Source organism: Calliphora vicina, chromosome 4 (genome assembly GCF_958450345.1).
Source record: "Calliphora vicina chromosome 4, idCalVici1.1, whole genome shotgun sequence".
NCBI lineage: Eukaryota > Metazoa > Arthropoda > Insecta > Diptera > Calliphoridae > Calliphora > Calliphora vicina.
Genome location: NC_088783.1, coordinates 68,921,604 through 69,065,782, shown reverse-complemented (window position 1 = coordinate 69,065,782; position 144,179 = coordinate 68,921,604). Strand labels below are relative to the sequence as shown.

Here is a 144,179-nt window from a genome sequence, read left to right as displayed (position 1 = left end):
AAAACAATCAGCAATCACTCTGCTGTTGTTCTGCCGACGTTATTGCTTATGCTTAGCAATAAAAATTGCTACGTGGAGACCTAGGGTTATAATTTAAAATACATTTTAAGCATAGAAAATAATCGATCTTAATTTTAAAAGATTTTCAGATTTAATAGAATACATTTGTAATTCATATATTTTTTACTACACATCCCTAAGAAAACTGGGGTTTACTCTCTGTATTTCCTACTTTAAATTTTCCTTAAATTTAAACTATATTACAAACAATTTATTACGATTTCCACTCAATATTCCATGAGAGTGATAAATACAATGTCATCATCATTGAGTCAAGTGATTTTGTGTCACTAGCTCTATTATTTACCAACTTTTGTTTATGCACCCTGGGAGTATGTTGCAACACCGCACACATGCAAACACTCCCCTGCTGCATATTTTTTTTTCTTGCTCCATTAATGTTCATTTGATGTCGTCGCTGCACGGTAATTTATTATTTTGTAATGGCATCTATCACAAGAGCAGCAGTAGCAGCCGTTATTGTATCCTTGTTGACATTATTGATATTGAAGTGATTTTTGAAATCTATTGAGAGCAACAAAAAAAACTAAACTAAATGCATTGACATTGATGGAAATACATACTTATGATGACGCAAAGTTTAATAATATTTTATGTGAAATATTGTTTTCCCCCCTATTTCCTAAAAAAACAGTAAAATAAACAGTAAAAGGAAGAGGAAACTGCTGACAATAAGGATGTATGTTATCAGAAACAGGAAGAGAACAAAATTAAATGAATTTTTATATGTTTGCAGCGGAGACAAAAACTGCAATTTAACTGAAATTATTTTAAACTTGTGAGCATCCTCTTGTTATAATTATACTCTATGGAATGAATAATGATATTCAGAATTACTAGTGCTTCTGCTACTACAACTCCTTAATGGTTCTTTGGTTGTAAGGATTCATATATAAATGCATTGAAATACATTTTTACCCTTTTTACCAATTTCTGATTTAAAAATCATCGCAAAATTCTCTTCATAGATCAATACAGGCGCGGATCCAGAGGGGTGAAATAACCCCCCCCCAAATCGAAAAGTTTTCATATAAAAAAGGAAAAAAAAGAAAGATGTAAAACAAATTTTAATTCCTCCCCCCCAATGGTTAACCTGGATCCACGTCTGGCACAGTGGGGCAAAATCAAAATAGTTTGGAAATAAAACTGCAATTTCTAGCGTGCTAATCCCATTGACATGAAATTTCACATAAGCATAGCAGAGTATAGTTTACATTGAAGTTTTAATGATGGACCCAACAGGCTCCCCAGTGGATTCTCAAAGTGGGGTATCATGGCGAATTTTTTTCTGTTTCATCCAAAACAATTTAATATATTCTTAGAGCATTCGATTAGCCGAATTTATCTCAAATAATTAGCGAGTTATAAGCATTAGAAAATTCAAATTAAAAAATTTCACCATATTAGACCACACAGAGTTTATGATCGATTTGATTTAAATGTTTCTTAAAATAGTTTCAAAATAAAACGAGGATGGATCAATAAGATCGTGCTTTTTTTAATTTCCCGGTTCTTAACTGAAAGGGCTATAGACATCAGTTGACTGCTGTCAAAATTTGAACCAGCTGCGTCATTTAGTTGATAGTAGACTACCTCGTGACTTGAGCGAAATATCTAAATTCGCTAATAACTTGGCCAATAAGCGTTTAATCTAGAAAAGAAGCTCGATCTGTGATCACTCATATTTCTGTCCAAAACTCGATTGTTTATATAAAAACTCAAAATATCTAAATTCGTTAATAACTTGGATATAAGCGTCTAATCAAGAAAAGGAGATCGGTCTGTGATCACTCATATTTCTTAACAAAAATCGATTTTTTATATAAAAACTCAAAATATCTAAATTCGCTAATAACTTGGCCAATAAGCGTTTAATCAAGGAAAGAAACATAGTACATATTTTAAAATCAAATGTAAATCAAACATAACCCAGGACAACGTCTGTGGGGTCAGCTAGTATGGATATAAAAATATGTTGGGGAGAAGGGGACACCTTTGAGCACTTTTTGCTTTCTAGCCTCATAAAAATTTATGTTTTTGAATTATTGACTTTTTACATAATTTAACTAATAGTTATGTATGGAAATTAACTTTAGTTTAACTTATTTTTAATTCGATTTAAATTTATTTTTTTAATGGATGGTTATGGATTATCCGTCAATTATTATTATCTGAATATGTTTTTAACACCAAAATTATAAAATTTATTTAATTTATAAATTTATCAAAAACTTATCAAACAAAACTTCGCAAAACTCTTGAATTAAATTCTCTGCAGTTCATTTGATTAACAACACTGTACTTTCATTTCATTATCAATGTCCTTTATTTAAAAGTAATATACATTTTTCAAATAAATTTGTTGTCTATTATATTGTAAACAATTTATAACCAACATTGAGATAAGTTTGCAAAAAGAAATGTAAGAATTTTTAACAAATATAATCAAATTTACATAAATTTATTACAAATTCCTAGCAGATTGTCTATACTTACATACAGACATACTTTCATATGTATAAAAGTATCATCACATCCTTTACACAATCCATATTGTAATCTATGTCAACAAATTCTCATTTTAATATGAGAATCTCACAAGGATAATTAAGTTCCTTTGTCATATTTTGTTATTCCTACAAGTTGCTTTTTTATTCTCTTAATGCAAATGAAATGGTAAGAAAATAATAAAATGATAACTAGGGTTTTTAAATTACGACATGGAAACCGATAATCCCAGGAAATTTTACCCACTTTGTATTCTCATTTACTCAGAACCATATACATATGCCTTTTTTCATGTTTCTAGGTACATTATTATTATAAAAAATGCAAAAAGTACTATTAAAAGAACGAAAAAGTACCATAAGTTCTCCCTATGTTTGATTCTAACTTCACTTTTATGCACATCAGCTAACTTTTATGTTGCTAAATTTAATATTTTAAAATATTAAAAAAAAAGTACCATTAGGAGAAAAAGTACCAATTTCCCTTTTCAGGTTCGAATATTCAAAATACTCCATTTTGCAGACATTTTTTGTGATACAGATATGTCTCGAAAATCTGTATTCGTATTTGAAAAGAGTGCTAAACAATTTATTCAGATTTGTCTAAAAGATATTTGAGTTTTGAGCTTTTCCCGTTTTTACCCCTTTTTGGTACTTTTTTGAAATGTTACAAATTTTATTTAAATAAATTTCAATATCGTTTTGGGAGGTCATAACACAATGTTTATAGAAAAACATAATTTTATGAAAAAAGTACCAAAACTAAATAAATTTTTTACACCTTAATTGTTCGAATTTCCGAAAAGTACCAAACTTGTATTTGTTATTTTATAATAAGTAAAGAATAAGTTTATTTTTATGTTTATTGGCATCAAAACAGTACACACTGAAGGGACGTTTCATACGAGACAGAATTTACCAACCACGTTGATATTAATTTATCAAAGTAGACTGACATAAATCAGTCAACCCATTTTTTCCTTTTCGGGACAAGAAATGTACCGATAATACATTTTACCAGCGACTTCGGTTGACTGTTCAATACAGGGGCTTCGGCCCACTGTTCAATACAGTGACTTCGGTCAACTGTTCAATACAGGGGCTTTGGCTGACTGCTCAAAACAGAGGCTTCGGCCAACTGTTCAATACAGAGACTTCGGTCGACTGTTCCATACAGGGGCTTCGGCCAACTGTTCAATACAGGGACTTTGGTCTACTGTTCAATACAGGAGCTTTGGCTAACTGTTCCCCCTAGTTAAGTGCATTTACGTGTATATAGACTAAGTATCTAAAATATTATAGTATTAGTTATCACCCGATCATGTACCAACGAAAACATCACCAGAACCGTCTACATCCGAACGTCGAATCATCACCAGAAACCCGTAGTTACCGCTTGTGACAAACTGCCCAGTTAGAGAGTCGTATCAATACATCGTACCGCCGACGATTATTGAAATCCCGAAGAATCCGAAATACACATCACCAGAACCGTCTACATCCGAACGTAGAATCATCACCAGAAATCCGACAACACCCGAATGTATCATCGAAGCTGTTCATAATTCGTTATATATAAACATTTATTATATAATAACTGCATTAAATATTAAACAATAAAGAAAGATATTATCGACCCCAGAAAGGGTAAATCAATTGTGTTATCGCTTAAGGTTTGTGGATCCGTAAGTCTATCCTGGACTCGACTGAACTACCTCAGCCGACGACAAAACCACGTTACAACCTTACCCGGTTTTACCCACTAAACCTTCGAATTTCCAAAAATTCTTCTTACTGGATGTACATAGGGAGAGGGGAACTTCATGTCACTACCATTTGTCGTTTGTACTTTTATATAGTATTAAAAAGCCGGTATTCTGGAAGGGGAAAATTTAATTTCCCGTTATCGAAACCCTAATGACATCTCTATAAATTTGAATTTCAAATTTACATTTTTGTATTTTTTTTTTTTGGTTGCCAAAGTAAATTATTTCAAACTTGTAGCATATTTTTCATGTGATTGGAACAATGTGAAATACTGATACTTTTATACTTTATCAGGAATGATGATATAAATTTGCATATGTACATTAGACTGCTCCGAAAACAAAATAAATTTGCGAATTTTTTAACATAACTTCATATAGCAGTATTATTTGGATTGGAAAACCACCAATTCTAAATATGTATGTAAGCATTGCTTATATATTTAGAATCTTATTTAAGATACCCAATAAGAATTTTAACTGGAATTTAAGTTAAAAACAAGTGTAATTCATATAACAATAGCATTGTCCAATAAAATGGAAAAATTAATAAATTAAATTACGAATTTGCATAAGCGATTTGAATTTAACGGTCGATTTGATCTAGATGGTAAAGAGTTGTTAGAACTTTAAACTACTAAATTGCTTTTATTTGCAATCAAAAATATCCGGTTTATTTAAAGGAAATAAACCATCGTTTTTAAAAGGTAAAAACGTAGCAATATATATGTGATTTTAATAACTGTTTAGAAACATAATTCAGTTTTAATTACTATCATTTTTCATTTGTGTGATTAAAAATACTTAAGTTTTTCATCCAATATTGTAATATTTATAAGTTTGTTTTGTATATAAAGAAATGAAAAAAGGCTTAATAAAAATTAAACTCTCCAAAGAACTGCTTTTGCAGAACGTTTTTTTACAGTGCAAGTCCAAAATTCCAAGTAAATTTGTGGCCAATTTTAACTCGTTCAAGCAATCATTAAGAACTACAATGTTGATATATTCAATTGGGATCATGCTAATATGTTCTGTGTATCAGTAAAAATATTCTCAAGGGCTTCTTACAGTGTGTGTCATTGGTGTTAAAGTTATTATTGTTGAATGTATTCCTGCATACCTATTTATCCTATACACAGAGTGACAGCAAATACTAAGGACATTGTTTTCAAAAATTTATTGGGTGAGATAGCTTAGGGCCGGCCTAGCGGTAGTGACTTTTTCTCTACCAGTAGGTCAACCCATGATACATTGATCCAAGTTACACACGAGCTAACTACTATCCCCTCGTCTATTAGAGTCCTTTTCTTTTAATTGAAACAGTTAATAGACATAATTAGATCTCAATGGCCTCTTGTTAGGCTTGGTCCGCAAAATCTAAATCTATCCCCATCTGTTCTCAAAGTAATGATCTTCGTCTGTCTTCAGTGGTTCGGCAGTTTCTCCAAATGTCCGATAAAAGCTCTTGTAATGTGTATCCAATATTGGATTTCATAAACCTCGGAGATCCAACTACTGCAGCGAGACCTGAGACCTTGTCTAGTGGCGTGAACATTCATTGAAGGTTTAGTGAAAACCCGGAAGATCAGCTCTACACTGGACAAAAACATATCCTTCTAAACGTATGGCATATCTAAACGGTCGTCATCCACTGATGCGCCTAAACATTTTGCGGAACTAAATGTTCCAAAAACATTGATACACGGCCTCAGCTAAAATCCTATAAGATGGTGACAAAGGACCATCACATGTGTGAGATCATTGACCGCAGCACGACCATCTCATCTCTGAGATCATTGATCGCAGTACAAACGATTTCTTGAGGTAACTGGGAATTGCTTGTCGTGGAGCTCAGTGGTTGGGTGGGCGGTGTAATTCCAGAATTCGGAATAAGAATATCCTTTAGACTCCCAAATGGATGCAGCATCCTTTAGGCTGAGATATCAGATATTACAGTGTATCTGGTAGAGATATCCGTATATATACTGACAGTAAATCCCTGGTAGGTGTTTATACAACATCGAACATGGTCCAGGACATCCTTAAATGAGATGGCGAGACATTCGACAGTTGTACTCACATGGGTACGTGGACACAGGGATAATGAGGGCAATTGTATTGCTGATTACTTGGCGGGAAGAGGAGCCTTGATGTCGGACGATGAAATAGACTTTACGTATATTACGAACTTGCCCAAGCAAGGTGGGGAAATGAATCCACCTGTGCCACCACGAGGATGACATGGCCTGCGTTGGGCTGTAAACGCACATCGTATATACTTCGGTTACAACGAATGCGACTGAGCAACATGGCGGCAATGATCACCGGGCATTGCACCCATGCTGCATGACTTGGGTTACCTTACCACGACTACTGTAGATGTTGACAGAATGTGGAAGAGACCATCCTACACTTCTTCTATAACTGTCCGACACTGGGTGATCTACGTGCCAGGCACTTAGGTGAACGATGCTTTAGTACCCTCTCCGGATTATCTGTGAAGGATTTAAGGTGTATAGACGCTTATAGCTTGTTCAGATCAGCGTTCAGCGCTGCTATCTGGTACGCGACACGAAGCTTTATCTTTTGCCAAATACCGCAGAGACCAAGATATATTGCCAAAATTCGGAGAATACCAAACGACCCAAATGAGATTCTGGAAATTCTACAGGTCAGTAATTCCCAGCTACCAACGATTGACTAGAAAGTCAAGGACAAGGTTACAACATCAGTAATATAGCCGTACAATTCGGAATAAAGAGTGGAAGATGTTCCATGATTTGCAATCATCTTTCTGCGGGTTTACAAAGGTGACGACAAGCTTCGGAATCATCTTTCTGCGGGTCATCATAGGTGAAGACAAATATCCTTCAGATCAAGAGTCCATTTAAGTTTACAATCATTCTTCTCCTTGAAAATAGAAACATCCCTGTTTTCTGAAGATTTGTCGTAGAGGGAGAGCCTTGGATCACTACCAGAATTTGTGTTCTTTCATTTGCTTCCAGGAAACATCCCATTCTTCATAATGTTTTAAAGATATCTTTATTTTTAAGATCTGTCTCTACCAATTTACCTTTGACATAGGCTTGATGATTTAGAGAGAAAAATCTCTTGTTGCATTCTGTGTCTGATTTGATCATCAAGTACATATTCTCTCTAGAGTATTAAGTTCAAAGTAAGACTGACTAATCGATCTATAGTGATTTGGTCTGATATATTGTACTTTTCCAAGCTTCGATAGGAACCGAACTCTGATCATTCATCAACTTACTGATATAGACGAAAGCCTATCAATCAAAGCAAACCGGAATGTTCGGAAGATGGCTATTACCCATTTAATTCTCTCCACCAATTACCTTTGACATAGGCTTGATGATTTAGAGAGAAAAATCTCTTGTTGCATTCAGTTTCCGATTTGATCATCAAGTACATGTTTTCTCTAGAGTATTAGGTTTGAAGTAAGACAGACTAATCGGTCTATAGTTATTTGTTGTACTTTTCCAAGCTTAGGTAAGAAAACAACTCTGATCCTCAACTTACTGATATAGATGAAAGACCATCAACTAAAGCAGAAGTGAATCACCCGTTTAAATCTCTCAGACCTAATGATTTTTACTTCCCAATTATGACAGAATTCCATATTGATACACCCATAGCCATCGATTCCAATAGGCAACCCGAGAAGTGAGAAGTAAATAAAATCGAAACATCCCTGTTTTCTGAAGATTTGTCGTTGAGGGAGTGCCTTGGATCGCTACCAGAATGTGTATTCTTTCATTTGCTTACAGGAAACATCCCATTCTCCATAATGTTTTAAAGATATCTTTATTTTTAAGAGCTGTCCTGTCTCTAACAATTTACTTTTGACATAGGCTTGATGATTTAGAGAGAAAAATCTCTTGTTGCATTCTGTGTCTGATTTGATCATCAAGTACATATTCTCTCCAGAGTATTAAGTTCAAAGTAAGACTGACTAATCGGTTTATAGTCATTTGGTCTGATATTTTGCACTTTCCAAGCTTCGATAGGAACCGAACTCTGATCATTCATCAACTTACTGATATAGACGAAAGCCTATCAATCAAAGCAAACCGGGATGTTCGTAATTGGCTATTGGGTCATAGCCATCTTTATGACCCAATTACCTTCCACATAGGCTTGATGTTTTAGAGAGAAAAATCTCTTGTTGCATTCAGTTTCTGATTTGATCATCAAGTATATGTTCTCTCTAGAATATTAGGTTTGAAGTAAGACAGTTATTTGTTGCACTTTTCCAAGAAAGCAACTCTGATCCTTCGTCAACTTACTGGTATAGATGAAAGCCCATCAACTAAAGCAGAAGTGAATGGTTGAAGATGCCTATCACCCATTTAATTCTCTCTCACGTAATGAGTTTTAATTCCCAATTATGACATGCAGTTACAGAATTCCATATTAATACACCCTTAGCCATCGATTTCAATAGGCAACCCGGGAAGTGAGAAGTAAATAAAACCACCAGTGTTTCTATGGCAGACTCCGTGCAATAGCCATAGGATTTTTTAGATTTTTAGGAGCGTAGTTCTTCCTAAATTCGTAGCCTTAAACCATCCTTAATGAAATATGCAACAAAAATATGCATTTAAGAGTAAAATATGCAAAAATATGCATAAATACGTATTAACAAATTGATCGATAAAATTCTTAAAATTATCTGAAACGGATAAAATTCTATCTTATATGTTTATACGACGCACAGTAAAAAATATGATATTGCATACATATTTTTGGTTGCCCTGGTATTTAGACGTTCGCGAAAAAACATGAATTTGCATATAAATCCGCCCCCTAATAATGATATTGTTCCAATTAATATTCTTCATACTGTAACTTGTAAATTTGTGTCGGCATGTAGAGTATTAACAATTTCTATACAAATTTCATGTTTATAAGAATATTTTGCAAATCGATATGAGTTATAGTTTGAATAATTCTTACAAAAGTATTTGTGAAATTCCGACAAAAGGTAAATGGGTGGATGGTATGAAATTTTAATAACTTTATTGGCATGTAGTTAAAGGATGTATAAAATTTGATAGGAGAATTATGATAAGGCGATAGAATCTAAAACTTAATAATTAATTAAAAATATTTGTAAAGAAAGTTCTTAAAATTTTAATATTAACATAAATATAACATTTGTTTAACTATAAACATATGTAGATAATATGATGAAAAGAACAATAAATGTATTTACTAAATTTAAATATTTAAAAAATTCCTAAATTTCCCTAGGTACTCATCTTGTTTAATGTTTAAAATTTATCTAAAATGCTGTACTATTTGGTATGTTGAGGTTAACTAATCCAGGTGTTTTAAACATTTGCCACATGTCGGTCATAAACATTTATAAACCATTTTAATTTTTGTAAACTGTTGTGTCATTAGCCCACATTTGTATATTTAAGTATAACAGGTAGACAGACCACAGTTTAATAATGTATTGTATGTTGTTTGCCTAAAATCCAATAAAAAAGGATTACAAATAATTATTCTAAAATTTTAACATGAATTTCACAAGGTTATAAAATGCAATTGGAAATATGACCAAAGTGTTTATTGGTGGGAAATTTTTAGCGTTAAATATGGCGAATTAAAGATGAAATAATCAGCTATATTCTTCTTGAGTCTCATTGTTTTCTGGAAATCATAAAACAATTTATAACTCTATAAGAAAAGACACCTTTACTTTAATTTTATCTGACAATATATAATATTACTAGCAAATCCAGTTCGCTTCACTACAGTACAACTATGAAAAGATTTTTTACCATCCAAAGTGTAAAAATATTTGCCTGCGTTTATCTAATAGCAAATAATCTATAAACAGTTATGATGTGAAATGAAAACGTCGAATCACCAATTGTACTGATCTTCCTTTTTAGACTGTAAAGAAGAATACACTCAGAACTATATGTCATCGATAATCCAAAACTGTGCCAAAAAATAACGCATTTCATAATTCAAAAGGACGTATCATCACATTTGGATGATAAATGAAAACAAAACATATGAATATTTTAAATAACAAATTTATTTTTGTTCCAATTTATTAGTGAGGATTTCGTTTACCATCTATTTGACAAGGTAAAGTGTACATTATAAACCCTACGGTAAATATGATCCGTGCTTTGGATTATGAGTGATCAGGAACCATTTATTTTAAAACAGATATTAAAGATCTTTTGAACGCGGTTTTTGTTTTTAATAACGTATATGGCATTTTGAAGATTACATCTCTGTCATTCATTCTTACTAAGTTATTGAACATTCCGAATTTTGTACCAAAAAAGCATCATATGCGGGAAGTTTTGCTTTACTTCTTTAAAAAAGTGCTGCAGAAGCATCGAACCTTATAGTCAATGCGTTTCGTCAGTTTCAACGTGCGAGATATGGGTTGTGCGGTTTAGATGTGGTGATTATGACACGGAAGACAAAGATCGCCCAGGCCAGCCAAAAAAAATTTAAGACCAAGAATTGGAAGTATTACTCCATGAATATTGTTGTCAACCTAAATAAGAGCTTGCAAAATCATTGGGAACTACTCAATCAGCTATTTCAAAACGTTTGCGAGCAGCAGGATTCATCCAATAGTAGGGAAATTGGGTACTATACGAATTGAAGCGGAGATACCTTGAAATACGATTTTGCATATCCGAAATGATGCTTTAACACTATAAAAGAAAATCAGTTTTGCGCGGAATCATTACTTGTGATGAAAAATTAATCCATTGCAATAACCCGAAGACGGTTTAGTCCGGTCAACCAGCCGAATCTACACCAAAGCCAAATATTCATGGCGCTCAGATAATTCTCTGTATTTGATGGTAGCAAAAGGGTCCAATCTCTTATTAGCTGCTGAAATCTGGCCAGATCATCACAGGGAACCTGTACCGAACGCAACTGATTCGTTTGCAGCGAGCTTTGGCCAAAAAACACCCAGAATATGCGGCCAGATGTAAAATTATATCATCACAACGCTTGGCCACTTTTTGCAATTTAGAATGATGTGTTTGGGAAGTTTTGCCTCACCCGCTTTATAGTTAAGAACGTGCCCCGTCCGATTACTAATTATTTCGATCGATGCAGAAGGCTCTTTCTGTGATCAGAATATCCGATATTGGCTTGATTCGTTATTGGTCTCAAAAGATGAGCAGTTCTTTTGGATCGGAATCAATTAATTCCTTGTTAGTTAATTTTTGTATGACTGCAGGAACCAATGTTTAAAATTTTATAAAAATTTTCTTCATATTTAGTACTTTTTTGTCCCCATTGAAATTATCAGCCCAATTATAAGTAAAAATTCCGCGGGAGTTTTTTCCCATTGAATTTGAATAGGAAATATGAGAAAAGGGGAATTTTTATTCATAATTGGGCTGTATATCAATTTTATTTAAATAAATTTCAGTACTGTACTGGGAGATATTCATTTGTATATTTCAATTTATAGAAAAACATTTGCCCAATTCACAATTGATGTTGTAGTGTTGTAGCGTTGTATGTCGTAAATATTTTTCAAACAAATTTTTCTAAACAAAAACAAAATATTAATAAAAAATTACGACATACAACTATACAACACTACAACACCAATTGTGAATTGAACAATTATTTTATAAAAAATTAAAATTAATAAAATGTTTTTCCCTTAATTGTTCGAATTTCCAAAAAGTTTCCAACCATTTGAAATTTATTTCTATGTTTATTGGTTTAAAAGATACATAAAGTAGCAAAAAAAAGTACCCATGTTTACAGTTTTTTTACCCGTTTTTCACCAAAAAGGTTCGATTTTCAAAAAAGAACCAAAAACCTGTCTGCTAGTTTTTTAAGTAGATAAAGTTGCAGTTTAAAGTTTAGAAGACATTTGGTTACCGAATTTACCCGTTCTTATCCCCAAAAAAAATTCCTCTTAGTTGATATACAGAGGTATAGTCCAAGTTTCATGTCTCTACCTTTTTGAGTTTGGGCTGGGAGATGTTCAATCAGTTAGTCACTCATGCGAGTATAAAGAGAGATGCTATTATAATGTTTAACAATAATTAGGCGAAGCAAGTCATAACAGGAATAGCGCTGAAATTATTAAAAATTCCTTAAATTCTTGCCATTTCTTAAATCTATAAACATTTCTTTAAATCTTCATTATTTAATCTATTATTTCAAACATTTTCTAAATTTCTTGTAAGGATTTTCTTTATAACCCGGCAACATTCACATTAAATCTTATTGATTCAATGTAAAATTGTGTAAGTCAAAATGAAGAATTTATTATCACCATGACATTCGAATGAATATGTGTGTGTTATTTTTTTTTTCCCACAAATTTGCCAGCTGTCATTTACATAACGAATTACAACCACAAAAGTTTATGCTCAAGCATTAATGACAGTAATGGAAAGGAATTTAAACATTAAACAGTAATAGTGGATCTTTAAAAAAAGAAGAAGTCCCGGATCAGAGACTTCTGATGCAGTTTTATGGCCTGAAAGGAAACAACTTCTTCCGACAGTAAATTCAATGAATTTGAGGCAGATATAAAGGGCACTGGATCTATTCAACCTTTTTGAAAGCCCAGGAGAATAAATTGGGACGTTTGGAGATCCAGTTAGCTCGTTTTATTCCACGAACATATGCAAAGATTAAAGGGTCTGATTATATCGAACGTCTTGTAACCTTTAGCGAACCTTTGCAGCAGGTCTAGTGTAGTACAATAAAAACTGTAATGCCTCAAATATGGTTACGCAAAGATTTACAATTATTAAGAGTAAGCTCCAGGAAGAAAGGTAAATTCTGTTGAGAAATTGAATTTTAAAAATAGATAGGGAATTGAAACGAAATAGTTACAATGTAGGTTGATCGAAGCTAAGAAAACTTCTGTAAAATCAACTACGGCCTCAGCAATCTGAAATATAATGGCACCTAAACGAAGCATATCCGAAAAAGACTGGAGGTTCTATTTAAGTCACACTTCCAGGGTGTCCGATGGGCAAAGATTTATAATAATCGTCAGCTGTAGCTGATTGTTCTTGTTTAGAAGTTAATTTCATTATGGCAGGGAGCATTACATGAGCTATATACATCTCATATTCTGGAAATGATGGAACTTATTCACTATTCATCATTTAGAGAATACAAAAACTGACAATAGACAACTAAAGTATATATTGATGAATCACAGAATGAAAATAGCAGAGGAAATGGAATTTTCTGTGATAAATGGGGGATTATACTAGGTAAAGACTAAGAGACTCATGCAAGTGTCTGAAGCAGCAAGGCAGACATCCAGGAGACTGAAATATTCAAGCGTTATTATCATATTCATAGATAGTTTGACTGCTGTAAAGATAATAGAAAAACTGCGAATAAATCAATATGGACTGGAGCAAATCTTGGTTTGGAAATTAATGACACTGCGGCTTTGCCTTTGTATAAGGCATAAATTTCGACTGGATGTCGACACACAGTGGAATAATTCTCCGAAATGTATACAGTCGATATTTATAGCCTGAATTAAGGTTAAATGTAGATATTATTGCCACATACAACGATCTAGTTTAATTTCGAATGAAGATTCTACTGAGAGCAAATGATATTTGCAAAAGCTGAGGTGAGGAAGAGGATAACAATGTCAATGACATGTACTAATCGGCTGGAAGACATAAAGGGTATGGAAGAATGACTAAACTGTACCTACGAAGACCGCAGATGATAAGGAATCATTTAAAGTTTTCACACATTTACATACTGCCATAACATATTTATTCAATGTCCTTGCTTAAAGAACTTCCGTTTCCTATTGAAAACAATTGTTCGAGTGTAAATGTTAAACGTTCTTATTGTTACTAAATCATGATGTAAAATTTTTAAGAGAAAAAAACACAAATATTTAACAAATATCCTGACATTAAATATTTGTTAAGGATTTAAAATTTTTTTTACACAAATAAAATCATAAACCTTTTGAAAACTTCCAAAAAATCTCTATTTTACAAATTGTTTAAAACCTAATTACAAAAAATTATCTACATAGTTTCCCTTAAGCATCTACTTAAACTTATATAAACTAAAGTTTAAACAGAAACTTTTTTTGTTGCAAATTTTGTTGAAAAAAAAAACCAAGCCAGGCAATCAATTGACGAACTTTTTACTTTTATATTTTTGAACAGGATTGCTCTCTTTAACATTATAAATGTTTGATTAAAATACCAACGCCAGCATCATGGCAGTCTCGTCGTCCTCAGCTGCACCATCATTATCAACATTTTCATCGTCATTGTTGGAAAACTGGCTGGCTGGCTACAAACGAGTAGTAGTTTTTGTGCAAAATAGATTATTTGAGCAAATTTTAGAAAATTTTAGCTTTTAACGGAAAACGGAAATATAAAGTTTGGTTAATTTTATAATTAGATTATTGCTCAAGTGTGTGTTTGTGTTCCCATGTTTATGTATGTGAAGCAGTAGTCTGGGTTTAATTTTCAAAATTAGTTTACATGTCGAAATAAACTTTAATGTTTGTAGATCTGTTAGTTGGTTAAACAGGAGCTCAGGTTAGAGATGACTAGGGCAAAACTGGGAGATACGGATATTTTTTGTTGGTCTTTTATCACATAGTGGTGGGCGTAGGGCATAGAGGCACTGTGTTATTTTTAAAACTAAATTAGTTCCAAGTTTTTAGAAGGTTAGATTCTGTGGGCAGCCACTTTTCAAGCATCTAACTTGTGTCCATACAAAACTGTTCCCGTTGTGATACCCAAAAAGTAAACTGCATATCACTCTATCGACACGTGTTGTTTCCATAACGAACCATCCTGATTCTTTGATGAAAGAATAGATGTATCTATAATTTATCAAAAACAAATTTTGTCTTACTTATTTTTCGCTGTTGTGTTACAGGTTTTTACTTCCTTTGTTTAAAATTCAAAATTAAAAAATATATGGCTTTTTTAATATAAAATAAGCACTATTTTATAATAGCGTTATCTAAATATCAAATTTTAGTTCTAATTCAAACTTAACCGTTTTAAGTGTTAAAGAAATATTATCTTTTAAATTTGCTCCTATAACATCAATTAATGTCGAAAGAACATTTTCTATGTATACAAATGTTTTCAGATCCAATAGACAACGATTTTTATTTGAAAATTTAAGTCAACATTTTGTAATTTATTGCAATAATAACCTTAATTGAAGAAGTGACTTTATATTTATATAAAATATCATCAAAAAATAGCTCTCGAGGCCTTTTCATAACTTAAATTCCTATTGTTTTTATGTTGTGTTTTTTTTTTTTTGTTATACTTCCCAGTATGCAAAATGATTCGAAGTTATGTCGAAAATGAATAATTTTTTCGTAAAATTTTATCGATATCGACTTCGATATAATGTCGAGAATGTGCGTGTTTTCCTAAGTAGAGTGCAGAGCGATAAAGAGTCGAAATTCTGATTCTAATTTTTATCGATATACTATACCTTTTTCGGTATTAAAAATGTTCTAAATTGATTCGATTTCGATTAAATATATGAACAATTGCGTATACTTTATACCATCGAGCAATTTCTTCTTGAAATAATGCATATTCAATACCTTTATTATTATCCAATAATGTTGCGTTAGATGTGTTTTCATTTTCAAATGCAATAAACTCTGCACATATTTCTGATGTTTGCTGATTATGAGATTCGAATTGTCAAAAACAACATCAATAATTGGCTGCGCTTTTCTTTTAAGACGTCTTTGATCCATTTTTCGTGTTAAACTTTATTTTTATGAATATGTTATTGATAGGATAAGAAATAAAATTTTATTTTCTCACAAATTGACAAAAGAATAATATGTATGTATATGAATTTGTCAATTTGTGCAAAAATAAAATTTGACATTGAAAAAAAAATCGAACATTATTCGCCATTTCTATAAAATATTAAAATACGATATTCTGAAAAATGTAGATTGGATAGAGCATCATAATAAATTCATATTTTCGATTTTAATTCGAAATAAGTTCGATAAAAAGAAGTGACTCGAAATGTTGCATACTGGGTTGTTTTATTTCTTGTTATTTTTGTTTATTTTATGTTACTTTACCTTTTTAGAAATGAATTGTATTAATTAAGTTTGTTTTTTTAAGAGCACATTTTTAAATTTTAAGAGCATATTTTAAAGTTTTTACTGCACATTTTTGAAGCGCTTAAAACTTTTTTTAAAGGATATTTCCGGTTTCCCTGATTATTACATATCTATCATGCAATGAAGAATCCACAACCAACCCTTTTACCCCTTTTTGAGCCAGTGTATCAGCTACATATCAAAGAATGGTCGCAATATAAAGTAGTCAACATTTTTCTGTATAGTCACATCAAAATCCAAGGTCCTACATTATCCATAGCATCACAGCTGAGTTAAAAAGCCTATTCTACCGCCATCAAATCCGACGGCAACCAGTTTAATATGTTCTATTACAACTAAACAAAATTTGGAAAACAAAACTAATGAAACTAGAATCCTGCTTTGACCATATATGCTCATGTTTCTAGGTCCTTTATTATAGAAAATTAAAAAAGGTACCACTAAATGTGTCTAATTTCTTGATTCCAGGTTCATTATTATAAATGTTTCAAAAAGTACCATACAGAGTCTCCCCTTGGATTATTATTCACTCAGAACCATACAGTATTGGCCATAACTAAAGCACACCCTCAGTGCATTTTTTCATATGGTATTTTTTTTGTATAAAAACAAAGTTTTAAATATCTATTTGCCCAATTCACAATTGGTAGCGTTGTATCGTTGTATGTCGTAATTTTTTTTATTAATGTTTTGTTTTTGTTTAGAAAAATTTGTTTGAAAAATATTTATGACATACAATTATGTATTATTTTCATTTGTTAATATGTTTATCTATATGGGGCATTCATTTCATGTCAAGTGAACCAACTTTTGAAATCGATGTCTTCCGATCGGGATGAAATTTGCACCAAGGTTAGCTCTATTGGATAGTAACTCAGACACAATTTTTCAACAACATCGGTCGAGAACTCTCTGAGTTATAGGGGGTAAAATTTTGACAATTTGGTCAAACAGGGGTTTTTTCTTATCCATGTAACTTATTACCTATTGTTCTTAGCAAAATGTGTCCCAAATAGTATAGATAGCTATTTCTTCGATCTTTCGAAAAAAATATTTAAAAAAAAAAATAAAAAATTTTTAATATTTTTTTTCCGAAATCAAAAACTTTTTTGACTTTTTTTTAAAATGGGTCCTTTTTTTTTTTTTTTTTTTTTTTTTTTTCTTAAAATAAAGTTTAGATATTTTCCTTGAACACCTACTTGGTCGCTTAGTGGGATGCGAGTGGGATATCTATCAAAATAAATATTTTGTAACTCAAAACATAAAATTTTTGACTTTTTTTGCAAAATCAAAAACTTTGTTGACTTTTTTTTTCAAAATGGACCCTTTTTTAATCTTTTTTTTTAGGTCAAACAAAAGCTTAGATATTATCCTTGAAGACCCTTTTGGTCGCTTAGTGGGATGCGAGTGGGATATCTATCAAAATAAATATTTTTTAACTCAAGACTTACAATTTTTGACTTTTTTTTTTGCAAATACGATTTTTTTTCCAAATGGGCCCTTTTTTTAAAATTTTTTTTGTAGTCAAAAGAAAGCTTAGGTCCATTCCTTTAAGATATTTTTAGTCCCTTAGTGGGATGCGAGTGGGATATCTATCAAAATAAATATTTTGTAACGCAAGACATACAATTTTTTAATTTTTTTTTGCAAAATCAAAATTTTTTTCCAATATGGGCCCTTTTTTAATTTTTTTTTTTGCTATAAAGAAAGCTTAGGCCTATTCCTTTAAGATGGTTTTGATCGCTTAGTGGGATGCGAGTGGGATATATATCAAAATAAATGTTTTGTAACTCAAGACATACAATTTTTGTGTTAAAACATTTATTTTGATAGATATCCCACTCGCATCCCACTAAGGGACTAAAAATATCTTAAAGGAATGGACCTAGGCTTTCTTTTGAGCAAAAAAAAAAATTAAAAAAGGGCCCATATTGGAAAAAAATTTTGATTTTGCAAAAAAAAATTAAAAAATTATATGTCTTGCGTTACAAAATATTTATTTTGATAGATATCCCACTCGCATCCCACTAAGGGATTTTGATTTCGGAAAAAAAATATTAAAAATTTTTTATTTTTTTTTTTAAATATTTTTTTTCGAAACATCGAAGAAATAGCTATCTATACTATTTGGGACACATTTTGCTAAGAACAATAGGTAATAAGTTACATGGATAAGAAAAAACCCCTGTTTGACCAAATTGTCAAAATTTTACCCCCTATAACTCAGAGAGTTCTCGACCGATGTTGTTGAAAAATTGTGTCTGAGTTACTATCCAATAGAGCTAACCTTGGTGCAAATTTCATCCCGATCGGAAGACATCGATTTCAAAAGTTGGTTCACTTGACATGAAATGCCCCATATATATAAAAGAGTAACGTTACTGACTGACTGACTGACTGATTCATCATCGCTCAGCCCAAACGGCTGAAGCTAGAATCACGAAAGATACAAAAAAACTTAAAATAGCATGTTACTCCATTTAAAAAATAAGCTGACAGGTGTTTCGTACTTTTTGGAAATTCGAAACTTTTAGGGGAGAAAACGGGTAAAAACTGTATTTTGGTACTTTTTTTGCACCCTATGTATCTTTTAAACCAATAAACATAGAAACAAATTTTAAATCGTATTCTTTAATTAACAAAAAATAAAAAATATAAGTTTGGTACTTTTTGGAAATTCGAACCTTTAAGGGATAAAAATTGTGTTAATTTTTGGTACTTTTTCATAAAATATGTTTTTCTATAATTTGACATAGACATACGAATATTTTATTATGAGCTCCCACCACGTTACAGAAATTTATTTGAGTGAAATTGTACCACCTCAATGGGGATAAAAAAGGTACCAAACAGGGGATAAAATCGGGAAAATACATTATATTTGAAATTATTAAGCCAATTTTGATAATTTTTTTTGACGTTGGTTCCTGGATTCATACAAAAATTAACTGACAGCGTGTTATTTGGAACTCGAGTACCAAGGTGTATATTGGGCCAAATCCGGGTAAACAGTTTGGTACTTTTTTTAAAACATATTTATTCTTGGGCACATTAACACAGATTTTAATATTTTGATACATGCCTATAGCATAAACAATTTTGGCAAAATGGAATATTTTTAAATTTCAAACTTGAGGGGTGTTCAAGTAAGAAAAGGGAAATTGGTACTTTTCTCCTAATGGTACTTTTTTAAAATTTTAAATTATTTCAGTTATCGACATTAAAGTTAGCTGATATGTATTTGAGTGAAGTTAGTGTTAGGAATAGGGGATAATATTTAGGTACCAAAATGTGTGAACTGTACTATAGGTACTTTTTTGTTCATCTAATGGTACTTTTTTGAAATTTCTATAATAATGGACTTAGAAACATGAAATTAAACATATATGGTCCTAAGTGAGTGAGAATTCTAGCGGTAGACTTTTTGGTACTTTTTCTTTATTGGAATGGTACTTTTTGTAATTTCTTCACCAATGAACCTAGAAACATGAAATAAAGCTTATATACATATAAACCGAGTGAGTGGAAAACCTCAAGTGTGGGTTTTTTGGTACTTTTTCTATATTCTAATGGTACTTTTTTGAATTTTCTATAACTATGGACTTAGAAACATGAAATTAAGCATATATGGTCATAAGTGAGTGAGAATTCTAGGGGGAGACTTTTTGGTACTTTTTCTTTATTCGAATGGTACTTTTTGTAATTTCTTCACCAATGAACCTAGAAACATGAAATAAAGCTTATATACATATAAACCGAGTGACTGGAAAACCACAAGTGTATACTTTTTAGTACTTTTTCTATATTATAATGGTACTTTTTTGAATTTTCTATAACAATGGACTTAGAAACACGAAATTAAACATATATGGTCCTAAGTGAGTGAGAAGTCTAGGGGGAGAATTTTTGGTACTTATTCTTTATTCAAATGGTACTTTTTGTAATTTCTTCACCAATGAACCTAGAAACATTAAATAAAGGTTATACGGACCCGAGTGGGTGAGCAACTACAAGTGGGTGCTTTTTGGTACTTTTTCTATATTCTACTGGTACTTTTTGAATTTTCTATAACATAATGGACCTAGAAATATGAAATTAAGCGTATATGGTCCTAAGTGATTGAAAATTCAAGCGGATACCTCATGGTACCTTTTGTTTATTCTAATGGTACTTTTTTTTAATTTTCTATAGCAATGGACTTAAAAACATGAAATTAAGCATACATGGTCCTAAGTGAGTTAGAATTCTAGGGGAGACTTTTTGGTACTTTTTCTTTATTCGAATGGTACTTTTTGTAATTTCTACACCAATGAACCTAAAGCCATGAAATTAAGCTTATATTGGCCCGAGTGAGTGGGAAACCACAAGTGGGGGATTTTTGGTACTTTTTATATATTCTAATGGTACTTTTTTGAATTTCCTATAATAATGGACCTAGACAAAAAATCGAAGAATTTCAAAACCGCGGTTTCGGTTTTAAAAAATTAAAAACCGATCGGTTTCGGTTTTGTGATAATTTATTAAATCTTAAGTATTATAGAAACAAAATTAGTTGATAATATAGGAAATGATATACAAATCTAAAATTCAAGCTTGACGGGTTATGGTTTAGTGAATGCGAATTTAAAAGTGATAATCAATGGTACTATTTCCTTATTGCAATGGTACTTTTTGAATATTTTATAATAATAAACCTAAAAATTTAAAATTAGGAACACATTTTGCATTTTCTTTAATAATGGACCCAGAAATATGAAATTAGACATTTACAATTAGATTCACAAAGTGAGACTTGATAGTACTATTTCTTTCTTCTAATTGGGGTGGCGAAGCGCACCGGGTCAGCTAGTTATTGATAAACAAATACTTCCAAAGTTAACCTTTCTATAAGAGGTAACTTAAAAAAAAAATTAATTAATTTTTTGTTGTAAATCCTTTGTTTTGGATGGCACAAGAACATCTCTTAGCATAGAAGATAATGTTTTTATGGCGTTTTTCGATATTCCTTCCCAGGCTATTTCAACGGCATGAAATAAATCGTGAAAATTGCTGATCCTTATTTCCGCAATTTTCAAGATTTATTTTCATATTAACAATGTGCCACAAGATCTCAATTGAATTATGATCGGGAGATTGACTAGGCCAATGAAGAACTTGAATCTTATTGCTCTGATGCCAAGTCTTACAAACTTTGGGGGTGTGCTTAGGATCGTTATCCTGTTGGAAGTGGCATCTCTTCACTGGCATAAGGCAACATTACATCTTTCAATACATCACGGTACATGAAGCCATCCATAATCCCATAAATTTTATGATTTGGCCCAAATCCTTGACCAGAAAAGCATCACCAGACCATTACATTGCCTCCTCCATGTTTAATTGTTCCTTTGCAATACTTAGGATTCAATCTTTCTCCTTTTGGTCTGCGTACACGCCTTATTCCAGCGGAACTTTTTAAGTTGTATTTGGATTCGTCTGAAAACAGTACTGTCTTCCATTTAAGGACACTCCAGTCGATGTTGGCTTTGGTAAACTTCAGTGTAGCTTTCTTGTTCTTAGCTGATGGAAATGTTTTTTTTGCTGGTCGTCAGCTGAATAAACGGGCTTCTACTACTATTCTACCGATTGTTCTTTCGCTAACGCATAATCTTAAACTTGTTCTCACTTGACTAGCGGATGCTCTACAATCTTTTTGTATTGCTCTTTTAATCAAGGAATCATCATATCGTGTGGTTTTATGCAGTCTTAAAAAATTGTGAAACGACCCTGAAAATAACTGATCTGTTAATTGAATATTTTTTACTCAATTCATGTAGTGATAAGCCCGTCTTCCAGTCTTCAATAACTTTAATTTTAAATTCACTGGAGTACTTGTTCCTTATCATTGTTTTTTTAACAATAAACTGTATAAAACTTAAATTTTACACACTACGCCTTCATATTATTTTTATCTTTTGGAATTTTTAAATGCATTCATTGTGATTCCCTGTAACTCACATTGCAAATATGCAGTACCGAGTCAAATTTTTAAACATCTTATATGAGGGTGCTTTTGTTTTGTCCGTTGCGTTTTGAGTTTTTTTAATAAAATTATCTTTTACTAAATGAATATTAAATGAACATTAACAATATTAGTTAATAAAATATATACAAAATACATCCCAAAAAAGCAGTTTTATCAAAAAATTATGATTTGAAAAAATTCATTGAAGGGGTGCTTTAGTTATGGCCAATACTGTATATGCTTAATTTCATATTTCTAGGTCCTTTATTAAAGAAAATTCAAAATGTACCATCAGAAGAACGAAAAAGTTCTTACATTTTGATTTGATATTATCCCTATTCCTAAATATAACTTCACTCAAATACATATCAGCTTACTTTAAGTCGATAAGTTATATAATTTGAAGTATTAAAAAAAGTACCATTAGGAGAAAAGTACCAATTTTCCTTCTCGTCAACTTTAAAATTATAAAATACTCCATTTTGCCAAAAAAAAACTGATGCTTCAGACATGCCTCAAACGATACAAATATGTGTTAATGTTCTCAAGAAAAAATATGCTTTAAAAAAAGTACTAAACTGTTTATCCGGATTTGGTCCAATATTTGGTTTTGGAACCAATTTTAAAAATCTTATAAAAATTGGCTTAATAATTTCAAATAAAATTCATTTCCCGATTTATAGAAAAACATATTTTATGAAAAAAGTACCAAAAATAAACACAATTTTTTATCCCTTAAGGGATAATTAAATAATGCGGTTTAAAATTTGTTTCTATGTTTATTGGTTTAAAAGATACATGGGATGTCAAAAAAGTACCAAAATATAGTTTTTACTCATTTTCTTGCCTAAAAGATTCGAATTTCGAAAATGTTCCAAACACCTGTCAGCTTTTTTTTAAGGAGTAACATGCAATTTTAAGTTTTTTCTATCTTTATTAGTTTTGAAGATATAAGTTTACCAATTTTACCCGTTTTGCCCCCTAAACGTTCGAATTTCCAGTTAAAATTTCATGCTTCTAGCCTCAGTTAATTGGGCTGTGCGATGATGAATCAGTCATTCAGTAAGTTACTCTTTTATATAAATTTTGAAAGTTTTGCATAAATTGCTGTTTTAGGGGAATGTATAGTTTTCTGTGCGACTGTAGTATAGAGATAAATATACATATGTTTTTTTTAAATCTTAATGCTTAAAAAAGCTGAAATTAACTATATTTTAAGAGAAAATCTAGTAAATTTGAAAACTAGTATTTTTGAAAACTGAAATTAAGTAATAAAATTAAAATCTTGAGAAAAACAATTCATTAAAAATGCATACAAATTATTATGTAGGTATGTATTTCTAAATAATAAACTCACCTGAAATAATATGTATTTATATTACGTATGTAGGTATATGTATATTAATTACATTATATTATATTAAAATTAAATATCCGAACTGATTTCCGTTTAATTTACACAAGCTAGAGAATTGGCAACTCTAGTAAGCTTTCCTTACACAAACAAAATCACTTTTATCTTTTTTTTCTTGCTCTGCTTTTACTTTTGTAAATTTTGCTTTTATATTTTCATTCATGCTTTTCTTTTTTTACCGAAAAACAATAACAAACAACAACAACATATTTTAATACACAGCATCACGCGACTTACACGCAAAGTCATACCTAAAGGGCTTTACTTTAACAACAACAACTAAACACTACTAAATACAACAACAGCAATGAAATTATTGCTTACACATCTTATTGATACGAGTAATTTTGTTTTTTTTCCACTGATTTATTTTAATAAAATCATTATTTTAACAATGATTTCTTTTAATTTTTAATAGCTATTTTTTTAAATTACATTAACATGTTTAATATTTTAGGAATTATGTAAAATTTACTACACTTACACTACATTTAATTAGATATTAATGACGGACAACACGACGACGAAATTTAAAGCGAACGATTAAAGAGGAGACCGTTTAAGAACTAAAATGTTTGGCAAACAGAGCAGAGTTACCAGTTCAAATGGAATTATATTTGGTAGGAGGATTTTATTAGCAGGATATTTTTTTTTTTTTATGGTAGAAAGCTATAGAAAACGGGTAACTGTGTAGATTATATACGTATTTTTAAAGATTTCAATTCCAATTTATAACATGAGGTAATCATAAGAGAATATAGTTTATCCTCCAGGTTTAGAAATCATATGGGAAGTGAAAAATAGTGGAATTAACTATTTAATAATATGAGTAGACCAAATTTATCCCAATCTATTTAAAAATCCAAAAATTAAAGTTAATTTTTCAAAGATTTCAATCCGATAGTGCGTGTTTTAGAAAAGTAATTCGGTATATCGGGAAATATTGGAGATATTGTTACGAAATTTCACATGGTTGAAGCTGAGGTATTCTCGAGTTGTTCAGCTTCCTAGCGCTAATGGGGGCTAATGAGTTGGTCACCTCGGATCTCAATTTTTTACATGTGTAGGTTATCTTTATTAGTTGAAGAGATATTTAGGTTTATTTTTTAATTTTGCTCGATCTTTTTATGGTTTTTTAGATGTGGCTGGCCTATAACATCAGGCGTTTACAACGTCAGGCTTATTTTGTAGTATCTGAAATACGATAGTTTCGAATATAATTTAATCTTCAGAATTCAAGAATTATTTTGTTATTGTATGACTTAAAAATGCGGGATTTACGATAGATGGAGTATCTTCTGTACGCGGTTTTAGTTTTTAATAACTTATATGTATGTCATTTTGAAGGTTACATATCTGTCATTTATTCTCACTTAATTATTGAACATTATAGTGTAAACGAATTTTGTGCCAACAAAGCATCATATGCGTGAAGTTTTGCTTTACTTCTTTAATTTGATAAAAATGCCGATCAAGCACATCGATTGCACACCAAAACTTATGGTGAATGTTTTCCATCCGTTTCAATGTGAGAGATATGGTTTATGCGGTTCAGAAGTGGTGATTTTGACACGGAAGACAATGATCACACAGGTCAGCCAAAAATGTTCGAGTTTGACAACAATCTTCATTACTTCATGAAGATTGTTGTCAAACTCAACAAGAGTTTGGCAAAATCATTGGGATCTACTCAAGCAGCAGTTTCAAAACATTTCATCTAAAATCAGGATAATTAGGTACCATAAGGGTTGAAACCTTGATGTCTAAAATCCTGCTTGAACGCTATAAAATAAAATTGTCACCAAAGCAAAATATCCATGGCGTTAAGGTAATTCTCTGTATTTGGTGGGAGCAAACGTATCCTCTATATTATGAGCTACTAAAATCTGTCCAGACTATCACGTGGAAACTGCACCGAACGCAACTGCTTCGTTTGAAGCGAGAATTGGCCGAAAATCGCAAAGAATATGCGGCCAGACATGAAACCGAGCCCTTAGCGCCAAATTATCGTAAGCGACAAAACACAAATTTTATAGGAGAAGGTTTTTTCGGTTATTTTGAAATGTATACATAGAATTAAAAATGTTATGATGCGATATAATATAATTTCGTTCAAGCTATTTGTCTATTTTTCAAAAATATTTATAACTTTTGACAATTAAAAATTCATGGAATACTTTATTGAAAAATATGACAAAAAATGTTTTTAATTGAATTTTTGCATAGAACAAGTTTTTAATGAAATTTTACAGTTATGTATGTAGATTTTTCTATTTAAAATGGAAAAATAAAAACGATTTTTGAAATTTATTATCAGCAATCCCGCACTTCCCAAAAAAGTGTTGAAAAATTCCAAAAATGGAATTTTTTTTAGTTTTTCGAATATAATATCCATAATAGGGGTTATCGAAACCCTTTACAAAATAATTAGAAACATATTGGACCACCTAAAATCGGTTACTATATTTTGATATCGAATATGCAATTGCAGAATTTTTGCCCTAAATTTTAATTTTACATTAGAAACAGGTGTTTTTTGAATGGACCTGGTCCCCTCGGTAACAACAATTTTTACGTTTTTTTCCATTTAAAATATTTTATGAAAACTTAGCATTCAGAAAGTATAAATTTCTTATACATCCTCTTAAAAATTTTTTGCGATAACTTAAAAAGAAAAAGTTCTTTTTTTTCCAAAAAATTAGCGAAAATTCACCTTTTTAATTTTTTTTAAATTCAAATGCATATAACTTTGGACTTAGTCATTATTTTTAAACAATTCTTTTTCTATTTGACACATACATATATTGTTAGTTCAATAAAGGAAAACTGGAGAAAATCAGGAAATATTAAAAAACTGGAGTAGGGTAGGTAAAAATGTTGAAAATTTAATTTTTAAATGCGAATATCTCCTAAGCAATAAGAGATAATTGATAGCTACGACGAGGTTTTTTGTAGTGCTCGATGGAAGATTATATATGTGTAATTATTTTGAAATCGGAACACAAACGAAGAAATATGATCGTTTTAAAAATGTAACATACCCGAGGTGTCCTACTTTGAGGATCCTTGGTCGCGCCCCTGATGGGCCCATGAGTTCCATGTTCAAAGCTTAAACTCGAAAACACTTCATCTTTGCGCATGAGAAATTTCATTGAAACCAGTCTAACCATTTAGAAGTTACAGATTTATTTCCCTCTTCTTTTTCTATACCACTGTGTGTCGCTTACGATAAAATTCGTTTACTGTAAAATGTAAACATTGACTTATAAACGATAAAATCTTACCCCATATAATTTTGAAGTTATTAAAAATTTTGATATTCTGAGAACGCTAAAATATCAGTCGGTTCATAACATTTTAATTTTTGCAATTTCAAAAAAATTTAGAAAATGTCGCTTACGATAATTTGGCGCTAAGGGATCGAAACCACATGTGGTCTAGCATGTTGCAATACCTGTTTAAAACTATTTAGAAAGATGTGGTTGGGAAGTTTTGCCTCACCCGCCTTATAGTCCAGACCTTGCCCGGTTCGATTAGTATTTGTTTTGATAGATGCAGAATGCTCTCTCTTCAGAACAGGGGTTTCGAAATTGGCTTGAATCGTTATTGGCCTCAACAGATGAACAGTTCTTTTGGCTCGGAATCAATATGGCGCCAGAAAGATGGGAATAGTTTATAGCCAACAATTTTTCAAAATAAAAGCTACAAATTAAAGAAAAATCAACATTCTTAAGTCATACACCCAATAAATTTCGTCAAAATCCGTTGACATATACAAAATATTTTTATTCCTTTTCTTTAAATTCCAAATATTCAAAAATTGGGTCTTTGACCTTGCAGAAGAGTAAGTTTGTTGAATGGTTTATAATTATTTTGGTATGTGTTATAATATTCTGAAATTATTTTATTCAAATTGAGTTAGAGTTAAAATGATTGGTCTATTTAATAAATTATTGAAGCCACACATCATTCAAATCGGTGGTGTGTCTAAGTGAATTAATCGTTTTGAGTTAATTTTCTTTTATATCATTAAGGTATTTATAGACGGCAATACTGAGTATTAACACTTTTCAAATTTAAAATATTATTGAAATCAGTCGGTATTTCAAAAAATCGTTTCGAAAAAACATTTATTGTTTACACGATAGTATTACAAATATTTTATTTCTTTATTGATTGATATTTTTCTGAAAATTTGATTTTTATTTTATATTTTCTTGACATTTTTATTTGCCTTATTTGTTTTTATAAATACATACCCGATACATATGAAAATAAAAAGTTTTTGAATCGTTTTAAACAAATTTTCAATACCGACCTAAATCAAAAAAATCATTTGTATTTTTTGAAAATCTAATATAAATTTTGTTTAGACGATGAAATTGTATTATGATACTTGAGTTTTTGACAAATATTAATACTCAGTATTGACGTCTATAAATACCTTTAATAAGATACCAAAGAGAATCCTTAAATTTTTAGAATTTGTTTAACAACATTTTTAAATTGGAGCTTTCAAATTTCTTTATAAATTTTTTCGTTTTTGTCCCCAATGTGAATAGGTAAACGTTATTCTACACCATTTCCAATTGATTTTCAGAAGTTTATAATTGTATTTCAGAAATTTCCAATTGAATTTCAGAAATTTCCAATTATTTTTCAAAAAATCTCCAATTGAATTTCCGAAATTTCCAATTATATTTCAGAATTTTCTAATTATATTTCAGAATATTACAATTATATTCAGAGTTTCCATTTGCATTTCAGAAATTTCCATTTGTATTTCAGACACAAACAAAAATTTTTGAAATATTAATAGAAAATTCTGAAATATAATTGGAATATTCGGAAATTCAATTAGAAAATCCTGAAGTATAATTGGAAATTTCTGAAATTCAATTGGAATTTTCAGAAATATAATTAGATACTTCTGAAATACAATTGGAAATGGTGTAGTTGAATAAAAATTCAGCATTTATAATCTTTAAAAATTCCTTTTTCAATTTCTTAATTTATACGAAAAGCAACCTGAAATTTTAAACCAAACCGTAATCAAAACTAAATTCTAATAAAATACTGGCAAATGTATTTTAAAAACCCGTTTTATAGTATTAAACACCAATTACTGTCTGCATTCGCGGCTACTAAATTGACAGCATCTTCATATACAAGTGACAAGTGTCACCCCAGTTTACATTTACAAATTTTTCTAATCGTAAAATATTTAAATTATAGTTTGACAAAGCCAGGTGTTGATGTTATGACACGAGCCTTCTTTAAACTGATTATTTGCATAAAAGTATTGAGGACCCAAACACTTTAAGAAACCGTTTAATATTCAATGATCTTTAAATAAATACAAATAAAAGTGAATATTTTGCAAGTATTTTGCAGCATAATAAAGTGATTGCAGCATTTCAGCTGGTCTTGAATATTAGGGATGAAATTTTTACCTAAAACAGTGTGTTATCTATACAAATATGGTGTAAACTTAAACACATTTACTAGCACCTCACAATTTAACAGAAATTAACATTTTACTAGCAATATTTTAAGGATCATTTGCATGATTTCAATTTAAAATGTAAGTGTCAGACAGGTACAGACATGTTAATTTTATTAGCTAACGATTTCTTCTTTTGACAGGGAATTCAAGAAAAAGGGTTTATTTTACAAAATTCCACTGGACAACTAGAAAACCGTTACATTTTTTTTAGTTCATATTTACCTGTTTAAGAATAAATTCTAAGGAATTTTACTTCACATATAAAGAGTGATCTTGGCAAGAAACTGCATTCAGTTGCATTTTAAACTTCACACACTACACTTTACAAATTTCAACAAAGTTAAAACCATTTAATTCTTCAAAACCATGTATCTCAACTGCCGCTTTACTTCGTGTCAATGGAGTGGCTCCGAAGATGAAATATTTGATCACTTTGAAACTCAACACAAAAAATTCCTAAGGGAACCCAAAGGAAATCTTTATTTTGATTTCAGTTTCGATGATTTAAAGCATGAAGCCCTGGTACTCTGTTCTCCCAATGGTCTGTATTGGCTGAGACAAAAGATACAGCAGCCACGCAATGATGGCATCGATTTTGGTGTATTCCACATAGGGGAATCCGAAGAAGTGGAGTATCAACTTAAACTTGGCCTCAAAAGAGATGGTCATTGTGAATATATGGGTCCTTATATCACTAAGCAAGATCGAAATCAGCATCCCCATAAAGATGATTTCAATCTTAGTTTCAATTTTGTCTTCTTGGAACTTCTAAACGAAACTATGCCCTCACGACGTATGCGTCTGTATTTTGGCGAATTTGACGATAGTGATGATAAAATGTCGACTGGAGCCCAGCATATAGGAAGTACGGAAGAAGATGATCGTTTAAATCGCCTGTGCATCGAACGTTTCACCTGTGCTGTATGTTTTGAGTTCATACGTCGTGATGCTAGATTTTGTGAAAATAAGCATTTTATTTGCCTGGATTGTTTTGATCAAATGCTGCAGCTGAAGAAACTAAAATGTCCCACCTGCCGTGGTCACTATTTGTACGATTGTGTTGATCATGAGGTAGAACGTCTGTTACGCATGATCAAATGGCCAGATGTGCAAGATAAATGAAATGGAAAATAATTATTTGTAATGTATAAAGTCTTTATAATAAAGTAATAATATTGTTACGTTTTTACCTTTTAAAAACGAGGGTTCATTGCTTTTAAATAAACCGGATACTTTTGTTTGCAAATAAAAAGCAGTTTAATAGTTTAAAAATTTTAACAACTCTTTATTTATTCAAATATACAACAACAACAGAATTAAATAGTCACTCACTGTTTTTATACAATTCTGAAATACAGACACACTTTATAATGTACACGAATTCACTGGAAAATACAGCACACTTTATGTCACTCAGTTGATGTTTATTTACATAGCGTATCTCATGAACTAACTAACGACTGCAACCTCTGCCACTATTTATACACACGCCATCTCTCGTGAACATTCTACAACGATCCTAACGGACAACTACCATATTCGAATTCTAGAGCTTTCGAAGTTACAATGTTGCATGCTAATCAACCGCATGCTATCAACATTGTTGATAAGTAGAAGCTTCTGCTGATGGAAATGTTTATAAACACGATGAATGTGGCTGGCAGTTGCTACAGACCGCTAAATTCAAATCGCTAATGAATAAATTAAACATTTTATTTGGGAATTCTTTGAAGCATTCTGGGAACTTAAGATCATATGAAGTGAGAACGTACTAATGAGGACAAAATCAAGGCGAATTTATTATAAGGTGTTGCACAGTGGTATGAGAAAAAAAAGAAGAGGGAAATAATCTGTAACTTCTACACCCTTAGTCCGATTTGATTGAATTTTTACATGCGCAAAGAAGAAGTGTTGTCGAGTTTAAGTTTTGAATTTTGACCGCATAGGCCCACCAAGGGTGCGGCCAGGGTTCCCCAAAGTAGGACACCTCGGGTATGTTCAATTTTTACAACGATCCTATTTCTTCGGCTGTGTTCTCATTTCAAAACCATTACATATCAATAATCACCTCAATTATCTCTTATAACTTAGGAGATATTCGTATTTGAAAATTAAATTTTCAACATTTTTACCCACCCTATTCCAGTTTTTTGATAACAGCGAGTCCAAATATTTTCCGATTTCCTCCATTTTTCTTTTATTGGACTAGCAACAAATGTCTATGTTAAACATAAAAATTAATTGTTTAAAAATCTCAACTGAATCCAAAGTTATATGCATTTGAATTTAAAAATTTAAAAAAATTCAATTTTTCGCTAGTTTTTGGGGAAAAAAGTACTTTTTTTCTATTTAAGTTATCTAAAAAATTCCCAAAAAGGTGTATTAGGAATTTATACTTTTTGAAAAGCTAACTTTACATTAAATATTTTAAATGAAAACAAATTTGAAAATTGTTGATACCGAGGGGGTCAGGTCCATCCAAAAAACGCCTATTTTTTATCTAAAATTCAACTTTAGGCTAAAAACTCTCAAATCACATACTCGATATCAAAATATAGTAACCCATTTTAGATGGCCAAACATGTTTTTAATTGTTTTGTAAAGGCTTCCGATAACCCCGGCCTTGGTATAGATATTATTGCCAAAAAACTAAAAAAAAAACATTTTTGGGAATTTTAAAATTTCAAAATTTGTTTTTAGTTTTCTATTTTCAATGGCAAAATCTATGTATATAACTGTAAAATTTTATTAAAAAATATTCATAAATAAAAATTTAATTTCAGTTGAAAATTTTTGTATCTTTTCAAAAACACAATAAAATGCAATTTTTGTCATATTTTTCAAAAAAGTATTCCATGAATTTATTTATTAATTATCAAAAGTTATATATATTTTTGAAAAATAGACAAAATCCCCTATCCATTGATATATCGCACTCGTTCAACAATACTGTATTAACTCAAAATTTTAAAATGTTCAGTAGAGGGCAAAAACTGTTTGTGATTAAATTTTAAGAGAATTTGAAAATCCGAATACATCATATTAAGCAAATTCCATTTGAAAATATATTTATATTGTTTTTCATTAACATTTTTGCAATTATTGCAAAATAAATCTATTTTTGAGTTAATACCATTTTTCTGAAACTTCTCGATATTTTTTTTGTATTATTTTATCAACAAAACAGTATCAACTCAAAATACAACCAAATTTAAATAAAACAATTTGACAATATCAATTCAAAATAATAAATTTTTTTATGAAAATATACGATGTATTTCTATTTAAATTTTTGTATTAACTCAAAATAATACCTTTTTGTATTTACAAGGTAGTTACTATTTATCACGTAAATGGTCTCAAATGTGGTTTTCGAGATGAATGAAATGTTTGCAGTAGATAGATATTGATGTTGTTAGTTGATTTCTTGCAAAAAGTGAATTTTTAAAAATATTGAGTTAATACAGTATTGTTGAACGAGTGCGATATATTATGTCTACCTTATGTTTTTTACGTGGCAAATAAATTATCGAAAACTTAACAACGTTTTTTTGTGTTTCTTATAAAACTTGTGAAAAGGGACTTAGCATATTTGCACACTAAATATGTAAAACATAAAGTCAAGCAGACTTTAATACAAAATTTATATTTTTTTTTATAATTTGTCCATCGTATTGCGTTTAAAATTTATATCTGTGCAGAAAATATTTTATACTATTTATTTTGCGAAATAGAGCAGTAGAAAAGTGCAAAGCTGTTCCTGAATTTAGATCATAAAAAAACTTTTTTTTTTACTTTTGAATATTTAATTTATTAAAATACTTAAAATTACATTTTTATACTAAAATTATTCCTATTAAATTATTAAATACTTATGTTTATAATACTAGCATATATATTTAACACCTTTAATACCTTTACAAAATTCCGCATATTCCAAATCATCATTACAGATGATTTCAAAACCTTTACAAAATTCCATGTATTCCAAATCATCTTTAGGTATGCATTCATCTTTAGCAGGCAGCATCAACTCATCTTGCTCACTGAGTAATGGGCCCCGACATTCACAATGATTATCTTCGCTCATTAGATCCAGTTTAAGATTATATTCCACTTGCTGAGATTCTCCTATATGGAATAATGCAAAGTCCAAGCCATCACCGCGAGGTTCTTGTTGATTTTTTTTGAACCAATAGAGGCCACTGGAAGTGCTGATTACAAATACTTCTTGCTGCATGTCATCGTAATTAAATTCGAAATATAGATTGTCTTTGGCCTCTCGGAAAAATTGCCTGTGGTTTGTTACAAGATGATCAGCCATTTCGTCTTCAGAACCACACCATTGACAAGCAGTAAATTGGCAGCTAAGTTTCATGGTTTTATAAATTCGACAGTTAAACTTGGTTTAAACGTTGTATGTTGTTTGAAGTTTCAAATGCAACTGAATAATGTTTCTTGCCAAACGCACGCTTTATATACGAAGTCTAAGGCTCAGGAAAATATTGTGGAGCAGGTATAAATTACAAGGTGTTTAACGGTTTTCCTATTGCCGTTTATAATTTTTGAGAAATTGTAAAATTAAAACCTTTTCGGTTAATCCCCGTTTGTAAATACCTAAATATGAAAATGTTGGGTAATAAAATTGTTCTCCTGTTTATACCTGTCACACATTTGCAATTATTAAATCATGCTAATTGCCTGCTAAATTTTGAAACGCTATATGAAGTTTTCGCAATTTGGGTTTAATTGCCAGGTGTACAATGATTTTCTTATTGTCCTTTCTTACTTATGTATTAAGGATTTCTTAATCTACTACTATTCAAAGGGTCTCTTTATCCCATCCAATTATTACCTACTGTGTTATCTAATGAATTCCTCTCTCTCTTCAAAAAAATGTTTGAAAGTTTTGCTGACAAACTGTACGCTTTATTAAACATGCTGTTTTTTTTTTGCTTATTTTTCAATGTTGGTGATTTTTTTGCTTTATTCCTATTTTGGTAATTTTTATTTATTAGCGAATTTATACTTTGAGTTTTTATATAAAAAATCTATTTTTGCTAAGAAATATGAGTGATCACAGATCGAGCTCCTTTTCTTGACTAAACCAGTGATGTTCAAAAATAAAAATGAAGATATTTGGTGAGAAAGCTACCCAGCAAACATAATGTCAAACACTTTTTATATAAAAAATCGAATTTTGGTCAGAAATATGAGTGATCGCAGATCGATCTCCTTTTCTTGATTCAACGCTTATTGGCCAAGTTATTAGCGAATTTAGATATTTTAGATTTTTATATAAAAAATCGATTTTTGTTAAGAAATATGCGTGATCACAGATCGAGCTGTTTTTCTTGGTTCAACGCTTATTGGCCAAGTTATTAGTGAATTAAAATATTTGGAGTTTTTATATAAAAAATCGATTTTTGGTCAGAAATATGAGTGATCACAGATCGAGCTCCTTTTCATTTAGATATTTTGGTCAGAAATATGAGGGATCACAGATAGTGATGTTCAAAAATAAAAATGAAGATATTTGGTGAGAAAGCTACCCAGCAAACATAATGTCAAACACTTTTTATATAAAAAATCGAATTTTGGTCAGAAATATGAGTGATCGCAGATCGATCTCCTTTTCTTGATTCAACGCTTATTGGCCAAGTTATTAGCGAATTTAGATATTTTAGATTTTTATATAAAAAATCGATTTTTGTTAAGAAATATGCGTGATCACAGATCGAGCTCCTTTTCTTGATTAAACGCTTATTGGCCAAGTTATAAGTGAATTTAGATATTTTGACTTTTTATATAAAAAATCGATTTTTGGTCAGAAATATGAGTGATCACAGATCGAGGTCCTTTTCATGATTAAACGCTTATTGGCCAAGTTATTAGCGAATTTACATATTTTGAGTTTTTATATAAAAAATCGATTTTTGTTAAGAAATATGAGTGATCACAGATCGAGCTGCTTTTCTTGGTTCAACGCTTATTGGCCAAATTATTAGCGAATTTAGATATTTTGAGTTTTTATATAAAAAGATCGATTTTTGGTCAGAAATATGAGTGATCACAGAACTAGCTCCTTTTATTGATTCAACGCTTATTGGCCAAGTTATTACCGAGTTTAGATATTTTGAGTTTTTATACAAAAAATTGATTTTTGTTAAGAAATATGCGTGATCACAGATCGAGCTCCTTTTCTTGATTAAACGCTTATTGGCCAAGTTATTATCGAATTAAGCTATTGTGAGTTTTTATATAAGTAGTCGAATTTTGGTCTCACAGACCGATGTATTTTGCAGATGTATTTAATAAGTGGGCGTATTAGTGGACGGGACAATTTTTATTTATGTAAAAACTTTTGCGGACTATGTATTGCGAACATTAAAAAAAAAATTAGTTAAATCGGTCCAGGCGTCCTGTGATTTTAGATATATCGAAAAAAAATTGGCGAGATGTATTTTTCTTTCAGTAAAAACTTAAATTGGATTACTATGATCATTTAAACAAAAAATTAGCCAAATCAAAGTAGCCGTTTTCCAATTTAGATAAATCGAAAAAAGTGGGCGTGGTCAATTTTTCATTCCGTAAAAACCTAATTAGGGCTATGACCAACATTTTAAAAAAAAAATTGTCTAAATCGGTTTTGATTGTCATAAATTTGCAGACTCGTTAGAATTAACTCTCATTAAAATAATTATGCACCCATTTTTATCCTATTCAAATTCAATGTTGAAAATGGGAGAAGAGAAAAAACTAGCGCGAATTTTTTATTCTTAATTGGGCTGATACTTTTTCCATTGAAAGTGTAAAAATAATCGGGTGCTTTATAAAGCAATTTATCTATTTTATTCAAATAATCGGATGCAAATATTTTTACACTTTTGATGGAAAAAGTATCAGCCCAATTAAGAATAAAAAATCCGCGCTAGTTTTTTCCCTTCTCCCATTTTCAACATTAAATTTGAATAGGATAAAAATGGGTGCTTATGTTTGGATAAAGCGAAAAATAAGATGTGTTTATAAATGTGACACGCTGTGTACTTAACTAACTTACAGGTAAGAACTTTCGCCAACAGTGGTAATAAAATAAAACTCATTTTATGGATTTATTTTTTTTAAATATTTTTCTTTTATAAAATTTTTATTTCAATTTCATTTGTTGCAATTGTTTTGCAGTAGTATGTAGTAAAGTGTATTTCACATTTTTGTTTGTTTTATAATTAAAAATAAAATTAAAACTAGAGTTTTTGATCAATCATTATTTCATTTTAACTAAATACAAAAGGCTTACACAATAATAATAATAAAAAATAATAATAAGATAATGATAAAGAAGAAATAAAATATTTCATCATGAATATAAAGCCAGAATAAAGAAAATTATAAAACAACTTAAAGTTATTTCATGATTTAAAAAATAATAAAATTAACAAAAGGAAGAGGAGATTTTTTGTTTTCATTAAAAAAAAAAATGTATATAAAATAAAGTAATTCAAGTTAGGTAAACTAAACTACATGGTAGTATTTCTTGATCAAGGGTAAGGTGGGGGTGGGGTTAAATTAATTATAAAGAAAATAAATTAAAGCAATTGAATTAAGAGAGTACTTGAACATTTAAATGTTATGTTTAAAGTTATAAATAAAATATAATTAAAAATTAAACCATCACCACATTGATTGCACAATAAACCCGATGATTGTTTTAAAAAAATTGTTTGTTTTTTAAAAAATTACTTTTAACACTTTGGATTAATTTTATTTAGAAAGTGTTTCATTTTGTTTTAAAATTTTAAGAAAAATCTTTGTTTATAAAGATTTTTGTTAAAATTTTGTATTTAAAGTTTGCTGTACATAAACAATTTTTTTTATATAGAATAACTTAATGTTTAAAGAAAATCAATCAGTTCTTATTTAAAACTTATGGTAAAAATATTTTATTTATCATTTATGAACAGCAAATTTTGTTTTTCTTTTTTTTTAACTTAATTTTTAATTAAAACTACCATTTTTTTGTTGAAATTTTACTGATTTTTTTTATTATTTTTCTTATAATTTATAATAATTTCTTTAATATTTAAAGGGTTTTTATTAGTAGTTTGTTTAACTTAAGCTAAAGATTTTTGATTTGAAAAACAAAAATTAAATTTTTAAGGCCTCTTAGTTGATTTTTTTTTTATTATGAAAGTTTTTGTTTAACGAAATATTATTAGTTTGATAAATGCTTATAAATAATTTTAAATTACTTTCTTATGCTTTTTAAATGATTTATTTTGTTTTTGTTTTCTTTTTTTAGGTTAATGTACAACATGATTATAAAAAATTTTGTTAAATTTGTTTAAAATAATAGATAATTCAGTTTTAATTAATAAAATAAAAAAAAATTAAGAATTAATTCATTAAATAAAAAATTCAAATTCACTTAAAAAAGAAAAACTTAACAAACAAATTCAATGAATCTAAAGCGGTGGAAGGGTGGGGGGTGATTGGTGTTTTTATGGTGGAATGTAGAGAAATAATAAAAATAAAATCTTAAAACAAAATATTATGAAATGATTTGTACACATTACAGTTAAGGTTAAAAGCTTTGACAAGAGTTTAAGAAAATTAATTTAAAAATTTTAAAACAATATTTAGATTTGACAAAGGATTTTGAAAATGTTCGAATCGCTGATCGTGATTAAATCCAAAATAAAATAACATTTGCCTGGTTTATATAAAAGATTAAAGTAAATCTCAAAATGTTTAAAATTTAATACATAGTTTTGAATTGCTTTTTTTTAAATTTTTGAAAATAAAACAAATTAAAATCAAAACCAAACTCTTTGTTTAGCCCATAATTTTTTAACTCTCAACTGCAACAAAAAAAGTTTATAAACTTTTGTAATAATGGTTAAAGCGTGTTGTATAAAAACTAATAATAATTATAATATACATTTTAAAGAAAAATTTACATATAAAGCCAAACTGTATTGAAAACTTTAAGTTTCCCTTTTTAGAATTTTCACATAAAAAATTAAAGCATTTAAATTTAAAAAGAAACTTATGACTTCAAAATTTTCAACTAAACTAAAATGAGTTAATGAAATCAAATGAATTTAAAATTAATTTTCTACATTAAAATAAAAATAAAAAAAAACTTAAAAATATGCACAAAATTTCAAAAATTTTCTCCCTTGACTTTTCAAAACTCTGTCTTTCAATATAAATAATAATAAAAAAAAGAGAATAAAAATTCACTTCACACTTTCAGAAAAACGAAATTCAGAGAAACGAAATTTGCTCAGCAAAAAAAATCTTATAAAAAAATAAAAAAAGTTTCTATATCAAAAGATAAATATTTGTTTGTATATAACATAAAAATAATAATAATCTCGGAGTTTTGTTCATAATTTTTGTTTTTTTTTAAAAAAAAAGAAGGCAGTTGTTCTTAATTATGCACCGGCATTGGCAGTTGTCCCAGTAAATTGTTGGCAAATTGTGAATTGGTAAATTTGAAATGACGTTTATCATAAAATTTCAGCAAAGCCGGTGAATAGGGATGATTTTCTTTCAAGTGTATATAATGAACCTCGGGTTCACAGGTGGTATGACCACATTCCTCGCAAACATACATCTAAAATTACAAACAAACAAAACAAATTAGTTTCCTATAAAAAATAAACAAAAATATCCTTAACTTACCTTAGTTCTTCTCTCCTTATAGGCATATTGATGCTGTACACTATGCACTTTCAAACAATGCGATTCCAGCGAACATCTCTGGGTAAAACTCTTTTCACACAAATTACATTTGTAGGGTCTAACGCCCGTGTGCGTACGTGTATGACGCTTCAAATCGAACGTATCGTTGAAACCCTTGCCGCAGAAAGTGCACAAGTAACGCTTAATTTCTGAATGACATTTCATGTGACGATTAAGCAGACGTTGCAGCGAGAAGGCCTTCAAACAAATGCGACACACAAATTTACCATTTGGTTCACTTTGATCGTTATTTATGCTGGAATTGGAGGAACAGTTGTTGTTAGTGGGCGAAAGACCACCACCACCACCCATCATCATAGAGTTGGTGGTATCGGCCATCAATGAGGAGGGCTTTTTCAAATCATCTATACAATCAATGCTGCGTATGCGATGATGATGATGTCCATGTGTATTTTCAATGGCCAGGGGATTTTTAATGCCATGACCGCCATTGACAAATTCCAATTGTACCTCGGGTGGCAAACCCAACTGTTTAAGGGAAGAGAAGAAAAAAAGAAACATAAATTAATTGTTGTTGTTTAATTTAAATATAATTATGGGCAAAGAATTCAATTAAAATAATGTTTAGAAATAAACTGGAACAAAATGTTTAAAAATTAGATATTTCTAATTTATGGCGCTTTTGATTTCACAGAAAAATTTGTTATTTTAAAAAATGTTGCCCTCCCCCCTCAACCTTTCAAAATGTTAGCTTTTCGTAATTCTAATATAACATCTGTATTTGTTTAATTAACGGACTAAAACGTAAACATTTCTTTAAAAAACAAGACATTTCCACACCGCCAATCAATTGAGGGCAGAAAGTGCAACATTTCTATATTTTTATAGAAATAAAATGTTACCTTTTCGTAATTCTAATCAAACAAAAGACCTTTGTTTAATAAATTGAACAAAATGTAAACATTTCTTTTAAAAACAAGGCAACATTTTCACACCGCCAATCAATTGAGGGCAAAAAATGCAACATTTCTAAATTTTCTAACGTGAATTTCTCCAAATTATTGCATTTTTTGATTTCAAAAGAAAAAAATTGAGTTGTTACAGAAAAACATTTTTAAAATTCTAATATTTCTTAAAAAAAAAACAGCAACTTATGTTGCGATACATATGAGAACAAAAAATTTAACGTTTTCTAACTTTTTGAGTTGATTTTCGAACAGGACAAAGAAATCAGGTCTCTTTTTAAACCCCAATTAAAACTACACCATTTCCAATTGTATTTCAGAAGTTTCTAAATATATTTCAGAATTTTTCACAGAATTTCAATTCCAAATTTCTGGAATATGATTGGAAATTTCTGAAATTCATTCGAAATTTCTGAAATACAATTGGAAATAGTGTAAAAAAAAGCTAACTCCCACCCAGTCCTACATAGTTCACAAAGAAAATATATGAAAATATTTAATTTGGACAATGCTTACCCGTTGCTGAAGCACATTGCTTTCATGCAACATAGCGACAGTGGGCGATATTGGTAGCGAGTTTAAACCGGAAGCCAAAGTGGCAGCCAACGAACGCTGTTGCTGTTGCTTTAATGTACTAAACGATGACAATGTAGAGGAAGTAGACGACGCAGAACTAATACCACTAGTGGTAGAACAATTTGTACCAACACTACATCCCTCTTTCGAGCTGGTAGTAGTGTTGGAGGCAGTAGAATATGTTGGACTTACACTTTGTATGATGGGCTTGGTGTCCAGCAATGATGTGTCTAGGAGTGCGGAGGCCGAACCCGATGATGTGTTACTGGCTGCTGAAGACATGGGATGGTGGCCTTGTGAGGCAATCATAAGATGGCCATTGGCAGTTGTTGTTGCGTTGGTGGAGGAGGTTTGATTCGATGAGGATGTAGCATTTGGTGAGGGCAGTGATAGATTGCTATTATCACTGTGATGTTGATGGTGCATATGATGGTGATGATGATGCAGATGTTGATGATGATGTTGTGGTTGCTGTTGTTGATGATGATGTTGCTGGTGTTGTTGTTGCTGTTGATGCTGCTGCTGTTGCTGGTGATGAGCTTGATGCTGTTGCAATTGATGATGGTTAAGATGATTGTGTTGCTGTTGTTGCAAAGGATTATATTGCTGATTGCTGTTGTTGTGTGAATTGTGGTAGCCATTTTGTTGCTGCTGCTGTTGTTGCAGTAATAAAGAATTTTGATTAATCAACGAATTGAGCGGAGATTGTTGCTGTGCTGACTGATGATAGTTTTGTTGCTGCTGCTGATGATGATGCTGTTGCATTTGCATAATCTCTCGTGTAGCATGTTGATACGAAGGTGGTGGATTTTGTTGCTGTTGCTGCTGCAAACTATTCTGATGTCTATCGAAATTGTTATACGAATTGTTGCTGTGTGATCTGGTAATATTATTGGTCAATTGTTGCATGAGACTCTCATGGAAGGTGTCCAATTGTGTGCTGCCCGCATTGTGACAATCTACCGGTGTAATGGACACAGAGTCTGGGGTTAAAGACGGCGTTGAGACCAGCTCAAAATCTTGTCTCGGTGAAGTAGAATTCTCATCTTCCACACAATTGCGCTGCAAAAACGAACTCAAGTCCACCGCATCGGAAAGCTGTTCCAACAAATGATCCGTTTGTGAGGACAACATTAAGGTGGCAGTGAATTGTAGAGGATCTACGGTGCCATTAGCTCCCTGAGCCGCCGAGGCCAAATCATTCATAATGGCATCTTCGTAAGCCGATGCATTAAAATTACCCGAATTCCCCATGGTAGCCTGTATAATGTTTTGAGCAAAGGCTCCTATATCGATTTTAGACTCGTCGTACTCTATGTCTGGCTCATCTTTCAGTATAATACCGTAAGCTGAAGGATTGGGACCGTAGGGCAAGTGAGGTTGATGAGGGTGTGTAGCCGCCGCCGTTGAGGAGGGAAAATGTTGTGGTGAAGAGGCCGAAGAAGGAGAAGAGGGATGATTATATTTAGCACAATGAGCTAAAGAACTGTAAGGAAGAGAATTATTACCGTGACCATTATGGAAGAGCATGCTGGAAACAGAAGAAGCATTGGGATCCAATACCGAAGAACCGCCACCCAAAGTATCACCACCTGAGCCAGGAAATTGTTGTGAACTACCACTACCACCACCACTACCCGCTGCCGACATTAGATAAGCGGCTGCATTTTGTAGTAAAAAGTTCGATGTAGCCGTAGAATTGGGTGAATCTGTAAAATTGCTGGAGGAAGAACCATTCATGGCATTACCACTCTTCAGGGACTCGTAGAAGGGAGGTAAAGCTCCCGAGGGAGGGGAGTTGGGGCCGTAATTGCCACGACCGTCGCGTCCTCCGCCCATTCCTCCACCTGAACCTCCGCTTAAACCGCCTGAACCACTGAAACCGGTAGGAGAACCTCCGCCGCTGGCCGATTGTTGTGAACCAGAACCTGAGTTGCTGCCAAAACCACCCTGGAAACTTTGTCCTTGATTATTGCCACCAGAACCTGAAGTGGTACGGCCGTGTCCCGCCGCTGCTGCCAAAATACCCGGTAAAGAGCGTACAAAACGTGGATTAAGCCGAGCCTGGGCTAGAATAGTTCTAGCCGCCAAAAGAGCACTACGACGTCTAGCTTCTCTTAGTTTGCGCTCACGCTCCAAACGTTTGGCATTCAATTGTTGTTCCTCGTCGTTGTCCAAAGAGGATTTTCTACGGGGCACGTGATAATCAATGGGCTCTTGTTGTTCGGGTCCCAAATGTTCTAAACTGGCCAAGGGCAATAGAACTTCGTGGGCACGTCTTTGGTTTTCTGCTTCGTTGGCGGGTGTTCTCTGTATAACACTGCAACGTACTGCTGGCTCGGGACAGGGTGGTGGAGAGGGTCTTTGATCTTCAGGCGGTGGTGTGCAACGTACACGCAATGACAAGGGTTGTTCCTCGGGCACTAAAGGTTTCTCATCCACAATCAATTTTGAACCATCATCCGAATCACTGTCCGAATCGGAATTATCATCACACGATTCTCCCAAGTGTTCAAGATCTTTTTGTTGTTGCTGATGATGAATTTGTTGCACTATTTCCACGGGATATTCTTTGCGTTGGGCTGAGGTTAAGATGACACCACCAATCAATGACTTGCCGCTGCTGGGGCTGTTGCTGTTGTTGTTGGCAGTAGCACCTAAGTAAGAGGAAATGTAACGATGTTTAGGTGAGGCAGATTTGGGTGTTTCTTCTGGTTCCTTATCAGGCTTTGGTTCTTGTTTGTAATTACAAAAAGTTTCCTTCGAAACTTGACAGTCTTTAAGTAAAGTCGTGGAGGAGGCGGAGGTGGGTGTTTGTTGTTGTTGTAAAGTGGCAGGTGATAAAGATGCTGAAAATGATGAAGGTGATGCTAGAGAATTGCGTGAACAATTCAAAGGCAAAGTGGTAGTGGAAGCGGTGGGTGATACTGCGGGTGATAATCTATCGTGTTCGGTTGATAATGAAACAGGACCAACTGAAAGAAAATTAGAAAGAATCAAAAAATTAGTAAAAATATTTAAACAAAAATAATATAAAAAAAAGAAAATGGCGTTACAACAAAGCTCCACAAATCTCACACTTTTTAAAAGGATTTATCTTATTTTTATACAATTATATTTAAAATTTATTTTAAAAACGCAAATTCTTCAACAAGTTTAAACAATTTTATTAAAATATTTTTAAAAAATCTAAAATTTTCAACTTTTGCTTTTACAATTTTCTTAATTAATGAATAACGGTAAATTTTTGCAATAATTTCTATTAGTTTTTCTAATTTTTGTTAATTTTTCGGTAAAAACACGTTTTTGCCAATAATTTGCTAAACAATTTTCTTCACACAATCTGTAAAAAAAGTCGTATTTTTAAAAAATAACTGTTCTTTTGCTCGACTTCTACGAAATTTGTTGTTGGCTCAATGCATTTTTTATTGCAATTTTTTTATATTAAAAGGGTTACCATTTTTATGGTATCTAAGTTCGTGGGAGGAAAAGAGAGAAAAATAGAGTTACTTAAAGACAATTCCCTAATGAAGTTGATGAGTGGGAAAGGTATAGAAGACGTTGATAAAACACTTGTTGTATAAACAAAATAGCGAAATAATAACAATAGCGCGATTTTTGTTAACAATATTAAGTGATTTTTGTTATAATTTTGATAGCAATTTAGTAAATAGTGAGAAAGTATGAATGGTTGGTTTATTTTCAAAGAAAAATTACTCAAAATATTAAAAAAGATTTTAAAACTAAAAATATAGATGATGTTTAAATATAGATTCAAATTAATTATCTCTTAGTAAATTTTAACAGAAACTAATTATGAAAATGTAAACTGTTACTGGGATCTTGGTATGTTTCAGAACAAAAAGCTATTAAAGGGATTATAGGAACAATTTGTTTAATGCATAAATATTGGTTTTTCTTCATATTGGAAGATACTCGTTCGTATTTTAAGAGTTTTTACAATTAAAGGTTTAAATTTAATAAACAATAAACAATTAAATTAATATTTTTAATTATAAAGTTAACATATTATTACAAAATACTTTTAATATCTGATTTAAAACGACTTGCATCAATTAATTTTTAACATTTATATTTGTTTTCATTCTAAAACTGCGTCATGCCATTTTAACGGTTTTAACTGAGTTTTGTAACGGATTTTTTATTAACTAACACACAATGTGACTTTAAAATATTTTGTTAAATTTAGATTTTATTTAATTATAAATCTCACCTAAACCACAATAATTACACCATAAAATATAATTCCATTTAAAAGGCTTTATAAAAAGCAAATGATTTTTATTTGAAAATTTAAAATTATTTTCTATATTCAAAAAATCACTATAGATATCATAAGACATTTTTTCTAGTTTCAACCAATCACTTAATACACCAATAATTTAGAAAAACTTTTGCATAATAAATGTAAATGTTTAATAATTTATGCACTTTATAATGAAATAATCTTAGAAATTTGTAAATAAAGTCTTTAAGAAAAATTAGCGGTTTTAAAAACGGCATTTTTTGGGGAGTTTCAATTAAAAACTAAACAAAACACTAAAATCAAAAGCAAATAAAAACAAAACAAACAATTAGTACAAACACATAGCTATAAAAGAGTAAGAGTTGTAAACTGTTATACTAGTAGTAGCTGTGGTTTACATGTAAGTGTTATAAACAAGAAAAAGTGGCATCACGTTAATGATTTGTTAAAGATAAGTGGTAGCTCTCTGTGTTTTTTAAATAACAAAGAGAGCCATCTATGTTTAGTTTTGAGAAGTAAACAATATAACGGTTTCAAATGAGATGCCACAGAAGTAAACATTGTAACGGTTATAAAAAGAGCTGCCAGAGGAAATTCATGCAAAAATACTTCAATTCAACTACGCCAGTCTGTGACAAAATAATTGGATTTTTAATAGAAAAACCTTATTACATTAAAAATTAACACTTTTTCAGTGGCTTCTTTAATTACTTTTAGATTTAATCATATTAAAGCAATTACTAATACAAATTGTCCTCTAAGGTTAAATTAATTTTCAACATTTGAATAAATCAAAAATTGAAAATAATGAAAAAATCATTTATAATTAATTTTGAAAGAAAAAAATAATAGCAATAAACACTTTGAAAGACAAGGTTGAAAACTTGAAATGCAATTCATGGGCTTTTAACACATACACATAGAAAAACACACCCATACCCATTTTGTTGAAAAATAAAATTGCATTCAAATAAAACTATTGCAAAAAAAAATAAGTTTTTTTTCTTTTTCTTATAAGTTCACTGTGGTGGTGGCCGTAACAGTGTGCTTGCTTATACATAAGTTCTATCTAGCTTTAGCTTAGGTAATTGCTTACTTTTGTGTGTATAGTAAGTAGTAAACACTCGTATGGAAGTTGTTTATGTATTTGTTTTATATGTAGCAAATAGAAAAAGCCCTGGCTTTACAATATTATATTTTTTTCTGTTCTAGAGTTATTATTTGAGATCAAGATCAAGGTTTTTTATTCTTCATTGTTTGCAATGTTTGTTACAGTTTGCAAGGAAATGTAAAGGTATGTAATCGTTACAGATAGATAGTTTTTAAACTTGACTAGAATTTAAGATATAAATTTTACAACGAAATCTAAAATTGAAATTCTCCAATTTTTCCGAAATTTAAATTGAATACCCAAATTTCCTAAGTTTTTTATGCACTACGGAAATCCTGAAATTGCATTGTTATAAATGTGCTGCCAATTAGCGATTTCTTTAAGTTCATAATCTTATTAATTCTAATAGAACAGTTAAAATGTATAAAGCTTTTTATTTAAAAATATGTTTATTTACTTAAAAAATCATAATTTTGACAGGTGTTTTGTAGTTTAAATTAAAATTATATAAGCAAAAAATCGTAACTACAAATATTTATTAAATCTTGCAAATTTCAAACAAATCTACTATAATTTACTTGAGATTTAAATGATTTTTTGATTGATTTGCAGCTCGCAATACCAACAAAATGATTAATGATTTTATGCAAAAAAATTAATGGATTTAGCAAAAAAAAATATATTAAATAAATGGGTTTGTGAAAGGTAACGATGTAGTTAAAACTTAAATGAAATGAAACAAACCACCTAAGTTACTTAGCAAAATATTTTAATAATAAAAATTATTAAAAAATCTATATTATATTGCAACAACACATTAACATAACAAGATAACACGTGTAAGAAATTGCATATAAGACAAATGAAAGAAATTATAATAAACAGTTTATTACAGCAGGAAACAAAAAATTATTAAGAAAATAAATATTTTTAAAACTGGTAATAAATAATTGAAAATTAAAAGAAAGTAGAACTTTTTGAATATAATTTTACTTTAAAAATCTGTCATTTAATGAAAATATTCATGATTTTGTATAATGAATTTAAAATAACCCAATTTAAATTCATAACTGTGTTCTAAAATTAAATGTTTTAACCTATACACTATTAAATATTTATTTCATAATAACGAGCTTTGAATTCTAATAAAATAATTATGATAAAATTAGGAATTGAAAGTATAAATTTGATTAGTAAAAAAAATTTAAAAAAAACACACGCAAAATTATTATAATAACTGCTTAATATTTGAAAGTAATATTTATTCCTTATTTTTAACTCTTATAGTATAAAAAAACTGGTTCTAAAAAGGCCTAAATGTATACAAAACCCAGCCGAAAAAACGATTTTAAGGCGTCTGTGTTTGTTATATGAAAAAACAACATATCGTGTATTAAAACACTAAAGCGTGTTTAAAATTTTTGTTCACTTTTTAAAGAAAACGACGTAATACTTTGCAAAAAACCAAACAAAAAAAACTAAGCTTAAATAAAATGTTATTTAAGATTATTTTACGTGATTTTATTTTGTTTGGTTCTTTTAAATTCATTCTTATGTTTTACGCCCAAAATTTCTTGCACCAAAAATATATAGTAACCATCTTGTGGCCTTTCGTTAATAAAAAAGTTTGTTTTGAATTTGTTAAGGTTTAGTCGGTTGAGAAAGATGTAAAAAAGTTTTTTTATATACAATATTATGGCTTTTTTATGCCTGAATAATATGACTGTATATAAAAAAACTACCTACACCCTTAGTTTAGTTTGTTATTCTTATAGACAGACATCTTTGCCAGAATCTTGTAGTTTTTTTTATTATTCTTATTCTATACAATTGTGGGAATATTTATTGAATTCTTGTTGTTGTTTTATTTCTTTAACTGAAAATACTATGAAAATATATATTATAAAAAAAAACAAGATTGCAAATAATCAGTAAGTTAAAACAGTTCAATCTTAAATTTGGTTTAACAAATATATTAAAAATTTCAAAAAATACTTTATTTCTTAAGTTACGTTGAGAAATATATATGTATGCATTTTTAAAAATTAAAAAAAATTTTGATTTGGTTTTAAGATTTAATTTTTGTTTCATTTTCCAAAGAATTGTCCTTAAATTAAATATTTTTTACTAATTTTGTTTTGAAAGTTGTTTTATAACATAGCTTTTAATATGAATTGAATAAATTTTCTAATTTTATCCTTTAATTCTTTGAAAACTTAAAAAAATCGCTTATTCAGCAGGATTTACTTGGCAAATTGGCAGCACTATTGAATTGGCAAGCTGACACTTGTTAAATGTCAAAGGTACAAGATCACCATAAACTGTTATACACAATTTGTATAAATGGCATCACTGTGATGCTTTTAAAACAGGGTTGTATTTATTAAGGCTTAATTTAAATTTTAAATACATTTTACAATTTTTAAGCTTTACTAATATAATTTTAAAAATAAAACTAACATAATTCTGAAATGTAAAAACAATTTTCTCATTCAATTAAAATTGACTTCACAAGCAACATTTGTTTCTCTATAAAACGAAAATGACAGCCAGTTGTTGGCTCAGTTACACCTACAAAAATATTCAAAGTGTTTTAATTGCTTTAAATGCAATTGGCTATTTGCTGATAATTACAAATCAATTTAAAAAGCAGCTCAACTCAACAACGTTTGTATTTGTAGCTAAAACGAAATTTAACCAGATTTAATAGTTCCTCTAATAAAATTTATCTAAATAATAGTTGTTAAGCTGTAACTTTTTATTATTATTGTTATTATAAAGTTTGTTAAACATTTTGTTGTTTGTATTTAGATACTATACCTACATACTATACAATATTGTGTTAAGGTCAAGGTAACAAAATATTTGTCGAGTGTAATTTCTATTACATTTAATTGTAAAAAAATAATGTTTTATTTTTAAACTGATTTTGTTGTTGTTGTTGTAGTGTAATATCAGTATAGTAAGTAGTTTGTACTAGGAAATATTTTTAATTTTTTATAACCTTCAACAAGGTTTCATTTTCATTCGAGTATTAACTACAATCTAGATAAAAAAAATGTATGTAGGTATAGTGAAGTAGATGTTAGTGATTTTGTAGTAGAGCTGGGAATATGATATAGTTTAGAAAACTAGATTTTATTAGAGGAGGTTAGGAAAGAAGCTAATAAAAGCATATAATTAAAACTGGTGAATCATTTGGTCTTAAAATTGTACTTTATAACACAGATTTATTAATAAAAATATGGAATATTTAAGAATAAATTATGAATGCTTTAATGTAATATGAAATAAATAAATTTTGCAAAATGTTCATGTATTTTTATTTAATTCCTTAAAAACTTTATAAAAATCGCTAGGCAATTAGGATTTGCTTGATTAAATGGCAGCTCTATATTAAATTTCAAAGATGCCACTTGTTAAATGTCAAAGGGAGAAGGTCTTTAAAAATTGTTATACTCTGTTATACACTTTGGTATAAATGGCATCACTCTAATGCTTTTAAAACAGGGTTGTATTTATTAAGGACTAAATTGTTAAAATTTTAATACATTTTACAATTTTTAGAGAAAATTAAGATATTTTAAAGTAAAACAATTATAATTTTAGAAAGTAAAAGCAATTTATACATTCGCTTGACTTCACAGCAAATATCTATTTGCCTCTAAGGTTGAAGATTGTTAATACATTTTGTTCAATGAATTTGGAAGTTAATGTTCAGGATTTAAAGCCTAACAAATTTCATTCATATTTTCTTATTAAATAAATTACAATTTTTTATTAGCACCTGCTTTTTTCCAATACTTTTTTCTTCTAATTAATCTTTATTACATTAAAATGAAAATCTAAAAATATCAAATTTTCTAGATACACAATTTCCTTTCATTTGCTAAAACAAACAAACAAACGAACAGAAAAAAGGGAAACCAGTATTAGCAAAGGGTTGCTCCAAAGCTGCCCAAGAACTTGTTGATAGAGTTTCTGAAAACAAATCAGACTCTCAAGACTTTCAACGGTTTCAAGATTTCAAACTACAGAAAATGTATTGTATGTATGGTAAGTACCTACTACATACTAGAATGTATTTATACTCATGTCTTTTTTCCTGCAACCATATAAAAAATGGTTGTTAACAGTAAGAAAAAAGACCAGAACAATAAAAGTGGTTTGGTAACATGTAAAGGAACAACATCAAACCCAGAAGATTTTTATTAAAAGCATAGAATAGTATTAAAAAAATAACCTAAAGTTAACTGAACAAAACTATACAATGTCCACACACAACATTTAACTCAGCACTCATAGAACAGGCGAGTCATAAACTTGGCTTAAAAGCCTTACACAAAGGCTAAGCAGAGAGGAGCAACTTGCTGCTGCTGCTGTTATAAAAAAGGCCTTCATTTTCTAGCTGTTTATTGTAGCTGTTGTTAAATAGATTCCTTTACGTACAAGAAGAAAAAAATAATAAAATAAAGCAACAGTAGAATTCTTCATTTTCATTTTACTGGTTGTTACCGTCTTGGCCAAAGAACCAAGCAACAATCAAGAACCTTCCTTTGTTGACCGTGAATTCTTGTATATAATTGTTGGTTGTTTGCTGTTTGTTGCTGCTGCTGCTGCTGCTTAGGAAAGGAAGTGGCAAATTGCTTTTAAAACTTGTTGTTGCTTAAGAAACTATTTTTACAAAAATAGTATAAAATTTCTGTTGTCTACATGTTTAACTCTGGCATTAAAAGGAAATACGTGGAAGAAAATAAAGCAGCAGTAGAAGAAGTAAGAAATAAAAAAATAATAAAATTGAAAAACATGAAACACCATAAGAAAATCAAATTTCTTAGTAGGGAGTTTCTGTGCAAAACCGCTCAAAAAGGGCATTATAAATACTAGAGATAAATGCTGTTGCCACTTAACCATTTTATTGACTTGACTTTACCTTACCCAACTTAAAATAATGTTCGTTTTTTTCAGCTATCTTTTTCATTTTTATGTTTTGTTTAAAACACAATTCTATTCTATAGAAATTGTTGGCAATAAGCTCTTCAATCCCCTGGAGACAACACGCAATCTCAGTTACTGGTTTTCTTTTTGCCAGTCTTTCTTTGGCCTTATGAAGTGAAAAGCAACTGAATGTTAATGTTGCCTTTTTTTACCATTAATTTTTTTACTCAGTCTCAGAGCATTTTAGAGCGTAGAAGTATGCTTTCGAAGAATGTAAAGTCATCATCATCATTATGATCATCTATTCATCATTTTTGTTATTACGTGAATTTTGAAATCATTTTGAAGTTTATATAATGAAGAAATGGCGAAAAGAATCACATGACATAAGAGGCTTGTGACGACAGGGGGTGAGTGAGAAAATAATTATAATTATTTTTATTTTATAAATAGCAGAAGAAAAAACTCCCACATAATTAATAAAACAACACGAATATCGTAATTTTGGACAAAGTAAAACAAGTAACAAAGTAGCTATTTTTGATTAAAACTATGCACTAAAAATAGAACATGTTTTGGTTTTTGAAATCTATAAAGATTTGTTATAAAAGCTTTTCTTATAAAAAGCTGGTATCTTGTTATTAAAATCGTGTAAATGTTTAAGATTTTTTATAAAAGCTTTTAGGCTTAATACTGAAAGCTTTTTTCAAAAGTTTTTTAAATTCATTATAAGATTTTAATAATTGTTCATAAAAAGCTTTTACAATAAACATTTTAAAGATTTGTTTTCAAAGCTTTTTATTGTAATAGATAAGCTTTTAGTTGCAAGCTTTAAATACTTATAAAAAACTTTTAAGAAAACTTCAAAGCTTTTTATTAAAGATTTTTCAATAAAAGATTTTAATAATTGTTCATAAAAAGCGTTTAAAGTTTTTTAATAAAAGCTTTGTTTTGAAAGCTTTTTATTGGAATATAAGCCTTTAGTTGCAAGCTTAAAGACTTATAAAAAACATTTAAGAAAACTTTAAAGCATTTTATTAAATATTTTTCAATAAAAGCTTTGTTTTGAATGCTTATTATTAAAAATAGATAAGCCTTTTGTTTCAACAATAAAATTTTTTAAAGTTTTTTTTAATAAAAAAAAGTCAAATAAAGTTTTATTTTGAAAATAGATAATTTTATGTTTTTTTCTAAGACTTTTATAAAAAAAACTTTAAAGCTTAAATCAAAGCTCTTTATATCAAATATATTTATTGTAAAGTTTAAAGCTTAAATGTAATTTGTTGTCTTAAAGAGAAGCTTTTTGAAAAACAAACCTTTTTTGAAACTTTACCAAGAATTAATAAACATTTTATTTTATTTTATAACAAATTGATAAACAAACTTTAACTTGTTTCCTCAAAGTGAGGTTTATTTAAAAAATGAAAACTGGTTTGAAACCTTACGTTGAATTATTGCTTTTATATTTCAGGCTGAATTTATAAAAGTTTAAAAGTTAACTGAATTATTATTAAAAGCTTTTCTAGTTCATTTTAAATTTCTAAACTATTCTCTAAATTTGTATAACTTCCTTTACTCTTTTTATTGTAAAACTTTATTGTCTTTTACTTCCTTATTACTTCCTTTAGCATTTTATTAACTTTCCTTTCCCAAAGCTTTGACCTCTCCCTGTTTTTCTATTCTATTCCATTCTATTCTTTATTTGATTTCTGTTTCACAAACATTTCAATTGATGATTTATTTCTCTTGACGGTTTGTTATTCAATTTATTTTTATTTTTTTTTTCTGTTCATTTCAATTTCATTGTAATTTATTGTGGATGTATGTTGTTGTTTTTTAAATATTATTAAATCAATTGCTACTCAATTGCGACGTACTACGTAAATTTGTGTGTATAACTACGACGCTTTTTGTGTGAGAATATGTATGAATGTACGTAGTAAATTTGTAAGCTCAGTCTATAGTCAGTCTAAGTCAACGACCCTTGAGTGTAAAAAAGCAACAAAATAGAAAAAAAACAAATTGTTTATAGAGAAAAAAAAAACAGCAACAACGATGACAAACTATTACTATAACTACTTTACACTTGATATAAACGGTAAGAGTAAATAAAGCTATTGATAGCACTTCAGACAGTGACTGACAAGAGAAAGGAAACACAAAGAAAAATGTTAGTTAATTAAAGTAAACTAGGTATATCCTGAGATATTTAGCAAGATTTAAGTTTAAAATTGTTTAATTCTTAAGAATTAAATGTAATTTAAAAATTTCTATTACTTATTGCTAAGCAAATACGGAAAACTTTTTGTATTCAAATTTGCCCATATAACTGATAACAATTTCATTTCATTTAATTAAAAAAAGACAATAACATTTAGAAATGAACTTTTAATATATTCAACAACCTTAGATATAACAACAAATACCCTCATTGGAATCATGTACTGATCCCCCCCCAAACCAAAATCGATTTACTATATACTACTGTTTATTTTTGCTCGAAGATTTATGTATATCTATGTACATATTTTAAATTCTTTTTTCTTTTACTCCAAATACAGTTTTTTGCCATACATATTTTATTAGTTTAGAGGAATTTGTCAGCCACAGATTCGCTGAATACTTTTCGTTCTTGGTAGAAATGTCATAATCAACATAATTTGCATGGCATTTTTGTGTTACTACTCAAAAATATTATTTTGTTTAATTTCATTTTATATTTTCATGGTGTAATGAATACCAAAAGAATTTTAATTTTTTTTATTCCAACATATAAATAAAATACACCTTTAATTTTTTTGTATTAAAAAAATGTTTTTTAATTATAAATTTTAAACACGTTTATTGGTAGCAGTGCTTAGCACACCAAAAAGTCATAAATCTATCTAACCAACCATATGGAATGAACATTATTTTTATTTTTTTCTGCTTAAATATTGCTGGGGGTTTATTCATGTAGTATGTATTGTTGCTAATAAAGAATTACTTTGTTTTATTTGTGTATAATAGAATATTTAGTATTAAATATGTTGAAGAGTTCATAATAATTTCATTGTCATTAAGCTGTGATGGTTTTTTTTTCTTGTTGATTATCGTTATTATTGAGTTAATTCATTAACCCTTTTGGAAAACAAATGTAGGAACGTGCATAAGTAAGAGTGTTAAATACCGGATTGGATGTCAGTTATTGTTAATAGTTAAAAGGGAAAAGGAGACTTGAAAGGACTGGCAAAGTTATGGGACAAAAGCCAAAAAGCTTGAACTTTATTAAGTAATTTGCAATTGATTTCCATTAACAAAATCTTTAAAACATTAGTTTTGTAACATTTTAATTTTCAAAAGCTTAAAACTTGAGAAAATACTTTAAAGCTTTGTTGTTAAGTAAAAGCTCTCAAATAAAAACTTTACGAAAAACTTTTTATTTAAGGCTTTCACGTCTTTTACCAGAAGGTTTCTCGCTTTATACAAAAAGCTTTCATGTTTCATACTAAAAGATTTTAAGGTTTTTACTGAATGCTTTTATGTTTTTGCCAAAAGCTTTTAAGTTTTTTAATAAACGTTTTTTATTAAATACTTTAAAGTTTTAACAAAAAGCTTTTGAGTTTGAATTAAAAGCTATTCAGTTCGAACTAAAAGCTTTTGAGTTTTAACTAAAAACGTTGAAGTTTTAACTCAAAACTTTTAAGTTTTATTCTAAAAGCTTTTAAATTATACTAAAAGCTTTCAAGTACAGGCTTTCTGTATGATATGTAAGTTTCATATTGAAATCGTTCTAGCTACAGTTCAAACTTAAAGCTTTTGAGTTCTAACTAAAAGCTTTCAAGTATTAACAGGCTTTTTGTATGATACTTAAGTTTCATACTGAAAACATTCTAGCTTTATCGAAAAGCTTTAAAGTCATACTAAAAGTTTTTAAAAGCTTTTAAGTTTTTTACACAAGGATTTTTGAGTTCAAACTAAAAGCTTTTGAGTTAAACTAAAGACTTTAAAGTTTTAACTAAAAACATTTAATTTTTACTCTGAAAGCTTTCAAGTTTCATGCAGAAAGCCTTTAAGTTTCATACTGAAGTCTTTCTAGCTTTATCTAAAAGCTTTAAAGTTTTATACTAAATGTTTTTGAAAGACATTTAAGTTTTGTACTAAAAGCTTTTAAGTTTGATTTTAAAAGCTTTTAATTTGTATACCAATTAAGTACGTTTTTAGTAAAAGCTTTTACAAAATAACTTTTTATGGAACAAATTTTACCAAGAGCTTTTTTTGTAAAAAGTTTTAATTCTTTTAATATAAAAAATATGATATTTTACTAATAACTATAAAAAATTGTTGAATTTTTTATAATTAAAGGTTTTTATACTAAAAAGCTTTTAAGTTTGATTCTAAAAGCTTTTAATTTTTATACCAAAATCTTACATATTGTATACAATACTACTATTTTTTCTAAAAGCATTTAAGTTTTGTACTAAAAAACTTTAAGCTCCTTACTAAAGCTTTTTAATTTTTTTACCCGAAGCTTTTTACAACTTTATAAATCTTTTTATCGTTAATTTTTAAATTTCTATACAGCTTTTAATGGGATTTTAGTGGTATTTACAATTTGAATAACAATTTCGCAACTGACTTTTATATTTCTCTTGTCTGTATTAAAATGTAATTAAGCTGTAATCTCTTTTTTTAGGCGATTTTATCTATATTTATTTTGTACTACATTTTATTGTTAAAACTTTTGCTTTTAAACCGAAATTTAATAGTTTAATAGAGCATGACAAATGTTATTGCTGGCATATTTTTCCTGGTTAAAAAATAACCAAACATTTAAATTATATATGTATTTGAAGAGATTAAATAAAAGAAATAGGAAATGAGAAAAATCTTTTAAAATTAAAAAAAAAATAAAATATTATTAAGAAAAGCTTTTACTGCAAATATAAGTAATATTTAAACGACTTGTTTAAAAGCTATCAAAACAGCTTTATAATATTAGATAGAGAAAAAATGTTTAACAAATGCATTAAGATGTTAGATTTTTAAATTAGAATAGTTGTTGAGTTGAATAATTAAGCAAAAATTATATGTTAAATTAGAAGAGAAAATTTGATTTTATGTAGAAAATGTTTTGAGAATTTCATATTTAATAATCTACTTTTTATAGCTGCTTTTAATAAATTTTATTGTGCAAACTAAATATAGATTTAATTTCCGGTCTAGTCGGGTTTTCTGATGCCTTATACATACACTTATTTATTTATGTGGTTTACTCCCCCCTTTTTAAATTTTTTTTTAATTGCGATTTTATTTTGTAGAAAATAATTTTTTAACCATTAAATTAAACGATGATTTTAAATTAATAAGTTATAAAACTAAACGAACTGCAAAATCAAAATAACTCATTAAAAATTTTCTTAATTTTAATAGCTTTATAATCAACCTCACACCAAATCAACACCTATTTTTTCAGTCTTGCCTTGATGTGGTGGCTGTCACAATCAAGTCTAGAGTCTTTTGCTTTTGACACAGCAGTTTTAATTATAACAAGCCATAAATCAGCAACTACTTATTACTGATTATCTTAAAAAAAGAATCTCTTTTAAATTTTTTTTTTTTAAAAAAAATACAAAATTACATTAAAAAAATCTTACACGTAGTTTAATTATTAATATAACAATTTACTATACAATATGTACATTTATATTATTTTTTAATAACCATGAACTTTACAATATGCAAAGAGTTGAAAATTGTTATTAATAATAAAAAATTCATTACAACTAAGAAAAAATATAATTTTTTTTTTCTGTAGTGTATAATTTTCAGGGTTAAAACAAACAAACACCTGTAATATGAATGAGAAAAATAAATTAATGGTAATAAAAAAAAAACTATAAAAAAGACAATATTGTTTAGTTGAAATGTTTAGTTATTTGAAAAAAATGTTATGAATTTGTTATGGAGACCAGCAAGGCATTGTAGTTGTTTATAGGGGAAGAATTTTTAAACAGTTATGAAGTTTTGGGTAAAAGCTTTTAAGCTTTACTATAAACTTAATCTTTTTGGTGAAAGATTTTAAGTTCTAAAAGCTTTTAATTTAGTTTTACCAAAAGTCTTAAAGGTCTTTATTAAAAGCTTTTAAGTTTTTTACTAAAAGCTCATCAGTTTTTTACTAAATGTTTTTAAACTTTTTACTAAAAGCTTTTTAAGTTTTTTTACTTAAAGCTTTTTAGTTTATTACTAAAAGCTTTTAAATTGATTGCCAAAAGCATTGAAGTTTTTAAGCTTTTTACTAAAATTTTTTAAGCTTTCTACTTAAAGCTTTTAAGTTTATTAATAAAAGCTTTTAAGTTTTTAAGCTTGCTACTAAGAGCTTTTAAGTTTATTACCAAAAGTTTTACCAAAATCGTTTAAGTTTTTACTAAAAGCTAGTTTCTTACTAAACTCTTTTAGTTTTTTCACTGAAAGCTTTTAAGTTTTTTTACTAGAAGCTTTAAATATTTTTACTAAAAGCTTTCACGATTTTTTCTAAATACTTTTAAGTTTCTTATTAAAAACTTTTAAGCTATTTTACTAAAAGCTTTAAAGTGTTTTACTAAAAGCTTTTAAGTTTTTTGTTACTAAAAGCTTTTAAACTTTTTAGTAAACCTGTTTAAGCTTTTTTTGCTAAAAGCTTTTAAGATTTTTACCAAACATGTTGAAGCTTTTAACTCAAATCTTTTTACAGAAGGGTTTTCAAAAAAAGCTTTTAAGTTTTCTTCTTAATTAAAGCCTTGACTACTTTTTCAAAAAGTTTGTTAAAAAGTTTATTACATAAAGCTTTAGAAACTTCTTAATAACAGCTTTTAAGCCATTTACACTTATTAAGAAAGCTTTAAAGCTTGCCTGTAAAAGAAAGCTCGGCAATATTATTATTAAAAGTATTTAAGCTTTAAAAAAAACTGCTACAAATTCTTTAACTTTATTGTCTTCAAAACAAAAGAGTTAATACACAAACTTTATTTTTAAATATTTTTGAAATCCATACTTTTATGATTTTTATATCAAAAGATTTGCTAATTTCAAACATTTCTGTAAACTATTCCCCCCTGTAGGGTATTTTCTAATTAAATAGTAGCAATTATTTAAATTTTTACTACATTTGTCATAAGTTGTTTACAAAACAATTTATCTTAAATGAATCATACGGGAGAAATCAAGTTTAGTTCTTAGAAGAATTCATGAAATTAAGATTAAAGCACAAAAACAAACACAAATTTCATGTAATACAAAATGGCACGACTATTTTAAAGAAAATACAAACAATAGAATAGAATCATGATAACAATAAAGGCGGTATATTAAGAGTAATTAAAGGGTTTTAAATTTCAATTAGCTTCAACACAAACAAAAAAACTAGATGATGTTTGTTTATTTAGAAATTATGACATCAAGTCTTAAGAGTTTTTTGTTTTCAAGTTCCCATATAAATTATATAAAAGTAAAATATTTAAAGAAAATAAAGTTCAGTGAATCAGCAGCAGCTGTTTGTAGTTATATTTATCTTCCTTCAAATTTATGCTAAATTATTTATTTATTTGAAAAACAAAAAAAAAAAGAAATGTGAACAAAACAGATTAGTTGACAGCTCATCTATTTACACTCTACTGACATGTGTCTTTATTAACCAACTATTGCAGAATCTTGATATTTTTTTTTGGCAAAAAACTTTACCACCTTTTTTTTAAGCAAGATAACCGAAAAAACACATTGTTTCCTTTAAGTTTGGTTTTTCTAACCATAAACCTTGCCTTTCTTGGCATAAACAACCTTCAGCTATTTCTGTGTGCATTTGAAACCCTTGTCAAATAAATGTTTTCTTTTTATACAATAAAATTTTAAATAATGTTGCTTAGTTTGATGTATATATCCGGTATTAAACTTCAAATTCATCTTGTATTGACCACATAACCAAAATGTTAGTTAAAGGGTTAGACATCAAACAGGTGCTTTTGTTTAAAACAAAAAACTTAAAAATTGTTGGTTAGTTATTTAGCTTATTGACCCAATAAGCTAAATTTCTTAAGAACTAAAGTGTTGTTTTTTTGTTTTTAATTTTGAAAACAAATTATATTCTTTCAGTTTTATAGAGAGGAGTATTTAAAGCTTAAACATTTATTGAGGTTTTACGACATTTAACTTCTTTTTTCTTGTTTTATAATTTTTATTGGATTCCTGGGTTTGTTGAAAACAGAAAATATAAAACAAAACGCCCTTTTGCAACACGATACTTTAGTTTGGTCCTTAGGTATTAGAAATTCTATAAGTTAGTTAGAGTTAGTTAATTTATCACCATATTTTTGTATTAGTTTGCCCCTAAAACAATTTCAGCAGCTGTCTTTTTTTCCAGACTGCATGTTTAGCATTAAAAACACTAAATTTGAAAACTTTATTAGACAAATTTGAAACACATTGTTGAAAGTGTTTTTTTTTTCTAAAATATACGAAATTGAAACCCTTATTAAAAGAACTTGATAAGTTTTTTCTTGTTGCTGAAGAAGGTTTTTAAATAAGAAGTTGTTTAGATAAAAGATTTTACCTTTTTTTCATGGAATTTTTTCTGAATTTTGTTTTAAAAGCTTTAATGTTTTGAATTCATCTTTCACTTGAAGTATTTAAGATTTTTACTGAAAGCCACTAAAGCGAGTTTTCAGGGGTTTTACATATATTTATTACGGTGTTTAATAAAAGCTTTTTTGTACTAAAGTTTTTTATTTAAAGCTTTGTACATATATGAGAGCTTTTTATAAAAGAAGATTTCATGAGAATCTTTGATATACTAAAATCATTTATGAAAAGCTTTTATATAGTAAACGTTTTTTATAAAAAGCTTTGATATACTAAAAGCTTTTATGAAAATTTTTGATGTAATAAAAGCTTGTAGAAAAAGTTTTGATATACTAAAAGCTTTTATAAAAATCTTTGATATAATAAAAGCTTTTAGAAAAATTAGAAAATGCTTTGATATACTAAAAGCTTTTATGAAAAGCTGTGATATACTAAAAGCTTTTATAAAAAGCTGTGATATACTAAAAGCTTTTATGAAAAGCTTCGATATAATAAAAGCTTTTATGAAAAGCTTTGCTGTACTTAAAGCTTATATGGAAAGCTGTGATATACTAAAAGCTTTTGTGATATACTAAAAGCTTTTAAAAGAAACTTTGATATAATAAAAGCTTTGATATACTAAAATATTTTAAAAAAGCTTTGATATAATAAAAATGTTGATATGTATACTAAAAGCTTTTATAAAAAGTTTTTACATACTCAAGGATTTTATAAAAAGCTCTGATATAATAAAATCTTTGATATACTAAAAGCTTTTAGAAAAAGCTTATGAAAGCTTTGAAATAAAAAAAGTTTTTTAAAAAGCTTTAAAACAAAAGACTTAAGAAGCAAACTTTTGTGAAAATTTTAGCTTTTGTAAAATTTTTATTTAAATTTATTACTTCAAAGAATATTTGTTAAAAATAAAATTATTATTTAAAGCAAAAAAAAAAACAAGAAACAAAATTTTCTTGACTTTACTAAAATTTTGATACAATTGTTAAACAATTTTTCAAAATATTTTTTTTTTTTAATTTTGAAAATTTTTAAATTTTTTTTCTTATGTAAAACAATAGACAAACTTTGGAAAATTTGTTTTAAACATTTTCAAAATATTTTCTTAAAAACAAAAGACTTGTGAAAACAAACTTTATTTTTGAAAAAAAAAATTATTTAAAAAACTTGATTAATCATGATTATACATATTTTTTTTTATTAATTTAACCACTTTTATTTAATTGCCATTTGAAACATCCATTTCAATTGACCTTTATGCCACCGTTATCTTTGATTTACATATTGCAACACCCCAATAACCTACTAAACATCTGTAAATTAGTATTTCAAAATTATTTAAATCATTATCCAGCAAAACAACATTTCAATATTATTACAACAGTTTTTAAAAACCAAAAAAACAAGGCATCATAAGTGTTGGTGTAAATATATATAAAAAATTAGCATCTTTGTGTGTTTTTTTTGTTTATATACAATAAACACATGATTAAAAAGTGACGTAAACTACAATATTTAACACAAGAAAACCGTAAATGACCACTGGCAAAAACCGCACAGACAGATACAACAAAAAAAAACCCTTTTTAAAAGATGCACATAAGAAACAAAACACCCAACAGATCTTACGAAAACTTCAAAGATGACCCAAATAAAGGTTGTAAACAACAAAATCAATATATTAAGACATCTTTTACATAAAAGAAAAAAACTGTAACAATATAACACCCACTTTCTTTAAAATAAATAAAATTTGATAATAAATATTTCATAAATCTGGTTAATACTGCAATGTCAAATAAATCTATTTTACATACATTTAACTAAACACAGATTTATGCATATCCATAAAGCTTTTAACAATTTTGCTGTTTCATGTTAAACACGGTAGCTTCTCTACTTTATTTTATTTTATAGTAAAAATAAAAAAACCTATGAAAAATGACACCATGTGTTACTAGCTAGTATTTAGCTGTATATGCTTAAAAAAGTTTTACTTTTTTTTTTGTATTATTTGTATAATTTTGCTCTCGAAACTAAATGACGTAACAATTTCAAGTTGTCTCGTTTTCGTTGTCTGTTCATCTTCATGTTAATACAGTTAAATATGTAAAAAAAATAACCACAAACTCTCTACATACTTATAGACTAACTGGCTGTTGTATAAACAAAACTCAAACACACATGCTTACAAACAAAAAAAGTTCCAGCTTAAACCATGTTTAAATGATAAAGTAAATATTGCCCAAAAAAAAAAAATTTAAGTTGAAAAAAAACGGCGATATCATTAAGCGGTTTCGTTGTAGTATTTATGAGATATTTTGTATACCGTTGCTTTGTTTTGTTGTTGTTGTGTCTCTGTTTGAGATGTGTGTCTGGATAACCTTGAAAACCGGTAGATTTTTGTTTAATACCAAAAAAAGTATTTGTATTTTTAAACATAGCATGTATATGTAAGCGTTTATAACCAAACAAAAATTAATGAAATAACTGAGTTTTAAAAAAGAAAACAGAAATTCTAGGCTTAACTTAAAAAGAGAGAATTATAATAGAATCAACTTTACAGGCAGATTTACATTCCAAAATAAACACTTAAGCATTTGTTTTAACATTTTTCTCAGTCATATATTGTACATGAAAATGTAATTAAACCGGTTGTTTTGTTATCTCTCACTCTCTGTTATAACAGCAGTAAACTTTTCTGTTTGTTTTTCTGTTATTTACACTCTCTGTTTATTTCCCTTCATATAACAACAACAATAACACATAATGTAAACAAACCTGTTGGCATGCTACACTTTTGTATATAACAGTAAATAAACTTATGAGTTTTAATGTTCTCTGTTAACTAAAAGAGATAAAGGTATTAAATAAAAACTAAAGCATAAGCTAGGGCTGCCTTAAGGACAAGGGTAATATTATGAGTAAAAATATAAAGAAATATTAATTATTCTCTAAATAAAAAGCCTTTAATGCATTTAAATCCTTAAAATATTTATTTTTTTTGTTTATTATACTCAAAATATCAATCTAAAAATGTTTCTTTTATATGTAATTAACTTTTAACATTTACCGTTAATGTTAACATTACTTAGCATATTTTAAGGCTTTTTTTAAATTCTTTAATTTATTTTTATTATTTTTTCTTTAAAACAAATCGTAATTAATAAGTTCTTTATGTTTTATATTTATTTGTTATCTTTGCTGTTTCTGTTTCTGTTATTTTATTTTTTTTTGGCTTTTAACTGCCATAAATTGTTTAGACAACCATTAATAATAAACTTTTATTTGACAATTTCCTTAACTTGACATGACAGTATGTCATTTTGATTTACCTTAACCGCTAATACCATTAACCAAAAACCCATAAATGCAACGTTAATTCTGTTTTTTTTTTTGAATTTTTGCTGAAGTATTATTTTCAACAGCAAACAAATAAAACAAATAATGCTTAAGATAAATTTATATATATCTATATAGGTATGAATACAGTAAGTATATGTCGTATGTATTTACAAACAAAAATTCCATATACATAGATATAAAACTATGTTAACCATGAGCTCAATTCTTTTGTTTATAAAATAAAATATACAATTTAGAACTTTTTTTTTTTCTTCAATATTATTATTTTTAACACACACATGGTCAATAAACGCCAATACAAATTGAAATCAAACGAAAATCAAAATAACGTTATATTAATTGAAAATTCTAGCAAAAGCTTGATAACTGAACGTCACCTTAACATTTTCTTCTTATATTAAAAAACCAAAAAAATAAAAAAACAATTTTATTAGTAGGCTTTAACATTAACCTAGAAAATTTTGTTTAGAATTTAAAACTTGTCTCTCTAAAACCATATTGGTATCATTGATTTAAAGTTTTTTTTTTTTTTGCAATTTTTCTATAAATTTAAGAGTTTTTTTTACAAGTTTAAGAATAAGTCGTAAAAGTTATTTATTTATATGTGCAATTTGTTTATTTTAAAATGTTTAACTCATGGTGTTTGCAGTAAACCAAGGTCATTAATGCTATTTACACTGCTGGCAATCTTAAACGTACTTAAACTTGTATGTTTTTTTATATTTATTTATTCTTAATCTTAATGTTTTTGGAATTAAGAATTGAACTTTGTCTTACGTAGTTTGCTATGGCATTGTGCATTTTTTCCATTTAGCGTCATCTAACAACCCCAATAGTTAAAAGTATTTAGCAAAGTATGAAAATAATAATAATTATAGTAATGAAAAAACCAACTTAAACATACTCATACAAGATTAAAATCAAAGTGTTAATGTTTATGTTTTTCTTGTCATTATGTCATTAATATGTAATGCAAATGACATTGGAGTTTGCTATTTTATTTGCTTAGCTTGATAGCTAGCTGTTGTTACTGCTGCAAACAAAAAAAATAAATAAATAAAACTCTGGCTTAAATTGCCAACTAAATGGTTGTTTGTATTTGCAATTAAATGTATTTAAAATAAGGTTAAATTTAAATAATGATTTCATACATTATAAATTTCCATATGTAAATGTTGGTGGTTGTTTAGTATTATAATTAAAACTTAAGAAATTTAACATTAGCATGTAAGTTTGCAAATAAATCATTTACTTGGGTTAAAATTTTTAAAAAAACTATTGATTTTACACTCAAAACAAACACTTAAGCAGTTTTATTAAAATTTCTCTTAAACTATTAACATTAACAGCTGCTCTTCTCACTAGAACAACAATTTTAAACACACACATACTACAACATGCATGTGAAAGTAAACAAACTGGTTTTTGTTGTTTGTTTTTGCAAATAATGTAAACAAACCTACAGCTATGTTAACTTTAGTATGTAGAACAGAACAGTTATTATGTTCTCTAGTAAATAAGAGAGTTGCTAAAAACTATAGCATAACCTAGGGCTGCAATATTAAGAAATTTAAGGAAAATGCATCTAAATCATTTACATTTTAATTTTTAATAAAAATTTATGAAAAATTTTAATAATCCAAAGGGATTTTCATATTTTTATTTTTTTTTAAATATAAAATTGCTATATTATTTTAACTAACTCATTAAGTTTAATTAAAACTTGTAGCTTTTAAATATTATTTTAATTATGTTCACCTTTTATGCATTTCCTGTTAGACATCACTTATCATCATCAGCAACAGCCAACGTCATACTTAGATAAAAACAATTCATATTATTATTATTATTACTATTATTTTTGTTGTTGTCTTATAACTCTGTAACATGTAGCTTTTTGTTTATTATTTATATGCGTTGACCTAAATTTTATTGTTAAACAAATCTATTGTTACTAATACAACAACAGCAATATTGCAATAAAGCTTTAGAAAAAAAAACTACATGTCGCTAAATAAATTTTTGCTACTAACTAACATTATAAATAAATAGACATATCGTCATATTGTAAAGTCTAAATTCAAACAAATACAAACTGAGTGAGTTCGTCATTATTATACGATTGTGATTTGGTTGGCTTTGTACAAATTAATGTAATACTTAGATTTAGTTTTGATTTTCATTTTGATTTTCATCTAAATGCTAAATAGTTACTTAAATACCTCTGAATGAAAAAAAAAAAAAACATCGAAATTTGTTTAAGGGGGCTTAAAGTATTAGAGGTAATGTGCATGACTGTCTAATAATGACCACTGCATAAATGGTGTTGCATGCATGTGTGATAAAAATGAACAGCAAAAATATTTAAAAAAAAACTCATATTGTCTAGTGCGTGTTTATTTCATTGCTCGTATATGGTGTGTAGTGAAGGTTTTTTTGTTAGAATTTTTATTGTTTTTTTTTTGCACACAACATCCGTTACATTTTTGTTAAAAATAATTACAGATTTTTTTAAATATTTTATTTATATTCTGTGCAGTTTTTAGCATATTTTCTTTTATTATTAAAATATAAAGCCTAAATGTAGGCTACAATGTTTTAAATAAGTATAAACTGTGAGATTTAACAGAGAAATTCATACATAGTACAGTTTTCTTAACATACTAAGAGTAAGAGAGTGTTTAGTAAATGTAAATAAACATAAAACTGTTTATTTACATTAATTTAAACTTTTACAGGTTTGTTTACATTTACAAAGAGAGAGAAAGATAACGATGGTCTACCGTTATAATATAGAGAGAGATAATGTTTATTTACTTGTTCGTGCTTAAGTGTGTGCCAGTGTACGAAGGTAAGAAGCAGTGTTTACATTTTCTAGTCAACTGTTAAATTATAATTATTTATTTTGGAGAGCTTATTGTGTGTTTTTGCTTAAGTGTTCGTTTTTATGTATGTTTTAACTATAAAACTGTGGAAATGGTGTATGTCTGAACTAAAGTTTGCTTAAAAGAAATTATTTATAGCAAAAATTTGAAATTTTAAAACATAAATCAAATTTATTAAGCACAAAGTTTAACATAGAGTATAAAAGAATTATTTTATTTTAAACAAATAGATTTTTGAACAACTAACAATAAGATTCAATAATATGAAAGAAGTATTTCAATGAAATGTAAACTTTCTAAATAGACAAAATAGACATACATATATAGAAATAAAGTTTTTTTTAATAAACAAAACACTTTTTAAATAATTTCTGGGATTTTTCTACCAATAGTATAAGAAAAATCTCACTAAATAGCATCATTTAGCTTAAGATAAATTTAAATTATAAATTTAAATAATTTTTTAAAGCATTATGTTAATAAAAAAAATTCTAGAAAATATTTTTAAAAGAAAATTCAAAACTAAAAAATATTAAAAAAATTTTAGAATTCTTATTATTTACAAAAATTCTTATTTAGTTTAATTTTCTTAAAATTTTAAAAAAAATTATACAAAATATTTTTTTTGAAAAAATATTTTTAAAATAAAAATCAAAATTAACAAAAAATAATCTAAAATTGTTTAGAATCATTATAATTTACTTAAATTATTCATTAAAAAAAGTTGTTTAAATATAAATAAATAAAATTTTTAAAAATAAACATTTTAAGAAATTTCTTTTAAATCATGTTCAAAATTCAATAAAAAATGGAAAATGTTTTAAAATCATTTTAATTATCTTAAATTATTATTTACAAAAATATTTTCTATGAAAATAAAATGAGTTTTGTTTAAGTTTTTGTTTATTGATTTGTATTTCCTTATAAAATTGATTTAATTTAACATTTCCAGGAAATTTTGTGTAAAAAATCCTTCATTTTAAGTGTAAAGCTAAATAATATATAATTTCAAATGCTGTAATATTTAATTATAAAAAACAATTGAAAGTCGTTTACATTCTACTAAATAAACCACCTTCAACTTTTGTAAAATTTAATTAGTAACAAATAGCTTAAGCCTATGATTGAAAATAAACTATTTATTTAATAAAGCTTTTTTTAACATAGAAACAACTCTCTAGTTAGCTATTCACTTTATAGATATTTAAATGTCATTAACTTTTTTTTTTTATAAAATACAGAATTCAATAAACAGTTTAATTTTAATAAATTAAATGAAACAGCTAACAAGTTTAAATTGTTGTTGTTAAAATATAAATAAATGAAATTAAATTCATTTGCCAAAAATATGTGTGTGGTTTTGATTTTTTTTTGGAAAACAAGTTTTTTTTTTAAATAAATTTTTTCCAAATAACATTTAAAAAATTTAATTTCAAATACTGGTTTTAATAACTGTTTTTTGCGTTATATGCCAAAAAAAAGGCGCAAATTTAAGTTCTAATGACGCTGATGATGTTAAAAATAAAAATAAAAAATAAACTAGTTTAAAACAAATAATAAAATAAACAAGTTTTGTTAAATTACTTTATTTAACACTAAACCACCAACATGTGTTATAGTTATATTTATATATATATAGGCTTGAAATTAAATATATTTTTTTTGAAATTAAAAAAAAATTTATATGAAATACTAACATTAACATTAACCTTGGTCTTGGTTTTTTATTTAATACTTGTGTGTGATTTTTCTATTTAAGTGTTAGTAATTTCAAAAAAAAAAACTATTAAATTAACTTGGCTTAGAAGTTAATTTTACAATTACAACCAATAATTGCTTGAATTTAAACCAACAAAACCATATAGTGTAAAGAAAAAATGAAAAAAAACACATCTATGTAAACTTAACATTGCCAAGTTGTATTAATTTACAGCAATATTAACAACAACAACAAAATATGCATAATAATTGAGCTGGCTTTTTGTAAGGGGTTTGCTTGAGTGTGTATTCTTCATGCCTGAGAGTGTAATTGCTTTTGCTCATCTGTAGGTGGACTTGTTTTGTTTTGGTTTTGCAAAGTTCTCCTCTATTGTTTGTGTTTCGTTTTGCTTTTGCTCTTTGCTTTTAAGCTCTCTGTTGGTTTGTTTACAAAATTCTATATGCATTTGTTGTTTGTTGTAATGTATTTATTTTCTATGGTTTCTATATGTGTTTATCATATGTGTGTGTATCATTACTTATGATTTATTATTGTAATTTCTACCATGATTAATGAGTGTATTTGTTGTTTTTGTGGTAAATTATCTATTTTCTTGTAATAACATCATGTGTAATGCATATTTTTTGGGGGGACTGGTAACAGATTTCAAGCGTTTTAGGTTTAAAATGAATTTTAAATGATTTTTATAAAATTTAACAAACATAATTAAATAAAACTAAAACATTTTAATAAAATTTATTCTTTTCTTTTAAAAAATTTAAAACACAATTTTTTATTTATATATTAAAACAATTTCAATTTAATTTTTAAGTTTTAAATAAATTTAATTAAAATTTTAATTTCTTAAATTCATTTCTTTGATATTTTTGTTAATTTTTATTTTCTTTTAATTTAAATTTAGGTTAAGCCTTAAATTAGCTTTTTCTTTTTAACAAAAAAAACTTTCATAATATTATCTTTATCAAATCTAAGCTTGCAAATTTTTTTTTTTCAGTTTAACTAATATTTTTACAATAAATAACATTAAGTCTTGCTTAATTTTGACTTTCAATAACGCTTGAAAGATGGTTGAAAACAAAAGCATACAAGAGAAAAATTTACAAATCAAACGGTTTGTTATGCAAATTTAAAACACAAACACAAATATTGAAACAAAATAAATAAACAAAAATTTTTGTTTAACTGCACTAATCATTTGACAAGAAACAATATTGTTGCACAATTAACAAAAAATATACACAAACAGCTTAACTAAAAAATTGTGTTTTCATAAATAAATTAAATATTGACTTTTCACAATCTTTGAGTTATGATGAAAAAATCAACATAAAATTAAACTTTAGCAATTTACACTACAAAAAAATATATGAAGACCCCTTTTGCTAATGATTACGTTTTTATACAATAACAAAAACAACAAAGATTTGAAATCATATACATTTAACAATGACACATGTGGGTTACTCAGGTGAGACATTGCCATCACCATAATTATTGTTATATTGCTGTAATCGTTTCATTACAAACAAAAACCCTGCAACCAGCAATTATACAATGTAAACGGGATTTTAGCGTAGAGTCTGCAGCAGACACGCAACATTTCAGTTACACACTCTTAAATCTACTGGCACTTGTTCCACGCTTCTTTTTTATTATAAAAAATAGTCCCCACAAAACATGTTAAAACCATCAATGAAATTAATGGTCTGATATTTACAATGCACTTATTAAGGGACAACAAAAAACTCAGACAAAAAATCATACAAACGGTCTTAGGGAATATGTTTAAGCCCTATATTAAAAACAAATACATTTTTGGCAAAATAATATACAAAATTTGGTGCAGAATTAAAAAAAATGTAACAGAAATTTATACTGGCTTAAGGATAAGAAAGTGAAAAGGTTCTTGAGCAAGAGTTGGACAATTATTTTGAAAAATTGGTTTTAAACCTCTCATAATTGGGTTACAAACCTTTTAATGTCATCTTACTTGCTTCCCCCGTTTCGCTACTCTCAAGTGTTGAAAAATATTTAAAAACGCCATGCACAATGTGCAACATCATTTTAACATCTTAACGTTTTTTTTTTGTTTTGTTTACAGCTCTTTTTGTTTTTTCACAGCAGCCGCCTTTATAGTATTTTATTGTTGTCGTTTCATTTTCTTACTTATAATCCATTGCACATTAATACAACAACAATATAAATACATTTAATATATTTTACAAGTCAACCCTGACCTGAAAAAGTATTAATTTTTATATATACATATATTTTTCTGCTATTTCTGTACAACGTTTAACTACTATTACAACAAATACCAAGAGAGAGAACAGAAAAAAAGAAAGAGAGACCCCAAATGCAGTTATACAAGTGACGTTTTTTCATTAATAATTCTTTTACGGATTAAAGAGTGTAAATCACTGCTAATTAGTTAATGTTGTTGAACACTAATGATTGTTAATGTTTAAAAATAATTAAAACTTTGTTTTAAATAAACAACAATTATAAATAATATAGGTTTCTATAAAACATTTTTAAGTTATACAATTTTCTAGAAAAAGCTAAAACCAGTATTTTTTGTATTTAGCCTAAATACTGGGAAATATTACAAAATTTTATAAGGAAAATATAAATTTTTGTAATAGCCTTTGATAGGCTAGGAAAAATTCTTAAAATTTAGACGATTTTTTAGGAAATTAAGAGATTTAAAAAAATAATACTGGTTTTTTAAAAACTGTTTAAAAGGCTAGTTTTTGTTTTAAAATTAATTTATTTTGATGTAATTATTAAGAAAGATTTTTAGATTAATTAAATTTAATTAATTTTTGTTAATAAATTTTGATTTTAAAGCTTTTTCAGGCATAAGAAAAATACAGGTTTTAATAAAATTTTAAAAATTTTTTAAAATATCTTATTTGTTTAATAAACTAATTATATTAGGCGTGAAATTAGTTATTTTGTATATTTATAAAAGAAATACAAAAATACTGTTTTTTTTAGGAGAATACAGGTTTTTGAAAACAGTATTTTTGAAAAAAACTCTATAATTTTGGAAAAATTTTAGTTTTTTAATTTAAAACCCTTATTTTCCTTTAATATAGCTTCATCTTTGTTTTTTTTTTTAGAAAAATACAGTTTTTTAAAAACCCTTATTTTCAATATTTTTAAAAAAAAATTCTTAAAAACACGTTATTTTCAAAATGTCTATATTTTTGAAAAAATTTAAAATTTTTTGTTTCAGAATTCTGATCTTTCTTAAAATCTGAAATTGTTGTTGAAAAATATTGCTTAAATAATAGATTTTTAAGAAAATTTTAGTTTTTTAAAAACTCGTTATTTTCAAAATTTTTAGATTTTTGAAAAAATTTTGGATGTTTTGTTTCAAAATTTAGACTTTTCCTAAAATCTGAAATTGTTATTGAAAAAATTAGCTTAAATCACAAATTTTTGAGAATATTTTGGTTTTTTAAAACCGGTATTTTTCCAAATTTTGATATTTTTGAAACAATTTTGGTTTTGGCTTATAAAATTTTTAGTTTCCTTAAGATTTGAAATTATTGCTGGGAAAGTTTGCTTAAATCATAGATTTGTAAGAAAATTTTGGTTTTTAAAAACCAAATATCAAAAGTTTGATATTTTTTTTAAAAAAAATTTGTTTTGTTTTATAAAATTCTTAGTTTCCTTATGATTTGAAATTATTGCTGGAAAAGTTTTCTTAAATTCTATATTTTTGAGGAATTAGTATTTTTGAAAATTTGAAAAAAAAAAATAATTTCTCTAAGATTTGAAATTATTGCGGGAAAAACTTGCTTAAATCCCATTTTTATCAAAAATTTTGGTTTTTTAAAAAACAGTATTTCTCAAACTTTCTTTATTTCAGAAATAAATTTTATTTTATTTTGTTTTAAAATTCGAATTTTCTTAAAGTCTTTAATTATTGCTGAAACTTTTTGCTTAAATCCCAAATTTTTAAGAAAATTTTGAAAACCAGTATTTTTCAAAATTTCTAATTTTTAGTTTTTTTTTATTTAATAAACTATGTTTGTAAAAATTGGCTTAAATCCCAGATTTTTAAGCAAATTTAGTTTTTTTTAAAAACCAGTATTTTTCAAAATTTCTTTATTTTTAGTTTTAAAAACACGTTTTGCTTCAAATCTGAAATTATTGCTGGAAAATTTAGCTTAAATTCCAGTTTTTGAAAAAAATACAGTTTTTTTTATAAAACCGGTATTGAAATAAACTTAATATTTACTAAATGTTTGAAGTCTTTTATTAAAATCTGAATTTTTTGCTATTAAATTTGTTTTGTTGTTGAAAAATCCCGCTATTTTTGATATGTTTTTTCATTATTTTCTTTCAAAAACCAGTATTTTGTTTAAAAATGTAGGTGCCTTTCAAAAATTCTTATTTTCTTTACCTTATAATTATCTTGAAACCATTTTACCGGTATTTTTCTTAAACAAAATTCTTATCTTGGATTTTGTTATTTGAGTATCTAACATTTTATTGGCAGACATCTGCTTTTATTCCGCTGTAAAGCTAATATTCTTTAAGTGTCTGTTAGTTTAGTGTTTGCTATTATAAATATGACTTTAACTTCCTGTCTTTATTATGGCCAGTATAGAATTCAAAATAAACACCTTAAGTTGAAAAGATCAAGATAAAATTTAACAAATAATGAAATGAAGTAAAAAGAAACTGCTCAAGAATTTTAGCAAATATAAAAAAGGGGGTTTTAAACTCTCAACTAAAATTTTGATATTTCAATTATTTTAAAAAGCTATAATTTCCGAAGGAAAGATATGTTAAAAGGTAATTTTTTAACACCTTTTTAAATAATATTGCTACTTAGATTATGAAGGATTTAAAGAGTTAGTAAAAGGTTTTATTAAAATTGTTATAAAATTTAACATTTTCCAATGTTTAACAGCTGCTTTATTTGTTTTAAAAGTTTTATAGCTTTTGGGCTATCATTTATTATTGTCAAATAAACTTTCTTTAAGCTCTATTTATTTTTGTTACAATTTAACTGTTTAAATATCATGATATTACAGCTGTTTTGTTTTATCGAAAATAAGAAATTAACAATTTCCGCTAATAATTTTGCTACCCCTTTCTTTATTTAGTTTTAAGGAAGTTTACATTACAGTTATTTAAGGATATTCTAAAGAAAATGTTCTTTTGATAACGAGCAGTTAATAGCCTTTAAATGTTTCTATCTTGAAATAAAATATTTTCTATCTTTTTAAGCAGCTGTTAATGTTTAATGTAATAAAAAAAGTTAAGGGTTAATAAAGCTAAAAAAAAGTTCAATTAACTTGGTAGATGTTTAAACAGAAATTCTGTAGAAATCTTTAACATTTAAGTAATTTAAAGTTCATTTACTTTTAGTTTTAGTTAGTTTTCAGTTTTGCAACATCCTATTTTAATTTCCAAATAATCTTATTTGCTTATTTTATTTTAAATAAATTTCTTTGTTAGGTCTCTTACTTTACTGTTAAAATTTGGCTACCTGCTTTTGTTTTTTTTTGTGATATGATAAACAAAAAAACAGGTAAAAATATTTATTTCAAACAACCTTCACAAAAATCTACAATTCCTTTTCTTTTCATTTCACTTCTTTAGTTATTTTCAATGATGTATAAGTATTTGAAATAACTTCGACAATCAGAAAATAAAGGAGCAGTATTTCTTAATATCATCTTCCTTTGTATATTTTATACATACAACATTTCGGCCTTTTAAAAATAAGAAAATTTTTTTCGTTTATCAAACACACCCTCAAACTCATAAATTGTATTTTTAACAATACTTTATATATTTCGGTACATAAATCCCGAAACAAAAGTAAAGAAATATCCCGATTTTTTTGTTTGGCTGTGTGCTGGGATGATGCATTCATTATGGTCTTCTTTTTTTTTAACAGAATCATCTTGTTTAAAAACCAGTTTGAAAATATTTTTAAAATTTTGTCACTCACACTTATATGTAGAGGTATGTATATGTGTGTGATTGTGCGTAAATGTACCTGTAATGTGTTTAAAAATTTAATGGATTTTTTTTTAATTTTGAAAATCAGTTACGAACAAAACAAAAATTACAAAATTCTGATGATTATAAATCAAAAATTTGTTACACCTTAAAATAAGGTATTGGCTTAACAGAGCATTCTTTATGGTTTGTGTTTAATGCCTAGAAAATATGTTTTTTTGGTAAGGTTTGAAAGTAATTAATCATGGTTTAATAATAATTATAATTGAATTTGGCAATGATTGGGTTAAAAAGTCTTTAAATTAAGGAAATAAAGCGACAAAAGGATGTTTGTAAAGTAAATGACAATTTGCTATGGTTCAAACTTTAAAAATGTAAAGAAATTTTTTCAAAATTTAAAAACACATGTTTTAGTTCGAATTTTTGGTTCAATAGAAAACAAAATTCATAGTTAAAAGCAATATTATAGTCTTTGAAAGAGATTCATAAGCCTTTTGTTTGAACTAAATTTTTTTAGTAAAGAAATCAAACATTTTCTTAATATATCAACAAATATATGAGATTAATTGAGAGTGCGGGATAAATTTTGTGTCAAACTTTTATAATTTGCTTACGATTTATGGATATTCCAGTCTCTTTAAGAGAGAGATCACAAATTTTTAGCACAGGCACCAACCGTTTTCTTAATAAATCAAGATATATAATAAATAATCTGATTTTAACTGAGAGAGAGAGAATATTTGCGTATTTTGTGTCAAACTTTTCTTAGTTTTGACTCAAAGAGAGTCTAAAGTCTTACAGCTCTCTTTAAAATTATACTTTAGACTCTGAATTTAATAAGCCTTTTGTTCGAAAAGAAATTTTAAGCAAAGAAATTCACAATTTTCTTAATAAATCAAGAGCTAAAAAAATAATTTTTTTAGCTGAGAGAGAAAGAGTGACTAGAATTGTGTCTTAAGAGAATTTCAAGTTTATGTCTTAAAGGTTTTGTTTTGTAAATTTTTAGCCAAGAAACAAACCATAATTTTTCTTATAATTACAAAAGATTTAGAAACAAACTAAGTTTTTTGTTGAGAAAGAGCTTACAACCTTTTATTTTTTCTTAAAAACTTAAAAATTGCTTAATTTATCAATGATTTGTTCAAAAAAACGAAAGACTTAAGGTAGAAACTTGTTTCCAAAGAGAACTAAATGAGAGTTTAAGGTTTGAGTCTTAACTGTTTACATTTTTAGCAAAGAAACCAACTATTTCCTCAATAAAACAAAAGACTTAAGACACCAACTTAGCTTTTTGCTGGGAGAGAAAGAGCTGGCGAGAAAAAAGTTTGTGTCTTAACTTTTTTGTTTTACATTGGCTTTTAAGCAAAGAAACCAACCAATCAAAAGACTTAAGAAGCAAAATCTGTTGTTTTGAAGAGAGAAAGCGAGAGAGGGTTTGGTTTTTAAGTATTTGGTAGGAAACTGGGATAATATTTGAATTTTTATTGATTTTCAACAAATCAAAAGACAAATTGATAAAATTTTTGCAGGATTTTATGGAAAACAATGATGGAAACTAAAAGAGAGATTTAGTTTTGTTAGATAATAAAAAAATTGTTAAGAAATGAACTAATTTTGAGATAAAAAATTTTAAGAAACAAAAATTTTTGGAGATTTTTTTCTTGATTTGTTGGAAAAATATTAAAAATGTTTGAGAAAATCTTATATTTTTAAATAAAATAAAATTTACAAAATTTTTTCAAAAAATTAAAATTTCTAAAATAGTTTTTTAATTTCATAAAATATATTTTTAAAACAAAATTTACAAAATTGAAAAAAATAATATCCAATTTTTTTTTAATTTATTGAATTTCTTTGTTATAAATAAAGAAGCTTATACCTTTAAAGACTTATTTTAAATCAAGCTATATCCTTTGGGAACTTTACATTAATATTACAAAACCATTTTGCTAAAGTAAAATAAAACAATAAATTTCATAAATAGCAATTTAAGCTTGAGAATTTCTTTACTTTATAGCTTAAGATAACAATGTGAATAAAGAAGATTCTATGAAAACAAAAAAATATTTATATAAATATTCTATACACATGGTTGGTTGGTTTAGCTAGAATAAAAACACAAAACAAACACCCAGCTAAAGTTAAAGTACAGTAAACCCTGTTCAAATAAGACTCACAAATTCAAACATTTTAAGCTTTTCAACAGCCCACTGTATGAGGTAATACAGAAATAGCTAAAACAAGTTATATAAAGTATTATTATTATTATATTTTCTTAATGCTCTATGGTCTAGTAAAGATGATTCTAAAGCAAAAACACAAAATCAAGAACTTTAATACTTATAAATAAAGAATGAGAAAAAAAAGAATAATGATATAAGATTTTTTTTCCATTTTTGCTAAAATATTATTTATAATTATCATAAAGTTTTTATGATGATAATCAAGTTCTGTTTTTTTTTTTTGAACATTATAAACATGCATGTAATTTCTGCATTAGTTGGTGGTTTTCAAGCTCAGCCAGCCAGCCACAAATGCATTTTTCAAAGCCATACCAAAGTCAAGGAAATTATTATTATTTTTTTTTTCAACCACGTTTGTTTTTCTTGGTTGGTTTCTTGCAGCCCAACCTTTACCATGAAACAAAAGAAGCCAGCCAAACAGCCAGCCAGCCTAAGCAAAAAAGCAAAAAAACAAGAAATAAATTCTGCTTTAGTCTAGGTTGGTTTCTGCAGACACCATGCAACATCATATAACAACACCCATAGTGTTTTAATAAATATTAGAGTTCTTTCTATGAAAAATATTCTTTGTACACTTGTGTCTGAAATAAATTTTATTGTTTAAAGATTACATTTGATTCCCGATTGCTGGCTGTTGCTTGAATTAATGCCAGCGGCTTTATTTGGCTTAAAGTGATTTTCTTTGTGTTGTTATTCTTCTGGTTTTAGTTTGATTTGATGATTGTTAGATAATTTTAGTAATATTTGTTTGTTTGCTGATGTTTTTTTTGGGTTTTAAAAAAAGGAAGTTAATGCTGTTTTACTTAGTTTCAAATTTGATTTTCTAATGTGTTTTTTAAGAAATTTAAAAGTTTTTATGGTCTGCGAAAAGAAAAAAGTAGCCAAAAAATTTGTTAAAAAAATAATTTAAACTAAATTGCTTTTGAATTGATGAGGTTGGCTTAAATGGCCAAAGAAAATGCGGTTAAAGATTTGGAATTACAAAAATTGCCAATTATTTTCAAATTTAAATTTTAAACAGTTGCGAAAGGTGAAAGAATAACTTTAAAGTGTTGTAGTTTTAAACATAGATAAATAGACATAGATCGGAAACTCTCCTAACAAACGCCTAACTCAGTTGCCAAAAACCTAGGTGGTGAGAATGTATTAGTAAAACATACTATGTGAAAACAAAACAACACTCATAGGTGTGATTATTTTGAGTTAGTTTGAGCTTTTTTCTAGTTTCCACTTTATGTTGCTCGATGGTTTAAATAAGACAGCTAATTTTATTATAAATTTTTCATGATAAAACAAAAGAGTTAGGACACAAAATTTTACTGAAACTGTTGGAATTTCAAGGAAACATTTTAAAATCATAAATCAAAAGTCATAAAAAAACAAAAAAATTTTGGAAAATTTGATTTGAAAATTATGAATTTTAAGCTAAATTTTGAAATTTAAAAAAATTTCTTAAAGAAAAGTCATAAAAAGACATAAATATTTTGGAAAATTTTAGTTTTTGTTTAAATTTTTCAAAAATTAAAAATTCTTATGAATTTTAAAGCTAAATTTTGAAATTTAAAAAAAAATGTTCTTAGAAATTTTGAAATTAAAGAAAAAATTTTAATTTTTAAAAAAAAATTTGAAATTAAAATCGAATTTTTAATTATCCAAAAATTCTTATTGAATTCTTATAATTTTATAAGCTAATTTTTGAAAATTTAAAACAAGACAATTTAACATGTCATAAAAAAACATAAATTTGTTGAAAAATTTTAGTTTTTTTTTTTTAAATTTTTAAAAAATTTAAAAATTCTTCCATCGAAATTAAAAAAAAAAGTCTTAAAAATTTTGAATTAAAAAAAATTTGAAATTAAAATCGAAATTTTTATTGCTTTCAGGCATTTCATTTTAGTTTACAAAAAATTATTTAAGATTTTCGTGGCTGTTTAACATTTTTGAAATTTGAATTTTGAAATTGAAGAAAAATTTTTAAATTTTTTAAATTAAAATCAAATTTCATTTTATTTTACAAAAAATTGTTTAAGATTTTCGTTGCTGTCTAAAATATTGTTTAAGATTTTAAAATTTAAAGCATTTTTCGTTTATTTTTGAAGCATTTTTAGTTTATTTTTAGCTTAATATCCAGTTTAATGTTTAAAATTGTATTTTTGCATTTATTTATGGTTCATATTTCTATAAAATTCTCCTGTTTTACCGGCTTTAAACAACTGGTTTTATGTTCTTAAATTAAGTCATTGTTATTAAACTTTGTTAAACAAATCTTTAAGCAACTCAATAAAAGATAAATAATTTCAATTAATAAATAAAGAAACTATTAGAAAAACACCCAGTTTAATTGAGTATTTAGAATACAACCCAGCAAATAAAGTTTAAGGGAAACTAAAGAAGTGATATAGAAATGTTAAAAGCTCTTAACTGAACATTTTTTCTCATTAGAAAATCATTATCTTCTAAACAATATCAGTATAGTATAGTATTTTATTTTCTATTGAATCGACTTATTTTAGAGTTTGAAGAATACACGGAGGACTTTAAGTCTTTAGGGTTTAGTAATGGCCCATCGTTTTGAAATGTTTGGTTTATTGATCTCTTATAAAGGAAATTAGATACAGATCGTAGAAAGAAAGACACATCTGACAGTTACAAGAGAACTGATTGCCTCTTTAAATTTAATTTAGTGTCAATTCTCAAAGTTTTGTTTGACTTTTTCTCCCAAGTTTCTGGGGTTCTGTTATGAATTACCTTTTTATTCTTTATAAAATCGTTCTTTAATTTTGTTTACTGGGTTTTTATGTTGTTCGTTCTAATGTTAGTTTAAAGTTTAAACAAATACAAACTGTTTTTAACAAAAACATATTGAATAGTTAATCAATAGATTTGTATTTTGAATAAAGTAATGCAAGATATTGAAAGTGGCAAATAAGACAAACTACAAAGTAGTTACAGTGTGTAACAATAGTGATCTGTGTTTAAAGGTAAACAGCTGCTTTTTAATAGTTCCATATTTTAGTCTTTTTTGGTTAAATGGATCAATGAGCTGGTTTCAAATTGTTTCTTTAAGCAGAGAAAAACAATTTCAACATTTTTAACAAGTTTTATAACAATATTATGATCACTGCAATTATTTATATGATTGCGGTAACCATAATATGTTTAAGTTACCATTAACATGATTGTAGCAACCATATTGTGTTGTTCTCGGATTATGGTTATCATATTCTGAACATGATTGCCATAAACATATATTTATTTACTACAATCATATATGTATATGATTGCTACAGTGACCATAATATAGTTAAAAAAATGTTGAAGTGGTTATGGTAAACATGTACAACTATATTTTGTCTCTGGATGTGTGTGAATTAATCGAATCGATGGAAACGATCGAAACGATCTTGTAAATGATTTAATGACATTTGAGAAATTTGACTTACATGAAGAGCTCTTAACACATTTTGTATTTGTTTGAACTCTTTGAACATATTCTATGGTAAACATATATATATATTTTTATATTTTTTCTCTGGGTGTGAATGATTTTGTCGAATCGATGGTAACGATTGAAATGATCTTGTAAATGATTTAATGACATTTGAAAAGTCTGACTTATATGAAGATCTCTTTACATTTTTAGTATTAGTTTAAATTTTTTGAAGATGATCAATTATTCAGGGACTCCTATTAGTTTTTTGAGAAATATTTGGAGACTTTAATTCCAGAAATTTAGTACTCAACTGCAGATTTATTTAAATTATTTTAAAGGCTAATAGATCTACTTTAATTGTAATTAATGGGAAGTATCGCTACAATTAATACACATCTTTGGAGCTAATGATTTTAAAGAACATACCCTTAAAAAGATTTCCAGATACTTCTTAATCCTTAAAGCAGTATTGTACTTGATTTTATTAATATTTGTAATAAATTGCTTTCTACTGTAAAGTGTTTTTCTAATATTTCTTAATAAAAAGGGGGTGTGTTTTAAAAAAAAAAAACTAAATAACATTTGTAATGTGTTTATTAAATTAATTAAACATGGCTTAACCCCAGATAAAAAACTTAATAACTTTAAACAAGAAATATATACATTTAAACCATAAAACAAAGCAAAAACTTGAAAAAATAATAAAGATTTTAACAAATTTTAAAACACTTGATGTGTGGGCAGAGTTATAAAAACTACGTAGTAACCAAAAATTAAAAACATTTAAATTAACACAAAATTTAATAAAAACAAAACATCAATCACTTTCGTTGTTTAGCAAATAGAATTTAATATAAAAAACTTAAAACAAAAAAAAGCAGAAAAGCTTTTAAGATTTTTATTTAACATGACAGCTATTCTAAAAATGTTTGCTTGAAAAATAAAACACATTTTGTATAACTTGACAGGTAAAACAACAAAATTAAATACACAAAATTTTAAGCATAACTAATACCAACTCTAGTCTAGACTTTCAAACCAAATTCATTCATGTTTTAATACCCCTTTTCTTGGTTTTTTAACAAATTTCTTTTCAAATTTACATAATTTTAATTTCTTATATAATAATTTCTTATAATTTTCAAAGTTAAAGGTTACTACGTTTTATTCTAAGCCCATCATTAGTGTCTAAAACCATAATTAAAACCACACCCAACATTTTAAAAGAAATGTTTAAATATTTATAAGCTTAACTCGGTAGTCAAGCTGTTAATATTTGTTTAAGACTCTAGCTTTATAGTGATAAAACCTAAGATAAAGAAAGTTTTTTGTTTTAGTTTTGATCAAGGTGTGTTCTAAGCATTTAATTATTTAATAATTTATTAATTTAAAAAGACAGCAGGAGGGGATACCAATTTAGAGATATTCATTCATAAATTTTGGTAAAGAAATTCTTAAAGAAAGTGGTGAATCAAATTAGATGTGTTTGGTGAAAGAAGTGTGAAATTTTTAATTTTTATAATCAAGATTTATTAATAAATTTAAGTTAAATTGATAAATTAATAGAAATTGAGTTAAAAACCGTGTTAAATTAATTAAATAGGAACTAGAAAATTTATTAAATGAAAATAGAGGAAGTTAAAAATTAAAAAAAAAAATCATTAAAAACTGATTTAAGCTGTTAAACATTTAAAGAGAAATTTTATATAAAATTTTTAAAAATTTTTTTCTTTCTCTATATCCAAATAACAAATTACTTAATAAAGTGTTTGTAAAACTGTAGAAAGTGTTTGGAAAGGACCCAGCAATAACTTGCAATTGCTAAACAACTTACTTTTAAATGACTATTTCATACCAAATGCATTACTTAGAAGTAGTTTGGTAATGACTGACATATAATCTAATATATAGTGTCAAATGTTTTACAAAGTATTTTTTAAACAAGATATCATTAAAGTTTTTGATATCAAGCACAATTAACTATAAATAAAATTAAAAAAAAATATACAACAAAACAGGACTTTTGTTTGGAAACAAACTTCAAACATTTTTGTTAGGAATTAATTTGTAAGGAATCTTTCTAATATTAGCTGGAATTCAAGTTGAAATCAAGTGTAATTCCAGCCTTGAGTCCTATGACAAGCAACTGATTTATAGTGGTATTCCACTTTATATCAATAGCATTTTCCATTAAAAGGAAAACATAAATTCAAAGCACATTTTTCAAGTTTAAAACATAATTATAGTCAAATTCAAGTCAAATTCCAAGAAAATATTCAAGTGCTTGAAATTCTAGATTTGTTGTGCTTATTGAGGTTTGATTTCTTTGCTATTAAAATAATTTTGCTCTTAAAATAAAAGCAACTTTTCTTGCAATAAATTTAAGCAAAATAAAAAAATATTTCCATGAAATTTTTAAATATTTCAATAAAATTTTTAAAAATTAAAATTTTTTTTTTAAAAAAATGTTAAATTTTGTTTAATTTCTTTTATATTTTTTAAACATAGAAACAAACTCACAAAACAACTTTTTTGGAAAAATTTTTTAAAAAAATGTTGAAATTTTTGAAAATTTAAAAAAATTAAAAGAAAAAAATATTAAATTCAAATTAAAAAATCTATGTAAAGAGTTATCAAAAAAAATGTTTAAGTAATAATTATTTTAAAAAGAATTTTTTGAAAATTATTAAATTTTATTGAAAATTTTTCAAAATTTGTTTCTAATTTTATTTTTTCAAATTAAAAAATCTATGTAAAAGAGTTATCAAAAAAATGTTTAAGTAATAATTATTTTAAAAAGAATTTTTTTAAAGTTATTAAATTTTATTGAAAATTTTTCAAAATTTGTTTCTAATTTTATTTTTTTAATCTTTTAAACAAAGGAATTTAAAAAAGCTTTTTGGCAAAAATTAATTTAGGAAAAATATTTGAAAATTTTCTTGAATATTTTTGTTTTTTTTAAAAATTTTTTACAATTTTATTATTTTGGTAAAAATTAAAAAAGTAAATTGAAAAAAAAACTGAAAAATGTTTAATAAAATTTTAAATAATTTTTTTTAAGTTTTATTTTTAATTTAAATTAGAAAATCTAGGTAAAAAAGTTTAACAAAGGAGTTTAAAACGCATTTTTGAAAAAAATAAAAAAGTAAATTTTAAAAAAAAATTTAAAAATTCAAACGAAATTTTTTATGTTTTTCTAAATTTTTTCCAATTATATTTTTTTATCTTTCAAATATAGTTGAGTAAAAACTTCTTTTGACAGAAATTGAAAATATGAAAATTTGGAAAAAAAAATTTAAAACATTTTCAATAAAATTGAAATTTAATTTAAAAAATCTAAGTAAAAGAGTTATAATTCTTATAAAAATTATAAGAAATACTTTTTTTATAAAAATTTTGAAAATTATTCAAAAAATCATTTAAAATTGCGAAATTTTTTTTAAATTCTTTGAAAATGTAAAATTTTTTCCATAAAATTAATAAAACACTGTAATTTTGATTATAATACTAATCTAAAAAACTTAATTTTTGAAAGAGTTTAAAAATTTATATTTAACAAATATTTAGAGAATACTCCCAAAAAGCATTTTTGCTGGAATTCAAGTTAAAAACAAGTGTAATTCCAGTCTTGAGTTTAGTATTAACCAATTTAATTACACTTTATATTAAAAGCATTTTCCAGCATTAAAAGGAAACATAAATTCAAGACTTATATTTTTTTTTGGAAAAATATAAAATATAGTTTTCAAGTTCAATTAAAATTCCAACAATAGGTTCCAGTGCTTGATTTTTTATTTTTTATTTCTACAAAACAATTTTCTCTAAATTCTAAGGCTTTAAGAAATAATGTTTAATTTTGATAAAAATTTTAAATTCTTTTAATTTTGAATTTTTTTTTTTGAAAATGTCAACATTTTTTTTATAAAATTAATAAAAAAAAATTTAGCGTTTTTGATTATATTACAAATATAAAGCAAAAGAGTTATAACATTTATTTCAATTTGATGACACAAAATATGGAAATTCGAATTTTGAATTTTCTAATAAAAAACCTTTAACAAATACACAAGTATTTTATGGAGTAACAGCTTTTTAAATATTCTAGTAAAATAAACCAATTAATGAAGACTTGAAGCAATTAACCCTAAAAGATTCTAAAATTTTCTGTTCTCCATTAGAAAAAATATTAACCCTCCAATCAAATTTATAATCTTAAGAAAATCTATCAAAATTTAAAGAAACTTTGCTATATTTTTGGAAAGTTTCTTTTAAAACTCTATTGATTTTGTTTTAAGTTTTCTTTACAAATTGTGTTGCTTCCATTTTCCTTTAATTATTTATATAAAAATCGAAATATAAATCTAAATAACTCACCTTCTTCTGACTCTTCCTTTTCCTTAAGTGACAATTTCTCTTGTTGTTCTTGCTCATTGTGATGATGTTCCAATTTTTTCAAATTACGATTTTGCAACAATTGCTGATGATATTGATGGAAACGTTTACGGCCCAAATACGTTAGACTTGAGACCAAACTTAAGGGTTGTTGCTGTTCCTCGCCAACATCCTCCTCTTGATCTTCTCCAAAGGCCCTGTTAATGTTACTCTGTCCGGTTGCACTCTCATGCCTGTGTAAATTAAGAACTTTGTCTTGAGGCGAGTGGGAACGTGAGCGATGTATGTGTAAAGCCTTTAAAGAATCAGAGGTGCAGTTGAGTGTGTTGTTGGAGGAGGAGGCTGAGGGGCGTTCATAGTTGAAATCCTGAGGCTCGGGTGAGCGTGGTGGTGGCGGACGATAGGGCGGTGTGGGAGAGGGTGATGAGTTGTTTTGATGACGATTTGTGGGTGTGGGACTTAAAGGTGGTACTAAACGATCATCATCGTTTTTATGTTGTAAAAGGTTTTGTGATTCCAACAGACGTTGTTGCTGCTGATGCAGACGATTTTTAATTAAAAATATTTTCGGCATTTTTTGCTTGTGATTTTGTTTAAGAAAATGTTAAATTTCAAGGGTAAAGGTTGGGTTTTGTTTGGTTTTTTTATGTTTTTACTTAGACATTTAAATAAATTAATTATTTTGTTTTTTCTTAGTTTAACAACACTTTTTTGTTTTAAAATTTTTTCCAATTTTATTTATAACACTTTATAAACAGTTTTAGCACAAAACACTAATCCTTGGTGTGTTGAAATGCTAAAATACTGTTTTAATTCTTGGTTTTTTTAATAAACACTTGTCTGAATTGTTTAGATTTTATAAAAATTTCTTTTTTTATTTTTCATTTGTTCACTTTAAATATAAATTTCTTTACATTTTTGTTTAATTATTTCATTGGTTTTCTAATTGGTTTTTTATTTTCCAGAATTCTTTAAATTTTTTCAATATTTTTCAATTTTGTGAAAAATTCTTATTTCATAATTTCTATTTAGTTAATTTTTGTTTCTATTTCATTTGTTTGATTTTTTTTGTTTGAATAGCTATAGATTCTTTAAGTGTTTGTAAAAGAAAAACGCGTGTATCCTCTATGATGGTTCATCTCTTACTAATTGAAACGGTCTAGAGTCTAGTCATACCCAGGCGGTTTTAGAGTGCCGTTGTTGCAGCGTTCAAATTATATTTTTGTTTGTTGTTTGTAATTTTCTTTTGTGTAAAATTGTAAGAGTGTATGTGTTTAAGTTAAAGCTAAGGAACCGATCTTAGAAATAACAACGACAACAACAACCATACTCAAACGATCCACTAAACCATACCAACAAAAAAACAAAACGCTTTAGTAGTGTAACTTTTATAAAACAACCGTAAACCGTTGTTTTCCAGAGTAACGTTTAATAACGAATGACTAAAGAGCCGCTCACCAATAAACGTTAGCAACAAAATACTCCAACTTATACATGTAAAGATACCCATACTCACACGATCAAAATCGTTTGTATACATTTTGGCCGTAAACTCCAAGCCCCCTTTATTTTAGTTAAAATGTGATTGTGATTGTGTGTGTTGATCACTTAAAAGTGATGAGTAAATTTCTCAAATATGTGTTAGTGTATTTGCTCATCTAGCTGTTGTTTTGTTGTTGTACGAGTATTTCAGTTCGTTTTTAATTCGCTTTCTGCTCGATCGTTCGCTTGCTTGCTTACTAACTTACATTTTGTTCGGTGGGGTTCTTTTTTCTTTAATTTTTTTTTTATTTTGTGTTGTTTCTGCAAAGCAACGGTTTTACCTGCTGTTTGTTGCTGCAGTACGAGGCCAGACTGGAAATTCTCTCAATGGTATTACCACTACTACTGGTATAAGTTTTAGTATAAAGATACATAGATGTTCTAATGTAGTTCCCCGATTTATTTGTAGAATAGTACTTTCTAAACAATAGTACTATTCGTAAAATAGTACTTTTGGCTTCTAGTAATTACTGCACAAAAGTAATTTTGTGTAATAGTACTTTTTGCATAATATGACTTTTAGCTGTTGTGGACTATCATTTTGTAAAATAGTACTTATTGCACAATAGTACTTTTTGTACAATAATATTTATTGCAGAATATTACTTTTTCACAATAGTTCTTTGTGTACTTTTGTATCAGTCCTGAACTATAATTTTGTACAATAGTACTTTCTGCATAATCCTACTAATCGTTTAAAAGTACTTTTTTATCCTAATACTTTCTGTGCAATACTTTTAGTTTTCTTTACACAATTTGTATCTTTTCCAAAATATTAAGAACACAAATTTATTGTTTTTAAATCAAAAATAGTATTTTCCCTAATCGCCTTAAAAGTACCTTCAAAGCCAACGAATAATCAAGGATCTACATGGGTCCATTCAATCATAATTTACCAAATTATGAATGCAATGAATGCGACTCCATAAAGTATATATATTCTGGATCGTTATAGATAGCGAAGTCGATATAGGTATGACCGCCTTCCTGTTAAAAACCCCCAAAATAAAACAGCCCAAAGTGCTCTTTTAAGTATATAGATTAAATATACTTATGGCCATAGTCATCATATTGGGATTGAGACAAATGAAAGTTTCTGTTACGTTTTTACCTTTTAAAACCGGTGGTTTATTTATATTAAATAAACCGTATTACTTTAATTGCAAATAAATAAGTTTAAAAATTTGTAACAACTCTTTATTTATATAAATTTACACAACAATTTAAATAGTCTTTCTCTTTTAATAAACACACTAATATTACACAATAACTAACTGATACTTGCTGTTAATATTTGTATACACAGACAATTTAAATAGTCTTTCTCTTTTAATAAACACACTAATATTACACAATAACTAACTGATACTTGCTGTTAATATTTGTATACACAGTGCCAGCTTCTAGTAGTTTCATGAATTATCTAACGGACACAACAATACAGTTAATGTTGTTATACTCATAAACAAAGTTAAAAACCTCGAGTTATCAACATTGTTGATAAGTAGAAGTTTCGAATCGTTGCAGACCGTTAAATTCAAATTGATAGTGGAATTTCGTAACAATACTTAATTTTATAGTCAATTTTATTAACAACTAGTTGATCGACCCGGCTTCGCCCGGTAGCATTTACTAATGTTAGTTCTTCAAGTTTCTCCAACCCACGCACACCTGCCAATGCAGTACAAATATCTAAATTTGTACTGCATTCTTTAAGGAGCTCTTTATTACATTTGACTGGACTCACAAAAAAAAGAATTTCCGAGTTTTACCCGGAATTTTTTAATTTTTTTTCTTTACAAACCATCTCCTGAAAATTTCGAATCGAATAAAAAAAATCAGCCAAATCGCTCCAGCCGTTCTCACGTGATGACATTACATACATGGACCATTTCATTTTTATATATGTATATAGATTAACCCATTAAAAGAAGAAAACTCCAATGATCAAGGTCTAGACTTCATAATAGTAATTTTATGAAATTCTGCAACAATTTGGTTCCAATGCATAGTGACAACGTTCAAGGGTTTGATAAATTTTTAAAGTCAATGATAACGGGCCTACTCGGGCTATGAACCTTGATAAAATTTTTGTTTAAATTCAAAACCGATCCAAGGTAAAGATAATAAATGAAAAAGAAACATATCTCAAATATTTTGTTAACAAGACAAATATTCGGCTTAGAGGCTAAAGGCAAAAAAACTTCGGGTAGTAGGAGAGACTAAGTAAAGACAGCATAGGATAATCATTCTTAAAAACTAAGGAAAGATAAGGACTACGCAGTACCCGAACTGTTATTCGATCTTGGATATCTAACAAAGCTAACAAATATATCTCTGTGGATCAAGGATCTGCACGTAACATTAGCTCGCAAATTGTCTTCCTGATGAGGAATTTTTTGGTCTCACTTATCTGGGTACCTGGATATGGGGATATGGAAGGAGTAAATCTCACCCAGACGGGCTTGCGTCGATCCGAATAAAATGTGCGAAATCTAGATCACATGCAATGAACCTGAAAAATCGTGCCTTATATCGATGTGCAGAGAACTCGAACTGCTGTTAGTCTATCGAGATTCTATTCACGGAACTTAATATCAGTAATAATAGGCCCCTTGGTATGCACGCTCGCAAGCAACGACTTTTGCACAAGCTGTAAAAGCGAAGAATAAGAGGAGATAACTGAAATTTTCCTCTGCAACTCTTCCTTTATGGAGTGCCCGCTGATATGACTTGTTTTTATACTACACAGAGAAAACAGATTCAGAATGGCAAGCGAATTTGTTGCCAATCGAATGATTCGGTTGCACACATCGAATTTATCGGTTCTAGCAACAGGAAATCAATTAATAAGGACGAATATCAGTTAAATAAACCAAACTTTTGTTATACCTTCTAAAATTTTGTAGCCACAACTATAAAATTCGGTCACAAAGGCAGAATCATTCGATAGGCAACAAATTCGAATCTGTTTTCCTTGTGTATGATTTTTAAGAGTGATTCAAATTGTTATCAACTCGTCAGATAAATACTGGATGGATGACGAAGCCAGAATTTAGACGCATGGTACAATTTAACTTACAGACCAAAGTGAAATTTGCTTCTGGAGACTGCCAGAAGCAATATAACCAAAAACTAACTGATTTGGAATTAAGATTTTTCCTGTCGGTTTCTTAAATATTTTCAGAAGTAGTCAGAAAGAGGTATTAGAGGTTGAGAGTGGAAAGTTAAGTATTCAAAAAAGATTCAAAATTCTAAAGGATATGGAACTAAGACAAATCAGATACTTGCTGTAGATGATGAGGGCTAAAAATGGTAGGGTAGAGTTGTTACAACGAACACGGCAAATCATTATCGTCTTCCTATAGTGAGGAGAGTTTAGTAAAACACTCTAGAACTAACAGAATTTAAGACTCGTTGGCGAATCCCTACGATTTTTGGATTTCAATAAGCTAAGCATGCGAATTTTTCGATACAGCCTGAAGTTGATCCTTAGCAATGGAAGAGTTAAATGGCGTCATTTACAACGATCTTGAAGTTTACATGAAGTTTTAAGAGGTTGTCCGTTCTATTAGAAGAGTCTAGGTATAGCTTTTGTTTTTGGATCGCATGTAGATATCAAGAACTTGGGAGGATTAGCCGACAAGTGTTATTCTTGCTAAATTCCGTCATTCCCAATCATCTATCCAAATCATATATCCGACATTATTCAGGGATATGATGTGTACTGGAGGAAAGAGATGAATGATAAGAGTCTATAAAAGAGTATGATGTTCAATATTGGTAGTTGAGGCAAATAAAGAGAGACATCACTATAGTAAGCTCAATCTTATATCCAAATACGATTGCTTTGTTATATCCTTAAAATGAAACGACTTAGTTTAACTGTCGATGATTAAGTGAAAACTTCGGGGCGATCCTACCGGTTAATATAAATTGCCAAATTTGGATAGACCCTGCATTTATCCTTTTAAATGTCCATTGTGGCGCAAGGTTTGTATTCTATTCCATCGGCTTAGTGGAACTGCATCGTGTTCTTTATTGCTATTTAATCAATTTCTGACAATAAAAACTCGTAGATAAGAACCAAAGACATCTCCAGCGAAAATGACTCACTTTGATGTGACTTCGTTTGAATGTACTGGCTCTTCGTGAGTATGAAAATTGTTTCCAATTTTGTTCTGCTGAAAATTGTCTACGCCACTAATGATAAATTTCAAATCAAATCATTCAATGTGTCCTTGAAATTTAACAGTATTTTCGGTGATAACTTCTTGTCGGTTATTCTCTCGTGATTTCATTAAAAAACCTCAAAGTCTATAGTGGTTTAATCGGGCGATCTTGCCGATTAATGTTAAACTTATCCTTCTAAATATCCATTGTGTTCCATCATCTTAGTGGAACCACATCGTATCCTCCATTGCCAATTTATCAATTTCCGGCCATAAAAACTCGTAGATCATGGATTTGTATGGCGTTTACGAAAAAATAAGAACCGAAGACATCTTCAGTGAAAGTAAGTAATTTTTCTTGGTGTGACTTCAATTCAATACGAAAATTTTTTCCAATTTTGTTCTGCTGAAAATGGTCCTCGTCACTCGTGATAAATTTCAACCGAAAATCATTCAATGTGTCCTTGAGGTTTTAGCGTATTTTCAATAGTTTCGGTGAGAACTTCGGGGGATAAGTTTTTGCACACAATTTCCAGCAATAAAAGCTCGTAGATCATGGATTTGTATGGCGTTTTCGAAAAAATAAGAACCGAAGACATCTTCAGTGAAAATTACTCGCCTTGCTGTGCTTCGATTGAATGTAATGGCTGTTCGTGAGTAATACGAATATTGTTTCCAATTTTGTTTACTTCTACGTTCTAATGGAACGTATAATGGCGAGGACCATGCCATAAAATTTCGTCCAAAAATCATTCAATGTGTCCATAAGGTTTAGTTGAGCGAGTATTTCCAGTTCTTGAGGATTATAGAGTTCCAAAGCTTTTCAATATCAGCCCAATCTATATATATAAAAATGAAATAGTCCATGTATGTAATGTCATCACGTGAGAACGGCTTTTTTATTCGATTTCAGGAGATGGTTTGTAAAGAAAAAAAATTCAAAAATTCCGGGTAAAACTCGGAAATTCTTTTTTTTGTGAGTCCAGTCAACTGTAATAAAAAAGCTCCCTAAAGTATGCAGTACAAATTTAGATATTTTATTTGCAAATAAATAACAACAGGCTGGTGTGCGTGGGTTGGAGAAACTTGAAGAACTAACAGTAGTAAATGCTACCGGGCGAAGCCGGGGCGATCAACTAGTTATGAATAAAAAATTCCTCGGAAGTTTGTTCCCCGGGAGTTTTTTTCCTATTGAATTTGAGTAGGAAAAATGGGAAAAGGGAAAAAACTCCCGGGAAATTTTTATTCATAATTGGGCTGTATGTATTTCATACTAATAAATAATTGCTTGTAAAATAGATTAGGTTTTATTTTTGAGGCAGACAACATTTTTGAATACATGCAAAATATGTAGTCGAACTAAGGAAACTAAAATCTGCAGGAACTAATTTCACTATTAAGACCTTTCCGATTATTCTAAAGGCTCCTGAAAAATCGTATTACCAACGTAATCATAATACTGCTAATCCTGCTCTCGTCTTAGCTACCGTAGTCGTTCTAACGTCATTGTTTTTATTTTCTACACATGATGCCTTACCGAGAGCATAAATAACAGGTATTTGTGTAAAACTAAAATACTGAGTACACGAGCAAAAGCACTTGCTCTCTCTTGCTCAGTGAATGTGATTCTCCTGCTCTTCAAATATTTATTTATAACGTTTCTCATGCAGTTTTTTTTTGCTGTTTGTTTTTATTTTTATTTCTACTTCGGGCTCGTATATGTTGCTTCTTCTTGTAGTTAAACTTCGTGTCGTAGATATTCTGGCGAATGATGTTGTTGTTGTTATTTGTGTATATATATTGTAATGTTGTTATTGCTCTACAAGTATTGAGCCGTAGAGTACAAGACATTTGTATGAATTGAAAAAAACAACAAAAGACTTTCAGAGTCAAGGTAGAGGTAACTGAAAATAACAACTGCAACAGCTAAGACTACAACAACTACAATAACAACTACATACTAATGTTATTATCGTTATGTGTTTAATATTTTTGCCGGTTTTTTGTTTTGTTTTTCAAACATGTTGCAGTCTTGGTACTTGTTTGGTTTTGGTATCTTCTTGTCTTCGGCTCTGTTGTAGTTCTTTAAGAGTTTTTGGCTAAAATGTGTATGTCAGAGTGTTGGAGTAAATGTATCTATGTGCAGAGTTTGGTAATTGTTGCAGTTTTTTTTGTATTTGAATTTTGGTCTTGACTCTGAAATTGAAATAAACATTTTGTTGTCTGCATGTTTTGTTTTTAATTTTTTTTTGGTTTTTAAACCTTAACATCAGTAAAATTATTTGTTTATGATTTTTTGAATTCTTAAATGTTTTTTATTACATTTTTTTTTTCAAAGTCTTTAATAGATTTGAAATGTATATAATTTGTATGGTTTGGGGATTTTAATGACCAAGTTTTTGTTTAGAGTCTTTTGATTTGTAACACAATGCAGACAGTAACAAAAACAATAGGAAACTTTAGTGTGGCAAGAAAAAACTTATAAAACCCTACAACAAAATTGAAGTACGAAGATTTTTTTAAACTGTTCCTTATCATTTAATGATTGCTTTTTAGTTTGAACAGATTCAAACTAACTTAAACCCTTAAGAATGGACTGTGTTGCAAACGCTTTAACAAACTTATTATATTACACTTCGTTTTGTATGTCTAGTATAAAAAATGTAAGCCCCAAACGTATTTTATTTTCCATATTAAGCGAAGTTTGCTGTTTTGAGTTGAATATTTTCTATTTTATTACCCCTAAACATATAGTTTTATTACTATTTTTATTGTTTACTGTTTATTTTCTACTAGAAATTTGTCATTCCTCAGATCAATTAAGATAATTATGTTGTTCTCTGTCATTTTAGTGACAATCAAACATTTTTATATTGCTCGAATCAGCTTCTAGTCTAGTAGTTATTTTCTTTAATTTCTATAGATTTAAATATAAAAAACAGTTTCGTTTATTTATATATTTTTTTTCTTATCTTTTAATTCAAAAATTGTTTTTATCCACATTTAAATGTGCCTAAATTACTGTTTTAAAACCAACAATTAAAAATTTTCACAAAAATTCTAATTCCGTTTTTTCTAAAAGCTATAAAAACCAGAGAAATTTGTTAAATTATATTAAAAGCAAAAGAATAAGAAACTAATCTTTGATTAATTAATACCAAATTTATGCAAATTTATTAAATTATTGAGTTATTTCCAAATAAAACTATAATAACCAAATAAAAAACCCTGTACAATAAAAATATATTTAAGAGTTCTATTTAAAACATAAATTTTGAAAAACAATTCCCAAATCTTTAAAACAATATCTTTTTGGCTTTAAAGTTTTCTTTTAAAAAAAATGTTTTTAAATATATATGTAGATAAAAGGAGTGGCTAAAATGTATTTTCAATAACAATATACACGTTTAAATATTTGCTATTAAGTATTATTAATGTAAAGAAAGGTTTTTTTTTATCTATTTCTAAACAATAACCAAATGATATTACAAAAGCTTCCACAATTTAAAAAAAAGCTTTGTGTGAGTGCTTTTCTTTATAAAATGTTTAAGCTAAATTGATCAATATCAATTAATTAATGAGTTTATTGTCTACGTAAGTCTTTTGTTATTAAACTCTTAGCTTATTTTGGCAATAAATTGGCTAATATTTGGTGAAACAAAATTTCGAAATGTTAAAATTTGTGGTATAAAAAAAAGTTGTTAAATAAAACTTACAATCTAACTTTTATTTAACAACTATTTGACATTATGCTTAAATAAGTCCGTGATCAAGTCTACTGAAAGGAGTACTTAGTACCTATTTTCTTTTAATTCATACGACAGTTCTAATTTTTTGCTGTTAAACTGTAGCAAACCTCCTAAATTTAACATCTCTAATACTTGTTTTGAAAGTCTAATACTTGTTTTTACCAAAAATATACCAGTATTTTCCACTTTTAATTTCATGCTTTGGTTTCTCCTTTAGGAGAAAAAAGTACCATTAATTTCAATTTTGAATTCATACTAAAAAGCTACCATTACCAGTGATCCATTGGCAGCTACTTAGCTCAGTCTAATATTACATTCAATAATTTTGCAAAAATTTAAAAAGCTCCATAAATTCTCCAATGGTTTTTTCTACACAATGCTTAATTTTTTGTTTCCGATTTCATTAATATAGAAAAATTAAAAAGCACCTATAAAATATAGATAAATTACAAATTCCAGCACATATTTCCAAGTTCAACATTCAATACATAGAGTAACATAGAGCGGAAACTAGAAAAAAAAACTCAAACAAAAAAATTACTCAAAATAATCACACATACGAGTGTTGTTTTTGTTTTCACATAGTTTTTTCTACGAATACATTCTCACCAACTAGGTTTCTGACAACTGAGTTAGTTCTATGACAGGAGAGTTTCCGCTCTATATCTATTCTCTATGATTCAATACATTACATAAAAGCTTTTTCGAAACAGAGATCACAAACAGGGCAACATTTTTGACAAGAAAAGAAAACGTCTTAAGTTCCCCAAGAAGTCCAACTCGCAAATGTTCCAATTCATCAATTTGTAGTAATAAAGATCGCAGATCGTGTGGTGTATCGGAGTAAAATCTCCTTATAGGCTTCCGCCCTTAACTATAAAACTTGCAGCTAACTGGCTTTAGTATTTTGGACTATATTTTCAGGTTTCTTCTTGACATCTAGATTGACCACAGAATGCCGAGTGTCTCTGATTGAGACACATTCTAGGAATAACGCTAATAGTTATCTTGGAAACTGTAAAATAATTGTCCAACTGGAAATGTTGGGTTTGGGACAATGCTATCGCAAATAGGTAGCTATTACAGGTCACAGCATCTTTGGAACACAAGCTAAGAGACGATACTCGATGGTTCAGCGATTACTGTAATGCTATCGTAATGAAGATACGGTGTTTAACTTATCCTATCTATGTTCTGCATGGGCCAATATGAAGGATGCAATATTTGTCGTCTCCTTCAGATCTTCGCTTGGAGTAGCTGTCGAGAATAAATCTTAGATCATCAGAAAATTCGGTTGGTGCGCTATGGAAACAACAAATGTCAATTGAGGGGCCTGCTTTGGATGGGACCAAGTGAGCTGTTTCAACCTATCCAACTTATAGTTCTGTTATAACGTGGTTTTGTCGTCGGCTGAGGTAGTTTAGTCGACTCCACAACCCTTAAGTGATAACACAATTGATTTACCCTTTCCGGGGTCGATAATATCTTTCTTTATTGTTTAATATTTAATACAGTTAATATATAATAAATGTTTTTATATAACGAATTATGAACAGCTTCGATAATACATTCGGGTGTTGTCGGATTTCTGGTGATGATCATACTTTCGGATGTAGACGGTTCTGGTGATGTGTATTTCGGATTCTTCGGGATTTCAATAATCGTCGGCGGTACGATGTATTGATACGACTCACTATCTGGGCAGTTTGTCACAAGCGGTAACTACGGGTTTCTGGTGATGATTCTACTTTCGGATGTAGACGGTTATGGTGATGTTTTCGTTGGTACAGGAACTAAAACTATAATATTTTAGATACTTAGTCTATAAGGAGTGAGATCGAAAAATTCTTAACACACGTTTTTCATTACATTTTTTAACCCAAGTATTATTTGAATTTTTTTTTGATCAAGTTACCTTTGAAAAACATGTCAGTTATTATGTGTAATGTCAATTATATTAATTTTTTTGTTAATCTGATTAAAATGAGTGACCAGAAAAAAGTGCGTACTGAAATTATTAAATATTTTCAACAAAACCCAACTTGGTCTTACAAAAAGTTGGCCAAGCATACAAAGGTCTGCCGTCAAACTGTTTCCAATGTTATTAAACAGTACCGGGAGAACTTGTCAGTTGATAGAAAACCTGGTTCAGGTAGAAGGAATGGTCCACATGATGTTTCTAAAGCCAAAAAAATAGAACGCATTTTCAAAAGAGCTCCCAACACATCCGGTAGGAAAGCAGCCCGGTTAGCTCAGTGCTCGGACTATTTGGTACGAAAAGTTAAAGCTAATGCAGGTTTAAAAACATACAAGGCTCAAAAAGTTCCTGACAGGAACGCTACTAAAAATTTAGAGGCCAAAAACAGAGCACGGAAATTGAAGTCAAGTTTTATAAAAAAATATTCTTGCTGCATAATGGATGACGAAACGTATGTTCTGGCAGATTTTTCGCAACTTCCAGGTCAAAAATTTTATGTTGCTGATGCTCGAGGGAATGTTGAAGAAAAGTTTAGGACCCAAAAGCAGACAAAATTTCCCAGAAAGTTCTTGGTATGGCAAGCAATATGCAGTTGCGGCAAAAGAAGCCACTCATTTGTTACAACGGGCTCTATAAATACCGAAATTTACATCAAGGAATGTTTACAAAAAAGGCTGCTTCCATTCATAAGACTTCATAATGTGTCCACTTATTTTTGGCCTGACTTGGCATCCTGTCACTATGGCAAACAAGCCCTTGAGTGGTACAAGAACAATAATGTGGTATTTGTACCAAGAGAGGCAAATCCTCCAAACTGCCCGGAGCTAAGGCCAGTGGAGAGATATTGGGCTCTTGTTAAAAGAGAATTGAAGAGTACAAAAAAGGTGTCCAAAAGTGTGGTAGATTTTAAACGGAGATGGACTACATGTTCGAGCAAAGTGACAGAAAGCACTATAAAAACGTTAATGGAAGGGTTTCCGAAAAAGGTTCAAAATTTCATCACTAGTGATTAAAACTATAAAAATAATTTTTTTTGTAAATTGTAATAATAATTTCAATCAAATAAAAAAAAAATTAAAGCTGTAAGTTTAGTGGTTTCTTTTTTATAAACATATATGTATGTTAAGAATTTTTCGATCTCACTCCTTAATACACGTAAATGCACATAACTAGGGGGACAGTTAGCCAAAGCTCCTGTATTGAACGGTCGACTAAAGTCTCTGTATTGAACAGTTGTCCGAAGCCCCTGTATGGAACAGTCGACCGAAGCCTCTGTATTGAATAGTGGGCCGAAGCCCCTGTATTGAACAGTCGACCGAAGTCGCTGGTAAAATGTATTATCGGTACTCGAACTATTTTCGTTGTTTAATATGATTTAAATGGTTTTATTATTAAATTTATTATTTTATATTTTGTACGGGGAAGAGGTAGATACTTATTCACGTTACACTGGACACTCACCAATAGAATGAATTAAAGTACCCAACATTTAAGGAGAGACTTATTATCCGAAATATTTTGGTCAAATGTCAACATTCTTCAGTAAGAATCCGTTTAGATAACCCTTTATGAATATCCAACACTGTGTTGATCAATGATCAGGTGTGCGAATATTCTGCCTTCTTGGGTAGTATACCGTTCCAAAACTGGTCGGTATATATTCTTTATCTCTTCACATCACGAATACCAAAAACATCAAAGCAACTTAGGTTAATGTGATTTTAGTCCACCTTGTATTTGTAGCTACGGTGGATCCACTTTACATTGGAATCTATTTAATAGTTTGCAGGGTAACTTCCTTATCAAGCACGAAAAAAAACTGACTAAAAATTCAACCAAAATTGATTGACTCTTTGGAAAAAGGTTTTATACGACATACAAGTTATATGCACTTGAGCATAGATTAGGTTGAGTGGAGGGATAATTAATTATACGCTCCTATCGAGTTCGGTATATTTTTCAAGTCCGCTAGTCCCCCTATTATATTTAACTAACAATTTCGAATTCGAAACCCTTACATATCCAAGTAAAACTTTTCGTCTCCAATTCAACTAAATGCAGATATTGGAACATTGTTCAAGAGTTTTGTCTTCTTTCTCACTTCTTCATCACACTCTGCAGATATTATTGTCTGATAGGCCAATAAGAGCCTGTTGAGCCGTCAACTCTGTATTTCCACTTCCACAGTAACTAGTCTTCTGACTATTAATTAGCCTATTTAGATTTGCATCTCCTTCGATCTTTTTAGGTTTGCGTTTCCCAATAGGATATTGGTCGTTCTGCGGAATATGGACCAGAGTCACATACCTCTATTTCCTATCGTATCAAGACGATGATTTACTTTATGTTTTGGGCTGTATGTTGATAAACTTTAATCCAATTTGTATGGTCATGTCAATTAACGAATAGTTTTTGTCGAATATTTGTCGGAAAACCATACTTGACTGTTGCTCGTCTCTCGAAGATATGAGCAGTTCAAAAGCATTTGGATACTGAAGTATTGAGACTTACACAGTACAACATTTTTCAGTTCATTGCTTTGGGACTCAATTCTGACAATTGCACGTAAAAGTAAGAACTTCTGCATCATTAGTTTTGTCAAGTTGGCTGCCGCACAGTGGTATGAGAAAAAAAAAAGATGGAAATAAATCTGTAACTTCTAAACCCCTACTCCGATTTTAATGAATTTCACATGCGCAAAGGGGAAGTGTTGCTGAGTTTAAGTTTTGAATCTGGACCTCATGAGTCCACCAGGAACTGAGTCAGGGGTCCCCAAAGTAGGACACCTCGGGTATGGTCAATTTTAAAAATTAAAAATGATTTAAAAATTATTTCTTCGTTTCTGTTCCGATTTCAAAAAAATTACACATATCGAATCTTTTCATCGAGCACTATATGAAACCTCGTCGTAGCTATTAATTGTCTTTTATAGATTAGGAGATATTCGCATTTGAAAATAAAATTTTTAACATTTTTACCCACCCTACTCCAGTTTTTTTGATGGCCGCGGTTCCAAATATTTCCCAATTTTCTCCATTTTTCTTTTATAGAACTAACACCAGATGTATATATCAAATAAAGAAAGAATTGTTTAAAAATCATTACTGAATCCAAAGTTATATGCATTTGAATTTAAAAAAGGCGATTTTTCGCTATTTTTTTTGGGAAAAAAGTACTTTTATTCTTTTTAAGTTATCTAAAAAATTTCTAAAAGGATGTATAATGAATTTGTTCTTTTTGAAAAGCTAACTTTACATCAAATATTTTAAATAAAAAAAGTTATAATTTTTGATACAGAGGGGACCAGGTCCATTCAAAAAACGCATATTTTTTATGTAAAATTCAACTTTAGGGCATATCAAAATATAGTGGATATCAAAATATAGTAACCCAATTTAGATGGGTTTTTTTTTAGGGTTCCGATAAGCCCGCCCCTGGCCAAAAAACGAAAATATCCCATTTTTGGAATTTTTCAATACTTTTTTGGGAATTGCGGGATTCCTGATTACAAATTTTTTATTTTTCCATTTTCAATAAAAAAATCTATATAAATGTCAAATTTCATTAAAAAATATTCATAAATAACAATTTTATTTCGATTTAAAAAATTTGTATCTATGCAAAAACTCAAAAAAAAACATTTTTTGTCATATTTTTCAAAAAAGTATTCCATGAATTTTTTAATTATCAAAAGTTATATACATTTTTGAAAAGTAGACAAAATCCTCTATCCATTGATATATAACATGTCTACCTTATGTTTTTTACGTGGCAAATAAATTAGGGAAAACTTAACAACTCGCAGAGAAATTCATAAAAAAGCATGTTGCCTACATAACAACATTTTTATGAATGTAAATAACAGTGCTAGGTAAATTATCTACGAGTTGTTAAGTTAGTTAGTTAAATAGTTAGAAGATGAAATGTTTTATTTTGTAAATAATTATTCCAATAAATATCACAGAATTATAGCATCGGTATTTCACCCCAATTGTGTTTCGAAGTAGGGACAAGTGGGTTAGATCTGAACAGCTGTTTGATGGGGGTGAAGTTTTCACTGATGGGAAGCCAGAGTTTATGTAGTAGATGAGGATATCAAAGTTTCATACAGACTCTCAGATGAATGCAGCGTCTTCTAGGCAGAGCGATCTGGAAATCCACGGATTTCATAAGAGCACACGTCACAGAGGGGTCTGTATTGACAATTTATGTAGATAGTCAGGCAGCACTGATATCTTTCAAATGTCATATGTTACACTCGAGCATAGTGCTGAACTGAAAGAGGGCTCTAGAAGCGTTATTGGACCTCCTATATGCCACTACAATAGGTTGATCTTCGAAGATTCCAGGACTCTACGAACCAATACTGGCTTAGTAGGAAGGATTGCAGGGTGTCAAGGTAAATTTGGGTTGGATGGGAAAAGTCTCAGGTATTTAGTGGGAATGATAAGAGGACACAGCTCTATTGGAGCCTTCATTGGTAGATGGGATATGGGCGCACAGGACTTCTGTAGGTTGTGCAATGATATTGAGGAACTAGAATCAGTGGAACAAGGCAAAAATGGCTAGGAGAAAGATTCCATGATAATCTAGGGGATATAGCTAGATATGATAGGAAATCTATTAGGCTTTATATCACCTGACTTGGTGGTAAATTGGTTCATGTTACAGATACAGCGCGGAGACTGATGATGCGAGATCATTCGTAAGGTTTTTTTGTTCGCGTTGGAGAGCTCACAATTTTATAATCGTTATATTAGTTTAAAAAAATCATGATTAGGGATGAATCATGTATCTATGCATATGATACAATAATAAGCAGAAGAAGTCTAGATGAACTAAGTTTAGAAAAAGTTTGTTCGCGAAGGAAGAAATTTATAATTCTTCAATAGAGAAATGTGAAGTCTTATAGATCGTTTTTTACAGGTGTAATTTTAAACTCAAAAAATTAATTTGGAAAACAATGACGTATATTAATTTTAGCACAATAAAACCAATATTGAAGGACAATGAAGCGGCTGGTTTAAAAGGCGTGTTTCATGGAGAGTAGTTTGCAGTATATTTAAGTAATTTTCAATAATAAGTATTTGATTTTAGTTTTACTTTTCATAACTTAAGTTAATATTCCAAATTTAACAGGGATCCATAGTTATCAGGGATCCCTAGCTATTGCACTATCATAAACATTATTAGTTTAACATCTTAAGGTTTACTTGTTCATCTAAAAAAACAAATCAAATTGATTATGTATTACCAACTGACTGCTTAATATTCTTATAGTAGTTGGCAACACTCTTTATTAATTAAATTATTTACTCTTTTCTCTCTACACTGTGGAAATATATTTTAGGCGCTAAACGCCTATAAGAATTCTAATGCTGATTTTGTAACTATAGAATCTGCAAATTCTCTATGTACGAGTATGTATCTCAAAATTATATTCTCTTGCTCTTTTCTGATGTTTTTTTTTTCTTCTAAAAATATCATTAACACTTTTGGCTTCACTTCACAACTAACGTTATTTATATTGCTCACGTACATTGTTTAATTTACTCTCTAATACTCTAACCTAAACTTTTATTTATACTCGCCTCACACACCTTTGGCCAAAAAGCAACGGCGAATTCATACTTGTACTCTGGCTCTTATGTACAAACACAAACAAACAAAATGTATCTATGAGTGTGTTTAATTTTTATTAATGTACGTGACTTGAAACGAAAAGAACACCTGTGTACAGATGTAAAGGTGTTTGTGTATAGGTGTTTAGATGCGTGAGAGTGTGTGTGAGTGTTGATTTGAATGAGCTGGAACATTTTGTCGTAACAAATTTACAGCTATTCATGGATGAGTATGAGTAAGCCGAGATTGAATTGAAAACTGTAGTTGTTGTTAGTGTTTAAATGAGTAAGAGAGTCTCTCTTTTGTTATTCTGTTCATGGGTATGTGTAATTCAGGTGTAAATAATGTAAAAACCAACAACGTAGAGAGCATGTGCAAGGAAAGGTAAGAGTTAGAGTGTGTAATTGAGTGTAGAGATTTTCAATTGAAATGAAATTGAACTTCATTTATTCACTCTCACTCACCTGTATGATATGTACATATGTGAATGAGTGCGTTTGTGTGTGAGTTTGTATGTTCCCAGTACTCTTCTTATAATTTTTTTGTTGTACTTAGTACTTGTACAATAGAACTTGTAGTTTTCATCTGAAACCTATGCTAACAAGTACATGCGAGTATATGCCCTGAAAGCAGATACAAAGAAAATTTTCTGTTTGTGGTTTATTATTTTCTTGAGTTTTTCTTTATTTTTCTTCTTCTCTACTCTCTATGTTCTTGAGATTCGTAAGTATTTCTGTTCATTGTTTGCTAATTCTTGGGTGTTTTCCATCAGATCACATCAGAGAAGAGAGGTTTTTAATACATATTTTGTTTTATTTTTGTGCAGATTTTTTTTTTTACGTAATTTATTCTTTGTTGTTTTCTTCGTTTACTTTTTGTTGTAGTTTTCGCCTGTGTAAGAAATTTAACTACAAAAAGAGAGTGTAAGTAAGTTGTATGGAAAGTAATTGAAAAAAAAACAACAACAAAAATGTTTGCGTAATATAGTTTTTGTTGTAAAAATTAAAAGATTTAAGAATTTAGTTTTATATAATTAAATTTTGCTAAAAAAAAACATTTATTTGACATTTCCGATTATTCGTAAATAGTTTACAAAAAAACAATATTTTTAATAATATTTTCAATAGAACCATTAATATAAAATGTTTTCCTAATAATCGAATAACCATTAAAACGGATTACCGATTAATCTTCCAAAATTCTGTCTTTATATCAAAAATTTGACATAAAATCGCTTAATATATAAACATTATAAAATTCTGCATAATTTTTTTTTAATCGCTTTTACATATTTGTAGAATTTTTGTATGTATATATTCTTCAATTTTATTCGAATATTTTTTTATTAACTTATTCGGTGTTCCGAATAATCTCAAACATATTGTGATAAAAATGCCTATTTTAACTAATCTACTTTTGGAATTCACAAATCATTAAAATTTTTCCGATTAATCGAATAATTATTAAAACGGTATCCGAATAATCGTCCAAAAATTTCACCTAAAATCACTGTATATATAAATACAAAATTCAGCAGAATTTTTGTATATATTCTTTATTTTTATTCGAATATTTTTTTTATTATGTTGTTCGGTGTTACGAATAATCGCTTAAATTTTGTTAAAAAAAAAATCATATTTCAACTAATATTATTTTGGAATTTATGAAACAATCAAATTTTCTCGATTAATCGAATAATTATTAAAACGGTTAATCGAATAATCGTCCGAAATTTTGGGTAAATATCACATATTTCACCTAAAATTTCTGAATGTATAAACAAAAGTGGTATTTTTGTATATGGGGGATTTCATGTCAAGTGAACCAACTTTTGAAATCGATGTCTTCCGATCGGGATGAAATTTGCACCAAGGTTAGCTCTATTGGATAGTAACTCAGACACAATTTTTCAACAACATCGGTCGAGAACTCTCTGAGTTATAGGGGGTAAAATTTTGACAATTTGGTCAAACAGGGGTTTTTTCTTATCCATGTAACTTATTACCTATTGTTCTTAGCAAAATGTGTTCCAAATAGTATAGATAGCTATTTCTTCGATCTTTCGAAAAAAAATATTTAAAAAAAAAAATAAAAAATTTTTAATATTTTTTTTCCGAAATCAAAAACTTTTTTGACTTTTTTTTAAAATACGCTATTTTTTTTTATTTTTTTTTTTTTCTTAAAATAATGTTTAGATATTTTCCTTGAACACCTACTTGGTCGCTTAGTGGGATGCGAGTGGGATATCTATCAAAATAAATATTTTGTAACTCAAAACATAAAATTTTTGACTTTTTTTGCAAAATCAAAAACTTTGTTGACTTTTTTTTTTCAAAATGGACCCTTTTTTAATCTTTTTTTTTAGGTCAAACAAAAGCTTAGATATTATCCTTGAAGACCCTTTTGGTCGCTTAGTGGGATGCGAGTGGGATATCTATCAAAATAAATATTTTTTAACTCAAGACTTACAATTTTTGACTTTTTTTTTTGCAAATACGATTTTTTTTTCCAAATGGGCCCTTTTTTTAAATTTTTTTTGTAGTCAAAAGAAAGCTTAGGTCCATTCCTTTAAGATATTTTTAGTCCCTTAGTGGGATGCGAGTAGGATATCTATCAAAATAAATATTTTGTAACGCAAGACATACAATTTTTTAATTTTTTTTTGCAAAATCAAAATTTTTTTCCAATATGGGCCCTTTTTTAATTTTTTTTTTTTGCTCAAAAGAAAGCCTAGGTCCATTCCTTTAAGATATTTTTAGTCCCTTAGTGGGATGCGAGTGGGATATCTATCAAAATAAATGTTTTAACACAAAAATTGTATGTCTTGAGTTACAAAACATTTATTTTGATATATATCCCACTCGCATCCCACTAAGCGATCAAAACCATCTTAAAGGAATAGGCCTAAGCTTTCTTTATAGCAAAAAAAAAAATTACAAAAAGGGCCCATTTTAAAAAAAAGTCAAAAAAGTTTTTGATTTTGCCAAAAAATCAAAAATTGTATATCTTGAGTTACAAAATATTTATTTTGATAGATATCCCACTCGTATCCCACTAAGGGACCTAAAATATCTTAAAGGAATGGACCTAAGCTTTCTTTTGACTAAAAAAAAATTTTTAAAAAAGGGCCCATTTTGAAAAAAAATTCGAATTTGCAAAAAAAAAGTCAATAATTGAATGTCTTGAGTTACAACATTTTAATAGATATCCTACTCACATCTTCCTAAGTGACAAAATAGGTCTTAAAGGAAAAGACCTAAGCTTTCTTTTGAGCAAAAAAAATTTTTAAAAAAAAGTCCCATATTGGAAAAAAATTTCGATTTTGCAAAAAAAAATTAAAAAATTGTATGTCTTGCGTTACAAAATATTTATTTTGATAGATATCCCACTCGCATCCCACTAAGGGACTAAAAATATCTTAAAGGAATGGACCTAGGCTTTCTTTTGAGCAAAAAAAAAAAATTAAAAAAGGGCCCATATTGGAAAAAAATTTTGAATTTGCAAAAAAAAATTAAAAAATTGTATGTCTTGCGTTACAAAATATTTATTTTGATAGATATCCTACTCGCATCCCACTAAGGGACTAAAAATATCTTAAAGGAATGGACCTAAGCTTTCTTTTGACTACAAAAAAAATTTAAAAAAAGGGCCCATTTGGAAAAAAAAATCGTATTTGCAAAAAAAAAAGTCAAAAATTGTAAGTCTTGAGTTAAAAAATATTTATTTTGATAGATATCCCACTCGCATCCCACTAAGCGACCAAAAGGGTCTTCAAGGATAATATCTAAGCTTTTGTTTGACCTAAAAAAAAAGATTAAAAAAGGGTCCATTTTGAAAAAAAAAAGTCAACAAAGTTTTTGATTTTGCAAAAAAAGTCAAAAATTTTATGTTTTGAGTTACAAAATATTTATTTTGATAGATATCCCACTCGCATCCCACTAAGCGACCAAGTAGGTGTTCAAGGAAAATATCTAAACTTTATTTTAAGAAAAAAAAAAAAATAAAAAAAAATAGCGTATTTTAAAAAAAAGTCGAAAAAGTTTTTGATTTCGGAAAAAAAATATTAAAAATTTTTTATTTTTTTTTTTAAATATTTTTTTTCGAAAGATCGAAGAAATAGCTATCTATACTATTTGGAACACATTTTGCTAAGAACAATAGGTAATAAGTTACATGGATAAGAAAAAACCCCTGTTTGACCAAATTGTCAAAATTTTACCCCCTATAACTCAGAGAGTTCTCGACCGATGTTGTTGAAAAATTGTGTCTGAGTTACTATCCAATAGAGCTAACCTTGGTGCAAATTTCATCCCGATCGGAAGACATCGATTTCAAAAGTTGGTTCACTTGACATGAAATCCCCCATATATGTATTCTTTTTTTCTATTCGAATATTTTTTTTATTAATTCATTCGGTATTCCGAATAATCGCATAAATTTTGTAAAAAAAATCTTATTTCAACTAATATTCTTTTGGAATTCATGATACATTAAAATTTTCCCGATTAATCGAATAATTATTAAAACGGTTAACCGAATAATCGTCCGAAATTTTGGGTATATATGACATATTTCACCTAAAATGTCTAAATATATAAACAATACGAAATTCAGTAGATTTTTTGTATATATTTTTTATTTTTATTCGAATATTTTTTTAGTAAGTTATTCGGTGTTACGAATAATCGCTTAAATTTAGTAAAACAAATCATATTTCAACTAATATTCTTTTGGAATTCATGATACATTAAAATTTTCCCGATTAATCGAATAATTATTAAAACTGTTAACCGAATAATCGTCCGAAATTTTGGGTATATATCACATATTTCACCTAAAATGTATAAATATATAAAAAATAGGAATTTCAATAGATTTTGTGTATATATTTTTGATTTTTATTCGAATATTTTTTTAGTAAGTTATTCGGTGTTCCGAATAATCGCTTAAATTTTGTAAAAAAAATCATATTTCAAATAGATTTTGTGTATATATTTTTTATTTTTATTCGAATATTTGTTTAGTAAGTTGTTCGGTGTTACGAATAATCGCTTAAATTTTGTAAAAAATATTATATTTCAACTAATATGAATTTGAAGTTTTTTTTTAAATAATTTTTGTAAGGTTTATGTGATTTTAAGCAATTTTCTTTTGTGTAAATGATGATTTTGTTTAACTAACCATAAAGTTTTGATTTTTTTAATGCAATTATCTTAATTATTTTACTTTTTAGATTTTTCTTCATTCTACAAATGTATTTTAATAAGATGATTTTGTAATAATTTGGTAGTTTCATTTGCAAAATATTGAGCTAAACCCTGTTTAGTCCTCCTTTTGCTATAGAGCTTAAATGTTAAGCTTTGAAAATGAGAAAAACATGTATATTTTTTAAAGATCGTATATGTTCATAATGTCGTGAAACTATTAGATAGAAGATTAAAATATAGATAAAAATAAGGAATGTGGCTTTTACGCCCCCTTTATATTGTGGGCATGGTCAAAACACAATTTAATTCAGAATTAAAATGTTAGGCTTTGGAAGCCTTATGCAAAAGGACTACAAAGGTAAAAGCAACTATATTTGCCAGTGAAAATCTGTAGCAGATCATTCCAAGATCACTTGCTTAATGCTAAAAACATTAAAGTCGGCTTTACCCTATAAATGTGTGCAAATTACTAACACTTTTTTTGGCAACTTAAACTTCACTCCTAAGTATACTCTTATTAACAATATTTTTTTAGCTAGCATTTATTATAAATTCAATTACCTTCGTGTTACTTGAATTATTTCAAAAAAATCTTTTTTATAACTTAAATAAAAATCTGTGTATGGGTATGTCTGTAAGTGTATTTATTACAATACATTTATTATTAATGATGATCATGCTCTTCACACAAAATATTATTCCATTCCATTCTATTCATTTTGTTTTATTTTTTTTTTTAGTTTAATATGAATTTCTGCACGAATCATTAATTCTATGTGCCTGAGAGAATTTCATTCTAAGTGTAATTATTTATTATCTTTAGTTCTGAAATAGTTTTTAATTAAGAATTGTTTTATGCACATTCTAGGCTGTCCAAAATGTTTAAGCGAGTACTTGGAAGCATTAATATGTTCTACTAGGTCATGGTTTCATACTGTGATCACATGGAAAAATTCCTTTTATTTTTGGGAAGCATTTTATTTAAATTGAATTTTATTTGAAAGGTTTAAAGAAACGCATGTGTAATTAGATTAAATTATGGAATGTAATTTTTATAATCTCTTTATGTCTCCTGCGGTTTTTGTTTATTTCTAAAGCTAAAACAATGTTGCAGTTTTTTTTGGGTTCTGCATTAAAAAGTAATTTTTGAATTCATGAGAACCTGAGTTACCAATAAGCTTTTCAATACATAGAACAATCCCTGTCTTCCACCTATCTTAAACCGAGCTGGAAAAACAGTTAATATGAATCATTTAGCTCGAAGGAGATTTAATGGTGAATGAGTTTGCTGTTATCATTCTTGAATGTGAATTCTTTTAGCCTTCTTAGCGATATCATGAATTCAACTAACCGAAATGGAAATATTCCATTTCATCGTTCTGTATTGCTCACCAGTCACAGTAATCTTGTTTTCAACCGACTAATCAAACAATTAAGGCTCAATAAAATATTTAAAAGATAGTTGCTGCCATTTTCAAATCATATGGCGAGTGACGATTGTTAGATTTTGTTCTTAGCAAAATCTTGATCTAGAGTCACTGTCTGAAACATGAATACGTGTAACGAGATATGCTACTGGATCAAGGATGAAATAATTTCCAGAGGACACAATTGACGAATCTGCTACTTCGAAGATTATATCATTTTCCGTAGAGAATCTGAGGAGCACGAATTGATTAAATTATGTGAAATAGACTTCAGAGAGCAAAAGTCTTAATTTTACCTTTGATAAGAGAATAAGACGCAGATCAAGAGGCTAGCAAAAAATGCAATGGAAAAATACTTGGTTTTAATCTTAGCTAAGAACGACATAATCTTATCTAATTACATTGATAAAGAAACGCATACTCCAGCCTGGGAGGCAGACGAATCGATAATTCACTCCAATTGTCCACCAAACATGTAGATCTTCAAAATGACATAAGCAGCAAAAGCAACTCGTATTTCTTTAGCAAACTGGAGCCAATGAAAAAGCACATTGGTTAAAATTGACTATTATTCCTCAGATCATTGTTACCTGAAATTTGATACAGCTCAGAAATCCAGATAATGAAAAAAGCACAGAGAAAACAGATTCGTGATAGCAACCGAATTTGTTGGCAATCGAATGATTCGGTTGCACACATAGAATTTTTCGGTTCTATCAACAGAAAGTCAGTTGATAAGGAAGAATTTAAGTTGAAGCAACTAAACTCTTGTTACCCTTTTTAAAATTTTGTAGCCACAATTGTAAACTTCGTTCACTAAAGTAGAATCATTCGGTTAGCAACAAATTCGGTTGCCATCACGAATATGCTTTTTTTGTGAGGAGAATGACAAACTCGGAGGAACATAAACAAGTTCTTACCAGAATACTTCCGAACGTTCGGAGCTTACACATTTATTTAGGGAAGTAATAAAACTTTTTGTAATCCCCTGATGTATAAAGACAAGGGAAGTCCAGACATAGGTTAGGTTAACAGGCAGCCGTCTGATCGAAGCAGGAAAGAACAGTACACTTGGGTTCATGCAGTAGGTCCTTTTGTGTTTCCTGAAAATAGAGAAATAGAGAGGGTCAGATAGAGATGAAAAGATAAGAGGAAAGTCAGATAGAGTAGCGGTGTAAAAGAAATACAGAGGAAGAGGTAAGATGGAGATTCCTAGACTACAGTCATATGACGGATACTAAGTCACCTCGAGGAGATTCCCGTGTTTGGCATGAGTAGCCAATTGCTATTTCTTTAAAAAGGTATTGATGCATTCTAACTTTATGTCCGAGAGTTCAGAAAGACTATTGAAGGAACTAATGCGGGCAGTGACAAAGAAGATGAAAAATGGTCTCATCCTCCTCTTCATTCTGACATGTTCTACAGAAGTCATTATAAGGTAGGCCAAGCCTCCTTGCATGGTTGCCATATCATTCTGATAATCATACATGTGGGTTCACATACGCATCTTGTCTGAGCGAGCTCATTCTAAAAGTTACTAATTCGGAATCCCCCTTAGGAAGTCTATGTCTCCGTCAAGCATTATGGCGATTTTTTCGTCTGACCATCAGCAACACAGTTGCCTAAAATATCTCCATGTCCACATACCCATATGAGTACGACTGTTGAATGTCTCCCCGCCCTATTTAAGGATACCCCGCATTCCTATGTTCAATGTTGTGCATACACCTGTCAGAGATTTCATTGCAGCTTGATTATCTTTATATGAATATCACTGCCTGATATCTGAGTCAGTTAGCCACCCTGTTAATAGCCGATATTTCAGCATGATTATTACTACATTTTAAAGGAACCTAATTCCATAATGGAATTTTGCATTAAACAGAAATCCAGAAAAGACATAGAACATCTCAATAGAAGAAAGATAAACTGTGACATAGACAAATCCATAATATTTACATAGGCATGGGAAGATCTCGATGTTGATCAGCAACCATAAACGAGTATCAAGACTATTGTATGAATCCAAGAGAACGGAGTAATCTTGTCGAAGACATATGTGTTTCAGGTATGCCCACATCCCGACATCTGATATTCCAGCCACGATTCGATGGAATGAATAGACACCAAACTTACTTCCAGGCATCTGTCTTTAAGAGCATAGAACATATTTGCACTCTACATTACAATGTAGAGTGCAAATATGTTCTGTGCTATCGAATGCTTTCACCCGTACAATTCATTCGGTCCGTATGGTATAATGCCTTATTGTTCAAGCTGAAACTAGTTAATAAAAGGCGATATCGAGTAGGGATACCCACATTTTTACAGATAAGCGGTCATTAGATCCATAGAGAATGTGTATATCGAATGTGTGAATGACGAGTGTCTCTAAAGGAGATAGCTATGAGATAGATAGGTTCCTCGAAATAGGAATATTGGCGGAGAACGCACAGTTGCTGCACTTTCTAATGCTGGCTGGTGTCAAAATTTAAACTATTCATTTGTTATATTGACATCCCTCTCTTGCGGGGTAAAATTCACACAAAATTTATGTCATTGCCAAAGAAAGGTGGGAAGGAGAGAAACTAAATGCATGGATACCAAATAAATCTGGCCTAATATGGATAGGCTGAGGTCAGGACTTGCGATGTTTTGGCCTAGATTTCATCTAAAAAACTCATAATGACCACTGGCCTTTAAATGCAGAGAAGCAGTAGAGATAAGGAAGAAGAGGAGACAACTTAACATCTTCATTATTCACACCATCATTTGAAAAACAGGTGAAAAGCAGGGTCCATGAAACATAAGATGAATGAGATATTCTTCAGGCGACTGCTAAGTTAACCTATAACTCCAGAGCTATTGAATGTCTATCTATCCTGACTTTACTTAAAATGCGTGCTACATAACTTTCGAGAGTATTTGGGGATTTCAATTTGGATAAGTCGTATCGTCTCGGCAAAGACAGTGATATTTGTCGTCGGATTGCAGATATCGCGATATCTGCAATCCGTCAATCGTATATATATATATATCGTCAATCGTATCTCTCCTACAAGAAGATGTTGGTTTGAGGCTCCATCTGCACCACGCCTTTTGAGCATATACAGTAATGAACCGCGTCACTTCTTGCTTATCGCAAATGTGATAAATTTGGGGTTCTGTTCTATTGTCGGGGGAAACCCGTGTTACTTTATGCACGTCTCTGTGCGAATTATTTCGCATATTTTGGGAATTAATTCGCCGTTCTCGTTCATTTGCCCCAGTCCATGAGTTCCCATAACATACTCAATATTTGTGTTAATTGGGCCCACCTGTGCGTTGAAATCAACGGTAAGAAATTAAATTCCACCACAAGGAGTGTCTTTTCTTATCTTTTCCATGAGGCTGTAGAAGTCTTCTTTGTCGTTGGGGTCTGAGATTTCAGTGGGGTGGGGGGTGTAGCATTGAATGCATGTGATATTAGGTGGCCGGGTGTGAATGCGGTGGATACAATCCTATAAGAATCAGGCTTCCATGCCATTAGGGCGTTCTTGGCCTCTATAGAAAGAAGGAAACCCGTTCGATCAAGGGAGTCTATTTGGTTTGCCAGAATATAAAAAGGTAATATCACCGTCAGTTGTTATTGTGCCATAATAAGGCCAGCTTGTTTCAAATAAACCGAGGAAGAGAATGCTAAAGTTATTTTGGTCAATCTTGATGGTTCCAGAAGCGTTCTAATATTCCTTGTTCCGAATCGTGTCCTTGATTAAAGCCAGATGTCATCAATAGTTGGGGATCATTTTGGTTTTCATTCGTTGTGGTTTCTGTAATCCGTAGAGTTTAAGATGAACTGATGATTAGCCGATCGCATCCCATACTGGTATCGGGATTGCCGATTGGAGCCTCAAGACATGTTTTTTGTTCAACTAGTTGTTGAGATTGGCTATTATGGCGCCAATTAAACGACTCGTCGTTCCAAGGATCATTGGCAACTCGGGTATTTATAGGAGCTCTAAACTAGACCCCCGAGACTATCCCCTTGAGACCTCTTATTTCTTTCGCATCATCCCAGCATACCTACTGGGGTTTCCACTATCTGCAACACGTGGATGCTTCCCCAGGCAGTAAGTACCATGTAGTATATGATTTTACATATTACATGCAAATTAACCGCCACTTGGCAGTTGGTAAACCTCACTGGACTACAATAATTATATCAAACGTTTTACTGTAATACCAACTGTCCACAAGAATGTTATTCTTACACTGTTGCACCAGTTTTCCAATAAAAATAGTTCAAATGCGATTTGATCAACATTTTGCCTGAGAAATAAAATTCCTCTAGATGTCACAAAGTCGTCTCATTTACAACATGTCACACTGTCATTAGTCAAAGCCATCAAATTAAGTATTTACCAATGAACTACATATTTCGCAACATTGCATTTATAACAGACTTGCGAAAAATACACAAATGTATTCGCTCATTCATTAATCAATTAAAAAAAAGGACTATTAATTTACCATCCTGTAATGATAAAAATGTTTTTCTTTTCATTTTGCTGTTGTTCTTGTTGCTGCTGTTGTTTGTTGTCTAAAAATAACTGCTAAATTGTTTAACATGTAGTTAAAATATCCAGCCATGTACATGTACCCATCCTCATCCTCATCACCATCGCCATCATCATCCTCATCATCATGTACTAGAGTATTTTTTCTTTTTAATTTTTCTGTTGGATGTTGAATGTTTCAACTGGATAAACAAGAACTTAAATGCAAAAATATGTTGCAAGTGTTTTTGTATAATACTTCTTTTTCTGCTTCTTCTAAACAGCGTGCAGAGCAGAGCTGAGCGGTATAAGCGAAACATTTCATTTGGTGCGCTCAATGCGCAAGTACGTATTGGTCTTTTTGGCCATTGTTTAACTATTTTTTTTAGCCAGTACCTCGTATTCCTAGGCAGCTCATCTTAACCATTCATTTTATACATGCACATTATCTACATACATATTTACTTAGTACGTACGTAGATTTAAGCCTTTATTCAGTTTCAGTTTGTTCTAACTCAAGTTCTTTTTTAATCGTTCTTTGCTTTTGCTGCTGCTGTTGTTTTTATATTTTCATGTTTGCTGTTTTCTTTGAGGTCTTTTTTTCTTCAATTCAATTACACGTTGTTTGTTGTTTCTTTTTTGTTTTTTTGCTATTGTATAATAATGATGATCATCTTACCTAACAAAATAGCAACAATTTCATGTTCACGATCATGATCATCATGGTGTACATTAACAGCAGTAACTTCATTATCATCAGATCATGATTGTTGCGGTAATGAAGCATAGTTGTAGAAGAAGAAGAAGCAACATGTGTGTAAGAAAGAAAAACTAAAAGTACACGTAAGTTTTACGTCTAAAGTTTAGACAGGAGTTTAAAGGTAATGATTCATTGTAAATTTGTATGTTCCATAAGAAGAAGAACTTTCTCGGTTAAAGTTTAAGGCAGAAAGTTACTGACGAATATTAAGTAATAGCTTAAATAACGGGAGGAACGTTTTGAAAGTGTAGAATGTATCAGAATAAAACACTATCCTTTACCGCAAGGCTCCGTCCTTTCTCCTACTCTATTTCTTATCTTTATAAACGACCTTCTACGTCAAACTTCCAACCCTATCTACTCTTTTGCAGATGACAGCAACATTTGCCATTCATATGCATTCAATTATAGACCAAGCCTGTCGGAGATTGGGGCAATGAGGCAAAATATGAATAATACGCTCAACCAAGATCTTGTGACAATCTCTGAATGGGGTTGTGCGAATAGAGTTGATTTCAATGCTCGCAAGACTCAATGTTAACTCACAAACGCACAACAGATCATGTTGCTCCATCTGTTTTTATGGTTGGTGTAAATATTAAGGAATCAGAAGCTCTTGACGTTCTAGGCATGAGTATTCAGTGCGATGTCCGCTGCAGCGGACAAAATACATTTTTCGAGTGTCGAAAGAAGCATTCAAGTGCCTTAGTTTTCTAAAACGGTGTAAGAAATACTTCACTCCATCTGATCTCCTTACTATTTACACCACTTATATCCGACCTAAAATGGAATACAACTCTCATGTGTGGGCCGGTGCTTCGAAGTCTATTTTGGAGTTACTCGACCGCGTACAGGAGAGGGCGAAGATGCTTATCGGTGACTGTAGGGTATCCAGCTCTATTGACTCACTGGAACATCGTCGCAATGTGGGTTGTGTTTCACTGTTCTACCGATACTACAATGGTATGTGCTCTGCTGAAATTAGGGAACATGTTCCCGAAACCCGTAGTTTTTTACGTAACACACGCTCTTCGGCAAGGGCACATCAATTTGTTGTCGACTGGACAGTAGATCGCACAACACATTACAGGGAAAATTCGTTCTTTAGCCGTACTGTCCGTATGTGGAATAAGCTTCCTCCAGAAGTCTTTCCTGTCACTTTCAATATAGGAAAATTCAAATCAAATGTCCACAAACACTACTCCCTCTATCCTCCCTCACATAACCTATTTTCCTAGTTCCAACACAATGCTTTGCATGAGTACGGGTCATCCCCTGAATGCTGGTCCAAGAAATAAAAAAAAATATTGTTTCCATAATACTCATCAGCTATGACAGTTTTAAATACATCTTTCTCGCTAGGCTTGCTATCACATTTGTTATTCCCGATGGCAGTGGAAGATATTTATAGACGCGCAAATGAGAACAATACGCGGAAAGTTACTTACCAGAAAATTCTAGAGCCAAAAACAACTAAAAGCTGTTAGCTGAAGTTCAAGAATATTCTAGAGAAGTTAAAGAAACTTCTAAGGCCAACAACGAGAAAGTTTTTGCTGAATTTAAAGAAACTTCTAGAATAAACAACGAATAATTCTTAGCTGAAGTTCAAATCAACAACTAGAAACACCTTTGCTAAAATGGATGCGAAATTTCAAGTAACATCTAGAGTCACAGACGCGAAAATTCAGGAAATGTCTGAAGCTATTAACAGCAGATTGGATGGTATTGTCAAGAAGGTGTCAGATGTAGAGAATGGTGTCGATAAAAAACAGCATGATCTAGAAATAACGTGAAAATGAGTAAGAGATACGGAAAGCTACTTACGAATGTTGACTGACAGCTTAAAGGATGTAAGGTACGTTTACAATGTGTATTGAACAAGATGATAATCAAGACACAATCAAATTAATAGTTGAACAGGCGGTTGAAATTTCTTCTATATCATTTTTAGATTATGAGAAGGCAATTGATTCTATTCATAGGAAACGCAGCTATGAATGTTTTAAATGCTTGAGTAATTCAATACCTTTTTTTGGAGCCAGGATTGCTATATCTTTCTGAAGAAAATAATAATTCTAGCAGCGCAAATGAGAACAAGACTTGGGGTAATGTGAGGGATACCAAATTTCCGACTACAATTTATTGAAATATGACGACAAAGGCGAAATCTTATCCGTTGAGAGGCAGGCAAGAAATACAAAAGTTTGCAAGACTTAGTACACAGTAGCCACCTCTAATTCTGATAGCAAGTGTATTAAGAGTAACTCAGTCCGCTTATAATATCGTTTGTTATCTAAGTAAATTGTGGGAATAAAATTTTTAAACTCACCACCTAATTTTGATTGTGGCTTTTCCATAAAGTAAGAAATGGTTCTTAAAATAAGAAATGGATCTTAAAGTAAGAATTGGATCATCTTCTTACGAAACTATTTTGTCTTCCGAAGCATATATCGATTCGAATCCGTTTTACATCGTTCAGCTTTGTTTATTAGTTTAGTAGTCATTCCGAAATTACGGATACAATCTGCTCCATAGTAGCGGTAGTTTCTATTTATTTACCTTTAATAAGTATTAACTATCATTTTAATATTTTTCTTCGATTTGGCTTTTTTAAAAGGAGCAGACAGATAAATGTCTCCTGTTTTAAGCTGATGACCTCTGAATTAAGCGCGTATAAAACAACAATATTCATGAATAAAAGAACACCACAACAACTGTTTGCTTCTATTCTCCTGTTTAATTTGGTAATGAATTCAGTGTTCAGTAGGCTGGGAATACTAGATTACAGAAGATGTTTTCTTGAAAATTTGTATTCATCTATTGTCTTTGTAATTTCCCAAGAAAGTTTATGTTTGGTTGCTTCTCTTCATTGCTCTCTGAAGCATTGCGAAAGCCTAGAAAATTAAAGAGCCAGATTGAAAATCGATTATGGAGCGGAGGGTTTCACTGACATGGATAAGCTTATACACTCGTAATAGTCGTAAATCCATTAAGCTTTATCTTATTATTTTGAACAGGATTCCTTCACTATCCTATTTTTGGTTTAAGGGGACAGGAACATGCAGCTTTATAGAAAATCTCTAAAATACGGTAATTTCACTTGCACAAACTTGTACATAAACATCGTAAATCTGCTTCATTAAGCACTATCTTATTATTTAAAACAGGATTACTTCAGTCTAAAACATTTTTGCAGTTACTTTTGCTAGAACGAGCGCTCAGGTGATGACCCCTACTTATGCAATGCATTGTATTGAAACTAGGAAAAAAGTTTATGGGAGGAAGGATAGGAGGGGAAGTGGTATTTGATTTGAATTTTCCTATATTGAAAATACAATAACAGGAAAGACTTATGTAGGAAGCATAATCCACATACGGACAGTATGAAGAAAAAAACTTCTGGTTTTGGGAACGAGTTCCCTAGTTTCGTCAGAACACACTCCATTGTAGTATCTATAGAACAGTGCAACACAACCCATATTGCAACGATGCTCTAGTGAATCAATAAAGTTGGATACCCTACTGTAACTTTAAAATAAACTACGACGCACAGTGGCTCATTTTCGTTTTTCATCGGCCAAAACTCTGTAACTTTTCAACCGATAGAGATATTTTAGAAATTTTTTTTTGGTGTACAGATAACTTCTTGAATTTTTCTCCAGTTTTAATTTCATTAAAATCGGTTCAGCAGTTGTTGCGCAATTTAAGGTTAAAATTTTATAGCATTTAGTAGGAAAATGCAAATTTTTTGTTTTTTGAATCAGCTATACTTATTAAAAAAGTTATCAGCAGATAAAAACAAGTAAGGAATTATGTTCGGCCAAGCTCGACTATTAATACCCTACACTATAATTTATTTTCGTGAATGATTTTCGGAAGCGGGTCTTATATGGGAGCTATGACTAATTATGGACATATCACCATGAAATTAGGTCGTGTGATTTATGTCTATATGGAAGTTATTTGTATTGAATTTTGTGTTTATACCAACATTTTTAAGAGATTTATGCTCGTTAAAGTGATTTTCGGAAGCGGGTCTTATATGGGAGCTATGACTAGTAATGGACCGATCATCATAAAATTAGGTGACATTAATTTAGTTTATATAAAACTTATTTGGAGCAAAATTTGTGTAGATACATATATAAATTAACCATTTACGACCGATAAAGCATAACTTCGGGAGAACATTTGTATGGGTGCTAAGTGAAATAGTGGACCGATTTCAGTAATTTTCAATAGACTTCGTCCTCGGGCCGAAAAAAATTTATGTACCAAATTTTATCGCAATATCTTCAAAATTGCGACTTGTACTTTGCACCAGTCATATGAACAAATAAAATAAAAATCAGATCAACAAGTATAACAGTCAAAACAGATCAACAAGTATATATAGGCTTAAAGAGGACACTTTGGACTTTCTCCTGGTTGCAAAATTTGTTTAACCCCTTTTGACCCTAAGCACTTTTACTCCACTGAAATGCAAATTTGGCTAAAATATAGTACCTAAAAAAAAATTAATAACACATCAGGTATAAACGGTACAATGACAAATCATATCAGCTCTTAAAGACTATTATCCTACCAACATATCAAAAGAAAAATCATCCAATTATCTATAATAGTTTGCGAGTAATGATAATTTACTTCTGATCAAATTTACAAAAATCACATTTTTATAAAATGACATAAAATATTTGACTTTAACAGCATGCCACGCACACAATTGACAATATTTTTATCTAATTTTTTGGCTACCTTAGTTTCAATGTGTTTACTATTGAATGGAATTAAAATTTTTGAAATCGGAGTTAACAAAAAGTTGGACTTTTGGCCGATGAAATTGAGATATGAGCCAACGTGCGACGCACCTTCCCATACATGAGAATTGTATTATATTTGCGGTCGAATATAAGTGGTATAAACAGTGAGGAGATCATATGGAGTGAAGTAATTCTTAATCCCTTTTAGAAATCCGAGCCATTTTAAGCCCCTTTTGACATGCCCAGAACATCAAGAGCGTCTTATTCCACAATATTTACACCACCCATAAATACAAATCAAGCAGCATGATCTAGTTTGAGTTTGTGTATCAACATTCAATATTGAGTCTCGGAGCGAAGTATTCAAAGATTGACACAATATCCTGATTAAGCGAATCATACATGCTTTGGCTCATTGCCCCAATATCCGACACGCATGATCTAAATATAATTAAATTAATATGATTGGCAAATATTACTATCATCTCCAAATTAATAGATAGGTTTGACGTAGAAAGTCGTTTAGAAAAATAAGGAATAAATTGAATTGATTTTAAACTCGTAAATCTACAAGCTCTCTGAGAAAGCTCGTTTTTAATTCTACATAAGATGGATTACGAGTCCTGTCTGTGGACGTACGTTTCGGTTTAGCTTGCGGTATTACAACGAGACCTAACGCTGAACCCAATTGCAATCAAAAGTTGGTACCAACTCACATTTACCAAATTCGTCATACCAGATTTAGACCAACCGAAATTGAAGCATTAGATTCAGGATAGTCAGCTTAATATGGCGACTCTTGATCTGTGATGGACTAAATCGTTTCCGATATTATGTAGGAGATGTATATATTGGTAATGGTTCTGTGATTACCGGACACTAACTGATTGGAAAATGACTTTCATATTAGCATGGAGTATAACCACGTAAATGATATCCTCAATAATCTTGGACTTGCATCAAATATTTTTAGATCAACTAATAGCCGGCAATGTAATTATTAGACTCAATCTCCTCAGGCTACTCATTCTCTAGTACAAGTCCTGATATTAGTATGTTTTTTTAATTAAAATATTTACCTTCCAGAGAAGCATTCAATTAAAGACAATTCTTCCCTCGAATCTTTAAAATTTCCCTCTTTTAAGTATCTGACAAATAAAGTACACATTAAGTACATTAGTATGCAATTGTTTAGCTGCAAGTGTGTGTGTAAGCAAAAGTCTTCTCAGTTTTACTCTTTATTTTTTTTACAATATTATTGTATGTGTTGTTGGTTTGTGCTAGAGTCTTCTTATAAAAATTGGCTTTGGCTGAAAATGTTCTGCAATGACGTTGTCGTATCTTTTATTCTACATTCATTTATTCTTCTGTTTTGTCTTTGTTGTTGCTGTTCTTTTCATTTCATTTCTTTTGTTTTTGTTATTCATATGTTCTTTCAAGCGTCGCTGGTTGCTGCTTCTATTGCAGTTGTTGGTGCCTTTTATTTTTATCTTTATTTGTTCAATTATTCTTTACTTCACTTACACTCAGTCACTCATTCACTTACTGATTACGACGACGATCAGCAAAGAGGCACCTCAACAATATACGAATTGTAGTCGCTCAACAAAGCTGTCTTTGGTCGCATAGTGGGACTGATGTAAAACGTAAATTCTAAATAATATGGAACTTGATCGGTACAAAACTTTGGATAAAAATAGAACAGAAGTTTATCTTTCAGAAATTAGAAAAATATTTAGTTGCAGAGACGATCTTACCATAAACAAATTAATGTCAAAGAGCGTTATTAATCAAAATTCAGTTCCTCGGATATGTATATTTTTTCGGAATTTTAATATCTTTAACATGATGAATGGTTGAAGAGGTATTTGTCTTAAATATTTTCAATTCGTTGTCGTCGTCATTGTAGTCTTCTTCTTTATTTCTTACTGTCCAATGATCGTTATTATTTGCTTACTTTGGTTATGTTGTTATTATTTTCATTACTGTTGTTGTAGTATTAGTAGTGATCGTAGCTGTTGTTGTTGTTATTGTTGTAGTACGAGTATTAAAATGTACTTTATAAATATATGGTGAATTTATTCTTTTTGTATTTGTTGTTGTTGATGTTGTTATTGTTTTTATTTTGCCAGAATAAAGAACAATAACAACAAACGAAATACCTGTTTTACCTGTTTCTATACCTACTAACGTACTAACACTGTTATAGCGGATTCATTTGGTTTTAACGTTGGTCGCGTCTTCATCATCATTATGATCACCATCGTGATCGTTTTGATTTTTTTATGTTTTTTTTTGCTGTTGTTGTTAAGAATCGTTCTTTTGTGGCTCCTCTTCATTCCTGAATCGTTTCAATTGATGCTGCCTTTGCTGGTACTTTTATCGTCTGCATTTTTTCTTTCTGTTTAACAGAAAAAAAATAATGTTTAGATTTTAAGTTTTTGCTGTTGTGCGTTTTATTTTTTATTGTTTTTTGTTCGTTTGTATCATCATCCTAATTGAATATTTGCAAGAAAGGGACTTTTTTGCTTTCAATTTCATGATTGTTTTGGTTTTTGTTTTCGATTCTCAGTTTGCTGTAGTTAGCAGTGAGTTTGAATATGTTCAAGTACTTGTACTTATTGGAATTTGTCCAAGTTGTTAGTAAACAAGTTTCCTTTTTTTTTCCATTTAAATTTTGTTGTTGATTTTGGAAAAGTCAACTTATTTGTACCAACTGATTGTCAGTTGAAAGCCCTTTGTCGGTTATAATCTTTGGGGGATTATAGACATTTGCTGACAGTGTCTTAGAAATGGCAGGGAAATATGTACGAGTCTTTTTTAGATGGTATATATTGGCTCACAAAATTAAATGATCCAAAATGTACAGACTGTGAATTCATAATAAGAATCCTTAAGAGTTTTTTGAGTGGTAAATTAAAGGATGTTGGTGATTTTAATGTATATAATTTATCTCTGCTTATTCAGTTAATTTCTACAACTATAGAAGGCCCAGTGAATGTTGGGTTGGATTATAAAGCCATCAAGCCATTGCAAGACGACTTACTTGGATGCATAGTCTGGTTCCTTTGTGATATTCAAAAATGAAACTTGTCTCGGTCTCTCGAATCGGGACGTTTTCACATACTTGTGCCGTTCGATGCCAAAACAACCCGATGCTAGAATGAACATACGAATATCTACCCTCGATTGATTCGTTAGGTCATGAAGAAACGGACTGTTCAATTTCGTGGTCCTTGTGCCTGATAGAGCAGGGCAAAGGCAGACGGATCCTCGTTAGATGCCAAAACTATCCGAATATCCATTCTCAATTGATTTGTTAGGTCGTGAAGAAATGGACTGCCTAAATTCGTGGTCCTTGTGCCCAATAGAGCAGGGTAAAGGCAGACTCCTCCTCTTTCGATGCCAAAACTACCCGATGCTAGAATGAACGTCCGAATATCCATCCTCGATAGATTCGTTAGGTCGTGAAGAAACGGACTGAAAAACCATGTTCCCGATAAAGCAGGTCCAAGGCAGACTCCTCCTGGTCCTCATTAGGACAGTTTCTACAGAAATCATTAAAAGGAATATCCAATCTCCTCTCATGCCCACCCTTCAAACAGTCCTCTGAGAACACAGCTACCAGAACCCGTAGTCGATACCGTGAAAGCCCCAGTAGAGCCTGCGACTTACGTACTTGAAAATATCTACAAAAAAAATTAAAATGTGTGGGTTGTCCCTTTAAGTTCTACAGATATTTATTTGGAAACTTTTTTTAAATTTTGAATGACTTTTTTTTTGAAAATTTACACCAAAATCTTTATTTATTAACAAAACTCAATGAAATTTTCAAAGTTTTTTTAAATTTCTCATTCTGAATACGCTTTGGCTACGCCGATGTCAAATTTTGTTCTGATCGGACAAGCCGTTTAGAAATGCCAGATTTATTTCCAAAAAAAAAAAGATTCTGCCCCACTGTGCAAGTGTCGATAGAACTCCTCCCTGTGGAGTGCCACAGATCGCTACCTTGTGAACAGTAGCAGTCCAAATAATTAGAGATTGCTCAGAATTCACCCTAAGAAGCGAACTGTTGACTGGTATATCTTCAGATCCATTATGATCGATTTCGGTTTAACATTGCTTATGGCCACTTCAGTTTCCAAAAAAAGCATAAAGAGCGTTGAGAGGCAGAAGATCGGGTCGGATCAATCGACGAAAGCTGATTTAAATCGATTATCATTTTCGTGGTATTCAAAAAGAAAGACGAAAGACTGATAGGGCTAAAGTCATTCCATCTTCTTTGAGTGGCCTTTCTTCTACAGGGATAGAGACTATTGCGCACCTTGTTCAGGACTCCTGAAGACCGAAGAATTTTATTGCTTAAAATAGGTACAATTAGAGATTTTTAATAAAACTATATACAGTGATCCTCAAAAGTGAGTAAACACCAAAAATTATTTGACTTTTTTTAAGATAATGAAAATCCTAAAATCTATCCATCGATTCAAATTTAAAAGTTTCGGTTTGTTGGAGATTGAGTTGAATAATAGATTCGGTTCTCAAAAAAAAGATTAAGCCGGAATATAATGATTTTTATGATCTTAAAAAAAATCAAAAAAATCACTGGTGTATACTCACTTCTGAGGCTGTGTGTAAGCTTAAATGGGATTCTTTCACTCAAGTTTCCTGGAGAGTTTGCTTTTTCAAAAGTTAAACTAGTTTTAGATTAGAAAATACAAATGTTCTCTTGCAAATAAATACAATTTATTGTTGATAATACAATTAAGTATTTTTGCCTAATCATAAAAACCCTACTGTTTTAAACAAAAAAGTCAAATACCCTCCCCCATTCAAACAAAAAGCCCTTGACTGAAACTATTAACACCACTAAAACCTCTATTATTTGAAACCAAAAATAAAATTTAACAAAAAACCTACTACTGAACTCGTCTGCCAATAAAACAGATTCAGGAAACGGCAATGCTCGTATAATTTTCGTTAATTCCAAACAACAAAGAAAAAATATGAGTTAAAACTTTAAATTTCATTTGGTGTGTTTTTCTGTTGTTTTATTTTTGTGGTTAATTTAAATTCTATGGAAATATTGAAGTTCATTGCTAGTCAAGTTCAAATACGATCAGACATACATATAAACCCCAAAACATACAGTAGTTTTTTTTTCTTTTAAATTACTCGTATTTATTTTATTTTTTATACACTTGTTTGAGACAGAAATTGAATTAAAAACTAAAAATTTTCAAAAAAAAAAAATAAAGCTAACTACCAACTACCAAGTTTAGATTTAACTACAATAAAATTAATGTTGACCAAAATGCTCTACCACTTGACTAACAAAATAAAAAAAAAATAACCTTAACTACCAACTAAAACGATTGTGGCCATAACTACGACTACGAGTATGATTTAGAAGAAGCAACATTTATATTGTTGCCTATCCACATTGAGTCTCACTAGGTTTGACTCTTTCCCTCTTTGCATTGTAGTGGACTCTATTCGACTACATTTTAATACATTGTTGGCATTAACATGTCTAAAGGTAATTTTTCACATCAAGCTAATTAAATTAGAATTTATACAAGTAACGTAGTTGCTCTACGAGCACATAAACATGTATGAGCAGCCCATTGCAAGCAGACAGTGGGGAATAGTGAAATAGCACAGAGAATTAAAAAAACGGTTGATGGAAAATGTTCCAAAATTGATTAATGGATTTCAAGTATCGATTAATTTTCTATAGAAAATTAAAGTTATCGATAAATTTTTTATAGACAAATCAATGTTATCTATATATCTTTTATAGCAAATCGAAGTTATCGATAAATTTTCTATAAAAAATCGAACTTATGTATAAATTTTCTACAGAAAATTAAAGTTATCGATCATTTATGAAATTTCTATAGAAGTTATCCAACAATTTTCTATGGAAAATGAAAGGTATCGATACATTTTCTATTAAAAATTAAATTTATAAAAAAAAAATTCTATAAAAATTTAAGTTATCGATAAATTGTCTATAGGATATTCATGTTATCGATACATTTTCTTTAGAAAAATCAGAAAATTAAAGTTATCGATAAATTATCTCTAGAAAATTCAATTCATTTATTAAAATTCTAGAGACAAAATCGATAAATTTTCTATGGAAATTAAAACGTATCGATATATTTTCTGTAAAAACTTGTCTATAAAAATTTAAGTTATCGATAAATTGTATTGAAAATTCAAGTTATCGATAAATTTTTAATGTAAAATTAAAAGGTATCGACACATTTTGTATAGAAAATTAATGTTATCAACAACTTTTTAAATTTAAGTTACAGATTTCTAGGGAAAATTGAAGTTATATATAAATTTTCCATAGAAAATTCATGGTATCGATAAATTGTCTATAGAAAATTTAATTTGTCGATATATTTGCAATAAAAAATTAAGTTTATCGATAAATTTTGTTTAGAAAGGCCTATGTATCGATAAATCGACTCAGAGAGTGATTCAACCGGTTGGGTTTAGAAACTATTTGTTTTGGATGTTTGACCGAAAATTTCTTTCCACTATTTGGCTATTGATTGCATCTGCCAAAATAGGCTGGAAGGCATTCGCTCAACAAAACGGAACTAATTTTCTTTAAAAGGAAGTATAGAATATCTGACTTCTTTGCCATTCAAGATCAATCATGAGATTATTCTGGATAGTGAATTGTACATCAAGCTAAAATTTATGGACGAAGAAGGCGACATACAGACTTTACTTTTAGAAGAGGGCCAATGGAAAAAAATATGGCTGTCGTTAATTGTATCCGACAAAAGAGACTTATCTGAAATTGCTACACAAAGTACAGATAATGGCGTTGAATGTGCCAGATGTTGTGAAGATAAGTTCATGGTCGATCTATAATTTACCTACGTTTTACTTCACAATAAAATATGCTGTAAAATATTGTGGATACTGAAGATTTAGAATATATAATGGATCATGTTCAAATGCTCCGATATGCATGTAATATCGTCGCTGAATACTAGCCGAAATGGTATTCCTAGAAGAAGAAGGGTTCTTCAGGGATATAATATATCTTTGTATATCAGACAGAATCCTGGATATTTGTGTTTGTAAAAAAAAGTTTTTGTTGTAACAGGTCTGCTGTCATCGAAAGTTCTTCCCTAGTGAAAAACTTCCGACTCCACGTTTCCAAGAAGTTGATCCAATCGTCTTGGGAATGATTGAGTGTTGTCATCACAGCTGTAGTAAGTGTCGTCCATTCTGACAGATAACCCGTCTTTAAAATGTTCAACATTTTGGAATCCGTAGTATGGGAGAATTCGGCGTAGGACTTAATTATACAAAGCACTTGTATCAGAAAATGAGGAATATTTGAAGAATAACCAACCAATTGTAATCACATTTGAGTATAGCGCGTACTACCTCTTTATTACGTAAATGTAATAATCTTAGTTATCGTTTGCCATTCTGACAGATGAACCGTCTTTGAGATCTTGAAATATTTATTCCTGAGAAGGAGTACAGTTTTTAGCTGCCGATCATATCTTAATGTAATGACTGAGCAGTTCAACATTTCGGATTCCGGAGCATGGGAGAAATAAGTTGCAAAACTGATGGGTCAAAATGAATATTTGCAGAAGAACTGTGATAACTGAATACAATCTCCAGTGACCAAGTGTTGATTACAATAATTTCGATCAGAAGTTAATTGATGGGTATTATGCACTGTCTTGTCTTAGATAGGAAATTAGTTTTCACGGAATAACTATTGTTCAATTATCTATTAATGTGATAAATGAGTACTTTAACAAACGAATTGTTTATGTTTCGCTTCACCAGGGACATACATACATTGATCAGAAGAAGGTATTTTACATTGATCAGAACTGACACAAACAGCGAAGCCTTTTGGTTTGTTAACAGAAAGCTTCTATAGTATTTGGCGGGAATCAAACCTGGAATCCTCATATAGTTAGATAGGTCAGCTCACAATCATCTAGTCTATCCGCCCGCTGCTTTCACTTAGAGATGCTAATCGGGACTGATTTTTGAAAATCCGGGATTTGGTAAAGAATTTTCGGGAAATCTAAAATCCCGAAAATTATAAGAAAGAAACGTACATAATTATGTCTTTACAATTGAAAGTAAATTTTCTATTTATTTGCATCTATGATTTCGTCTGCCATTCTGGAACGAATTTTGTTTCCGACATATGCTGCTGCCGAAAAACATCTTTCATATTGGCAAAACTGTTTGCAAATACTTATAACAAATCTGCAAGTATTTTCCTCTTGTTCCTTCAGAAATAAAGTGATCTATTTCTTTTGCAAGTTGGAAATCTACATTATAACTTGGTTTCGTTATTGTTATTTGGGTTTTTTACATTCATTAATAATATCTTTTAGCCTTTGAGCAATCGAAATATTTTCATTTTGTTCGAGCTCCTCATCTGAGATAAAATCAATTTCGTTTGAAGAGGATTTAAATTGAGTTTTTTGAGTTAACTTACAAAAAAATGTGAAGAATTGATTTTCCAGAGCCCCACTCTAGGAAAACCAAAAATAACGCTTTCCTTTATTAACTAGTTGAGGAGTTGAGCTTAACAACTTTGCTGAACATCACTTTGCGATATTCGGGCATGTAGAATGTCAAAATGGATAAAAAAAGGCACACAAAAATGGCATTTTCCTATATTTATTTATGATAAACGGGACTTGGAAAATCCCGAGATTTAAAATTAAAAAATCCCGGGCTTCGGGGTTTAAGAAATCCCGAAAACCCCGGGATTCCCCGTTTGACATCTCTAATTTCACTGCGCCAGGGACATAATTGTGTCATACAAGAAATTGCTGCAGGATAGCCATTCAATTGTGGTCATATCGGAATACAGAGCATGTTATCTTATTACTAGAAGGATTATTTCTGCGCTGATGTATATGATAACTTTATATTTTCTACAATACTTAGCAGGTATTCCCAGTGAATGGGTGTTAAATATGATTTTTATCTGTTCTGTGGAGATAAGAACCTGGAGAATTCTAACGGACATTACGACAGCGTATTAAGATGTCTATGGGCCTGTTCTAAGTGTGTTCAAATTGATTGTGACAACCATATTTTCTTAATCTAATAATTATAAAATGAATAATATTTTAGAAGAATTAGCAAAACCAACATAAATTTGACTTTTGGTCTTTAATGTCTGAAGAAAATCTAGACAACTGCTTATATTTAAGCAACAAACAATTTAGAACTAAAAGAACTGCATATCTTTTGAGACCAGGAACAAATCAAGCCAATATCGGATACTCTGTTCCAAAATGAAGAGTATACCAGAGATAGCGATCTTCATCGATCGAAACAAATAGTAGTCTGACAACTTCCATAATAAATACTTTTACAACGAACGTTGTCATGATGGAATATTACGGTTTCATGTCTGGTCGAATATTCTGATCTTTTTTTTTCGGTAAATACTCGCTTCAAACGAAGCAGTTGCTTTCGGTACAGGTTTACTGTGATGGTCTGGTCAAATTTCAGCAGCTCCTAATAGATAATACCCTTTTGCTCCCACCAAATAAAGAGAATTACCTATTAGCGTCATATAGATTTGGTTTTGGTGTCGTTTCGGCTGGTTGGCTTCACATACGATCTCTTATGCTTCGGGTTATCGTAGTGGATTCATTTTTCATCGCAAAAATTACTCTCTTTTACTGCGTTCAAGCAGCATTACAATCTCATGGAGTAATGCCTCTAATTCTAAATAAATTAGCTGGCGATCTTTGTCTTCTGTGTTAAAATCACCACTTCCGAACCGCACAAACCATATCTCGCACATTGACATTAATGGATCACCGATCGCTCACCTAAGCTTATCGTGTGTTTCAGTGTCACTTTTTTGCAATTAAACAAGCATACCAAAACTGACGCTTTGTTGGTACATAATTCGAAATTTTTTATTAAAAACAAAATATTGCATTCTGAAGATACACCATTACTAATCTGAGACTATGGGACTATTTCACTGACAAAAATCCCACATTCTATTCCCCCTTGTCATAGTCAATACTTTCGGTAACTTTTTGTTAAGCCATGCTATTTATTTGTGCCACTCTGTAGGTTTTTATTTTTATTTCGACAAGTACAACTATGTGACTATTCGTCTTATTATTTAGTATGTAGAATAGTAATGCGAGTATGAATTGCTTCTATATGTGTTGAGTTCAAGTAAGTTTGTATTGCTGTTCATGTGTTTTTTTTTTTTTTTGAGTTTTAGTTTGAATGTACTTTGAGTCGTGGAGTAGAACTGGACATATACATTGCTAAGAGACTTAGATTAAATTAGCTGGGAAACAAAGTAACAGTAATTAAATTCAGCTAAACGAATTTGGGGAATACCCTACAGTTAATGATGCCTAGAGATATTATAGGGATCATTATCTAATTAGGTTGTTTGGAAATTTGTCTGTAATATTTAAATGGAGTTGTTGAAAATGGAAATGAAATTTCCATATGACAATGTTTTAGTTCTGTTGACAATTTTGTAAAGCTGTCAGTTGGCAGAGAATGTACAGAGTTGTCTTCAGTTAGAAAAATTCTTAAATTTGTCATGTCATTGAGTTAAAGATATGTATATTAGCAGTTCTATTTCATTGGTATCATGTTGTCACCTCTGTTTGACATTTGTTTTTCTACATGAGATAATGCTGTCAAATGTTTTCATCAACATACTCAGGATATTTGGCATATTGAACAAATGTCAGTTAAAAAGGTGTCAGTATTTTACCATCAAGATTATTTTGGCTGTCTTACTAATCTTTTTTTAAACTGAAATCCTTTTCTCACTTAATTAGATGTTACATATTAAACCCCTAACTTAATTCCTCCAACATTATCTCAAATAGAGGAAATAATAAAATCAAACTAAAACCAAAACAAAACCCCTTTAAAATAAATCAACTAAATATAGTTGAAATAAATAGAGAAAAACGTGGTCTAAAAACCAACAAACAAATATAAACATATGTACAGCTAAAAGTTCGCTTAACCTCCATTGTGCAAAGTGAATTAACAGGGCGGCTTAATAGTGGGGCATAATCAAATGAAAAAAATAGCAACAATAAAAACAACAACATCACAACAATCGGAAACCTGACAGGTTAAAAGAAGACCAAATAATAGAGACTTTGTAGTTTTATATTAAAACATTTTTCGGTTTTTGTTTAAGAACGTGAGTTGAAAGTAAACTTTAAATAAATTAAAAAGAGAAACAAAAAAAAATTAAAATACTTGACTGACTGACTGTCTAACTGAGTGCTGGATGTGTGTAAAAAGGGCGTAAATTTTTTATTCAGGGTTTTCTTAGAATTTTTATTTACTTGTTTTTCTTTCTTATTTTCTTCTTTTTTTAATTACTGACCATCTTTATTGTTGAAAGATCATTCATTATAGAGAGGTGTCAAGTTGAAATTATATGTACAATATGATTATTTTGGCCTATAGTTTCTAGAAGGAGGGAGTGAGTATTAATTCTAAAGAGAGTTCACATTTAAGTAATTTATAGCAACAATTTAAGCTTCAAGTTCAATCACATGTCAGTTTGAAATTTAAAGGTTTCTAAGTAGTATTCTTAAGTATTTTTTTAATTTAATGAGTGGAATATTTTAATTGTATTTTTATTTCGAATTACATGAGCATTTAACACAGGTGTCAAATTATAGAGTTATTATATTGTACAAAGAATTCATTGTAATGTTAGAAGTTTTTGATGACCTTTGATTATATTAATAGCACTGTCCAACAGCATTTTTGGAACAAAATAGCTACCCTATAATTCTGAAAGGGCATGTTGAGTAGAGCAACATTTTTTTCAGTTAGTATACTGCTTCCTTCGATCAAAAAATTAAAACTTTGACCCACTGTAAAAAAAAATTCAGACCAGCTGGACTATAAGTTTATTCTACAAAAATGATGCCCTTTCAGAATTATAGGGTCGCTATTCTGTTCCAATCAAAAAGTCTCAATTTGTTGGACAGTGTAGTTAAAAGTTGTATTTGTAAATTTGGATTTTATAAATTTGAAAGTTTAGAAAAATAGCTTAATGGATTTTTGTATCAAATTAGTTTTTGAAATCATATTTAAACAAAATTGTCGTTTTCATTTAATAGAATTTTTCGATTTCTCAAATAAAATTAATATTTAACCCTTAAATGATTTTTACTTTTATTTTTCTATAAAGTATCAAATATTTTGTTGACTTTTATTTATTATATGTATATCATTTAGCTTTAGTTTGATTTAGAATTTCGTTAGCTGAAACTTTTCGTACTCCATTTGATTTTTCTGAATTAGTATCAATCTTATATTCGTCTAAAATTAAATGGAACTGGAATGTGGACAATTGGCAACAATGTGCATTAAAGGGTTAATTTATTCTAAGATACCGTTTCTCAAAATGCTTGCACTTGGGTCAGTATTTGCTGAGCTGGATTAGAGGATTTCTTTTAAGATTTTTTTTTAATATTGCTCGCAAAGTTAGCATAGGAAAAAATACAATAAATTTTATATATTCTTGGAATTATTATTTTTTTTCATATAATTAAAAACCAAATTCATCTTGAAAAACTATCACAAACTTTGAAATTTTTTAGCAACAAAAAATCGGTGGATTACAATACATGTCGATAGATGTTTTGTACAAAATATGGCTGGAGTCCCAAGATAGCCAAACATACACAGAGACAACATATTCGTTTTGAATTCGAAAATTTTTTTTTGCTAATTTTCGGTTCTTGCTAAAGTAAGTCAGTTGAGAAAGAAGAACTACAATTGAAATATCTCAATTTTTGTCAACCCAACTTAAATTTGGACTCCAAATCCAAATATACATGGCGCTAAGGTAAAGATCTGTATTTGGTGGGAGCAAAAGTGTGCTATTTATTATAAACAGCTGAAATCTAACCAGACCATTACTGGGAACCAGTCCAACGCCCAGAATATGCGGCTAGACATGAAAACTTTATATTCCATCATGACAATGCTCGGCCACATGTTGCAATACCTGTTAAAAAGTATTTAGAATGAAATGTTTGGGATGTTTTGCCTTATCCTCCTCATAGTTCAGACCCTACCCCATTCGACTACTATTTGTTTCGGTCTTGCTGAATTGTCATAGCTGACAATTTCCAATACTTTTAATAAATTTATACTGCATAAATGCTTCCAGCTAAAAATTTGGAAGAACCCCGCATTTTTAAGTTTCCATGAACTCTCTTTTTGAAATAAAAACAAGTAAGAAAGAATGGTCGGTCAAGCCCTACACCAAGTAAATGAGCAAAAACATTTTTCTTTTAAAATTTCAATAATTTTATTCGTGAGTGATTTTCGGAAGTGGGCCTTATATGGGAGCTATGACCAATTATGTACCGATCACCATGAAATTAGATCGTGTGATTTATGTCTATATGAAAGTTATTTATGGTAAATTTTGTGTGTATACCAACATTTTTAAGAGATTTATGCACATTAAAGTTATTTTTGGAAGCGGGTCTATATGGGAGCTATGACTATTTATGGACCGATCGTAAAAAAATTTGGTGACATGAATTTTGTATATATAAAACTTATTTGGAGCGTAGTTTGTGGAGATACATATATAAATTAAACATTTATGACCGATAACGTCCAATTTCGGGAGGACATTTGTATGGGGGCTAGGTGAAATAATGGACCGATTTCAGCTAGTTTCAATAAGCTTGGAAAAAATTACATGTACCAATTTTAATCGAAATATCTTAAAAATTGCGACCTGTACTTTGCGCACAAGGTTTACATGGACAGACAACCAGCCAGCCAGCCAGACGGACGGACATCGTTTAATCGACTCAGAAAGTGATTCTAAGTCGATCGGTATACTTTAAGGTGGGTGTTAGACTAATATTTTTGTGCGTTACAAACATCTGCACAAACGCATTATACCCTCTCCACTATGGTGGTGCAGGGTATAAATAGTCATTCCATAAATGAAATTATCTCTCCACAGTAGTCTTTAAAAGTCTCCGTCCTTGGGAAAATTTTAAAGTCAAATTGTAGCTTTAAATCTTTAACATTCGATCATGCAAGCATCTTATTTCTTTAAATCTTCCTGCATAAAACTTCTGAATGTACAACATCATCAAGGTATAAAGTAATACTTTTACACTAGGATATATTGCGATCGTTCCAAGATAATGAATATATGATAGGTTCGCTTTTCCATTTATCAGTTGATGCAAGTGAGCTTCTAGTAGAAAAATTTACTATATATCAGAGAGACATGGCAGAGGTATTCCCGGGGATATTCGTAGTTTTAAGCACAGTCAAGTATTTTGCGTAACTGAATACATTCTCTATTTCTTCATCTATTCTGGTGTAAGGAGGAACTGTCTAGATTATGAGAATTTTGTTTTTCCTCTTCTTGGGAGTATATGGCTTTCACTTGGTTTGCGGGTGTAGTTTTCACACCTTCCCACGTAAAATTCCGTGGTCTTAGTTTGTGCGTTTTCATGTGTTCTTGGCTCGACTAAGGCTTCTTCAGCCTTGGCGATTTATTTCAGTATTGGTTCATTGGTTATGTTCCAGAAATCCGTTTTGGCGGAATATCCAGCATATGCTTCTAGCCTTGTAGCATCTAGCCAAAGTATTAGCCTGATCTAAGCAGCTTCTATTTGGCCGGTGACCTGTCTGTTCATTTCGCAGATTGTCCTCTATTTTGTTTTGATGTGATGCGAGACTGTAGAAGTTAGCTGCAGCCCGTAGAATTTCGGATGGTATTCCATTTTCGCCTGCTGTCTTATTACTTCTTAATTTTACGATGGCCTTTTTTATCTCATTTAGACTGGGAGGGTTGCCATATTTAATGATTCAGATGATTTGGTTGGTTTCTTTAAGTGTGTCAAAAGTTTATATTAAATTTACACAGGTCAACTACAAAAAAAGGCTTTACTAAACACTAGATTGATGCATCATGGTTACCTAAGTACAATTCTATGGATAGATTGTTTTTTATACCCTTCACCTTCGTGAGAAGGGTATATATAAGTTTGTCATTCCGTTTGTCATTTTTCATTTCCGACCCTATAAAGTATATATATATTTTGGATCCTTATAGATAGCGGAGTCGATTAAGCCATGTCCGTCTGTCTGTCTGTCTGTTGAAATCAATTTTCTGAAGACCCCAGATATCTTCGGGATCCAAATCTTCAATAGTTCTGTCAGACATGCTTTCGAGAAGTTTGCTATTTAAAATCAGCAAAATCGGTCCACAAATGGCTGAGAAAAAACCAAGACAACCTCGATTTTTTACCTATTTTTGACCTATGTCTGGATTACTAAGACATTAATATAGACAATAGGGATATCTAATGATAGATATTTCAAAGACATTTGCAACGACGTATATAAGACCATAGTAAGTTGGACCTACAATGGGTCAAACAATTTTTAACCCGATTTTTTTTTTCACAAAAAAAAAATTAAAAAAATATAAAAAAAATTTTTAAAATTTAAAAAAAAAATTTTAAAAATTTAAAATAACAATCGAAAAATTTTTTTTCCAAAAAATTAAAAAAATAACTGGAAAAAAAATTAAATTTTGTTTACCTAAAAATATTTAAAATTTTTAAGTATAATTTGGTGAAGGGTATATAAGATTCGGCACAGCCGAATATAGCACTCTGACTTGTTTTTTTTTTTAATTTGTTAAGTAAAATTATAAATTTTGTTAGACGTTTCACCACACAATTAATGATAACTCAAAAAGGGTTAGTCCGATATTCTTAAAATAGAAAAAATCTTAGAAAAGTTGAGATTTACATAGCCTTTAATTAGTTTATATATTCCGTTTCAATCGGCTCAGTAGATTCGGAGTTATAATAACAAATTGAAGCAAAAAATAAATTTTTTATGTGAAAATAGCAAATTTGGTTGTTTTAAAAAACTCATGAAAAATCGAAAACGGCAGAAACTTTTCAGGTTTATTACTTTATCATATAATAGGAAAAAAATGAGATATCGATCATAAAAATCGATTGATTCTTTTCGAATTTGTTCACTCATTTTCAAAAAATTTTAGTTTTTTTTTTTGATATACAAAAAACTTGTGAAGTTAATGTTCTTTTTTCGATTGATTGAATTTTGAAAATTTTTTCCCCGTGCTATGTACAAATTGTCATGTAAGTAGATATTGCGTTTCAATCGGCTCAGTAGTTAATGGATTCTTTTCGAATTTAATCACAATTAAGTGAATTTGCTCATTTTCAAAAAATTGTATGTAATAGTTAGCTTCTCCACTTTTTTAATAAAAAATTAATTAAAAAAATCACAAATTTAAACTATGAATTTTATTCCTCAACAACTGCTGAACAGATTTTCGTTAAAATTAAAACGAAAAAGCTCAATACGTTATCTGTACATTAAAAGATAATGGACGGTTCAAAAATTACAGAGGTTTGGCCAATGCAATAATATCGTATCAAATTTTTCATCCCTGGTATGTTAGTTTGTTGTTTAAGTCTTTCGTTTTTCATAGAATACCAATATGGCGTTAAGTTTGTTGTTCAACTCTTTTGTTTTTTTTTTGAATATTTAATTAAATTGATGTATTTTTGCAACAATTTGAAAGTGTTTTAAAATTTTTAAAGGATTTTTTCTATTATTTTGCTTAAAAAATCCCTAAAAAACAAAATTTGAACAAACAAAAATAACTACGTTTAAAACTTGAGAAAAAAAAACAAAAAAACTTCAAATTCAAGTTCATGATAAATGTTTCACGTGCTGCAGTGCAGACATACAGACACAAAAAAAAAAATTAAATGAAAAAACTAAAAAACAACACCAAACCTCCAAAAAAAATAAAGACACAACAAAAAACACAGATACTTGGCTTAAACGTCATTGTCGTCATCGTTGATCGAACTCCAACAGCAACTACGAATAATGTTTAAACAAATAACAACAAAAGACAAAAAAAAAACTATTCATTGGCGGCTGCAATTGTTTTTTTGTTGTTTGTTTTGGTTGTTGTTTCATTTTTTTCTTCTTTACTTGTTGGTAACAAGAGGTGGTGGTAAAGTGGTGGTGGTGGTGGTGCTGGTAAAGTCTTACCAAACATTTTTTTACACATTATGCCGGTATATAGAGGTACTTACTATACATGATTACATACATACAATACTTGTATCAAAACATATATATTTACTTTATTTTTGGGTAAGTATCTCTCTGCACACACACAAAATTGCCAGAGTTTTTATTCTGGCGGAGTTTGTAGGTAAGTTCGCTGGTCCGTCTGTCCGTCTGTTGGTTTGTTTGTTTGTTTAGTTTTTATTTCTTCACGTCTTAAATAATAGTGATGTTGATAATGCTGATGACGACGATGATGGTGGTGGTGCTGGCTTATTGCAAAGACTTTTGTTTTTCTTTTGTTGCCACTTTTTAAGCACAATGGGAATGTTATTCAAGTAAAGTGTAATAAAAATATAATAAATCCTCATAAATACTGGTAAAAATATCAATACCTCAAAGGTAGCTACATTTATTATCAGTTCCTTTATGTCAAAATGAAAAAGAGTTGAAAAAAGTATTTTTAAGCAAATTTTGATTATGGATTTTCTTGCCAATTTGGAGCAACTAGCAGCTAAACCCAGAGTACATCCAAGTTCATCATTATATGAGGCAAACGATATTTCAGAACTTGATAAATTTTTTTATATATTTGAACCGAATTGAAAGATTCGGTTTGATGTCTGCTGAAATCGATCTTTAAATCATCATAATTTTACCCACTGTGCCTTTCATTGTTTGCATGTCTTTGGCTTATTTTTATCTTCAAGTTGCTGGGTGCTTTATTTTTTTTTGGGAGTTGTAAATGAGTTTGCCTTCTTTTTCTGTTTTGGCTAGATTTTATTACTCATGTTTAAAGCTTTAAAAAATTGTTTATATTTTTTTCGTTTGCTTTTTGGTTATTCTTTTGTTGTGGTTGCAATTACAATTAGCATTCTTGTTAACTTAGGTCGTTTGTTGTGTATTTTACTTTCATGTTCAGATTGTTTTTTTTTGTATGTTTGTGACTTATAGCCAGTGGGCAGTATGGTAGGTTAATTGGACACTTGGTAACACTTTATATGTCAAACTTGTATGAGGATTAAGAAAATAAGGGTTTTTTTTTGTATAAGTATTATTAAATGAAAGATATCAAGTGATTTGTGGTTTTAAGTTAAAGATTATTGCAACAAATTATAGTTGGAATAACATTGTATAAAGAAGTCTAAAGTTGTGGGAAATTTTGCAATTTATTTAAAGAAATCATGACTGTACATTTGTGAGATTTTAAATTTAAATTAAGTGAATATGTACTTAATAGTAGTTTTTGGTATCCCGAATAATAAGTATTTTTTGGGAATCATGGAATTAAAATTTATTTTTATATTGTGGATACATATATCTTCAATTCCTTGATTATTTATAATGCTTTTATTTGAAAAATTGTTAACTAAAAGTATTAAAAACGAAAGTGTTCAGAACATTTTTAAATTTTTAAAAGTTTTGATATATGATCATTGGAACTTCGTATTTATTAATTTAAGCTTAATTCACAAAATTCTTAATTCAGCACTAAATAATATTAAAAATTCATTCCGTAAAACCATTCCCAACAATCGAAATTAACAAAACTCATTTGGGTGTTGGCATCAAGTATATTTTGGCTAAAACTTGATTTTTCCGAAGAACATGCAATTTGTCGCACGGTTATATTTCGAAAACCAATTGGAATTTTGTTTTCCAGTCTACGCCATAATTGCAGTTATAGACTAGGAGAAAAAAAACTGCATCTAGTGCCTCAAAATTACTAACATGTCGAACAAATTTTGTATATCTTTTTTCACAGTTTTTGGACCATAGCTGCCAAACTGTAGGAAATTCAGTAAAGTAAACTTCAGAAAAAATATTCCTAGGAATATAATTCATACTTCTTCAGAACATTATAATATTGGAAAAAGCTTGTTTAACATTTCATAGCGTCCTCCGCGCAGCCTCCATGCTCTGCGGTGGTTCTTTGTCAGTACATTCGTGAATCATTGGATTTTCATTAATTTTTTTTTGCACTTGATGACTTCAAAAATGTTGAATTCCATCAATAGCGAACAAATTTCGACTTAATACAGGATCCGGTATTTTCTCTAACATATTCATTAGATATAACCAAGAAGGGTTTAAGTCCCACAAAAGAACATTGACCTTCCCTATTGGCCAAAAAATCAGCTGGTTCCTTACCAGGAATGTTATGAAGTATATAAGCCTCGATCTTTCTATTTCGGCTAGAGCGCATTAGAACTGCTTCATCTGCAAAGACATTGTACCTTCTTATTAATCTCTTGTCGAAGTTTGTTCCTTCATTTTTTTTTTCCTCTGTTGGATAATACATTTTCCTCGAAAAAGTTACACCCTTTTCTAGGTAGACACGTTGGCATATATTATCAGTTTCATAGCCATAGCCTTTGTGATGACCGGCCCCCTTTTTCTGCGAAGCCGAGTTTGGGGTAAGTACAATTACCCTATATTAGTTGACTCCTATCAAAATTTGAACAAACATAAAACTAAATGAAGCATCTTGTTCAAATTTTGACAGGAGTCAACTAATACTATATATGCCTGTTGACAGGAATGTTCAGTTAAGAGCCAGTTAAAGTCGCGGACTTATTGACCAATCCTTGTAAGACTTCTATGTGTGAAAAGAGAGTAATTTTGTTTGATTGACATTCCTCTCTCCTTACATTCTATGTATTTGTTCTATGTCCAGAGTACTTTTTGCTATGGAATGACACAATTATGATCTCTCGGTTGAGTATTGGAAGGTTTTTAATAAGGTAATTGTATTTATCCCAAACTCGGCTTCGCAGAAAAAAAAATGGCTATGGCTTTGTGATGACAGCCATTGATAGCATACTACCTAATGATTTGAGAAAAAATTGGAAAAAAGTGCTCATTAAGCAGTATTTTTTGCTGAAAAAAACCATCACTCAAATAAGGCCTATGTTTGATAAATACTATGGGAACTCTGCACCATCAATTTCAATGGTAAAAAAGTGGCTGTACAAGGACGGAAGATGTCGAACGTTCTGGATACCCAGCTTAGATTTTTACGCCCGAAACAATTGAAAAAAAAAATCACGATATGGTGTTGGCCGATCATAGACTGCTCAGTGGTTTCAATTTTGAATGATCACTTGGGTCTGAGAACGCATTTCGAAAGATGTACACACATGTGCAGTTCACATGGCAAGAAGCCATGAATTAGGCTACGAAATGCTCCCTTTTCTGCCGTATTATCGAGATTTAATACCGAGAAACTATTTCTAGTTTCCAAACCAGAAAAAATGTCTCGGCGGAAAGAGAAAATCAAATTACTTATCTAGTTGTCATCTATGACTCTTGGTTTGTGGTTGGTTTTCGAACTTTTCTGAACAATAACCAACAACTATTTTAGCCCAGGAAACCTCTTTCTTCGGCAACACGCCATGGATTCAGTAAAGGATGGTTTCTGCTACATTCGCGATTTGATTATTTAACTTTGCAATTAAATGCAAGCCTGCACGAGGTATCATCAATTGGACCTTTTGTAGTAATTTTAGGATGATTGATAATTTTTAAGAGGTTCATCCGAGCTGTTTCTCTTCCTATAAATATTCAGATCATGGAGTTTACTACGGATAACCTTCATCAACTTATAACATAATTTGATTGCCTTCTTGATGTTCATGCTTTGCTCCAAGTAAAGGCCAAGGCATTTTCCCATTTTTATTCTTCATATTTAAGTGCCAATTCATCAGCTATTATGTTACCCCAATTTATCTGTTATAATTTTACATCATCATCATGTTAGGTATTCTTCAGTTAACCTAGATGTCGAGAAGATAGCAAATACCCAGAAAAATTTTGTAAATTTAGGTCAACTAGTACATTATTTTATTTAGTAGATTAGGTACTTATTTTGAAACAGGTTGGTAATGAACTTTTGCATTTAGCACATATTTCTAGTGTGTTTGACGAGGCGTTAGTGGTTCAAAACCATTCATGTCATTTATGTTTTTGTTCATGTCAAATCGCTAGTCTTTCAGTCAAATAATAAGTAGTTATTCGGTAAAACCTATGTCAGTTAACATAATGTTTTATAGCTGAAACTTGGTAGGACAAAATATTCAATAAACAATCCATCAGCAAGAAAGTACTCCCTATTTTGGAGACATCAGTATAAAACCTTACTTGTGGGAGGATAACTGAGGAAAACTTAATATCAGAGTTTATCTCGGACTGCAGTAGTCATCATTCATATATATAGTTCCGTAGCAATCCAAGATCCTTAATTATTATCCATGGTATTTAACAGACACTGAACCTCCATCATTTAGCCTTAATCCAATGGTTTCAACATCCAAAACACCGGCTCCCCTAGGTGTTTAAACTTCTTAAACTTACGTGTTGCTACAATGAAAAGTTTTCATCATTTAGTTTTAATGCAAATTGAAGTGCAGGGTATATAATATTCGTTAAAGCCGTATACAACAGTCTAACTTGTTTGGTTTTTTTTTCTATTCTTACGTTGATGAATTTGTGAAGTTTTTCTGTGAAACTTTTGACTTGTTAAATATTGTTGAAATTAAGTGTCTTCTTTTATTATTTCGTTTAATATTTGTTTGTGTTTTGATGTTTTTATTTTTGGCTATTTAACTTACTGTCTTAACGCGATTGTGTAATATTATTATTACACTTATTTCGAAGAACTAGACGGACAGACAAAATAAAAAAAAACATTAAAAAGTGAATATATTTTTTTAGTTTGTTATTGGTAGATTTTTGGTAATGTTTGTATCTAAATATATGTATAGGTGTGTATTTGAGGAAGTTTTAGTTTGTATTAGTGTATTATGAAATTTATTCTTTCCAGACACGTTGATCTTTGATATGATTACTAAACTGATACTTTTTTTTTTGCTTTTTTTAAGTGCCAACACGAGTTATTATATAAACAAAACTATAATGCTGTTAATGAATCTACAATAAAATAAAAATCAAAACACGAAATAAGTTAATTACTTAAAAATATTAGAGAATTTCAAACTCCATACAAAGAAATAAATGTTTATGAAATATTTCACAAAGAGAACAACCAACTAAATATTTACAATTTTGATAATTTTAAAGAGTTTCTTTTTGTTTTGTGTTCTTTTAAAGGAAATATTGAAATTTACTTCCTTTGGAAGGTTAAACTAATCCTTTATTTCAAAACCACAAACACTGCTGAGTTTGCTGTTAAATCTTTGCAGAAATTTTCAAAGGCGTTGCACAAATAAATCTCTATATTTTTCAGGCTAACAAACAGGTACTTTTTGAAAGTTGTTTTGTTTAGGTTAAACCATATAGAGATGATCTGTTTAATACCCAGCACGTAACTATTGCGAAAGTATTACCTCACTATGGTTAACGCCCTTTGAAACAAAAGCAAACAATAGACAAAATTCTCTGAAGGGTTATCTAACAGAAAAAAAAACTAAGCTAGCTAAACAATAGTTAGTAGTTTCCTAAACTAGCACCTCCTGATCCTGTGTATTATAAATTTCTAAAGAATTTTATATAGAAATTCTAGGCATTCACATTGTTTGCTCAAGCAGGATATGTGAGTTATATAAAAAGGATCAATGTAACATAAGATTGCTCATTGTTATAACAGTGAGTTGGTAGAGAGTGCTGTGGAAAAAGGGTTAAAGTATAATTCTTTGGACTATTTTTTTGAGTTGGTTGAACTTAACATGTTGAGAGTTGAATAATAGATTTTTTTTTGTGTATAGTTTGTATGTATTTCCTCTTAAATCAGTTGTTTTTTTGCAATAAAATAGACAAGTTTAAAGTTCATTAACCTTAAAAAGTGGTAAATAAGATAAACAAAAGACAAGCTAATTAAGTTGTTTACTTTGCAGCATCCTGCTCATACATCTAGCAGGATATAGGTTGGCCCGATCGGGATAAAATTTGACGTGGGCGTAGCCAAGGGTTTAAGTTATTAAAATTAGCCCTACAAATGATCCAGGGACGGCGCTATGGGCGCTCAAAGGGTACCTTCGACATGTAAAATTTATAAACACGTAAATTTTGTTGGTTTCCCATACGATTTCAAAGATGTGTATATTTTTGGAAAGCACTAGGTCTTGAGTAATAGGAATTTCAAAATTGAAATTTTAAAATCTTGCCATACCTTGGTCCGATTTTTTAAAAATATAGGTCATATTTTTGGACCGAATGGACTCGAATTTGCTTTTGTTAGTTAGGCAACTAAATTATGAATAAAATACAAAAGATTTCAGAGCAATATTAATTATGGATCCAAAAATAAACGATTTTCAATTTAAATATTTAAAAATAGTTGATTTTTGCTGTTTTTTGGGCGTAAAGGTGACTTAACTATTTTTTTTATTAAAAAGAAAAACTTTCTTTAAGAACATTTAACAATTTTATATTTTTCTATAAGTTATCTTTACGGAGAACATTTTGGTATAAAAAACATGTCCTATTTTTCGAATTTGTCGGCCCTACGCCCTTCGGAATGTGACATATTTTTTTTTATCAAAATTTCAACTTTGAGCCGCATGTTCTAAAATCTCAAAACTGGTATCAAAAAACGGAAAGCAGCTTTAGAAACCTTGATGTGTTCAGTATTTGTCTCCAAAGTATTTTCCCAGCCCATAAGGAAATTTGAACCCTATGGGCACAATTGTAAAAAATATAATTTTTAGAATTTTCCAATTTTTAGGAATTGCGGTATTCTTTTTGACTTTTTGACAAGTTTTTCTAGACTTTGTTATTTAGAATGACTTTTGTTAATATTATTACATATATATTGAGTTTCTAAAACTAAAATATGTATAAAAATTTGAATAGGAATGCAAATATTAGGAACAATTTGATACCCCATTTTAATAACTTAAACTCGAATACTCGGCCTACGCCCACGTCAAATGTTATGCCGATCGGACCGTTTAGAAATGCCAGATTTATTTTCAAAAAATTTTGATTCTGCCTCATTGTGCATAGGGGCAATGTACCCTGCCTTTGTGCTGATGTTTATAACGCCCAAAAATATTAGTCTAACATCCTCTTTAAACTCAGAATCACTTTCTGGGTCGATTTAACTTTATGCGCAATGTACAAGCCGCAGTTCTGAAGATATAATAAGATTTGGCACCTTTTTTTTCTTCGGCACTGTTTCAAATCGATGTATTATTTCAGCTAGCTCCCATTTATTGTCCTTCCGGTTTATGTGGTGCGAATTTTGGGCTATCGGCGTCATCGGTTCATATTTCTTTGATAACGACGTTGGCCTGGCCATCACTCTCAACGGAGAGGGCTTTATGTCGATGATTATCAACTTCTATTTGCCTGAATTGAATGATATAAACACCAACGCCATTTGGATTCAACATGACAGCGATATGTGCCACACAGCTCATGCCACATTTGACAATCTGCAGGACACATTTGACAATCTGCATGAGGGATTTGAGGGCATGGTCATCTCACGTTTAGGTGTTGGTGTGAAGTGGCCATCGGGATTGTGCGACTTGACCCCGTTACACTTTTTCTTGTGGCGTGTTATTAAGTCGCAAAAGCCAACATAACCCATGCCATCGCTCTAATTTAGCTTTTTTTTTAGTACTTTCCATGAAATATATGAAAAAACGTTAACATTTTTCAAAGAGGGCAAGGTTTGTGGAGCTTCTGAAGAGTAAAAATAAGCACTTTATACAAGTGTTTCATATTGGTGAAAACCTTAGTACTTGGAGATTAATATTTTAGTAAAATCAAATAATTTTATAAATTTTTCGAACACCATTTAGCTTAAAAACTTAAAAAAATTATAATATGGTGATTTTCCATGAAGTAAAATATAAAATTTGAATTAACGTAAAATTTTAACGGTTAAAGCTATTATAATAAAATTTGGAACTAATGTAGATCCAAGTGTCCTTAAATCAATAGCTTTAGAGTTTTTGAAATTCTTTATTTTAAAATACCAAAATTCCTGAAACGGGGAAAATGAGTTCCAAAAAACTGTGTTTTTTTAGAAAAATTTCTACTGTGATGTTATTTACCATGTGATAGTATAAAATGTTTCTATATATTTTAATAACTTATAGGGTTATACAAATATGAAGCTTTTTCGAGGAACGCTGCTTTGCCTTTTTAGAATTTTTTACTCAAACCAAATTCTTTTTTTTAATTGTCAAAGTTTGGATATGTCTGTTGGGCACTAGTTCCACTTAAGTGAGCCAAGTTTTACTTTACATGCTTTTACATTAAGTTGTCTTTCCGGATCATATAAAAATTGTATATAGTCCCGAATAAATTTTTTTCTACAAATGAAAAAATATGTGGTATTTTTGGGAAAAAACTTGTTTACTAGTTCCAACTTTGGATGAGTATAATTTTGTATAGGGACGAGATAACTATTAGCAAGTTGTTCTGATTTTATTCAGAATTTTATAGCACATACAGCTGATATTTTTTTAAAAAAAATTGACCCGACCGCCATATTTAAAAAGAAAACAAAAAAAGATTGAGCAGAATTAAAAAAATAAACCGCAAGGAGGCGTGTAATTTTGCTAATTAAGCGTAAAGAGCTTTATTTACAACTTTGGTATTTTTGGTGACCTCCACTGAAATTTTCCGGCAAACATTTTTATAAAATATTTTAAGCCTAAATATCCTTTTTGAAAGGACTTTTTTTGATTTTCTTGAAAAAAAGGGTAAAATTGACCCCTAAGGAGAGGAGCTAGAGGGTTAAGATCTTCCACAATAATGATCCCCATAAAATTTCACTGACAATAAGAATTCTCTCAGACATTAATTTGCAACATTTTTTTCAGTTAGTATAATGCTCCCTTTGATCAAAAAATTAAAACTTTGACCCACTTTAAAAAAAAAAATTCAGACCAGCTGGACTATAAGTTTATTCTACAAAAATTATCTACTCAACAGGGCCTTTCAGAATTATAGGGTCGCTATTCTCTTCCAATCAAAAAGTCTCAATTTGTTGGAGAGTGAAATTAACGCGTAAAAATCGTCCAAAACCTCAAAAAAACATTTTTTTGAAAAAAATTATTTTTAGCGTACAATTTCACCGATTTTTTTTATTACATACCTAAAAAAACCTTAAAAATAAAAGTTAAGAAAAAGTAAAAAAATGAATTTGGGCTTCGAAAATGATTTTTTTGATAAGTCGTAGTGGAACTTTTTTTGCCTCATGAAAAAGCTATCGAAAAATCGATGGCACTATATCGAAAAATGTTTGTCCTTATAAATCGGCCCACCCTATATCTATACTAGTTCGCTGTGACTTCTAAAGTTGTGGTTAAATGGCTATCATTTGCATTACATTACGCCAGCATATTCTGTAATAAATATATAGAATATACCACTTCGATGACCATATGTAATGCTGAATGTGGCCGTTGTGTTTTTCTTCTCACTGGTGATGCAGAAAACGCAAAAATTGAGAGAATACTCACATGCAATTCTTAATAACAAATAGAGAGCAGAACAAACAAGAGCTCTGTGGCTTAGTGGAGTAGAGTATTTGACTAGAAAACGAGTGTTTTTGATAAATTAATTTTTTATTTTTTCTCAAATTCAGTAGAATTAGTACTAATGAATTTAATAGTGAAGTGTTATACAGAATATACCAATCGACGACCTAATATTTGCCACTGAAAC

The 144,179-nt window shown here is 29.4% G+C and overlaps 1 protein-coding gene across 2 annotated transcripts; it reads right to left on the bottom strand.

Moving 5' to 3' along the window:
• Positions 1–38,731: 38,731 nt before the first annotated feature.
• On the bottom strand, positions 38,732–85,046 carry ovo (transcriptional regulator ovo). 2 transcript variants are annotated; one of them, XM_065507616.1, is made up of 5 exons: positions 83,605–85,046; positions 42,199–43,665; positions 40,883–42,039; positions 39,129–39,677; positions 38,732–39,060 (listed from the first exon to the last, which is right to left on the bottom strand). In XM_065507616.1, the coding sequence occupies exons 1-5, from the start codon at positions 84,194–84,196 to the stop codon at positions 38,875–38,877; spliced, it is 3,951 nt and encodes a 1,316-aa protein (XP_065363688.1). In that variant the 5' UTR covers positions 84,197–85,046; the 3' UTR covers positions 38,732–38,874. The 2 variants fall into 2 exon arrangements, with proteins under 2 accessions (XP_065363688.1, XP_065363687.1); XM_065507615.1 differs by having other exon boundaries at positions 40,883–43,665.
• Positions 85,047–144,179: the final 59,133 nt, after the last annotated feature.

Bases quoted from the DNA above. Each gene is read 5' to 3' on its own strand.
- ovo (XM_065507615.1), bottom strand. From the start codon at position 84,196: ATGCCGAAAATATTTTTAATTAAAAATCGTCTGCATCAGCAGCAACAA. The intron at 39,678-40,882 runs GTAAGTCCAACA...TCCCTTAAACAG, and splicing joins CCAAGCCCATCATACAAAGT to TTGGGTTTGCCACCCGAGGT. The intron at 39,061-39,128 runs GTAAGTTAAGGA...TTGTAATTTTAG, and splicing joins ATAAGGAGAGAAGAACTAAG to ATGTATGTTTGCGAGGAATG.